This window comes from Oreochromis niloticus, linkage group LG11 (genome assembly GCF_001858045.2).
Source record: "Oreochromis niloticus isolate F11D_XX linkage group LG11, O_niloticus_UMD_NMBU, whole genome shotgun sequence".
Lineage (NCBI taxonomy): Eukaryota > Metazoa > Chordata > Actinopteri > Cichliformes > Cichlidae > Oreochromis > Oreochromis niloticus.
In genome coordinates, this window is record NC_031976.2 from 18,168,994 (window position 1) to 18,313,172 (window position 144,179).

General features: G+C 39.8%; 5 protein-coding genes and 1 long non-coding RNA gene across 10 annotated transcripts; 4 read left to right on the plus strand and 2 right to left on the minus strand.

Moving 5' to 3' along the window:
* Window positions 1-2,973: 2,973 nt before the first annotated feature.
* On the minus strand, window positions 2,974-8,782 carry LOC112848243 (uncharacterized). The gene is made up of 4 exons (XR_003222251.1): window positions 8,641-8,782; window positions 8,236-8,489; window positions 6,305-6,506; window positions 2,974-3,976 (listed from the first exon to the last, which is right to left on the minus strand). It is a non-coding gene; the product is annotated as an uncharacterized LOC112848243 (long non-coding RNA).
* On the plus strand, window positions 8,469-14,189 carry si:ch211-254p10.2 (solute carrier family 40 member 1). Of its 2 annotated transcripts, XM_025911661.1 has the most exons (10): window positions 8,469-8,509; window positions 8,702-8,798; window positions 9,066-9,171; window positions 9,265-9,332; window positions 9,489-9,648; window positions 9,981-10,096; window positions 10,289-10,415; window positions 10,577-10,831; window positions 11,440-12,120; window positions 12,622-14,189. In XM_025911661.1, the coding sequence occupies exons 3-10, from the start codon at window positions 9,069-9,071 to the stop codon at window positions 12,879-12,881; spliced, it is 1,770 nt and encodes a 589-aa protein (XP_025767446.1). In that variant the 5' UTR covers window positions 8,469-8,509; window positions 8,702-8,798; window positions 9,066-9,068; the 3' UTR covers window positions 12,882-14,189. The 2 variants fall into 2 exon arrangements, with proteins under 2 accessions (XP_025767446.1, XP_025767445.1); XM_025911660.1 differs by lacking the exon at window positions 8,469-8,509 and having other exon boundaries at window positions 8,685-8,787.
* Window positions 14,190-18,379: 4,190 nt separating this feature from the next.
* On the plus strand, window positions 18,380-36,927 carry rapgef5b (Rap guanine nucleotide exchange factor (GEF) 5b). Of its 2 annotated transcripts, XM_003454430.5 has the most exons (18): window positions 18,380-18,833; window positions 23,872-24,005; window positions 24,684-24,784; window positions 28,616-28,694; window positions 28,935-29,079; window positions 29,170-29,267; window positions 31,238-31,268; window positions 31,488-31,566; window positions 32,247-32,396; window positions 32,906-33,003; window positions 33,237-33,359; window positions 33,472-33,650; window positions 33,877-33,967; window positions 34,082-34,132; window positions 34,363-34,450; window positions 34,593-34,657; window positions 34,750-34,804; window positions 35,062-36,927. In XM_003454430.5, the coding sequence occupies exons 1-18, from the start codon at window positions 18,594-18,596 to the stop codon at window positions 35,178-35,180; spliced, it is 1,926 nt and encodes a 641-aa protein (XP_003454478.2). In that variant the 5' UTR covers window positions 18,380-18,593; the 3' UTR covers window positions 35,181-36,927. The 2 variants fall into 2 exon arrangements, with proteins under 2 accessions (XP_003454478.2, XP_025767448.1); XM_025911663.1 differs by lacking the exons at window positions 18,380-18,833; window positions 23,872-24,005 and having other exon boundaries at window positions 24,038-24,784.
* Window positions 36,928-38,480: 1,553 nt separating this feature from the next.
* si:dkey-233k19.3 (dynein heavy chain 11, axonemal) lies at window positions 38,481-79,704 on the minus strand. Its single transcript, XM_019364547.2, is given in 83 exon segments — window positions 38,481-40,587; window positions 40,739-40,879; window positions 40,966-41,078; window positions 41,208-41,323; window positions 41,403-41,585; window positions 41,683-41,925; window positions 42,442-42,570; window positions 43,561-43,752; window positions 43,838-44,065; window positions 44,356-44,483; window positions 44,564-44,712; window positions 44,790-44,983; window positions 45,078-45,200; window positions 45,620-45,715; window positions 45,717-45,791; window positions 45,971-46,111; window positions 46,298-46,462; window positions 46,564-46,768; window positions 50,535-50,657; window positions 50,792-51,027; window positions 51,136-51,309; window positions 52,580-52,714; window positions 52,810-52,911; window positions 53,028-53,210; window positions 53,675-53,818; window positions 53,902-54,015; window positions 54,129-54,275; window positions 54,437-54,670; window positions 56,157-56,318; window positions 57,215-57,357; window positions 57,561-57,684; window positions 58,100-58,262; window positions 58,375-58,568; window positions 58,672-58,833; window positions 58,915-59,154; window positions 59,855-59,957; window positions 60,198-60,363; window positions 60,738-60,942; window positions 61,540-61,713; window positions 62,090-62,221; window positions 62,324-62,474; window positions 62,575-62,723; window positions 62,982-63,109; window positions 63,208-63,340; window positions 63,442-63,519; window positions 63,598-63,792; window positions 63,876-63,968; window positions 64,157-64,295; window positions 64,388-64,504; window positions 64,590-64,735; window positions 64,855-65,011; window positions 65,220-65,380; window positions 65,656-65,787; window positions 66,431-66,664; window positions 66,756-66,908; window positions 67,479-67,605; window positions 67,685-67,776; window positions 67,861-68,085; window positions 68,599-68,721; window positions 69,012-69,134; window positions 69,239-69,397; window positions 69,526-69,609; window positions 69,841-69,999; window positions 70,086-70,172; window positions 70,253-70,369; window positions 70,497-70,719; window positions 70,799-70,968; window positions 71,073-71,327; window positions 71,793-72,125; window positions 72,690-73,085; window positions 73,222-73,326; window positions 76,115-76,310; window positions 76,416-76,531; window positions 76,628-76,765; window positions 76,853-76,969; window positions 77,107-77,274; window positions 77,357-77,578; window positions 77,728-77,939; window positions 78,066-78,165; window positions 78,264-78,453; window positions 78,537-78,730; window positions 78,843-78,986; window positions 79,366-79,704. Coding segments are annotated over 83 exon segments (13,386 nt in total). The 5' UTR covers window positions 79,582-79,704; the 3' UTR covers window positions 38,481-40,339.
* Window positions 79,705-125,009: 45,305 nt separating this feature from the next.
* On the plus strand, window positions 125,010-130,233 carry sp8b (sp8 transcription factor b). 3 transcript variants are annotated; one of them, XM_025911677.1, is made up of 2 exons: window positions 125,010-125,076; window positions 127,755-130,233. In XM_025911677.1, the coding sequence occupies exon 2, from the start codon at window positions 127,788-127,790 to the stop codon at window positions 129,090-129,092; it is 1,305 nt and encodes a 434-aa protein (XP_025767462.1). In that variant the 5' UTR covers window positions 125,010-125,076; window positions 127,755-127,787; the 3' UTR covers window positions 129,093-130,233. The 3 variants fall into 3 exon arrangements, with proteins under 3 accessions (XP_025767462.1, XP_003454480.1, XP_005472517.1); XM_003454432.5 differs by lacking the exon at window positions 125,010-125,076 and adding an exon at window positions 127,123-127,277; XM_005472460.3 differs by lacking the exon at window positions 125,010-125,076 and adding an exon at window positions 127,288-127,560.
* Window positions 130,234-136,890: 6,657 nt separating this feature from the next.
* Window positions 136,891-142,771, plus strand: macc1 (MET transcriptional regulator MACC1). Its single transcript, XM_003454433.5, has 5 exons — window positions 136,891-137,049; window positions 138,329-138,451; window positions 138,539-140,586; window positions 141,190-141,378; window positions 141,465-142,771. Exons 2-5 carry the CDS (start codon window positions 138,337-138,339, stop codon window positions 141,666-141,668), a joined length of 2,556 nt encoding a protein of 851 aa, XP_003454481.1. The 5' UTR covers window positions 136,891-137,049; window positions 138,329-138,336; the 3' UTR covers window positions 141,669-142,771.
* The last annotated feature ends 1,408 nt before the right edge of the window (window positions 142,772-144,179 follow it).

The window sequence follows — 144,179 nt, forward strand, 5'->3', positions numbered from 1 at the left end:
CCACAATTTACATTCCAGCACGGAACAGTGAACTACTGTATCACCACAATACTGCAGTGTTTCACCGATAAAGAAGCAAAAACTAACCGACACGGGCCTGAAGGACAGGATATTGTCCCCATCGGCAGCTGGGTGAGCTGGAGGTGGAAGAGGCTGGAGACCGGCTCAAAAATGTACAAGTTCCGGTACACGCTGACCTGTGTGGGGTTTTGTGTGGGTCTCGGAAATATCTGGCGCTTCCACTATCTAACTCAGAGTCAAGGGCATGGCTAATACAAGCCGGTTTAACTATTTACGATCATGCTGCTTGAAAATAAAATATTGGAACAGGAATACTCATGTATAGCTGTGAACACACAATATTTACAGGTTATATTGTAATTTTGCATCATTTGTTATGATTATAATGTGAAATAAATATATATTAGAATGCTTTATAATAGTGGAGATGTTTCTCCAAGTTTAGTTCAACATCACTGATGTAATGTTAACATGCTGTAAAATCTGTTGTACTGTATAATAGTCCTGTTTAGATTAAATATTAGACACTACAGAGTGTCCTTTAAAACATTCACTGGCTGTACTACATCCACATATGTGGTTTTGGTGGCTGATTTCTTTTACCACCATAATTGCCTGCAAGATGAGCCTTAGTGACATACTGTGAAAATGTGTGAGAAGCTTCCCCTGTGGATTACCTCCGGTACTGGGAAACCCTGAACGCAACTCGACAAGAGGAAGGTGGGCAGCAGTGCCGCATACTGTTGTATCATGTTTGCACATGTTCTGTTCTCAGTATCTGTGAAATTTGTGGTATTAAGACTGCTGTGAAGGTGCAGCTCGTTGCTTTCCACAGAGTAAATATTTTAATTTCCCAAGGTTGCATGTGTGACTTCATGCTTTCCCTATGCAGTGCTGACCTTATTTCTGATAAGAGGTTTGAGTTCTTTCAATGCAGTAAAGTTTCACCAAATCTAAGTTGCATATTTAAAATTATTTTAACAATGAAAGTGTATTTTGTCATCTTGAATTTTATTTAATTTCCTCCCTCTCTTCACTCTCTGAGTGTGCCGATCTTCCAGCTAAACATCCTTCACACTGGAGAAGCTAAAGAAACCTGCCTGTTGATTTATGAAAAACAGGTACGAGAAGAAGAAAGCCATTATTTAAGAGAGACTCTTATTGTTTGTTTGGGGGGGAAAGCAGATTATAGATTTGTGATGTAAAAAAGCCACACAATAGTTCACCATACACCCCACTTGGGAAATCATTAAAATCATTCTGCTTAAATTCTTTGTTACCTCTATTGTAACTTGCTATAAAGCCATAGAATAATTTAGGATCGCTAACACTGTCACATCAGGTGTAAAATCAAGCATTTTTAAGCGTGACACAATTTGCAGTAAATTGTTCACCACAAACCTTAGTAACTTCTGTTGCTGTCTGTGCCAGGTCTTCCTTGGAACAAAATAATATCAATGAGACTTTTACCTGGATAAATGAAGGATTACTCTAAATACTCTGTCATAAATGATGCTCTCTGAAAGGGAAACTCCTACAAATAAATAGCATGACAGACTGCCACAAAAATAACCCTACCTATGGCTTTCAATCCCCAGCTTGTCACTCCTCTTCTTTAGTGAATCTCAACAGCATTTTTTTTCTCTGTTTTTTTTTTAAAATTTGTTTTAAACTGGCAATTAAGTTTTGCACTGTACCTTTAGTAAATCTGGCCCTAAATCTCAAGAATTCTATATCACTGTTTAAAGGGATATAAAAAAAAACAAAAAAACCCACTAAAATGCAGTTCATTTATCATCTGAGTTCTTCTGACCAAAAGTGTTTGATGCTTCAGCTGTATGTAGGTTAAAAAAATGAAAACACTCAGATGATACTAATTAGCACTTACATAAAGAGAAAAGGAGTGAACAACTCTCTGTGAGTCACAAAAAATAGAAAGAATATTTTGTCAATGAAAACTTTTTTTTTAAAGAATAAAGAAAGAAAAAAAAACTGGATTGCATTGTGTTGCTGTTTATGCCCTGATATTACTTTGGCATATGTTCACAGTTCTGCTGCATAGAGAATTTCTATGCACAGACAGTGTTCAAATAACCATTTTATAAACTGTATCACGTAACAAATTGAAAAGTCACGTGCACTATCACAGTTTTACTCCATGGGTTCCTTACGGTATTCGTGCTCAGTCAGCTGTCATTGCTTCTGTTCTCAGCATCTTATCGTGTCATTTTATACAAACACTTTTATCAGACAAGCCGCACTCTTCCCATAGCTTTAACAGTCAATAAGAAATTAGAAGAAGCTGATAAAGCAGTCACGGCGTTCTCCCCTTCTCTTCAGACCTAACAGAGAGACGAGTTACATGTGAGGATTTGTGCTTACCTTAGAAATAGACCAAAATAACAAGGAACAAATGTTCGACATGGAAGCTGAAAGTGATGAGCAGAAAGAGATCACTCAAAGGCCAAAAGGGGACAATAAAATTCAATATTTGCTAACCTGCATAGGATTTGCTGTTGGGCTTGGTAATGTATGGAGATTCCCATATCTGTGTCAGACCTATGGTGGAGGTAAATGGTAAATGGCCTGTATTTATATAGCGCCTTTCTAGTCCCTAAGGACCCCAAAGCGCTTTACATATCCAGTCATTCACCCATTCACACACACATTCACACACTGGTGATGGCAAGCTACGTTGTAGCCACAGCCACCCTGGGGCGCACTGACAGAGGCGAGGCTGCCGGACACTGGCGCCACCGGGCCCTCTGACCACCACCAGTAGGCAATGGGTGAAGTGTCTTGCCCAAGGACACAACGACCGAGACTGTCCAAGCCGGGGCTTGAACCTGCAACCTTCCGATTACAAGGAAGGCAAACTCCCAACTCTTGAGCCACGATCGCCCCAGGTAAGCAGAACTCTGTTACACAGTGTCCTTTAATGTTGACATTGAACAAAAATTGTCATTGCTCTTAAATGTTACTACTTTTACACTTTTAAATTTTAATAAAGTAACAATGCATGTATTAAAAATAATTTATACTGACAGGTTTCTGGTTTCAGCTTCCACATAGGTCTTATTTCATATGCTCTCACTGTGTTAACAATTGAATACACACAATGACTTGGTTGCAGTGATAATATATTAAAATAATTTTCATGATCTAAATTTCCAGAAGAGAATGATTAAAGTTTCTGAAGACATTTTTTTCAACATGACTGTAAATTTTAATATGTTACATAAATCTCACTATAATCTAAACTCTAAAAAAGAACAATTCCTACTGGGAAAATAAACACACATAAATAATGTGGATAAAATGTCCTTACAACACCGGTGGTGCCACGAACATACTTTATAGTAGTCAAATATTTAGGGGAAATACTTCAACTGTATGTGGTGTTAAGATCTGTTGCCTGGTGCAGGTGAGCATGATAAAGGTCCGCCTGCTGATAACAAAATGTCAAAAGCTAAATGTCCTTCAACCATCAAACCAACCTTTTTTTTGTTATTTTGTAAGTTTGTAATTTTCACTAATTACAGCAATTTTGCCACTTATCAATTACAGGGGCATTTCTGATTCCTTATGTCATTGCCTTGGTGTTTGAGGGACTTCCCCTGCTGCACATGGAACTGGCCATTGGACAGCGGCTACGCATGGGAAGCGTTGGAGTGTGGAGTTCAATCTCCCCATATCAGGGAGGTGTAGGTGAGAATGTCTGGTATGCAAAATGGTCAAAAATTAGTAATCTTGTGTCATACTTAACACCACTGGACTCCAGAATTTCTATTAACTTTTAATGGTGAATTTTTAAAAACAGGCGTGGCTTCGATGTTGGTGTCCTTCCTGGTTGGACTGTTTTACAACATGATCTTGGCCTGGATCCTGTGGTACTTCTTCCATTCCTTTCAGAGTCCACTTCCCTGGAGGGACTGCCCAGTAAACCTGAATCATACTGGTAATATTGACATCACAATATTATAGATTAATATATGCCAAAAATAACAAAAGGCCCACAGATTACTTGTGATATCTCTAATCTCTTTGATACAGGGTATTTGACTGAATGTGAAAAGAGCTGTAAACTATTTTTGGTATCGTGAAACTCTGAACATAACACCAAACACTGAGACCAGTGGGTCCTTACAGTGGTGGCTGGTGTTGTGTCTTGCATCTGCTTGGTGCATCGTGTACATCTGCTTCATACGAGGAATTGAGACCGTTGGGAAGGTAATTAATCAGGTCAAAGTGAAGATCATGTGATGCTCATTTATTATTTCAGCAATCAGCTAGTACGTTTAGGAAAGACAGGATACTACAAAATTTACAAGCTTTTTTAAAAAAAACTATGCATTAGGGCTGCACAGTTAGGGCCATAATAATACTGATTATTTTATCCATGATCATGATTGTTTAATGACATCAAGATTATTTGTCCTGATTATTTAATGACAGAAAAGTTTATATTGCACTGTAAACTGAACTTATTCACCTAAATTCAGTGCATCTCTTAGAAGAAAAATGTTTAAAAATCAAAAACTGTTCTGAAACCTTACACAAAATTAAATCTACACAGTACTGCTTTCATTTTCTTCATATTGCTAAATTAAGCTTTTCAGTCCATTTATTGCACCTGCATGGTAAATAAATAAGGTTGGATAAAGGTTTTTCCACCTTGAAAAGATAGTTGCATGAGGGAATAGCACACTTTTGCCCTGTATATGTTGGCCATTTGTCGAAACATATATCAACACAAATTGTGAACCAAATGGAATATGACTGGTTGGTGATTTCAGTGCATACCTGTGTGCATATTCACTGTACTGCAGTTTGTGGCATCCATTCAGTTGGTTGAATAAGTTAGTTGTGATGTGTATGTGCGGCATATTACTTTCACTAAATCATGCATTTCAAATATTGTTCAATCAAACTTTCGTAAATTGGAATAAAGATCAAAATTTGATTGATTTAGCAGCCCTACTGGCTGCATTAAAGGCAGTAACAGTGATGGATAAACAGAAGACTAAACATTTATTTTCCTTTAGTACCTATTAAAGTAACAATACCTAAAAGTATTACGAGCTGTAAAAATCTCTCTGAGTTGATGCTTTTGACGAGACACTGACGAAAAGAGTTCATCCAAACTTTCCCCAACAGGCTATTTATGCCACAGCCACTTTTCCATATCTTGTTTTGACCATCTTCTTGATCACAGCCTTGACTCTCCCTGGAGCAAGCGATGGCTTGATATATCTTTTCACTCCAAATGTAAGTCTATTAATTTTTTTTCCCCTTACCAACATAATTTCATGTGATAAATCTGATATCTAACTAATGTTTATCACAGTGAGAAACCTTGAAAAATCCTAAGGTTTGGCTGGATGCTGCCACCCAGATCTTCTTCTCCTTATCTTTGGCCTTTGGGGGACTTATTGCTTTTTCCAGTTATAATCCTCAGAAGTAAGAAAAGCCAAAAGAAAATGATTTTTTTTAAAGCCATACATTATATTGATCATCAATACATTGTTTTGTTTTATTTTTGCAGGAATAACTGTGAGAGAGATGCCCTTATTGTTGGATGTGTGAACAGTTTTACATCAATATATGCGTCAATTCCTATTTTTGCCATTCTGGGCTTTAAGGCAAATGAAAACAACAACAACTGCCAAAACTGGTAAGTACTACTCACATGATTACAGTGTGCTATTGTTCAGTATTGTTAGACAAACTCTTATTTTGTTGACTCTTAGAATTAAATTGCAAATCTGATCAATTCAGTTTTTGGGCCTGATGCAGATTTTTCATTCCATCTGTACTGAAAAACAAATTATAACTAGTGACACGATTTCTACATAACTTTGTTTTCCATACGGGCGAATGTTAGACAACTACATGCTCCACTTTCTTATTTTTAGTGGGAATTAAAAAAATGATGTGAAATTGAAGAACCTTGGGCTTTAAAATACAATATTAAAGCAAGCATTTCTGATTTAATATCAATGCTTTTAATACTAATGGTGTTTTTGTTTGTTTTTTGCTGATATCAGGAACATATTAACCCTGACAAATGCATTTAACATTGGGGTTGGCAACATAACTCTTGAAAACTATGGCGAGTGGTTAAACTATCTCAATAAGACCGATCCCTCGGAAGTTGAAAGTCTCAATCTCAAAGCTTGCAATCTACAGACTTTCCTCGAAGAGGTGTAGTACATCTGCTACTATAAAAAATTGCATTCAAGTTTCATTTACTCTGTATTTGTGATCATATATGATTTCCTACCTTTAGAGCGCCTCAGGAACTGGACTGGCATTTATTTTATTCACTGAGGCAGTGATTGAAATGCCGGCCTCGCAGGTGTGGGCGGTCCTCTTTTTTGTCACGCTCTTCTGTCTCGGCCTGTCCTCCATGTTTGGAAATCTAGAGGGCGTCCTTACTCCTCTGCTGGATTTACATATAGTTCCACCCTGGATTCCTAAGGAAGCTTTCACAGGTATACCAAAAAGGCTGAACAGCTTAACGTTGCATTTTGAGTAACAGCACTAAGAAAACTGGCTTGTGTTGTGTTATATTATTAAAACAAAAATACTTTCTACATAGAATTGTGACTATGACTAAATCCCATCTGGTATTTCAAAACACATGCATTACTTTTGCAAGAAACCTTTAATGTTCTCTCTGAAGGTGTTTATATTAGTGATTTTAGTTTATAGTCACATGTCTTATGATGTCTGATATTTTGCTTACAGGGTTAATCTGTCTCATCTCCTTTGCTGTGGCCCTAATCTTCACTTTGGGCTCTGGAAACTACTGGCTGGAAATTTTTAACAGCTATGTAGGATCCGTGCCGCTACTCATCATAGCTTTCTTTGAGATCATCGCTGTGGCTTACGTCTATGGAATAAATAGGTGATATTGTAATTTATGTTATGATTATACTTATGTTAAACAGTGTTTTTAAAAGGACAAATGTTACAAATGTTTCCATTCGCCCACAGGTTTAATGACGACATTGAATGGATGACAGGGCGGAGACCTAACATTTACTGGCAGGCAACGTGGCGCTTTATCAGCCCGTTCATGCTTCTGGTGGTTTTTGTGGCTTATGTTGTGATCGAGGCTGAGAAACAACCAACATACAATGCATGGAACCCAGATTATGTGAGTTTTTTTTTTGATGTACCATTATGACCACTTCATTAAATTTGGAACAAAGACTGACTTTCCACTCCATCACCCCCGCAGGTTCACTACCCCTTGCTGATGTCCTGCACTATCCTGAATGGGTTTTTGCTATCTGTGTGCTCTTATCGATCCTTCCTGTAGTCGCCATTCCTCTTGTGGCTTTCTATAAATTCATGTGCCTCCTGAAGAATTACACCATGAACAGACACAATCAAAATCCATATGCAAATGAGTATTGTCATGGGGAATTGTAAATAGATATCTTGACCTATGTTATCTGATTGGTAGTCAGGATTACGAGTAACCCCAGCTGCCACTTATTAACTTTGTACCCCGTATGTTCATTTAAAAAACAAAAAGGCAAGCAAAATGATTCCACTTCTCATATTTACCTTTTCCCATCTTTTTAAGGTATGGTTTTGCATGCTTATTACACCTAATAATATATATAAATGACAACATCCTTAACATATTGAAAACCAGATTTTTTTAACCTAAATGCATCATTTGTACCAGAGACAGAGATGCAGCCTGATCAAATCAATGCATGACAATATCTCTGAATACAGATCACCAAGGGCTGGAACTGAATATCATGTTTGTGTTATTATTCAATTAAAGGAAGATGACAGTTAATTTCCTGTGCTGATGTTTGGATAGGAACAAATGGAGCATGATGGATACTGTAAACGTGTGTAGTTTGTGATAAGCACATATATTAATAAAATAAACAATTTTCAGTGAAAATGTACATAAGCACATGAGCTGATTTTGTGATGTCATTCACATTTGCCCAACCAAACTTTTGCTACATGCTAATCTTCTTTCTACTCTTGGTTACATGCACATGTAAAGAGTGATGTAGTGTTGCATGATGTGTCCTTTAGGTATGCTGCATGTCGACAGTGCATGTGACTGTATGAGAGTAGCAGGGCTTGCATGAGTGAAGGTACATGCATGTGCTCACTAGTCATGTTCATGTGTGTGCGCGTGTGTGCGTGTGTGTGTTTTGAGTTACACACAGTTACCTTTTTGTGGTGTGGGTGGACGGTGATATTGTCCCTCCAGCGTCACGTGCTTTGGAATATGCTGGCTGCCTTTGTTGCCTCCCTGCCTGTTCTGCTTTTCTGGCACTTTCATACAATGGTGCACTTGAACACCCTGATGTTATTAAGCCTTTCAAACTACTACAGTTTGAATTCCAGCTCTCAGGAAAGACTAGCATCCCAATGTAGGATACATGGCACAAGACTCATCGTCGAGGAACAACAGCAAGGATTGACTGCAACGAGAAAACAAAAGGTAACAACTGAGCCTCCATTAACCTATAAAAGCTTTGATTATTGCTGCTTTATGACTGTATGGATAGAGCTATGCAAAAGAACATAATAATGCTATTTTAATTTTAATTATTGCCGTATACAGTTACTTACTTTCTTCTCTGCTTCACAATCTGGCACTACCAATGTTGGTCGTTATTTATGGCTCTTTTAGTTTTGGAAAAAAAAAAGAAACCTGATGTGACTGACTACAGACGTTTATTGAGTTCAAAAGGACGTGCCGTTTCAACTGCTGTTGAAGTAAGTTCAAGGTGAGAAAAAAATGCAGTGTTCGACCAGCTGCTTACAAAATGTCACATATTCATTTCTGTGCTGTTCTAGACTCGTCACTAAGTAAATAAACAGTAATCGTACAAGCGAGCAAAGCGTTTTGTAGTCGTCAAGAGCAAAGCGACTTTTTAGGATACACAAATCAGCTGTATTTGTGATCGTCTAAATATTACTGTTATCATGTATACGACACACTGTGCTATCAGCAACAGCAGAATGGTGTTACAAGTTTGATAACACTTTACTAGGACATGTCGCAGCGGGCAGATGCCTCCCAGTGTGGTGGGGTCATGGTCGAGTTTGAGTCTGACAACATCCGGGATGCAAGAGCTGAAAAAGCTACACGTATACCAGGTGAACTCGAATTAAAATCCAACTAGAATTTGTGCAGCGTCTTTGTAGCCAATGGAATATCTGCTTATTTGATTTGATGTATTTCCTTTTAAGGTTCAGCTCTTATCTACCTCAGGGGTCCCAAGTTTCTCATCTATGTCAGTGGAGCATTATCAATGTGGGTAAGAATCATTTCCTGAAGAAACATTCGTGGGGCAATAGGTAAGACTTCGCAACTTAAATGACTGCAAGGTAGTCTCTTCACACTGTGTCACAGCACACTGATGAAAATATTGCAACACAACACACGATGATGACTTTTCTCATGTGTTAAACAGGGCGACCGCATGTGGCACTTCGCAATCTCTGTGTTCCTGATTGAACTGTACGGCCGTAACTTGCTGTTGACTGCGGTGTTTGGATTGGTGGTGGCTGGGTCAGTGCTCATGTTTGGGGCTTTGATTGGAGACTGGGTTGATCGCAATCCTAGGAATAAAGGTATGCACAGCAATCTCATACCCATTTGAAAATTCTAACATGTAATATAGCGAGGTACAGTGATAAGAGCTCAGTGGATTTCAATCTTGGGCCAGGAAATTTGCTGGTTTCCTATCCCACTAGGAGGTGAATTGCTATTCGCCAGATGTCTCAAGTGTGAACCTCTCCCTGATTTGATAGCTAGACTCAACCACCAGGACTCCTGGCACAAGGTTCATAGCCACTGACTCGTATCTGTTATGACTAACATTTGTTTTTACAAAAAAACCCCCCAAAAAACCAAAATGTATATTTGAAATTCTGAAACTGTTTTTTTCCATCTTCTATTTTAGTTGCACATGCATCTCTTTTCGTTCAGAACATCTCGGTGACGATATGTAGCATTGTGCTCATGTTGGTGTTCTCATACAAGCAAAGGATTGAACAGATCTGGGATGGATGGCTTACTGTGAGTAGACACTACATACCTGTTACAACACAATCGCTGTGTTTCGGTTATATATACTTGATATGAATACTATACAGAGAAGTCATTGCTGTTGTTGTTCCCTCTGTCTTGTGTCCCTGTTGTCTCTGCCTCTGAGCTTGTGGCTACTCTGTGCTGTCATAGTAACATGTTGCATCGCAAAACTCACACAAGGTGGTTTGTTATACGGTGGTGATCGTCCTGGCAGATGTGGCAAACCTTGCAAGCACAGCACTGACCATTGCCATTCAGAGGGACTGGATTGTGGTCATCACAGGCTACAACCGAGGTCACCTAGCGGGTGAGGACATTCAGTCTGTTAATGAATATAGTGGTTTGTATTTGAGGCTTGTCTGTGGAAGATAGATCCTCGAATTATAGAAAAGATCAGATATTGACTGACTACTGCTTAGCTTCCGATGCTGGACACACATTAACCTCTGTGTTTGTTCCTAACAAAAGGAATGAATGCAACCATGAGGCGGATAGATCAGGTGACTAACATCCTGGCCCCACTAGCAGTGGGACAGGTCATGACCCTTGCCTCCAACGTAGTTGGCTGTGGATTCATCCTGGGCTGGAACCTGGTGTCTCTAATTGTGGAGTTCTTCTTCTTGTCACGGGTTTATCGCATCGTCCCTGCTCTGTCAGCCAAACCACCATCGGTTGCAGTGGATCAAGCATATCTCCTGAGGATAGAGAGGAAAAGGTTACAAGGTATGAACTGTTCATTGGGTCTTTTTCATAGATCAAAAAGGGAATCCAATCTAGTAGTGCCTTAAACCTTTATTCTTTCCAATAGAAAAAAAACTACTTTTGCAAAAGATTTGGGGTGTCTAAAAACAGCCCTTACATCCCCATTAGCGTCAAATGGGAGGATAAAGTGAATTTCACAAGTGTGGGATTAAAAAAAAGTGTTTAGGTGCTTTAGGGCAGGCTTACACTGTGAATGAGAAGTCAGTACTATAGTGTGCAGTGTGCCTCAGTTTCTCAGTTATGTTTGTTTTCAAAATATCAAGATGAGGAATCATATCTTCATGGGAGCTGCCTCTTTCCGAAAAAATAAATGATTTAGGACAAAAGCTTTTTGACATACATTATCTTAAAACACAGTTTTGAGTTGGTGTACAGCATCCAAATGCAAGGGTCCACATGATATAGATTTCTGTTTGTACTCACACACATTAGCGTAGATGAACTGCGTTTGACAAATGATGTAGAGGCTAACGTGACATGGCATAGAGGGGGTGCAGAAAAGCTAGTGAGGATTAGGCCTTTAGAATTAATGAACTCAAGTGATGGATGCCATTCTTGTTTTTCATTAGGAGAAGGCAATGTTGCGCGACCTCAGGCTCTGACAGAGGGCAACTGCAACTCAAGCTTGCACCTCAAGGAAATCACCGATCTGCCGCTGTGTTTTCGGAGGTTCCGCTGGCTGGTGAGCACCTGTAAAGATGGCTGGATGGCCTACTATCGTCAACCTGTTTTCCTCGCAGGAATGGGTCTGGCTTTCCTTTACACCACAGTGCTTGGGTTTGACTGCATCACCACTGGCTATGCCTATACTCAGGGGATAAGCGGATCTCTTCTTAGTCTGCTGATGGGCGTGTCAGCCATCACAGGCTTGATGGGCACTGTAATGTTCACCAGGCTGAGGAAGGCCTATGGCCTGGTTAACACAGGCATCATCTCAAGCTGCCTCCACCTGGGCTGCTTGCTGCTGTGCGTGTGCTCTGTGTTTGCCCCTGGCAGCCCCATGGATCTCAGCTTGCTGATGCCCGACATTACTTCCAATTCCTCTACAGCGCTTGGTGGGATGACAGGCCAAAGGCAAAAACACACATACCCTACGATGGGAGGCAGCAATCAGCCACTTCTACCCGACCGCTCTTCTATCCACTGGACCAACAACACGGTGCTTTTTGACAATGTCCCCTCTGGCACAGCTCCAGAATCTTACATCTCCATTATTCTGCTGTTCTTGGGTGTCATTACAGCGCGCATTGGTGAGTAGACACAAATTCAGAGCTTATCTAGTGCAGAGAAAAACTTATATACAATACAAGTGATATTGCTATTTTTAATGCCCATCTCATGTGGGCACACGCCAGATATCCCAGTAATAATTTATTTTGAATATACTGATATATGGTGATAATTATCTTTTTGAGGCAATTTAACCACAAAAAAAAAAAAAAAAAAAAAAAAATTCTATTACCTAGTCAGTCCACCAGAGAGCACTATTGTTTTTGGATATGTATTTCTCATTACATTTAGATACAAGGTTTTTGGATATTTAACTTCTATTGATGCATAGAGTTTAAATATTGGTGTAGAGTATGAAATATATGTCAAAAAATAATTAAATCTGCCCAAAATGTGACATTACTAGGTAATTTTGTTATACAAGTACAATTTTTAATGGAATCTGGTCAAATGAAATTTACTTGCAGTTGAATCAGTGCCCATCTGTTATAAAGGTCAGTTCATCTATTACTTTGTTTCAGGTCTCTGGTCCTTTGACCTGACTGTGACTCAGCTTCTGCAGGAGAACATCTGTGAATCAGAGAGAGGAGTGGTTAACGGGGTGCAGAGCTCCATGAATTACCTGATGGACCTGCTTCACTTCATTATGGTGATCTCTGCTCCGCAGCCACAACACTTTGGCATCCTAGTTATAATTTCTGTGTTCTTCATCACCACGGGGCACACTATGTACTTCCTGTATGCACATAAAGCCAAGAGAAAACGCCGCCTCGACACATAAGGAGCAGCTCACACATCCAGGCATGAGATGCTCACTAGCACTGAATCCACTCTGCACCAGTGAAATGAATGTCTCCCTCCTGATCCTTCAGCAAACTAATTGCAACACTAACTGTTTCTAACTTAGCCATTCATTTCAGCACAACACAGCAAGTGCCAACCCCACCTCAGCTGCTTTCACACTGCAGGGCCATGTGCCGTGGCAGCAAACGAGAACTCAGGTGAAGTAGAGTGGGAGACAAGCTCTCGCTTTATGTACATAAGTCGAAGTGGCTACCATAAATGCTGCCTCCAGGGGACACAAAGGTTACGACTCAAGGCACCAACAAATGTTTTTGCCAACTGTGCAGGATTACTGGAAGACTTTCAAACAAGACGGTGAACTTCATAGCTTTTTTGGATGGGAAGGTGAATGAACAGAGAGATGAATCTAACCATCACCTCAGTACAGATCTGCTGCTGTGAAAAAATCCTGAACGTGACACATGAAAATAAAGACAAGACAAAGCTGTACATTTTCAAGTGGCATTGATGTTACTGATCCGTCCACTTGGAAATACTCCAGGATGTCCAAAAAGGAAGATAAAGGGAACTTGATGTGAGATTGTTTCAAAGATTGTTTAAAAAAAAAGGAAAGAAAAAAAAAACCCCTGAAAGGCAACCCCCCCCCCCCCCCCCCCCCCCTACACACACACACACACACACACACACCCCTTTTATTGGACAAAGGTGAAAGGACAAAAGTGTTTCTTCCCCTGGTTTGTTTCTCTGTGGATGAATCAAGCAAACATTTGTCTTTCTTTCATGCATGCAATCCTGGATTATGAATTACAACACAAACGCACACACAAATATTTTATTCTAATTGCTTGTGTATTTAGAAAAATTAAAATAAAAACATACTTTCTTGTCATCTCATATAAAGAGTGATATTAATAGTTTTATAGAAATCCAAAACCACCAATCTTCATTTTGGGACATGTTTGAAATCAGTGATAACTACATGTTGATAACTGCCATTAGGAATATTGTTTGACAGTTTGCTTCATTCTTTTGTAGTTCTGAAGAACTAAACATTTCCTTACCTCAGCTAAGAGCAAGACCACTGAATCCAACATGGGGATTACCCTCAGCTACTGCGTGTTTTCATATCTCATTCATGTACAGTGGAGACAATATCAAAGTTGAATCTTTTGTCATAAAATAGCATCACATCTCAGTATTTTTGTAACATTTTTCTTGTGACATTTCTGTATTGTACATTGTCATTTTTAAGACTATTCATGACAATAAAGATGACTGACGAAGATCTTTGGGCTCAGGGAAAATAAATACATGTAAAAAAAAATTGCACGATTCTGCCAAAATGTCATCTAAAAACACTGATTAAAAACGTAGTACATGACCTTTCATAAAATAAGAAACGCAATTAGAAAACAGTCAGAAAACATCAGCTTTAATGCTCAGTCAGAACATTAAAACACTAAAAATGTGTAATTTGTCATCTTATTTTATCTCATTTATCTTATTTCATCTTATTTTTACATTTTAATGAAAGAGGTTATAAATATTAGTGGATTAACCATCACAGAAACACACAAAAAATATTTTGATAACTAACAGTACTGATCATTTGGGGCAGCTGCATGACTCTTACATAGAGTGGTGGTTTAATAAATTTGTTGAGTACTGTTTATTGCTAGAACATTAACAATATTATTATTTAGCATAAACTTGTACATTAACGGCACTTAAAGTTTCTCAGTCACACATTAAGCACTGTCCTAGACTAGATGAAAAATTTAATGAACCAATCCCCTTAAAAAAGTACTTAGTGAGGGATTAGGCATAATCAATATCTGGGAAAATAAGCAACTGTTAGGAAGCCACATGCAAATGTAATAGCCTTTGGTCATCAGAAGAGGTCAACGTTCCATTAGGTGCTCATCATCATGCCAATGTTGTTTCGAAAATGATTGCCTGTAATCTGTGAAACATATGTCAAATCTATCTCAAATGATTGATATCAAGTCATCCACAGACAAGATTCCTGACACAAAGTAGAAGCTGCGTGACTTTTATATCCAATTAAAATGTGTCACAAAATACACATTTTACAGTTGTACTTTTAAGATTTATAGTACACAAGTATGCACAGGAAGCTAATGAATAACTGCTATCTGCAGAATTCCCAGCATGTAAATAAAAGGCATTTACAATAAATTTATCACAGGTCCCGAAGAGTGTCATCAAAATAGATATTTGAATTTATATGTGTATCTTTTGCAACCCTTTAAATTAAGGTTGTACTGTTTCTATCAGCATCACTGACAGTGTATGAATCAGAGATTGGAGTGATAAACCTTGGTAATGTACAGAACCTATGAAAAGGCTTCCTAAGACAACTAGCCAGGAAGAGCTGTTGTTGTTTTTTTGCTTTCTAAAAGCATGTAAGTAACATGGTACTTTACAAAATTTACAAAAAGTAGTTGATTGATAAAACATTTCAGAATACATAACATGAATGGCAAAAGAACATAGTATTCTTTTAAAGGTCCAGTCTGACCTTTGCTATATTTCTTATCTGTATAAAGCAAGACTGGACGAGACTTTTGACATATATCTACCCGATACATACGATGTATCTCTGCAGATTAATGAGTACAGATTAGTCATTCATTTATGTCTGTTATATCAAGTAGCACTATCAAGCTAGCATGCCATATGGTCTTACCTACAGTATGAGTGGCTAATGCTAGCTGTTAAAACTACAGCTAACAGGGTTTCCTTTGTCTTCTGGTGGCAAATTAGAGACACTGCCTGGCTGCTTATGGGCTAACCATTTAGGGAAAAGACCCATGTCTCCTCTTCCTTATATATAACGGCCAAAAACAATAACACACCTGCTAAATAAACCAACAGACTAATAAAATACTAAAATTTAACTCACCAAAACTGAAACAAAAATTTCTTAGATGAGCTATACCTTACTGCAGCTCTCCTCTATAAGACAGTTCAATTAAAATGCTCCAAAAAGCACCAGCAGGGCAAACAGTGAAGAGTTCCGGTTTGGGCAATTTTAACAGAATATAATAAATAATGTTGCCTCCTGTGTGGCACCAGCTATTCAAGAAGTTTGTGCCTCTGTCACTTTGCTTGCTCATAACTGAGCCCTACACCCTCTTTTCCAGTTATGGTAGCCTAACTTCTGGAATGAAAATACAAAGGCCAAAACCACTGGGTGATGCTGCTACATACCCATCATACGGTTACTTGTTATGCCTGCGCTGTGGTAAAACCAAAAGTGTCTATGATGAAAAATGGATTATACAAATGAACTGCAACACCAGGCTGTATCTGCTGTCAGTGACTTATTGTAATATTATAAGCTTTGGCTATGATTGTGATAGCATGTAAGATGATTAGAGGCCAAAGCTGAGATTATATCAGCTAAGGCCAATGACCTAATTTAGGGCTGCGCAAATAAACAGATGATAGACACAAAAATGCACCTTTCCTAGAATTTTCTGAAGAGCTCTTATATTACATTATTTTTAAACTCCCAAACTCAGATATAATATTTTAGTTGGATTCCAGTTTCATTCCAGATTGTGATAAAGAGCTCAAAAAGGACAGGAAAGCGTTGATAAACAGCAGAGGATCTATGCTATTTGTCATAAATTATCTATTTGTCTAATGTGCAAAAAAAACTGCTACTAAGTATCTAATATCTGTGGCAGACTGTGGCTTGACTTTTGACTTTTTGTGAGTGGCTATTGTTTTGGAAATCTCTGTAATGAACCCAAAAGAGTTTCATCATTTTTATTGCTGCGCGCCTGCAACAGAGTTCCTCCCATGGTTGTCATGGCAGTCGCTGGTTAAAGACACTAGTAGCACACAGAGCTGCCTTACAATTTTGGCTTTAGGCATCTTCACTTTGCAATTCGTTTACTTGAAAAACTGGGTCAGTGGTAGCACATTAAAACGAGGTTTGTCCCCCTGGCTTTGTCTCGATGTAACACGTTCACTTTCTTCCTACAGTGGTATCACAAAAGCAAATGCTCAAAGACAGCCACATACAGTACTGTAATTAAGTCTGGTACAAACCAAGGATGTGGTCATATTAGTTCATTTACTTAGTACTTGGTAATTTTTTTCTTTTAATTTTAAAAAGATTTTAAGAGGACTTAAAGGAGGACTTACCTATTGTAATAAGTCTAATATGTACTCTGTAGGAGGAGTGCAATTGGTGTCGTGCCAATCACTTACATTAAAAGAACAAAAAGGCCGCAGATAGGACTCGTCCTCACATGAAAGAGAAACACCACCTAGAGATGGGGACCTTTTCTCATTCTGCAGTTTGCTGTATCAGCAGTTTGGGATGGCAGCACAGCTGAATGGCTTTGCAAGGACCCAGTCAAGCATCACACCGCTGACAGAGGGGAAAAAAGATATAATGATAATAGATAAAATGTTGCTCATACTGAGATTTAATGTCCTCGTTTTACTTTGATCGATACATGTCGGGTCACACTGATCCCTCTGCAAGTTCACTAAGCACCTGACAGCAATTGCAAAGTTGGACAACTTAGAGCTCTGTCATAAAAATGGACACTTTATAGTTGCAGCAATAGTCTGCAGGGTGATTAAAAGGCTTTTTTTCTTTGTTTGTTTTCTCTGTTTTTTTTCTTCATTATCGTCCTATTAGAAAAACATACAGTTTCAAATGAAGTGTCCCAAACAAACAGTTGATTAATCAGCTTCACTGGCCATAAATGAATAAATCAAAAATGTAATTATTCACACAAAAGCTTCAAACATGCCTGGGTTTCACATTCTCTGTATAGGCCTACTGATATTTTACACACCAACGATTGACTGAGAAATTCAATAAATCATTTGGAGATTAATTAGAGACTCAAAAATGTTACAGAATACCGAATGGTAAATCAAGCCGTTTGTAATTTCCCAGCATAAGTTGATCTGTTGTCTGATGAACTCCCCGAGATCCAGGCTCAATTTGCAATATATCACATAAAAAACTGGAAACTCTGTTCACCGTAATCAGCAGCTATCCAGATAAATAGTTTTGATTACTCAAAATTCTAATGCTTGCTCCACTTTATATACAGCAGGTAAATGCTCTGATGTTTACACATCCACCTGCATAAGTCAGTAAGTTTCTGTCACAGATCTGTAGCTTTTGCTTGCTCTGACTTTACGAGCTTCTTATGGGTGCCATTACATTACCTCACTCTAACTGAAAATAAAGCGGTTAAGTATTGTTTGCCTCACACGTAGTACATCTCCACCCTAACAAGACTTTGACCTTCTAGTGTGAAGTACCCTGCCCTATCCTGAATCTTAACTCTCTCCTGCTTTCGGGAGATTTTGAAACTTCCTTTTTGGGTCTGTCTGGCTCACCAGATGTTTCCTGAACCCACCGTGTCCTTAACTCACTCCCTCCCTGCCCGGGTGCTGAAAAGCACCAGAAGGACGGAGAGGAGAACTCTGTCATTCACTCTCAGTACAGCCAACCACACAGAGCGATACCTGGAGTTCAGCTGATGTGCCTGTAGAATTGACTGAGGTGTACAGCAACTGGAATCTACTCAGGCTGCGATGACAGAAACTCACAACTCGCACATATAGCCTACACTCATTCTTGAGCTGCTCACCTCTGTTAGGCATTTTTTACGAGTTGTGTAAGCCCATGTTCAGGACTTCTGCTGTTGTTCCTGGTGGAAAGCCAGCAGCCAGTAATCAGTCGGCAATGTCGTGGGACTGTGGCCTCAGATACATGTTCTCTGTGTCCCCTGGGCTGCAGCACGGGAACAAGTGCATCCTGCATGACAAGGAGGACCTGTCCAGACTGGAGATGGTCCAGAGACTGGCCAAGGATGGCTGCCGCTTTCTGCAAAACCACAGCAAGAGCCCAGAAAGGACAAGTGAGGTGAGATACATGACACATCGGCAGACAGAGCAGATATTTCTACAACTTTAGTTTGTTGCAGCATGTAAATGCATCGAAACAAAAACACAGATTTAGTTCGACATGTTTGATACTCCACTTTATTTAATTATAAATCCTACTCTGTCAGCAAGCTTTCCCCAGGAATGAAAGCAAGTGGAGTCTGCATCCCAAGTTACATTCACTCAGGATTATACTGCAGCGTTTTATGCAAGCATTGCAGTCTGTGTAGCATCTCATTAATCAAACTGAAGTGAATATGCAGTCTGTTTTTTTTAATTGGTCTCCTTACGTTCTATAGTGTCTCCACCTTATCTAAAGATTAGTGTTGCCACTTAAATTATGTGCAGATTGCAAGAAGTGTCTCATTAAATAAGAGAAAAAAGACCATTTTAGATGCAAGAATAGATGTCAAAATAGATTATATCTATAAGATGAATAACTATGCCTGTGTTTACAACCCAGTTCTCAAAAAGTTGGGATGCTGTGCAAAACGCAGGTAAAAAGAAATTCAAATAAAAAACAGTTGAAACTGGCATTATTCTAAAATTGATCCATACTTTGCCGAAGCTGTTTGTATCAGTTTGGGGAACCTTTTCTCATCTTAACTTGTGAGAAAGCTCCTGTCTAAGATGCTCTATTTATAATTAGTTGTTACTCCAGCTTTTTCTTTTTAGTTCCACTTACATTTCCAGACTTTTGTTACCGCTGTTCCAACATTTTGAGGCTTGTTGCTAAGATCAAATTTCTTTTGAAACATTTGATTTTTCTTCTATGTTCTATTTTGAGTAGAATATCAGTTTATTCACAAATCATTGCATCCTGTATTTATTAACATTTTACTTAGCGACCCAGCTTATAAGTTATTTTGTTCACTAAGGCATCAAACTCGGGTTACAAATGCTCCCTTTCGTTTCTTTCATCTTTCGTTTCTGAAAATACAACAAGAAGTGCTGTATGTGCACGCCAGCCTCCACACTTTTAAAACTATTACATCACCTGCATAGGAGCAATCTGATTGGCTAGCTTTATGGTGGGTTCAGCATCTCTCTTCCTGCCAGCTGTGTCTGCGCGTTGACCTGCTGAACAATTGCAGGAAGAAATGACGCAAGTGGCCGAACCACCTTGCCAAGACATTGTATGTTTTCAGGGTGGATTCCCAGCGTCATGACCTTTTCTCCACCACGAAGCAAGCTCTCCTTATCGCCGCGCACTTTCAGTAACAACCTGTCGCCTGCACTGAGCTGCTGCCAGTCTGTGGATGATCAAATGTTAGAGCTACATAACAACAATGTTTTACATTTGTTGCTTTAGTGACATACAGAGCACAGTACTGAGCCACCATTCATTTCTTTATATTTGTTTCCAAGGATCCAGACTTTCTAGTCATTTTTAAAGTGGTCTTGGGCAATAGTTTTTCAGGCTTTCGTTGGTCATTGGTTGTTTTCTCACTCATTTTCATTTTTCAGTCCAGTCCCTGTTCCTGACTATTTTTAGAAGGAACACTGACCTATAAATTATAATCAAATAAATAAAGAACTGAAGGGATGAATCAGTGCTTGTGTCTCAACAGAAAACTTACGAAAGAAGCAATTTTAAATTAACGAAAACTTATCTGAATTCAGGAACAGAACCACACCTAATACAATTCCCTTCTGGGCCTATGTCTATACATGCCCTCCTGCAATACAAGCTGTTGGTTCTCATTGGGGGATCTTAGCAAACCTGATGGAATTATGAAAATGAGTACAGTCAGATTTTGATCCACCATCTGGAAATATCTGATTGGCAGTGGCTTCATTTTTCAGCTTGGCAGTGATTCCAGACACACTGCCAATGCAGTAAAAGCATACCTGGATAGAAAAACACAGTGAAACACCATCAGACATTGATTGGGCTCCTCACAGCTCAAACCTCAACATTATTAAAGCAGTGTGGGATCATCTTGAGCGAGAACAGAACAAAAAACAGTCAACGTTTAAAGAAGAGCTTTGGATATCGTTCAAGACACCTTGAGAACTATTCCTGCAAACTGCTTAAAGAAATTACAAGAAAGCCTGGCTAAGAGAGGTCAGGCTGTTTTAAAGAATAAAGGTGGTCAATACTGACTTTCAAGCTGATTAGAATTTAAAGTTTCTGCCCTTTAACATGTATTTTCATGTATTTTTCTAAACATTTTATTACTGCACCTATTTACCTTTTTTTTTTTTTTAGCAAAATATAAAGCAACGAGGGCTAGCTCAAGAGTTTTGCACAATATTGTACATATGCAAAGTTTGTCAAATTCTGACTGTAAAAAAGGGCTGAGTATAAATGTCTATGTGTCATTTATAATGCCAGAAATAATAGCCAGGTATGGTAAAGTACACTTAACACTAGACGACACAGTACATTTAACACTTGACATTTTCTAGAAATATTAACATTATGTGAGATTATTCTCTAGTGTTCCTTATCTTATAAGTAATCTAATGATGCTGCTAGTGCTCTAAAACATGTGACTCATACAGCTATCTAAACACAGACATCAAAGTGTTTAGGAATCAGTTAAATCCCAGCTGGTGGGAAAAGGGTGCTTAATATACAGAGCGCTGCATGTGTACAGATGTGTGTGTCAGAGTCTCTGATGCAGAAAGACTGTGAATGTTAGGCACTATGTTTAAATCCAAAGCATATTGTGTTATAGTTTATAGTCACTCATCGTATTTTGCTTTAAATGAGACAATAAAAGAACATCATGCTTTATTACAGCTAAAAAAAAATAGTGATTGAGACTAAAGATTATTCAAGACGATGTTTACTGAGATCATAGCTCAATTCAGCAGGAGTTCTGTACAATTTGACTTCTCTTTGCAACCAGAGGTGTTTCAAATGCAATGTTTAAAGAAGTTCTGCATTTATTTGCTTTTCAGATCCCGAGGTTACAGAGCTTTTCCAGAGTTTTCTATCTTTTATAGTGGATATGATATCAGCAGCACATTATTATCTTTTCTGTTGAACACATTTTGTCGTACTCTTATTACCTTGATGTTACATAATGTGCACCTCCCTTGCTCACTGTTTATTTTTCAGACCTCACACATGAAATATGAATGACATCAAGCGTCTGTTAGAGATTATGTTTATTTGAAAACAGCACTCGTATAAGGATCCTGTCTTCTTCTTCCCACCCTGTGTAATCCACACTAGTACTTGGGAGGAATTAAGACAAATCAGCACTTTGTCATGACTGACACCTTCCGGGTCACTTTAAGTGTTTCTAGCCATCAGGATGGATCTGGAGCCAAAAACGGGACAGTGAAGCTTTAAGAGGACTTTGTGCAGAGGCCTGAAAAATCATTTTTGCTTTTCTGCTGATGGCGTCCATGTTAGGAAGACTTCAGTAACTTTGAGGAAGGTCAGATCAAGGCTAGGTTTGAAACTGAGTGGCCTGGTGCCCTGCTGTCTCATTACAATGATCCACTCTAGACGCCTGCTTGTTTTTTGCATAGGAACACTGGTAACCACAAAGCACAGTGCACACTAAACAGTAGTCTGAAGCAGCCAAGAAACAATCAATAATTCATTGTGAAGAGAGTCTTATTTGCTGTTTGACCCATTAGCCATACACTGAGATATTATGTTAATTATAGTCAAGAATCAACTGTGCTGTACTGCCAGGCTTGGTGAGACAAAAAAGTGTGCTTTTTTAACTTTAAAGGAATTTAACAGACACAGTATGCCACATGTTGAACCACAGGAAGACAGGAACAGCTTCGCTTCAATGGGATTTTTTTTCTTCATCCTATTTTTGTCATCCTCCATGCCCCTTAGTCCAGTAGTAAGACAATTAAGTCTCTATGCTTCTTCAGAAACGTAGAGACTGCTTGAGAGCACCTTTCTATGTAATACTGGAATACAGTGGAAACTTAATTGCTACTGCAGTTTTAACAGATATCTAAAGTTTTCTTAGAGTCAGGAGTCAACACAGCATTGGCAAAGTACCACCAATCTAAACTACTGTAATGAGATAATGCAATAATAATAATGACAGACACACTATGTTTGTGTGCCTTTGTTTTGTTATATTTTGTATCTAAATGCATATATTTGCATATGTATCGTGCATCTATAGTGTGTCTTTATGTCCACGGATCCCTTGACAAGCGTTAATAGTGCCAGGAAGCCATGCTTAACTGAACGACCCTGGATGCTTCTCTGGCAAAAGGCAATTAGGGCCACAAACTGCAACCATTTCCAGCATGTCTACCCAGCTAATTGCATGAACAGAGGCTTGTGTTGCAGTGACTGATGGCTGAGAAGGGGAGGATGGGTGAAAAGTGAGGGGAGGGGGCCTAATTCAGGATGCATGCGTATGCAACATACAGTGAAGATCTCATTAAGACCAATATCACTGATCCAGGCTACTCCATTGTCAAGCAGCTGTCAGCCGTCTTTATACTTCAGAGACACTCTAGTAATCCTTTTTGGTTTAAGATGTCGACTTTAGTTAAGTTAGATTTTAGATACTTTAGAAGAATTTCTAGGCTGTCCAGTATGCCCAGCAAAAGAAACAGAAATGTGCTCTATACTGGGAAACATAAATTAAAAAATTAAAAAAAATACTTGTTTTGTTTGGTAAGAAAAAGGAGATGAATTTATCATTGCTTGTATGTCATGGTGGTAATAGGACAAGTTCCTGCCAAGGGAATCGGGGGTCTATGCTAAACTCCAAACCACGAAACCTTTGTTACTATGCAAAGTTGAACCATGTGACAGCTTGAAAATAGACTGCCTTCAGTCGCCAACCATGATTTAATAGGCGCTACACATAAATCAGTAATTAAAATAGTCTTTTATGTTAATCCCTGAATGGGCTCCAGCGATAAGGGCTGAATAATGATATATGGAAATTCTCTTTCACTTACAGTGCAGTATTATGATGGAAATCAGTGGCGATTTGTGCGAGTGGGAGAAAATACAGGGGAATCTCCTTGGTGATAACACACTCTCTCCCTCCCTCCCGCTTTTCTCTCCCCAGCCCCAGAGTGACGAGGCAGTCCGCTTGTGTCTGAGAGAGAGGGGCCACGATGTGCTCGTTCTCCAGAGAGTGTCGTCAGAGCAGCTCTCTGCATCAGCGAGGGGAGGAGGGAGAGAGGAGGCGAGAAGCAGGAGGTAAGCCTCTCCACCCCCCTCCCCTCCTAGATTCCCTCCCTCTCTCACTATATGTTTCGCTCCCTCAGCGCTCTTCCTATAATCACTCTCCTTCTCCCTCTCTGCGGATCACACACTCACTCACTCAGGCATGCTTACATCACAGTTCCCTGCACATAAATGACTACATTAAATACATACAAGTAGGCAGCATGGGACTGTGAGGCACAGCTCCACTGTCAGCCTTCCCATTCAAGTAACTGGAGAGGGGTTTTTTGTAGTCGCGAGCATACTGGGATACCTCTGTGGACTACGGGCTCTAGCAGGTGCAGGTGGATAGATGAATGGGTAAAGGGGTCATGCAGCAGTAACCACGGCAACATTGCCGGCATAAGGGCAAGGGGACTCTGCTAGGATGGGATCTCGGCCACAGCCCCCGAACCTGCAGCAGGAGGAGGTAAGGCTGCTACACGCTGCCTTGGTGGAGCAGGAGGAGGACGAGGAGGATGAGGAGGGCTCGGAAAAGAGCAGCAGTGACAGCACCAGCCGGGCAGAGCCGGTGACAATGCCCACGTTTGATGTCCCTTACTTTCGCTACATAGATGATGAGGGCACAGAGGGAGAGGAGGAATGGAGCAGCAGCCGGTCTCTCTCTTCTATTGAGGAGGACTCTTCCAATGACTCTGTTGTGTCTGACAGGTACATGGTAGTGTCAGGGACCCCCGAGAAGATCCTGGAGCACTTGCTGAACGACCTAACGCTGGACGAGGACCGAGGGATGACACAGGGCAAAGAGTCAGGTCAGCATACTGCTTTCATGTCATTTCACCCTCTTTTGGCTTTACCTGTGTCTGACATAAATTGTTTCATTTTATTTTAGAAAGCAAAAACTCAAAGTCTTTTTATCTTTATGTAATAGAAATAGTGTGCATGTATGTGTGTGTATGTGTTTTTGAAAAACAGACTGAGAAGAGAAAGAGTAAATGAGCTACCTTCACTTTCTGTTTTACTTTCTGCCCTCCCCACCCTTTCTCTTACTGATAAAGCTGGGACAGCTTCCCCCTCTGGGCATTATTACTGGGTTAATCATGTGCTGTGATTGCCGAAATGGTGCTAAGTTTAAGCGTGTTCATTTAAAAGCCATGACAGAGATAAATGTCTCTCATATCTTTTCAGTGAGGCTGTAAATGGTCTGCACGACATGCAGTCCAGCCTCACAGCAATAAAAAAATCAACACATTTCCTCTCATCCAAGCAGGTACTTGATAATTTGGCTCTGTTGCCAAGGCAGAGGAGACCCTCTGTTTCTGAAGCTGAAAAGATAACTGGATGAGGAATGACAATTGAGAGCTGTGAGGCAAGGAGACGAAAGATTGATGAAAAGAGCGGGGAAGAGGAAAGAAAGTGGGCATAAGGAGATTAGGAGAGGAGATGCAGTTTTCTTGGGATATGGAGGTGGTAACAGATGATCTCTCATTGGGATGGAGGCATGACTAACTGGAGATCAAATGTCTAATCAGGGATGCAAAAGAGTTATAGATTATGTTGAGTGTCGTTTATTTATCGCTATATTATAGTATTTTATTCTGGTATGAAGTTAAACATAAAGTCCGCCACCAAGACAAATAATTTAGCCATTCTATTCTGTTCATTTAGAGTATAATAAATCCATCTGCTCAGAAGGGCTTTGTGTTGTTTATGCATCGTTCACCATTAGTACAACTTGCAGTGAGTGTATAGAAGTTAATGCTCTGTTGGGAGCTATGAAGCAGAGCATGATGCTGAGTGGTATCCCAGGGTCAAAGAGCCAGAGACCTCAGGAGGATGAGTCCTGAGCAGCAATTGATCTGCACTCAGTGATGTTTAATAGTCTGACTGCTGCTGGCTCCTTGTCTTTCTGTGCTACTGCTGAGGATCATCTCATAGAATCAGATTCCCAATTTTTCTCCTAACAAGATTTATTCCAACATTCAACGAGCTGCTGTGTTTTGGTTTGTCTCTCTTGGATGGCTCAGAAAAGCTGATGATTTTACATACAGTACATCGCATTAGAAAGCCATTTTTATTTCATTATGGTAGCACTCACTTCCATGTTTACTCAACATTAGGAATGCAAAGCTTTCTGTCTTCTTTTGCGAGAGATGGCACTTTTCTGAAACCACCGCAGGCATGTTTGAGGGAAACCAAGTGTGAACCACTGCAGCAATCAGTGGATGTCTGATGTGCAAGTGTTTCCTTAGCACTGTGGTTAGCATTCACAAGTATTCAGCATTACCTTCTTTCCTGTAGCCAATCCCTGAGTGCAGCTATTGATTCTTGCTCTGCACAGATCATACTGCTCGCTGATAGCATTGAAAATCATGCAACAGAACATTTGTGCCTTTAATGAGAGGATGTCCCATCTCTTTTGCCAATGCACCATGTGGAGAGATGTTTATTTGTACTGAAAGTGAAAGAACAGAAAATGTAAAAGCTTTCTAAATGCTAAACTAATGCCTTCTGGTGGTTACCAAGCTTGCAAGTGACACATTAACATGCAAATTTCAAAGACTGCATTGATCAGCTTTATTGAAATGCAAAAGAGACATGCAGGTTGATTGACAAGCCTATTGATGATTTCACAGCACTGACAAGGTAGTTTAGTGAATCAATTATGTAATTCTGCTGAAAGGGAGACAAAATTTGTTTTGGTTTGTGTGTCTGAAAGCAACATCATACATGGTAGTACACGTCAACTACAAGTTTTAACTGTGAAATATTAAAAACTGACTGACTTTTACGACTGACTGGAGCCAGAAATGACCCAGCCGCTTGCTAAACTTCATTTAAACGGCAGAATTCACACACAATGTCTTTCCCTTTATGAAGCAAATACATCTCCTGCTAACTTATTTGGGTTAAATCTTGATCCCGCAGGTCAGACTCTTTGTTTTTTCCCTCTGTTCCAATTGAAAACTACAGAACTCTAGGTCATAAAATTAAATATTTATTCTGTTTTCCAACTTCAAAAAAGAAACCCTCAAACTGTACAGTCTGGGGAGCAGCATGTGAGCTTTTACTCATGAGAAAGCGTTTCAGTTTAGCTCTGAAAAAATACAGCAGTAGTGTGAGTGAGTAGTGTGCAGTCAGTCAGAGTGTGTGTGTGTGTGCAAGTAGATACAGTACATGTGGGTGGGTTGTGATATCTCTCGTGTTGTTTTCTGGTTTTGTGTTAAGGTGTGTTTTTATAGAAGATGCATATGTAACCGCTCATGAGCGGTGAGTGATGTGTCCACAGCTGCTCTGCATGGATTAACATAATGATGTCAGGGAGTCCTGTGGACCAGAACGTACACAAAGACCTTGGGAAGCCAGTGTGAAATTAAAAAGAAGAATTTACAATTCTGGTTGTGAGGCACACTTACACAGGGGTTGAGAGGAGGTTGGCTCTAATAGGATTTGTAAAGCTTTTTGGTTGTGGCTGGGCATTGTGTCTGAGAGTTAGTGTCCTTTTCTTTCACATTATGCCTTAGACATTTTTTTTCTTTTGCGGGTATCTTTTTATGACAGTTTCTGAGTAGGTGTTCCTGAGGATATTCAGACGAATCGCTGGCCACAATTTGGGAGAGATTCATCTGTGATTATTAAAGAAATCCCATTGAGCAAAATCAGCTGTCTTTCTTCAAGAAAGACAGCTGATGCAACTGCAGGTATGCAGGTATGCTGATGCAACTGCAGGTATGCAAATGCAGAGCGTGCATCCATTTCATGTCATCTATTTACAGGAACACTTTTCAATTTTTAACCTTGGTAAGAGGTCAAAGAAGGGCACCGTGGCAGAAAGTACTGCTTGTAAACACAAGCACAGCAGAAACATCAAATTTCCTGTCTGTGAGCGAGAAAATAACAATGAAAATATTGACTTCATTACAGGTCAGAGAGAGTCACCTGACACATTAACATTATTGGCTTATCTTTACTGATACAGCCTGCGGTAGCAAATGTGTGAGACTGCAGATAATGCAAGTAAAAGCTTGTTTGAACTTGTTGGAGTAAAATGGAAGAAGATTTCTCATTTAGTCATTATATCAGTCTGACCATGAAGAATGGCGTGCGATGAAAGGCTGCTAGCACATTGTTTGCCTCTATAATGTAGCTCTTAGTTCTTGCTAACTGATATTTTACGGAAAAGAATGAGCTCTTCTTCTCACATTATTAAAGTGAAAAACCGAAGCCCTCGCAATTAGTAAAGCTCTCCTGTACGTAGCGCTCCGCAGACATTAATCATACAGTTGTCAAGGTCACTTGAGTGCATGCCCTCCAGCATCTTGTAGCACTGAATGAAGCTCATAAGGCTATATCCATAAAGCCCCTTCCAAGCATGCACTGCTTTCCATTAATCTAACAGTATCTGAGTGTGTCAGCTTCATGCTTGAATGAGGAATTCTGCTCATTTTTTGGTAAAGGTTAACGCAAAAGTGGACCGTGTCTGGGTGGCAGAATATCACAGATTTAGCAGTGACAAGGCCGTGTATCTCATGTCTGAAATACACGGCCATGGCTTATAACTGATGTAATTGGATGTGTGAAGTCTTTTTTTGCTTTTTCTGAAGTTATAGTTTCCATGAAATGATCTTTATTTCTCTTTACAGATACACTTCTAGATGACTTCCTGCTAACCTACCCAGTATTCATGTCTACAAGTGATTTATGCCAAGCTCTGCTGGGACAATATCCTTGAACACAGAGGCTTTTATAGGATCCTGAATTAGATGTTTTATTCAAAAACAAAGACTGTTTTACCTTCTTAAAGCTGTTCCACTTCACTCAACTTATTCATATAACTGACTCTCTTGGCCCCTTTACTAAAACGACATCATGCACCATGCTTCACTGTGTTGTGCATTTGATGTCAGACATGAAAAATAATCTCCCTTCCTTTTTTGCGCTGAAACCTTAACCGAATCCCACCTATTGCACCAAGCGACACAGAGGGAAAGAGGATAGGAAGGAGGCTCTGGAGAGGAAGCAGAAACTCCTGCACCTGGTGTCGCAGTGGATGTCGCTCTGCAAAGACTTCCTGAGAGAAGACGAGCATGTCAAGCTCTTCATGAAGGTAGGACACACTGTGCAAACGGAAAAGGGTGGGAACTGGGTGGGAGGTGAACTTTGTATGGGAGAAATGAAAATTGACATTTCCTTCCAGACTCTGTATCGTTGTGTGTTGGATGATCTTTATGAGCACCCGGCCCTGGAGAGGGATGTGGGGGAGCTGCAGAAACTCTACCAGCTGCATCGCAGACAGTGAGTTAATATATTTGTTCCTCATTTGGTGCAAACAGAAAGAAAACTATAGTTTAATACAGACATACTTTCAAATTCTATTAAATGGAAACGAAACTCATCAGGCCTGGGTGTGGAAAATTTCTAGTAAGATCTGTGACTGCTGAAGGATTCAAACTGGAGACACAAACTGTTCTTTGAATACGAAGAAAGGGCTTCTTCTCCGCTTGGTGTCTTTCTTTAGATTCTTATCAATGAATCCATTCAGAAACTGAAAAGTAATTGCAGTGTTCTAGGTTGGTACGCATATGAATGGCGCAGAAGTCTTCATCTCAAATGTCCAGAACTGAGGAGAAGTTTGAGAAATAAGAAGCCACAAATGTTTTCCGTGAGAAAAAAGCACGAAGAGCACGCACATACTTTTTGTTCCACCACTTGTTTACAAGACTCTATTTCTAGCCAGCTGACTGTGAATGGGGCCAAACACAGGAGCATAATTGCAAGCACAGTGATACGCATCAGTATGGTTTCAGATTTGTTGAGTCATAAAGTCATTATGCAATATTCAAACATAATATACAGTATCAGTTCAGTCAAATGAAGCCGGGTATATTCACAGTGCTGTGGAAGCTACAAAGTACAGATACCAATAAATAAATATAAGTATATACAAAAGAATGTGAAATCATGTAAAACCTTTTATAATTGCAGACTACTTTTTATATATATTTAATGAATGGAAGGCATGTTTCAGGTTTGAATTGATCATAACGCCATATACAAGCAGCTTATTTATGAATAACCCAGTATTTATTCTACATTAGATAAAACATGCTTGATCTGTTAAATATATACATAAATTCAATCAAACATGAATTTCAACAGTTTTGTGGCTCTGAAACTGGAATCTGTGCGTAGCTTTAGTGTTTTCTTTGATAAAAATAAACATCATGTTGCTTTTGATGGTACAACCCTGAGTCACCAGACACATTGCCACACCCATGTGCCCCTTCCCCTTCGTCAGCCTCCAGTCACATCTTTTCCCCTGGGGCGGCTCCTGCCTGATGCCCATTAAAACCAGTGCAGATGATTCAACCCGAGCCTCCTGCAGTTATCTGACCGCGTCTCATTCCCGTTTATATGCACGGAGGGAAATCCACAACACCCACTCTTATAAAGCAGCCGATTTTGCGTGGGTGTTACCGGCTCACATACTCTTCTATTTATGAGCTTTTCACAATCAGTCCCACCGTAGGGGAGGACAAGGTTGACTGCCTTGTGGAAATCTGCTGCAGAGTGAAAAAGGTGTCATTTTTTTCATATAAAGAAGCTTCCCATCAACTTCCATCTGGCCTTTGTGCAAAAGGAAGGTTAAGCTGGGGAAAATGACTGTGTTTGTTTTCTTGCACTCTCCAGTCATGTGCCATTATAATTCACCGAGCTAATCGACTTCTTTGGTGATTCTGCTTTTTGAGGAGTAAAAGAGCGAGTTAGATCACAAGCGGTCCTTTGACATGGCAGGGGGAGTCAGGTTTTTCATTAGTGCACAGTCGTTGCTGGCCTATGAGAGGAGATCCCTGCGGGCAGGCTTTGTGCCAACATGCCTTTTGTGATGCAGAGCCCAGTAAAAGCTGAGGGATGATAATAGACACGGGGCTATCCATCAAACCGGGACTAACCCATGGGAATAGGGTGATTAAATGAAGGTATCACGCTGGAAGATCTAAAATCTACCAAGCACTCTAATCTGTCCTTGACACCAAGCTTAAATAATGGACTCAACACAGCAGAGGAGTATACATGGATTCCTTTTACCTTGATTATATAGACTGCATGGGTGGTTACGTTGTTGTACTACGGATATTACCTGCGGTCCACGGATCATCATCATCATCAGTTTTTAAGACAAAGTACAACAATTGTTTTTGTAAATGTTTAATTACACCGTGGTGCACTTCAGTGATTTGTTTCTTCTTCTCCTTTTTTTTTAGTACTGTTGATGAATATTCCCCTCAAAGAAAGGTAAGTGAACAACGCTAAGAAACAAAAGATTTTATACAACATCATATACAACGTCAGTCAGGAAAGCCAGCTCAGGCTTTCCTGATTGACGTTTCGGGTGTCGGGGTTATTGTAGTCACATTTCCTCCTAAGAACATTGTTCTGTTGTTCCATCGAAATGCATAATGTTCTCAGGCAGTAAGAGCGCGTGTCAAAATCCACGCATTTCCCCTCTTTCAGAGCAAAGCACTTTTCCACCAATTGAGTCTGAAAGAGAACGGGCTCCAGTCCAGGGCAACACAGAGGGAGACCAAGGATGGTAAGTCGTAAAAAAAAAAGCTTCATTCTTCACACATTCCTCCCATCATACGTTGTTTCCAAAGTAAGAGAAAGGAGACTATCAGTCTGACCTTTACAACAGGGAATGAATGAGATATTTGGGAGTGCAAATACCTGACTTATGACATATAATAGCCTAATAAGATAAAATCTTTATAGCACCTCTCAAAAGCAAAGTTAAAAGGTGATTTGTAATGAAAGCGTGTAGTAAAAGGAGACAGACAGTAAGGAGAAAAAATCGTGTTTTTAAACTATATTTCTTTTAAAGCGCTAGTTCTTTCAAATAAGTTCCAGTTGTGGTCACGTCACTCCCCTTTACTTTAGTGTTTCCGGTCAAAAACTGTTTAGCTCTTAAATTAGCATAACAAACATTTTTCACCACCAAATTCTGTTCAGTGGGTCTTTCATTTGGTCATTCAGTTGGCCAAAATACAGGGAAGCAGATGATTTGAATTTCTTAGTCTGTGTCCAGAATGTGCAAACTTGGTCAGTGGGCAGCTTCCCAAGACCCACCTAATGGGACCAGAAGATTCCAGGTCAATGGATTTCTGCTGTGCCTAATAGAGGCATGGGGGTCACGTTATCCTCCTATATGGGCAGTGGGCTGCACATTTTAATGCATCTTACAACTTAATGAAATTATTTTTTTCCCTTTACCAGTGCTGTGTCATGTGTATATAACCATGGACTCATACCTAAGTATGAGGGTCCAGTCCGGGGTAGTGGCACAGGAGCTGGTGCAGGCAGTGGCAGAAAGGATGGATGTCTCCCAGCAGGAGCTGGTACTCGTGGGTGTCACTTATCCTGGAGGTAAATAGTGTTTTCTCTAACTGGTTGGAGAACATATGCATAGCAATAACGACAATGCTTTCAATGTATTCTTCAAACGCATATGTCCTTTTCCCTATCAAAGAGAGCACTCATATCAGGATATGGTGATCTCTCAGAACAACTGTGCATTGATTTTAGTGAACATTTCCTCTTAGGAGGCAAGTGAATCCAACTTATATCTTACCAAAAAATTCTCATTTATAGTTTTTTTCTAACATTGTGTCATATTTGGTGTTTCTTCTATATTCGTTTTGATTTCAGCCCAGATAGGTATGTGCGAGATTGCAATCAACATAATTGACTTCGATGTCTCCCAGAGAGTCGAGTAATATGGAGTCAGCATCTGTTATCAGTCACTAAAGTGTCAGGCTACCTCAAAGTGGAGCTTGGCACACAGAGTCTTATCTGTAACCAGTGATAGCTGCTTACATGCTGCCTGACAGATTTCTTATGGTATTCTGCTGTTTATGCTGTTTTCTCCCCTGCAGGCAGACTCCTCCTGCAGCCTCAGGACCGAGTTTTCTCCAATTCTTTACGGTCAGTGGGGAGGCTGCATGCATGCAGGAAGGACCTTGGTGAAGTCCTGGTAGGAATAATATTTTTATGTTTAACTTTAACTTTAAATATGCATTTTCTTGAGAGTAGAAATAATGCATTTTTATATACCCGCAAAGAGACTGTCAATTTTTAGTATTTAAATTGAAGCAAAACTAATTCTTATTCAGTGTCTGCAAAAATGTCTAAATGTTTATGTCGGTGTTCAGGGCATTGTGGTTTTAAAGGAAAATCTGAACCTTTTTTGCTTGTTTTTCTTTGCAGAACCCTTTAACAGATAACTCAGAGCTGCAGCAGAGGACGGCTCACATGCTGAGTTTGAACACCTGGGATGTCGCTGTTGCGCTCACTGATTTTGACTGGGCAATTTTTGATGAAGTGCACGAGGTTTGTCTCACAACTTCAACTTGCAAAAATTCTTCTCTTCAAACTGAATCCTTCAAAGATGTTAATGTTCAGTAAATGTTCTTTTCTTTTTTTTTTTTTTTTTTTTTTACAGCAAGAGCTGGTCTATTTCACCTTCAACCGCAACGCCGGCAGCAACCACACCACAGCTTTAGAATTCCTGCTGCAGCGATGCAATGACATCCAGCTGTGGGTGATGACCGAGGTGCTGCTGTGCCCAACGCTCTGCAAACGGGTTCAGCTCATCAAGAAATTCATAAAGATTGCTGCCCAGTTAGTATTTTTCCTTCCATGCCACAGTATTGTGATAAGAGATTCACTCACAGAGCATTCACACTGGCTTATCGTACTTTTAGTTCAAACTTATTACAGCATTAAAGCTGTAGGGTGAGATGTTTTATATGGGAATAGTGCACCCTCCAGTGGCAAATCATTGAACTACATCTACTTTTGTGGTTACGAGTCTGAAAGTAACTGAACTGTGTGCTTGTGTGTGCAGCTGTAAAGCACAGAGGAACCTCAACTGTTTCTTTGCGATCATAATGGGCCTCAACACAGCAGCCGTGAGCCGCCTCAGTCAGACATGGGAGGTCAGATGTTTTCTTTACTTTTTCTTTTTCTAAAAGGAATTAATAATTTCCATCTTTTTCCATTTTTATATGTCTAGCTGAAGTATCTGAAATCAGCTTTTATTTTCTCTGCAGAAAGTTCCTGGCAAATTCAAACGGCTATTTTCAGAGCTGGAAACAGTTACAGTAAGTGTACTGAGCATGGTATTGTGAATCACATGAATCCACACTATAACAGAGAGTATAAACCCTTGTGTCTGTGTGTATTGGCTGAACCAAACAGATGCTTTGAACTTGTAAAATCAGGGGAAACATCTGGCTGCATTAGATCGTTAGTAGTCTCTAATAAAAGCCTCCAGGAACACACAGTCACTCCCGCTGGATAAGACTCATTCATTTTAAAAATGTCTTCACAGGATCCCTCGCTGAATCACAAGGCCTACAGGGACTCCTTCAAGAAGATGAAGGCTCCAAAGATTCCTTTTCTTCCTCTGCTGCTGAAAGGTGTGCTCATTATTCTGTCACTTCAGCTCCCCCACAGAAAATCTAACTCTGGGAGTGCTGGGGAGATATTTCTATCAAGCAGATCTGACATGGAAGAACAAACCTGCTGGAGAATATTAAACAAAATGTTCTTCTTCTTCAGATATCACATTCATTCATGAAGGCAACAAGACGTTTCATGATAACCTGGTCAATTTTGAAAAGCTGGTAGGTTTGTGCATTTTTATGGTAACGCATGCTTCAGCACTGAATACAAAACTGTATGTTTAAAGATGCCCGTTTCCACATTTTGCTTCCAGCACATGATAGCAGACACGGTGCGTCTCATTCGACAGTGCCAGAAAGATCACATGGGTCAGTATTTAAATAGTTTATTATTGTTATTTCTTTTCTACAAACTTCCATATTAAAAGCAATGATGAAACATCCTTTTTTAAAGTTGTCATCATCAGTTTTTGCAAGGCAAATAACAAAATCAGTGAGCAAAGTTACTTACATTCATGATCCTCTTGCACCAGCACATTGCCTTACATGATTTCATACAATGGCTTTAAGAAAGTCAACAAAATCCATTTCACTCAGCAAAGTAACACGTTTTCTATTCATTCCAGGAAATGGAATAACAGAGAAGAGCAGCTCAGAGGTGCGAGCCTACATTGACTATCTTCACATCATCGACAATCAGCAGACTCTGTTTGAACTGTCACAAAGGCTGGAGCCTCGATCCTAGAAGACAACACTGACCCTCCTTCATACTGTGCCAAGGGACAACCTTACTGCTGTCTCGTCTAACTCTCAGGACAAAGGCTACAAGACCCTAACCAACCACAGGGGGGCGCTATTTGATCAGGAGATTATTTACCAGAGACAGGAGCAGGCGGCAAAAACAGATTAATAAAAACATGACATTTTAAGCACCTAAAGCAAAGTCACACAGTTTAACTCTAACTTGTTGGCAAGTGTAGACGTCATTTAACAATGAGAATTTACAAAATACAGTTCCCTTTGTGGAGAATCAGCAGCCTGCAGAAACAGTTGGTTTGCAGGTAAAATGCTTCCTTCTAATACAAATGCAACAAATGCAACAAATGTGTGAGTCCTGACTCATAGATTCACTGTCCCAGCCTTTTCTTTGAGCTTTTAGCACACCACAAAGCAACAGTGAGCACAGAAGGAAGACTAGCTGATAACTGTTTCTGAGTTTCTTTAGAGAGCTGCTGTTTTTTGTTTTTACATCAACTAAACACAGTGGTGGTCAGCTCATCAGATTTAACCAAAGATTATTTCAGTGAGTAAAAGTCCGCACTGTTAAACACACTTCTGTGCCCTCAGAGTTCACCACAATCCAGATTTTCTTGTTGCCAGATCAAATGTAAGACATGCTTTCCCCAAAGCAAATCAGCACAGTGTTATGCACAACAAGATGGAAACAGTTGCTACATGTTTAACAGTTTTTTTATATTATTTTTATGTTATATTTTTTTATTTGCTTTATTTGACCACAAAGTGAAGTGTATATGATGAGTCTTTGCACAGTACAGATTGTATTAAGGCAGAGAACTACAGAGTAGTACAGTATACTGTTGGCATGTGTAATAATTGTCTATCTTTGTGCCAAATCCCATGAAAAGTAGGTGTTTAAAATAATGACAATTTTTCTAATCATTTTTAAATCACTAGCACAGGGAACTTTAAGTGGTTTAGCTGTGGACAATCAGTTAAATGAAGCCACAGACTCATACTGGTACTTCTCTGTACTGGGCTTTAAAGTTCATCAATATCGGTGCATTTCGCAGACATCCATACAATTTCAGTCTGTTGAGATTTGAAGACTGACTGCAGTTGTTCACTTCTGATACCCAGAGTTCAAGAATTTAGCACCAGAAAGCATCTGATTTCTTTGAAGCCTGATTTATTTGTGGTTAGATTTAGCAATAGCAAAAATCAAATATTAAAATAGCACCTTCTGGGCAAGAATAAGAAGAGAGAAGAAGAAGACAAACTGGAAGCCATTTGCTTGTTTGCATTGTGTCGTAGCACTACTGCACGATTCTAAACATGCAGTTTTTGTTCTCTAAATGTGTGAGAAATCTCCCTTTTGCTAGGTTGGGTCAGGCAAACTGAGTTAGTTGTTGTGAAGTGTGTACATAGAATTATGCTTTATATTCTTCACATTTGTATATTTGGATTTTACAACATGCGTTAGCAGTATTTTATTTTGAATATCATTTTTGTCATCAATAGTGTACAGCTGATTCAATTTATACAGTGTATATATGTTGAAATTCTGGATATGGATATTTATCTCATAGTTATTTATTTGCTTTGAAGATGCTATTTAGGATGCTTGTGTTAATTTTTTTGGTTTGTTTGTTTTTTTTATTGTACGCACTGTTTTTGGCGGGTCTGCATGATATGTCAAACCATGGACTGACCATTAGTGCCAACTGTGCATGTATTAAAATATTTTTCATCATTGTGAGCTCATTATTTATTAGACTAACTATTTCTCTCTGACACAAATGTTTGCTTTGCACTTGGATTTCCTGCTTATGTTTTTTTGCCTCTTTCTCTCTACAGTAAATGCATGCAGTAAGTACCGATCAAGATCAAGGGTCTGCCGGGGCAAAACTGGGTCCCTCCAACAAGTGTTCATCACCCTTATTAATAATCTGACACCAGCAAATTAAAAACCTGGACCTTCAACTCAGTCACGTCAGAGCTGACACTAGTCCTGCTAGTTATATATAACATTAAATAATACAGTCCTTGACAAAAAGCTGTAATCTCCCTGTAATTAAATGTATTTTATTTGAAATTACAAAGTAATTGTATTTACCTACAAATACTTACAGGCAGGCACACTAGAATAAGAGTGCAACAGTGATGGGCCATTTCCCCATCTTATATTACGCTGTATTATAGGATGGAATAATGGAGCCTTTATTACTTCTTTGTTTGGTATACATGATGTTAATGTGCATATTGGATGTTCTGTTATTCAACTGTCCTTTTTATTTTACCAATATAATTTTGATAAGGACTGTTCTCTATCAATCAGAATTTTCCTATATGATCTTATAATAATGGAGGCAGGTCTAACTTAATTTTTCTTTTATTCTAGTGTTTCTACCTTTAAATATTTGTCGGCGAATACATTTACATTGTAATTTCAAATACAGCACACAGATGTTCCATTTAAGTAGTTGTGGATTGTATTATAAACTGTTACCTTAATATTAAATCTTAAAGTCAACAAATAATGTAATGCAAGTGGAAGTTACATTTTTCAGGGGTCTCACTCCCTCACTGGCCGAGGGCCCCAAGCAGTTGGCAGGAAGCACCTCTGCCAATGATGGATACACCAATAAGTTTGTCATTTAAGTGTTACTGTTCGCTCCATTTGGGTTGAAATTGGTTTAATGTTGGAAAGATGCGCTGTGATGCGAAATAATCAATAACTTCCTCAAATGCATTAAAAGTAAAGTACCAAGTCTTTGAATTTTTCAGGAGTAAAAAGTAGAGGTATTTGTGCTAAATCACAGGGAGTAAAAGTAAAAGGTTGTCAGTAAAATACATGGTCCGGTCAGGTGCAGATACCTGAAAAGTCTACTTAAGTACCTTAATGCCATACTTTGGCCCACAATGCTGTGATTAACCAAAGACAAAGCTTACAGCAGGACAAACTGTTACAGACTTTGGCACGATATCAGGTTGAAGTGAAACGTTATTACACTCGACATTTTCATGTAAAAATATAAAAAGAAAACTCTTTGTATATTCAAGCACTTTGTCAAACATACAAAATTAAGGATTTCAGATTTCATAGAGCATGAGTCACTATCCTATGTTTTTAATTAACCTTTAACAAATTATGAAAAGGTGCTTGTAGTAAACTTTTCCCTAAGTTCTCACAACCAATGGTTTTTAACAAAGAATGAAGGATCAGAGCTGAATCATACGTCAAGAGTCAGTGAAAACATACACGTAATATAGAAAAAGAACAAAAAGGAAAAGATTGGTCTTTAAATTTCTCATTTTAATGTGTTTATTACCTAATGTGACAACAAAGCGTGGGATTGTTTCATAAGGGACAAGAAAGTGACGTGTAAGTCCTGGAGGCAAATGTTGACCCATTCAAAGCTTAAAATGTGCTTTTAAGCTTTTGTAATTTTCTGCTCTGTAGCAAACTAAACAGTACAAATTATAACATTTTTTTCTCAGCTTTACAACCCATGCCATTATGTAAAAATGAATATAACAAACAGATAGTGACCAACTGACAATTTGAGTAAATATTTGGTCATAGGCAGCTTTTTACTTTAAGGCTCCACAGAGCAGAGACATCATATCACATCATAAACTATAACATTTTTAAAGCTGTTCATAATACTGAGAGGAAACTAGACTTGATTTCATATTTTCCTTTAGATTTTTTCAAGACAAAAACAAAAAAATACCAAACACAATGTCTTCTTTTGGTGCTGTAAGGCAGAGTGGTGACCCAGATGCCCTTTCTGACTTTAACCAGGTGTCCTGCTTGGCCTTTAACATGCCTTATCTGAGGCACGACCCCTGCTGAGCCCGGCCCCGTACCCTGCCATTTCCTCCCAAACATTACGAGCACTGTATCATTTCCCTGTCACCAAATGACTGGCTAGTTGCTGTGGCGTGCTAATGGGAGGAAGAGAAGGCAGATGAAGAGAAACTACAGGAAGACCGCGTCTTCATTTCCCCCCTTCGTGCAATACAATACACAGAATCAATCCTCCAGCCTCCATTTGTCTGTCTACAGCCACTTTGGCTGCAGGGAGAAATTAAGAGCAGCACAGCCGTTATTAGTGTTGAAGAAAATCTTATTTGAGCAGATAAGAGTTTGACGCCCCCCCACCCCTTCAGAAAAAAACAACACCGCGATTTAGTTGCAGTAAATTAAGCGTCATAATGTTATTTTATTTTTAGCAAATAATATGTCACCTGTCTTATTTTTTAAAATCTCCTTTAACACATCTGTTTTTTCTCAGTGTAGTACATGGCCTTAACCTTGACTCCACCTCATTATATCCCTGACATAAATTAGACTTTAAATCATATGAATCACTGCGTATAAATAGTAACACCTCAGACATGTATCCATAACTACAAACTTTAGTCTGAACGTCCTCTCGGTTTTCAATTAATCCCGATTAAATCCATTTAAAACAATAACCTTCTACTTAAGACGACTGTTTCTTTAGCTTTGTTTGTTGCATAGTAGGTTCATCAGATGTTAACAGAGAGTGGAGGCAGATAAAGGATGGGTAATCTAATGTGTTGCTTTCTCATACAAAGCTATCAGTGTCTTTCAATGGGTTTTTCCAACGGGCTTGGCTGAATGAATTACACTAGTCTGTTAGTATTCTGCCTCTGCCGTACAAAAGGTCAATGTCAAATGCACCTCATTTAAAAGTCAATAGCAACCATGCACATCATCTCCTGGGAATTCTGTCCAGGATCCCCTCCAGACAGCATTGTGTATCATTCAGTTAGTAGAGGGCAGCCAGAGAGCTTTTTTAATCTTGACCTTCCAATAAAATATGCTCCCCATCCAGAATTACATGGTCTAAAATGGAGACATAAGCTCCCAACAAATCACACCCAGGCTCAAGGGAGATGTTCAACAGTGTAGGACACGAACACAACAGGTTTAACACCAGCTATCTGCTTTTACTTGTTTCCTTTACTTTATCTCCAACATGCAGTATACTCCAATATTGACACCTACAACACAAATACAAGATTAGAAATGTGTTAAAGTAACTAAACATGGTAAAACTATAACGACATGTAATCCAATACTGTTTAAAAACATACTGCTCTTACACTGCAGTAACATTTGAATACTGAATTTCACACAGACAGCAACAAAGCCACTCCAGCTACAATCCACTTGGCAGCTGGCTGTTTGGTTCGGAGGTGGAGGGTCCACACATATGTGTGACCACGTTGCTTGGTGCGGTACACTGGACACTCAAAAGTGTTACTGATGTCCCGCTCTTCGGCGGGCACAGCTCTAACATACAGCACAGGCATGGCCGGCGTCAGTTCTCTCAAAACCGCCTCAGAGATGACTCCAGCTTGAGTGTCCCAACGTGCTCCTAACACAAAGACACATGCTGCACTGTGGGTTTGACCAATTATACTTACAAGACAATAATTTTACCAAGACACAGGCAGCAAAATACTGTCAAAAATCTATATAATTTAAGTGAGTACAGCAGGATCTACTGCTGGGTTAATTATTCTGACCTTCCATGAAGAGTCCGTGGATGTAGGCTCCTTCCCGTGGAGGATGCCCAAAGTCGTCCTTCATTTTCTTTGTTACATCCACGCTCAGGGTCATCTTGTCCAGGGGCCACTTGTTTTTGCGAGCAATACTCTGCAGCACGGCTGTAAAACATGACTCTATGTTAACATTTCTCGTTCTACCGGTGCACATATGGTAATATCAATCATTGTCTTCGTTTAGTCCTCACCGGTGAGAAAGGACTGAGGGTTAAAGAGCCCCGAAAGCCAAACAACTGCAGGTAGGACAAAATCTTGAGTCCAGCTGTCGAGTTCATGGCAGCTACACATTAGATCGTTCAACCTAAGAATAAATAATTGTTAATGAACAACTAGGAAGATCATTAATAGAAGCCTACAAGGGATTATTTTAGAAGTAAAAAAAAAAAAAGAAAAAAAAAGAGGATATATAATAGGTTGACTCATAAGTTACCACTGTGCCAGTGTTTTAGTGGCGGAATAAGCCAATTTGGCCCAGGAGTCTGGGACCTGCTCCATGAACAGTGCAGACTGCAGATTCTCCATCCTGGAGGAGAAAGCGAGTTCACCCTGTGGACAGAGATATGCTTTTTAATGCTACAATAATAACAGTAAAGCACCTTGCTGGCAGTCGCTGTGTTTATGGTACCTTCAGACCAAGATCCAGCTCATGAAGGGACTTCTTTATCTCAGCTAACAGAAGATTCATGCGCTCACACTCCTGAAAGCAAACTAAGGTGTACGGGTTTCGCTCCGTTGTCTTTGCCATAATCTCTGCCATGTTATACTCCTCAGGAAGCTTGTCAAGGATGTCTTCAATTATTGACGTGACCTAAGAAATACAATAAACTAGGTTAGTGATATAGACAGGTCCCTGCACCCTCAGCAGTTTTTTTTCTCCCCCATAACGATTCTTTCTGCATGCAGACCTTCTCCTCTGTGCTCTGAGCTGCTCCCTCTCCTCTGGAAGAGTTCTGTGGCTGCAGTTCCAACAGAGCCTTTAAGAGGTTGTCTGAGGTGACAGTGAGGCACTCAAGCTCAGCATTTGGATGGAGACCGTACAAAGTGGGATTCTCGGAAGGGAGATGTTCGTCAATATAACGGTGGTAACCAGTGTAGTCCAAGAACGGAGGAGACAGGAACCCCGGACACAGAGAGAGATCCATTTCAAACTAGGAATTGAAAATTCATAACACAAAGACCAAAAAAAAATAAAATTAAAAAAAGCTAAGCATGTATTATATATTTTAATATCATGGACAATATACAAGTGCAAGCCTTTCTTGCAGCCACAACAAAACTTCTTCAAAATGCAGTTTCAGGAAAAAGTACTGGAAGAGAAATCTCCAAATGAAAAAATATATGAAATAAACCCTTAATAGCATCTATCAAAAAAGCACAATGTCTAAAGAAACAGAAAACCTAGACTGGTATTACATGCAAAAAAAATGCAGTTTAGTATTTCACCCCCAGGGGGCACCCTTTACCTTAACAACTCAAAACAGCTACACACATGGATTAGTCTGTCATCGTAAAATTGAACACAACTCCAGATAAAAGTTTGTATCTAAATAATGAGCAGATGTTATTAAATGAAGTGAAATACATTTCAAAAGTGACACTTCCGTTTAAAAAAAAACACAAAGAAGAAGATGTGGACAAATTAGGCTACATCAACTCTGCCTTACCATTTTAGGATGCATAAATTCCTGCAGGTAAGTTTTACACAGTCTTCTATCCCAGTCATCAGTAATGTGTCCTCCATACATGATCTCTCCAAACAGATAACACAAGTCCTCCCAAGGCACCTGCATGGTCTGCAATAGATGTTATTGACTAAAATCATATTGCAGATATAAGACACAAATGCATCGTTAAAATTATTTCCAGGGTTCATTTTTGTTCTGTTAAAGAGACATTTTTCTATTTTCCTGAATAAACCTAAGCTTTTTTTGTTTTTAAACTTCAAGCAAACAACCTCCGAGATAGGCTACTTTTCATAATGACAACTGTAGGGAAATATAGCAAAATTATGTTTCTTATACACACTGATCTGAAGTGCGACAGAAGAGTCTTTTCCACAGCAGGAGATTGTGATCCGTGAGGGTGAAGGAGGAAGAAAAGAAGCTGTGATTCATAACAAATTACAAAAGCTGTAGGTTCACAATCATTTGTACCTGTATTGTTTTGCAAATTGCTTCCTTCATCAGCTCTAATTGCAGTGATCACTTATGTAGCGTTGTGAACTGTCACATTGGCTGCATGTAATTACATTTAGGATAACGCTTCATTGCCCTCCTAATGAATTCTCTGTATACGCACATACAGGTTACTGTTTGGTTAACATAATGAAGGACATTCGTTTTTGGAGGGCAGAATACCTGGGAGACATAATTGGTTATGACCAGAGTAATAGGAGTCCTAAGAGCAATGCATTAGCAGTTGTGAGGGGAGCAGCACCTTAAGAATGGATTTTTTGTCTTTGTGAAATAAAGCTAAATTACAGGTTGCGCGTTCATAGTTATAAGAGAAGAAATGTGGAATAAAAAAAAGATGGGAATGAACATTTTTCACAAATAACAGTGGGACAAAAGATTTCAATAAGTAATTGGAGACACTGCAGTAATTCAACATTACTGTCTGTTAGAAATGCCAATGCTAAGTACCATTATCATTATAAATTTACCCGGCAAAGAAGGTAGCTGCAAAAACAAATTAAAAGTTGTATTACAGTAATTGAAATGCTAAATTAAAATAAATAAAACTTAAAATGTCAGTTTAGCTTTGGAAAATAGTGCTAAACATACTTTTGTGTTGGTCTCTAAGTAGTTGTACAAGACATTAGCTGAGATTGTTAGGTCCCCCGTGCTGAAGGGGTAGTTGTTGTTCCACCCTCGTGGACCAAATTTACGGCGCTCCGTTACACAGGAATGAAAAAAGCAGAGGGAAAAGAGCATCGAGTTGAACTCTTGTTCTCTGGAGCACATATCAAGAGTGTCCTGAAAGGAGAAAGAAAACAAGTGAAGATTTCAGTGACTACTACAGTCAAAGCACTTTAGAAATAAAGCATATTTTCCATTTTACCTGACTGAAGTTGCTGAGGGCTGCGTGCAAACTGGCATTCATGCCAGTGGGTGGCTCGTTGGTGATTTTGATGGCATTCTCCAATATGCCTCTGGGGATTACATGCTGCTCAGGACATGGTGCGGGTTCTCCGGTGATGAAAACCCGATAGCTGGGGTGACTGACCACTGCTGTTGTCTCCAGAAGAGCATCCAAAGAGGGCAGCCACTGAGCCACCAGGTGTACATTCTGAGCATCAAAATAAGGTAGAATATGTAACAGGTTGATAGAATTTGTGCATAAATTTGATTTCATAGTTAATGCCATAAAAAACTGTCTCTCTGTGTTCTGATCTGAAACCACTGATTCACTTGGCTACAGACTTCCCCTTAAAGGAGCCATTTAGTGAGCTGATCTAGCCAATTATGTTTTTTATTGAACCAAATTTATTTCCCCTGCTCTGGGGGTTAGATAATATCATTAGGTGCTTTATAAGCCAGCTGGAACTGCTGCAGTCATTGAATAATAGGATTCCCTACCTGCAAAATGACCCAGTGTCCATGTTTAGAGGCATTTCTGAGAACCCTCTCAGCCACTATCTCTTGCCCCTGCCCCAGGGACACATTGTGCAAAGTTCCCTGATCAATGGAAAATCCCAGTTTTAAACCTGCACACAAAGAAAATTTTGAAAATCTGAGCATAAATAACAATACAGGATTTGTAACTAACAAAGAATATACATCGTACCTAGTTTCTCTACATCTCTGAGTGGATCCACTCCAGGTGAGAGGATGAAGAACACAGGTGTTGAGGGACCACTGTCTTCAAACAGCTTCTCAAATTCCAGCCTGGCACTGTCCACATACTTAGCTCCCATGCTTTCCTCTACAAATTTCCTGCCAGGAGACATCATCAAAAGCTCAGTCGTGTACAATATTTAGAAACACAAATGTGCTTTAGTGAGTTTACTCACCTTAGTGTGTAGGTCATCCGATCAGGGCGAAGAGCTCTCAGGATAATCAGTCTCTGGAGGGAACTCATATTCTTCCAGTCTTGAGGAAGCCTTTCATTTTCAGGACAGCTGGACTCAACTATCTTCCTCCAGCGATTCGGTGAGCTCTCTATGTCTCTGTCAAGTCCACTGAAGCCCTCAATTGTAGAAATTGTCTGAACAAACAAACACACATTGATACTTCACTTAAAAAGAATGAAAAAATGAGCTTTTCATGTGTTGAATGTGTCATCTTAATATTTACTGTACCTTAATGGCCCCCCAGGCAGACGTAGAGAGGAACGGCACTGGACTAACTTTGCTTGCCTCCACGGGATAGCGCAGCAGGAAGTCTAATTCCTGTATATCAATCAGTTTCTGCTTGAGCTGAATCTGAGAAGAAGTACCAAAAGCAGTTTATTATGAGCGCTCTGTTATTGATAGAATTTCCACGGCTACTGAAATAAAAATGGGAAAACTCAGGAAACGGAGCTGGGTAAACTTTTACAGGCTGAAAAAGTGCCTCTGAATGTGAAATAGCCACATGAAGGACAGCCTTCAGAGTGGCACAGTTTCCAAGATGAAAACAGTTGGTGCAATGACAGATAATTGCATTATGCCATCAGAACCAGCCCCCTTGTCAGAACCAACTATGTGAGCAGCAGCCACGGTGCAAGGTGTGAGAGGTAATCAATAGCAGCGTATGGTATTCCTGACTGCTTTTAATTGAAGTTAATGTGGGGGAAGAAAAGTACTTTGATTGATGAGGATGACAGGAGGCCCCACCTCTGAGGCGGTCCTGAGTCCCTCACCTGGAAGGCAGTGTGTGACAAGAAGGTTAACTTGTCTCTCTCAAACAGGCCCTGGCTGGTGTACAGGAATACAGAATAGGTGATGGCCTCAGTGAGGGGAGCGCACTCTGGTCCTCACATCCTCATCCCATTCGGCACGCTCCATTGCTTTATTAAACACCGAGTTAAAGGTCTGGAATGCAACCAAAAAAGAGGACACTATGTGTATGCAAACAAGTTTTCTTGGACTGACATCTGGTATAGAGGGACATGTTTTTTACATAAAGATTGTACCTTGAAGAGAAATAATAATTACAAAAACCACAAAGCGATATCTGTCCTCTAAGAGCAATTCAGGGGTAAAGGTTTCACCTTGAGAGAAAACTGGTACATCAGGTTAATCTTGCTGAGGTCGTCGATGATAAAGAAGAGGAGTGATGCTCTCTCAGCTGCTGGGCGGTATAGTTCTCGAGCCTCGTTGATCTTTCTCTCGTTCTCTCTGGCCTCCGCCACCTGTGAGTTCCAATTGCACAAAATGAGCTATTAGGCTCTCAGTCATGCTCCAAAACCCTCTCATTACACTTATTCCTAACTACACATCATTTGCAGCTAATGCAATAAAATGAGGTGCTTGCTGTTTATGACATTCAAAAAAACAACCGAGTGACAAAAAAACAACAAAAAGAAAAATAACCTTACCTTGCACTGAATGTGAGCGGCTGTAGTCTTGGTATTCTCAAGTTGCTCCACCAGATAAATATCCCCTAGAAAATTACCGTGGGCTGCAGAGAGGCGACTCAGCAGGTCATCCTCAAACCTTCTCAGCTCAATCTTGAAGTGGTTCTGCTGCGTGGTCAGCTTCGTCTTGGAAAATGTACTCAGAACAGTTCAAAATTGCACATTTTTCCTATCGGGTATTAAGGATTATCATGTAGACAAAATGCTTTACTCCAAAAAGAAGGTACCTTTAGTTCCTCCAAATCAGGTCTCTCCCGAGAGACTACCTGTCCCAGCAGCTGCTCCTCCAGGCCCGTAGGAGTCACGGTGAAGTTGATCAGGGTGGTCTGGGCCTGGAGCTCAGGAGGGAAATGTGGATTGGCCAACTTGGTGTGAAGAATAAGTTTAAAATTACTGTTGTACGCGCACTCCTTGCCTCCAATTAGAATGTACCTGGATAACAGGACCACAAATATTTTTAGTTAGTTAGTCTGAAGGACAATGAGGCCTCAACAGCATGTTGGTTATTTAGATTGAAGAAGTAAATGATAAAAAGAAGACAGCCTGGTATTGTACCCATTTGTTAGACTTGTTACCTGGCAGGAAGTGTACTTAAAAAAGAAAGCCATGATGATGATGAAGATGGTCTGAACTGCACTTCTGTTTTTGCCCTACAACTTTAGTTTGGCTCCAAATGTCACTTACCCCATAGACAAATATTCTTGAGTAAATATGAAAGATTATCACGGCACCAGCCAATATTTATCTGTTCCTGCATTTCAATTAAATTAGCAGTGGCTTGACGAACCTGGTGGCTTTTCATTTATCTCTAATTACCCCCTGGATGTCAGGCAAGGCCCCAATTTTTATGGCACAGGTTCCTCATGGCCTGGGTCTGGTTCAACTCTATATCTTCACAAGCCAGAATTAATGTACTATTGATAGAACCATTACTCCACCAAATTAAAGTCCTTGCTGATGGATTGGCTTGTAGTCTTCCGTCAGCCATGAAAGGAATAATTAGTATTCATTACTTCACACTCTACAACATTCCAATTATTAATGAACTTCAGCTGTGGAGACCTACGAGATCCATCATGGCCGCCCCAGCAGGTTGTATTAATCATCGACAGAAACAAGCGTGTGGGTCATCTACAAGGGATAAACTTATAATCAGATTTACTATGATGAATTGTTACGCCTGGACAGACAGGGCTTCAAAAGACGCTCGATGAACATACGCCGGAATATTCAATATTCATGGTCTTACAAATATCAGAGCAAGAAAGATGTAAACATTTCTGAGTAGGAGATCAAAGCAGGACGTCAATATGTGGTATTTTCTATTTATTCTGCTGTTGCTTGTCCAGTTTATGGAATTTACTGTATTTTTCTTTGGTAACCGAGGTATTTACAGAGCGGCTACTTTAGTGACACCAGTGGTTTGGAAATTTTCACCAGAATAGTGGTCGAGTTTGAAAAACCAAGTTTGAAATCAGAGATATTTGTCTTTTTTTTTCAAAGAAGCACCAGTTTTATCATGATGATAATAATAATAACCACCTTATAATAAAAGTCAGCATATCATCGTAACAAAGCTTTAAATATTAGTGAACTACAAATGCACGAGTATCACCACCAAAAGAATTCACAAGGGCGATAATTTTGCTTACAAACATTAAATTGTTAATTAATTAAACTCTGGTGATTACTAATAATATTTGCTAATATTAGTACTAATTTTATAATTAGTACTCATAAAATAATTTTATGTATTTTATGAGGTTGTGTATATTATTATGTTTATGCCAGGAATTATATAGCTATAGTTATAATGTTTTATGTAAAATATTACTGAGTAAAGAAATTCTATATTTAAAAATGGATGTAACCACTTTGATGACACACATAAGTTAGTAAACTCCCATTGTAAAGCCTTGCACTGGACATTTTTGCTCTCTGCATATTGGTGTTCTGAAACCACCCAAGGCGGAGAGGAGAGGTGGAACTAAATGAGAAACTGAACATAGTGCACACACATATTGTAGCGACCTATTATAATATCCTGCTTTATCCTCGTCTTTGACAGGTTACAGACCAAAGGAACCAGAGGGTAATTTTATACAAGTGGATATCTTCTTCTTGGGCCGATCGTGGCTCAAGAGTTGGCAGTTTGTCTTGTAATCGGAAGGTTGCCGGCTCGAGCCCCGGCTCCGACAGTCTCGGTCGTTGTGTCCTTGGGCAAGACACTTCACCCGTTGCCTACTGGTGGTGGTCAGAGGGACTGGTGGCGCCAGTGTCCGGCAGCCTCGCCTCTGTCAGTGCGCCCCAGGGTGGCTGTGGCTACAATGTAGCTTGCCATCACCAGTGTGTGAATGGGTGGATGACTGAATGTAGTGTAAAGCGCTATACAAATACAGGCCATTTACCATTCTTTTCCAACCAGAAGTTCACTTCCTGCTGGCCATTAGAACAAACTCCAACACTAGCTCACTGGAACCTGGAAGCTAGATCCATCACTTACAAACTAAGGACTATAACAACACCAAGCCAAAAATAAAATCATTCAAATGTTTAACAAAAAAACAAACAAACAAAAAAAACAACAACACAAAAATTAACAAATTTCAGTGAAATATGCATTTCTTGCTTTGTATGCTTAAAACAAATTAACACTACAGCCAATAATGCACATCTGTTCATCAAGGAAAAGCTTGACTAAGCCAAGACTGCAGAGATGGACTGAGGAGCAGCAAGAGCAGACAACAAATCAGTAATTAAATTAAGAACTAAACAGTTCTCCAGTGCTTCACACGCAATAAAGCAATACCTATTATACTTATTATATTCAATTCGGTTTTATTTATATAGCACCAAATCACAACATCATTTGCCTCAAGGTGCTTTATATTGAACGTTGTGACCCTACACCTTGTAGTGACCCTACAAGAATACAAAGAAAACAGAGAAAACTGCAACAATCATAAGAACCCTTATGAGCAAGCACTTTGGCAACAGTGGAAAAGAAAAACTCCCCTTTAACAGGAAGAAACCTCCTGCAGAACCCACATAATTTCCTTAGGGATTAATAAAGTATTCCGATTCTGATTCAGATTCTGAACCTGGTTCACGGAGGGGCAGCCATCTGCCACCACCAGTTGGAATCGAGGGTCTAACTTAGTGGATTTATTGTTGGACGTGAGTCCTGTTTGTGCATGAGAGTTGTTATAGTACTAAATGGTGCTTACCTCACTTTAGTCAACCATAATGTAGAAAATGTAGATAAGCTGAGATTGCAATAAAATACTGCAGTAACTGAAAGGCAAGACAGTCAAGATAGACCTGAAAGTAACTCCAACCATGACTATAAAGACACTGGATTGTTTAGGACAATCCAGTGTCCTAAACACTGTATTGTATTATATACATTTTCTTTATATGATATTAATTTTTCATTTTCAGTTAATTAAATACATTTAAATAGCAGCATTATTTGACAAACTTAATGATATAATTCACAAATATGACCCCACTCTGGCTAAAAGAAATCCAAATGCAGTGTAAATGTGTAAATTAGTCCATAATTGCTCTAAAGGTACAGTATGGAGACAAATACGAGCAAACCACCTACAGTAACAGTGTTTAGTTAAGTTACTGAAGCTGACTTGAGTCTTTCATGATGATGGACGACTTATGAATTTATTGTGTTAGATGCCATTTTTTTTGTAGGAGACAGGAGTCCTTTTACATAACCATGACTGTCCTGAATTCAGCCTTTACGCTTAAGCTAAGCTGTTCAATATTCATTGCACCTAAAGAATATGAACGCACAAATATACATCCATCACCAGTCTTGAGGGGCCAATCAATACGTTGGCCTCAGGGATTCAGACGATGTGCCGCAAAATTCATTTATAATCTAAAGAGCAGGCAATAATAATGCATTCAGACATGTCTTGCTGGTGCTTCAAAGCTCAGTGAGATTCAACCATCTGGCAAATGTGCTCCTATTGTCTCACACGACAGATGCATTGGGACAAGTTGTGGGTATATTGACTTATGTAGGAAGGGTGATGCAAAAACCGCATATTGATTTAAAGCATTATTTGGCGTGCAACAACACCAATGCTACGTAACAGAGCAGTAGTGGGTTTTTTTTTATGATCTTTGCAAGCTGAAAAATGCTTAAACGTGTACTGTTCATGTTTTATGTACCAACCTTCCTCGTTTAACAGTTTTCCTGCTTAGTAGAGGCTCCAGAACCGGGTCTACCTTTTCTGGCAGGTTCTCTATCACAACAGTTTCCCCAAAGACAAGAGCTTGTTCAATCACATCTAAACAACTGTATAGAAAGAAAAAACAAGAAAAAGAAACATGACTGGAGCTGCAAATTTTTAAGTTTCACAAGCACTCACTGGCACGAGTAATACAATCACACTGTGACAGCAAAACTGACAATAATTTACTGCTTCTCACCCTTTCTGTCCAAGCTGCACCACCCTCAGGTCTGACGCTAGCTGATTTCTGATCCACTTGATGCCCTGCTGCTGTGGGTCGATGATGAGTGGCCAACGCTCACTGGTGGTCAGGATGGCCGCGTTCTCAATAGACATCCTATCATTTGGCAAACCCTGGTTATGCCAAGCAGCCACAGTGGCATCATCTGTAAGCATGAGGACTGGATCCAGGCCGTCTGTCAGGGGTACAGAGACCTGGAACAGAAACGCAGGAATGATGTCATTTTGGTTCAAGCACTGGTGGCTGTGCACTCCACTTCAGACTCAGAGAAAGAAGGATGGTACTGAAAGTATGTTGCTTACCTTCAGAGATCTAAGGAAAGGAATCCATTTGTTGTTAAAAAGCTCCACACGATACTGGCTGGTAAAGTAACCCATGTAGGAGACAAATGCTGACGTGAGGAGCACATCACCACACAGGGTTTTCTTTTGCTTTTCAAACTGGACAATTTTCAGGGACCAGCGCTCCTTCTCTGACTATAAGACACAAAGAGCACGCTTCAATATCATCTTTAAAAAATACACACAAAATACCAAAGAGAGCAGTCCATCTCATGACCATTTACATCAAGAAGTAAACAATCTGTGCTTCTGAATTATGTGCACCCTGGGCAGCTTCCCACTGCTCACATTTATCATGCAAACTAAGAAGATGTAAGCAGTAAAGCATACAACTGCAATTCCCTTACAATAACTCTGGGTGTTTGGCTGTAGATTCACTCGGCATCAATTTAGCATTCATTTAAACCTTCAATACTGTGACTGTGACAGCCTACAACAATAAATCACGCATGGCATTTTCTTACAAGGGGCTGTGGATCTAGAATATGTCACATAATAAATTCTCAGACAGTTAAAAATCACTATAATTTTACTCTAATGTATTATGGATTGCCTGTAATATCACTCAGTCTGGGGTGAGACATTGTTAATTTCCAACAGCTGTTGAGGCTTTGAGGTAAGTTAATGATTAAATATAGACGGCCTGATTTATTAGTCTGTACACTATTGCTTCCAGGTCAATGCCATAAAGACAAAACATTTATCTTGATATGCTTAAAAGCCAAGCTGTTCCATGCAAACCGCATTTATTTTCTGGAATAAGGAAGTCGAACTTGCAAAATGGCCACTGAAATGGCCATATTTTATTTCATATTAGCATCCATAAAGATAAAGATTTGGCTGACTAAAAAAGACATGCAAAGGAATGCAGCAAAGTTGAATATTATATTAAACCAGATACATAAATATGCAGCAATCGACATTTATATTCTCCACATATCCACATTCCATAATTTCCCGTCTGCACTTTTTCAAATAATTAAAAAAAACTTCTGAAGAAATCATTTTTTACTCCTTGAACGAGCTCAGAAATGCTCATCTACCACACAGACACAGGGTAGTGTTAGTGTAGACCTCTTGCCATTTCTCTTCCTTCCTCAATTTGGAAACTGCTCAGCCAGCCAGTTGCCCAGTTCAGCCATGCGTTTTCAGTGGTCCAGCCCTCTCTACCTGTCTCACAAGTCCCCGGTATGCTGCTGGGCTGGGCTGTAAAATCTCCCTTTGCCTGATCTGCTCACACAACTGTCAGGCCATCCTGCCAGGACATAACAACTTCTAGTCCAGATTACTGATGCAATTCTATTACCAGCACCTCTCCATGCATATCTCCAGCAAATTGACAGTTAACTGTATGCCAGGTCAGCCCCAATGACACGACCAAACTCCTCTATCTCCCCTTGTTTACCATTAAGCCCTTGACTAGTCGGTTGGCCAGCTCTATGGTCTGGGTGGTACGCGTCACCTCCTCCTGACAACTGATTTTCTCAGCTGTAGCCATTTCATACTGAGCTGTTATGCTCTGGAGGCTGGCATCAAGATCCTATAGAAACAAAAGGAAGGCATGCAAATTAAAAGCTATAAAGAAAATGCAGGATTTAGACTGAGTGACTTAGATAAGAATAACATTGCACTCACTGCCAACTTCTTTTGAAGTGCCAACAGTTTGGCTGTTGCTGTTTCTAGCTCTGCATTAGCTTGTGACAATGCATGCCTTTTTGGAATCACCTCACAATAGATCTGCAAAAATAAATAAAAAATAAATACAGCATGTCTGAAAAAAAAACTTTAAAATGAAGAATAAGATTTCTCATAGGAAACACTGTCTTAGAGTTTATTTGAATACAATGGCTGACCTCGTAGTATCTCACAATATTAATGGTCCAGGCACAAAGGCCAGCTGCAGCTGTAGATTTGGTCCAAACTAGATCAGGGTGAAAGTCTGGGTTTCTCAGATATTCTTGTTTCACCACAGTCAGGCATGACTCTGGGATGTGCTCCTTATCATACGACATCAGGGCCTGCAGGAAATCATCCACCTGACTCACAAAAACCAAAACAAATGAGACAGCATTTGATGAAGGCTGAAAATGAAACACATATAGAGCATGTTGCGAATCATAACCACTTCAAACAACTTTATTCTCTGCTTACAAAAGAGAGAGTCCCACAAAACAAGGGTTATATTTGAGTCCTCTCATTAATAATTATCAGGATTAAGTCCTGTGGAGGAATATTTTAGAAGTGATACCCGAAGCTGGCATCTAAAATAAATAATCAAATGCAATTAAAATCAAACGTTTTTCAGTCACACTTGCATTAACAGAAGCAAGAAGCAGAGGAGGGAGGTTTGCACACTTGCTCCACCAGTGAGTGAGCATATTCATAGAGCCATCCAGCTGTAATGTGAGCACTGGAGTTGGGCAGGGCCAGGGTCAAGGACCACTCACAAATTAGATTGACATTAATCAGGCAGATGCAAGTGACATGATGATGGCTTAACCTTGCCCATGAAGGCCCGTGCTGCCTTCCAGCTCCGATCCTTAGGCACTCGACCGTGGGGGGCCAGCAGGACCATCACAGCTGCTGCTACGTTGATTACTGCTGCCGGGGGGTTTGGAAAGGCCTTCAGCTCAGTAAGATTCACCTGAAAGAGTATTATATAACATCATATATTGAGAAAGACTGCAAATTTTACGTAATTCTGTCTAGTCTGATAAAATCTAGTACCTTGTTGAGGGTGTTTAGTGCTGCAGTGGCGGCTGCCAGTAACGGCTCTGCCTTGGCTAGGTCGTTTTCACACTCCTTCTGTTTGACAACAATTTCTGCCTGGATCACAGCAACCTGCACAAAAGCAACCATAACAAATTGGATTCCACACGTCTATGTAATGATGTGGTATGTAGAGTGCAATGCCAAAAAATGTGTGTTATACAATATGTGACAGGACTAGTCACCTTTTGTGCTTCAACATCTGCAGCCTCTCTCTTGCTGGTCACCCTCTCAGTTTGCTGTCCAATCTTAGCAATCAGAGCTTCGATGTTCTCATTTTTAAGGGTCAGCTCAGCTTCTTGGGATGCAAGTTTGGCTTTTAGATCTTCAACCTGTATATATAAAAAAGAAACATACTCACAATACTTCAATATGTGAAATACTTAATGTCATAGAAAAGCATAAAAAATGAAGTACTAATGTCTGTTGTTTACCTTAGCCTAACATCTCTTGCCCAGAAATCAGTCGCCTACAGCGCAGATTAAAGATTTACCTGAGCAGCAGTGGTTTGGAGTTTCTGAAGGCCGCTGTCGAGTCGGTTCATCTTGTGCTGAAGCTGAGCCCCGCTTTTCTCCAGAAGGTTTCTGTACAGGGTGATTTGCTGGAGAAAGCTCTTGGGGGTGGTGTAATTGTACCTCTTCTCATTGCGCTGGTATTTTTCACTTGCCTGGTTGACACTAGTGTGAACATAGGCCATGAAAAGACTGATGGATTCCTGGACGGCAGGCTGTAAAAATAAGCAGACAAGGGGGGAGAGGGGCGAACAGGGTGAGCTGGATTGAGTAGAGTTTAACATCCCAGGCCTGATGGGAACTGAAATATTATCTTCATAAATTTTGAATTCATCTACAAGTTTTGCCATCTTACTTGGCCGGCCCTGACTTACTCAATCTGAAATTTAGGTGCAGCTAGCAGAAATGATTATGCTTTGAAACCTCTGTGAAAATAATGTGTTTAGACCACTGACGTGCAAGCTTGTAAAACATGCACACTGCTTACATTATATCTGGTGGCCTCCAACTTTATAAACACCATCTACTGTGACTGTAATACTACATCCTGACTTGGTATTCATCATACGGCATACAATGACACACAGCCTGCATTAATCACACAGTTAGTGATCAATTAAAGCAAAAACAAATGATCAGAGAATACAAGGATCAAACCTGACCATAACTCACAAAAAGCCATTGTTAATGATCACAGAGCCACAGGGAAAAAATCATTATTAATTAAGATCTGACACAATGCACTTGACAAAGCGTGCTGTGCTCTGTTGAGATGCGACAGAAACTCTCTGATTGGCCTTGTGTAACAACTATTAGCAGGTTGTGCATTTCTAACTTTAAATGAATGATCATTTCATTTCTTGCAGTCCTGCCTCTTTAAGAAGATAAACAATCATTAACGATGGTTTAATAAATTACTTTACATGTAGAGTTTCACATTGTTTTTGGTTTCTTCTCCTCCGCACGTATAAGGATATACTTTTCATTTGATTAGATTATACTATTTAAGCTCTCATACATATATTTTGGTTACAGGAGAACTTTAGTCCTACCTCCACCCTTGTGCACTAATCTACTACAGCTGCAACCATTACTATACTCCACCTGATGTTACATCCCCTAATCATCATCATCATCGTCATCATCATCACACAACTTCTAAGCACTGCAGCTACTATTACAACAAGACACGCCTGCACATGAACATGCACAACACTCAAGAGTGGAAAGTAATGGTCTGGCACATGTTCACATATGTGATGACGCTTCCTGGTTGTGACAGCTGTGCCACCTTAGAGGGTCATTATGTGCTTAATCACTCTTCTCTCATTAACATAAATGAGTCTGGGTTGTGATTGTTCCACTGCCATGATGGAAAACAATGATATGCTGCACTCACTGAGAGTCTCCAGGCATGTGTTCGGCAATTTGTCAGAACCTCAGCAGAGAACTAATGATGAAGGATCCATGGAAAAGTTAATCCAGCTGCACAGCAATAATTACAAGGTGTTCATTAAAGTCCAACTGAGTCCCGAATATCAGGGTACATGACAAACCTAGGCAAGATACAGTACCACCTACATACATATCTGACAGCTGATATTGTTTTTTTAGTAATTTGGCACATGTTGTGTTGTAAAGAATATGACTGTTAAGTTATAAGAGATTATGAGATATTGTTCTTGGGTTCGAAAGCCTGACCTCAATGCCTTCAACTTCTTGGATGAACCTGTAGCTGACTGACTGCAGAGCTTCAGGGGTCCAAGAATAAAACCAGTCGATGATTGTGGAGTTGATGAGGGCTGGAAAGTGACGAGCCCTAACCTGCAGAGCATTGCCCACAGGAGAGAAACACAGGACTACCTGCAAAGAAGAAAGCAAAGAGAGAAAGAGTCTACCATGCGCACTAAAAGATTGGTAGAAACACACGTCATCAAAGAGTACACATAGGAAAATCAACGCAGGTCACAGACATGAAAGCGATGCATCTCCAAAGGGAAAGTCATAATTGGCAGCAGCCTGGGCCCCCACTTTCAACACCTTGGCACATAGACAGGAGCTACATTCCCAGTTGGCTAGAGCAGACGGTGACGCTACCAGAGGCCCTGGCGCAAACACTAGCTGGATGGCATACATGTGTAGTGACTGAGAAAAGAATTTCCTTCCTTTTAACCCCCCCACTTTGTCAGGCTTGGTTAATTCAGCTTGTTAAACATATTTAGTAATATTAAACAGCAGCTGTGCTTTTAATTTCCCCAGCTCAAATCTAATGTATGTGTAAGAATTTGTCTTTATTTTAGTTTGTTTGGTAGCAGGATTTTTCTAAAATGATAAATGATAAATTTACCAGTGGTAGGATTTGACCCAGCCTGGAGGTGATTAACTTTTGGAGTCAATCCTGATCCAGATTGGGAGCCGGGTATTTTTGGAAGGAAGACAGGGCAAAAATTTCATTTTCATTTCATTTCAAATCTTACTTTTTAACAGCTTCTTATAAAATTGAAATGAGAAAAGAGAGCGCTTATTCCAGATGTTCTTCTGGATCCATGCAGTGTATTTTAACCCTGAATTTATCCAGAGCTAATAATCTCACTTTTTAATGTCAGCCTTCAGTGTATAACTAGAACTTTTTAAAGGATCGGGGGTAGTTGTTGTAGAAGACAGATTACCAAAATAAAACTCCAACAGAACATGTTAAATTTAAATGCATTGGTGGATTTTTTTTTTTTAAAAAGGCTATGGAATCAGAAACACTAAACCTTGAGCTGTAGTCCCACTCGATCTGTGAAAAATTTCCAACAGTTTTCCCTGCTGTCCAGAAGACCAAGGCCTCGCACTTCAGCTCTCACCCCAGACACAATACTTTCAATCTCTTCCTCACTGAAAACCTCAGGAACTTCCCCTGTACAGCAAAACACAGTCATTATTACAGACTAGCAAAAGCTAATGATGGATATTCACACAGAATAATCTTAGAGGCTGAATGCATTTGATGTTTAGTAATTCACAATCATAAAGAAAAAATGCTACATATACCGAACAGGTATGAGTCAGGTGAACAGGTGAAACGACACAGTGTAAATTAATTTGGAGTTTGGGTCTGACCTGATGCCAGAAAGTCATTAATAATGACCAGAAACCGGTCATCGGGTATTTGTGCATCAGTCAGGAGCAAAGCCACACGCTTGTTCTGCACTCCAGCCTTCAGGAACAAACCTGCCAAATCCATCTACACAAAAACCACACAGGCCATGAATGGACACATATTCATATCGAGTGCCATGAAGATCAAACTGTTCAATATATTCATCAATTGGATATCTAAAATCCCATGATTAACACTTTGATTTTTTAAGAGGCTTTTAAATGATAAATTGATAGGCTTGCCTCATCAATAATGTATTAAAATATTGCCCAGTGTCTTTTAATAGTATCTGACAATTATTTTATGCATCGCTGGAGGATCTGAGCAAAACTGAATTATATCAATATGCTGCATGCGGCGAGAAGGAAAGCTCATCTGGGGATTCTTTAAAGGCACCTTGATTTAAATAACTTTTTTTCCTCTACATTTTCATAATCTATGAAAGTCAAACAGTGGTTCATGTTCTTGGCTCTAATCTGTCACCAACATTAGTGTTTACCTTGAAGTCCTGGACTGTGTAACCCTTACTCAGAATAATTTGGAAGACTTCCACAGAGGATATGTAGGCAGCCAGACGAGTCAGGCTTTGCTTCCCACTGCCCCCGACCCCGACCAGTAAGCCATGACCTCTTGGAGTTTCCAAGATACGACTGATGCGGCAGCTGGCAATAACAAAATCTCTTCATTATAGTTCTAATTATATTTACATCATATTATTTTTCCAGTATGACATAGTTTTATTACAATATTTATATGGAAACCAGCTCCGCTTACACATGTTGCATGGCATCTTCAAACAACACTAGGTTCATGGCTGGATGAATCTCATTGTAGCTTTCCAGGGCATCTGTGAGGATGGTGCTGAGTGCAGACCAGTCTGTGACAGGAGCATAGGAGGGTTTCTCACCCATCTGGGCAAAGTGGCAATAAAGGAGGGGCTGCTTTTTCACCTTTATATCCTCCAGTCCCTAGAAGAAAACAGGAAACAGGCATAGTAATAATAATGGGTAAAGTTTTTATGTGATGATGAAAAGCAGCAGTTTATTCTGTGTTTTAAAAGCTGCTTTGCACCTCAAAACATTCTTGCATAGTCTCCAACTGGAGCTTCTGAAAAAGCTGCAGGTCCTTTAGATCCACCAGTCTGTCTGAGTATACTCTGCAGGACTCGTGGAGCCACAACTGTACCAGGTCAGCACTGTCTTTCACATTCTCAGGTCCAGAGAAGAGGATGCCCTTAATTTCACAGAGAGTCATATTAATATTTTACTTTTAATACACAAGTCAAGTTGTATAAGTGTTTACTATGGGCACTACCTGAAAGACATTTGATAGATCTCGAAGATTAAACGTGTAGTGAAACTTGATGGCTGTGGGCAGAAAGTTATGAACCATCTTGTGGTGAAGAGTTATGGCTGCCTGAATGGCAGCTGCAGCACTACTCTGAACAAGGGGACTGAAGAGCTGCTGCTTCAGATGACTACACAGGATCTGACTGAAGATCGACCTCTGAGCGTCACATGAAGGAAAGTTCACTGCAAACACAGAGAAATGCCTCTGTAGAGAGCAAAGGCACACAAAAATTGCAAAATATGTTTAGTATATATGTGTATAGATACCATCTTGCTTAGAAATGGGCTCTGTTAAACACCAAACACTGTGACAAATGTATAAATGTAGAAGTAGCAGTCATTCTTGACACATTTTTAGTGTGTTTTCTTTGTAGTAGCAGTAGTATTTATTAAGTAGTAGTATCAAGTCCCACGCCAATAAAATACAACCCTATAATGTCTTCACAGTATAAAGCACTGTTCAAAATCGAGCTCTTATTTGAGTATACAAACGAACTTTGTTACATACTTTTTTTTTAAGTTTGTAATGTGGTGACAATGGGCTAATTTTACAGAATAAGACATAAAATTGCCATTGCTTAACAAAGTATAAAAGTAAGTAACAAGTATAAAACACTGTAGGTCAGAATAAAGTAAAAGCTGCAGATGTAATGTCCCCATATGAGCATGTAGAGTCTCAGGAGATTACATTTATCAACATTTAAGATTAGGTTCAAAACAGTTTCTGCAGATTAGAAAAGCAACGAAAAAAGCATGATAATGCAGGATTTGTTCATTATTGCACATCCACTTTAATTTAGATGGATTTAAACTACAATTCAAACCATCAGCACAGCTCTGCAAAACTATATTTTTTGAAAAATAGATTATGTTGGTATATACAACTGTTTTACCTGCAACCATACCTGTAATCTGGGGTTGATAATGAAAGTCCCAGCAGTTGGATTCATACAGGCAACATATTGGGTATTATGTATTTCTTTCAGGGTCAGTTTCTGTCTGTCATAACTGCAGAGAGAAGGAAATCGAAGAAGGTTTCAACAGTTAACCAAAACAAACTGTCACGAGACTCAAAATTACAGCTGAAAAACGGGTACTGTTTGTTCATATTGTTTGCATGTTTTTTTTTTTTATCCTTGCCTAGCTTTGCCTATGCTGTTATGCTATGTCTGTCTGTGCTCCTTAGAGAAACTATACAGAATCTCTGACTTGACTTGTTTTGGCTTGTTGTGTGCAGAGTCGTCTTACCAGTGGCCATAATCCAGATGTTGGCGTATAAGTGTGTGAGGCTGCACTGTGCCATAATTGTCCATAGCAGGCATGTTCATGTCATCTATAAAGTAGATCAGCCTTCTGTTGCCTACAGGGGAGTAGCTTCTGCCTGCTCTTTTCTCTAATGGTCGCTCTAAGATCGCTGCAACAGAAATAAACAAATGAACAGCAATAAAAATATCGACTGAACCACATTCAACTAAGATTTTTAAAGATCAAAGATTTTTATTGGCAATTCACTACGTGTATTGGACACACAGGAGAATCGAAATACTGCCTCTCTCTCAACTTGGTGTAAAGAAGAATTTAGAGTTAAGAAAGAGAGAGGACATTCTAGGGAAAATTATAAAGTCACACCTACGTACAACAGTGCAGATTTGCGAGATATAAATAAAATAAATAAATAAAGCAGTGTGTGAGTCGTGCACGGACATTAACAGTCATTGCCAGTAGGTGGTGCTACAGTTCATTGCATGTGCTACTCTGTTCCACATGACAATCAAAAACACCACTCACCCTGCAACATGAGGGAGGAGGTGTAGTAGTTCAAAGGTACTTTTGTGGTCATGTAACTTTCTGGCAGACAGTCTAACTTGTTCCTGACGAGTGCAGTCTTTCCCACTCCGGCATTCCCCACAAGCATCACTGGCTGTCTCCTCTCCAGCAACAAGTCCATGAAGTAGCGAAGACGCACGGTCTCTGCTGTGTGTACAAGAACAGCCTGCAATCATAGAAACAGCAGGAAGACACAGAACAGAAACATACATGCTTATTATGGCTTTCTTTGAGTGTGATTTATTGACAGACATGTGTTCAGTGAATTGTGCGTGATTTATAATTTCTTGTATTTCCCCAGAACGCCACAACTATTCTGTCATAATAGCATCATTTGCTCAGAACAAAACCCCACTAATTATGGCTCAGCAAGAGCCTTTGGAGCATTCACAGCTGTACACAGGAGCATAAAGAAAGACAAAAGAGCGTGGGTGATAGCTCAAGCCTTGTTGCTCATGCCTTCACCCCCACACAGTCTGGTATAGGGAGTACTGGATGGTAATCAGACACAGTGGCAAGCCTATCATCCATTCTAGCACCCCTGCCATAACCTCAGGATGTGACTTTACCCTCTCTTATTATGTTCACTGAGGCATACATACATTTTTAATATGACTGCATTGTTCATTTTTGGTTATTTTGCTGTAAGGAGGTTGCTTCTTTTGATTGTAAAGGTAATTATTTATGAACCACTTTGAAAAGTTTCCCTTTCTCTCTTGAGGGATCTACTCTGAGTTCTAGCAGCATATATGTATGCTCTTACCTGTAATGGTGTACAAGTGTCCATTTCAAAGGGTGGCACGGTATCACTCCAGGGCAAAAACCGCCTGGTTTGATGGTCAAGGTAATAGTCGAACACTGTTCCCTGTGCTGGCAGTTTTACAGTCTTCATCTCTTTGGTCCACCACTGACTGAACTCCGCTCGATAATCACAGAGCTTATGAAGCGATGAAGCATACAATGTTATGGATTAATTCACATCATGTCATTTAGACATCTACAATCAGTCAAAATTTGTTAGGCTTGTTCTTGAGAAAACTGTCCTGTTTACCTGACATTTTTATTGAATTAATTAATTTTACAGTTATAGTGCTAGAAAGAGCAAATAAAAATAATCCTATAACTAAGTAAACCAACCAATAGTACTGTCTAACTGTGCTTGATGTTTAGATAGATATTTTCTCTGTTTGAAATATCACAGAAGGAGAGACTTCTAAAGAGTACGTCACTGTCATGTCAAAGCTTATCTCTACAGCTGCTATAATGTACACAGCATGATGTCAAATTCACCTAAATTAAATTATATGAATTACCTGATCTTGATACAAGGCCCCTCCGAAAGCCCAGATGCAGGCAAAGGTGAAATAGGTCTCATAGATTTCACGAGGGGATTCAGAGGGAACATTTTCTGGTGTTAGAAGGCAGTCGAGCAAAGTGCAGAGTGTCTGAATGAAAAGAAATGTATTATTATATTTCAGTTTTCTGCCAGTAGAGGTATACAAGGGAAGAAATAAATGCATTGTGCATTGTTTCTGTGTCATATGCACCTGCACCATAGAGATCTCTGGAATGGGAGTGATTGTCTTGAAAGTGTTTTTCATCTGTTCTAGACAACGTGGAACGTATTTCTCAAACAGTATGGTGAGGTGGGCTCTTTCAGTCTGCCGTTCTCTTTGGTCAATCCAGCTGGCAACGTACCTGAGCAGCAACCCAAATCCAGAAGATTACACAAAATTACGACAGAAAAGGTATCCAATATTGGATACTATGTGATTAATTTCAAGTCTGTGTAACTCACGGGTTCCAGCCCAGGTCCTGCTGGTTAACATAGAGGATACCTGCTCTGGACACAGTGGCAGGAGTCGCCATTCTTAGGTGACTGATTTCAAAAATCAGTCTCATAGATGAAGTAAGCGCCACACGTTCATTACTGGCTAGAGTCAGTACCTGAGAGACATTGTGAAACATTAATACTATGACATCTGAATGGCCAATACTATGGACAAGACTCTACCCAAACGATAAGAAAACACCCCCATATCTCATCAAGTTTGACACGATTCATTGCTGTGAAAAAGAACCTCCAAGTACTCACACGTCAGGAGCTGATTGCTGAAGGAAGGGGAGAGAAACATCTTTTTCTATCTATACCACCTTGGTTGCTATGTGTCTACAATAGTGTATGAGTGAACAGGAGGGAGGTACCTTGTTATCATCCATCACTGTGTTGAGTGATTCAATCCACATCGGATCAATGTCTCCATCCAACACAATCCACTTAGGCCCACTGTGGGAGATGTTTGCCTGCTCTCGCATCAGTGATGAAAGCAAACCTAGCAAACAGGAATTTGGGGAGCATAGAACAAGAGTGAGATTTGGTCTTTTGGTTTAAGTTTTGCTACCTTGTTTTTAATGCACTTGTTTTTTTTACCATCTTTCCACTCTCGAGTTGCAGGATGGATGAAGCCGAACAGCTCATCTCTGTCTATTGCTTTTGGATTGAGGTCATTCCATACAGGCTTCCTTTTCAGGTTTACATAAGTTTTGTGGAGAACTCTCAATATCTGTTAATAAAAATACCAGCACCTTACTATTTATATTTATGGTACAAATTCAGCTGAACATTTATTTACACAGAAAGTGACACAGAAAAAAAAAATCTAACCTGACTTTTTCCAGTCCCTGCATTTCCAACAACAAAGACAGAGTGACGTACAGCCATGAGCTCCTCCAGCTGCACCACCTAACAAAAGTAAAGGTGCTTAAAAGAGGGTTCTTTAATCCTTTTTTTAGAGTAGGTATGAACAGATTCATATCAAACCTTGAGGATAAATGTCTCCTCTGGCTGCAGCCGAAGATCAAGTGTAGTCTTTCGAATGGCCTTTTCAAATTCTAGGTCTCTTTCTCGTTCTACTTCCATGTCTGGGAACAGGTCTCCCAGCAGTCCCATGAAGACAGGCACATCCTCTGTCACAATTTTAGACATGTTGAAGTCCCGCAGTGCACGCATCAGCACCTAGGTATTAAAATGAGTATGAGATCAAATATCAGTGTGAGACATTAGATAAAATATGAGATAAAATGTACATATCAGTTCACCTGATCCTCTGCTCTTGTCTTGTCTCTTCTTCTCAATGCCCCTGCCAGAACCAGAACAGACTTGACAGCACGCAATCCCCAATCGTAGTGGTCCTAATAAACAAAAATGACAAAAGAAAGTGAAAATGTGCATTCCCACGTTTACACTAACCATAAATCCTACAAAGTCCTAATGCTTTGCTGTGCTCCTGAGGTAAATCTAGAAAGATTTATTACTGGTGCCCTCTGTTCTAATTCAACAATGTGAAATGTTACAGAGCTACTAAGTGTCTTACTCATACCTGCTTGGAGAGCAGTTCCTTGCAGAGAGTGTAGAGAGTGATGAACTTCTTGGCTAAAAGTTTAGCATCACGGAAGCCTTCTGCCACCAGCATGATCTCACAAATGAGTTCAGTGTCTGGCACCACCATGGCACAGGGCCTACAGGAGGACAGACAAAGCACACAGTGAACTCTCTGCTGAAAAATGACATCTTATTTATATTTAAAAAAAGGTGGGTGCATCATTCCCACCTGAAAAGAGACTTGAGGTTCTCAGGTAGCTCCGTCCTCCCTGCATAGCCTGGATTCATAGTGACAAAAATCCCAACCGAGTGTTTTAAGGCGATGTCCTTGTCGAGGAACAGAAACCTGTGAGGTGGCACACACTGTTAACTTGTTTTTTAAGTAACATTAACATGATGTAAACTTCATGTATTCTTCTTCAGTTACTCACCTTTCCTTTTTAGATCGAATGGCGTCCTGAATGGTTTTAACCTGCACCGCTACAACCGACAGAACATCCACAGGGATACGATTGAATTCATCAAAGCAGCCCCATGCTCCAGTCTGTGCCAGACCCTTGTAAATATTTCCAATGGACTAAACATAAACATAAACATCACAGAAATTTTGCATTAAAATATATTTCTTTACTGAAACCTCTAAATGAAAACATAAACTGACCAATGGCAATAACTCTGATGTGCTGAATTTCACACCTTGTAGTCCATCTGTTCAGAACAATTGAAGACGTATACCATGACACCCACGGCTCTGCCAAGATCCTTTGTGGTCTCAGTCTTCCCTGTTCCAGCAGGGCCTGATGGGGCCCCACTCATGTTCAGGTGGAGTGACTGAGTCAAGGTGATGTAACACCTACAGTGTGAAAGGGGAACATAATTTTTTTACACAATTAATGTTGTGTATTGTCTGCAAAGAGTAAAAGCTGATAAGCATAAGTAGAGACCACAGAGAAGAGTCAGAGAGGGAGGACATGCAGATGGTCTAAGTGACAGAAGAGGGTGAGATGGAGGCAGATAATCTCACTTAAGAGAGCAGCCGAAGGAAAAACAAGAAGAGTTACCGGTCTGTCAGAGGAGTGATGACCAGACGTGGTGTATTTCCAAGATACTCATAAGAGTAAATGAACTGAGCATCGCAGATGTTGATGTAGCAGTGGCGAAGCTGCTCATTCCAGTAATGTCGAAGCTGGGAAAGCCATGGGAAGGCCTGTGAGGTGGTGACCTGTAAACACACATGGCTCATATCAAACTTCATCAGTGAAAAATGCCACACAAATATTAAGATGCTATGACTATTTACTTTAAAGGAATTATACCTTGGAGTGTGCCACGTTATGATATCAGTTACTCAAATTCCAACTCAAGCTGTTTTAAATTAATAAAAAAAGTAATTTGTTCTGCACGCATACAGTAAGAGTAAAGCATGCCATAATGCCAAAGTTAGCTCAATCAGACTAAAATGAGATGTCAGGCAAGAAGTTACTCATTTGTTTTAACCTTTTTAGCAATGAGGCTGGCAACAATGTCTCTGGCATGGACATCAATGGTGCATACAGTCATGATCTTTTGCCTGTCTCCTGAGCTCAGCTCTCCAAGTAGCATGCCAATCAGCATGTTGAGTTGAGAAACCTATAGGGGGGAAACAACAACTTCAAAGCAAAGAAGACAACAGTGTAACACAAATTCATGCAGGAGATCATTTCCCTCAAACCGATATTAACACTTCCTTTTTTCCTGTCACTTGTCCTACTGATCATTCAAAATCATAAAACCTTGCAGTTCATTTACCATCATTACATGAATGTCTACTTTACATATGATCAAAAGCAGTCTAGTGTTTTTGTTTTTACTAAAAGATAATTGGAAATCATTTGTTCCTGTTCCTGTATGACAGCAGATCCAATCAATGCAATGCCGTGGGTTGATGGGGGAGTGGGAGATTATTCAAACAGCAGCCAAGGACATGTTAACCTTTAATGGTACCGATGAAACTGACAAGAGTGATAAAACAACTCTGATCAGAGTCGACGGTGAGACTCCAGAAGCCCAAGTCAGGTCAGATCATATGCACAGTATATGCAGACACTATGTATAATACAGATCATTGAACACAGCATGTCGAGAGCATGAAATCAACTCAAAACTTTCTTTTCTTTGAAAATATCACATTAACCTTAAAAAACATTAATATATGACAAACAGCTTTTAATGGCAAAACTATTTTGCCACTATTTAAAACTAAAAGCCTAAAATGTCAGTTAAGCTACCATACCTGTTTTTTATTGTAGTCTTTTAGCGCTGACTCAAATCCTTCTTCCAGTCTTTTGAACACAAGTTCCATATCATTAGTCCACCAGATCTGTGATCCAGCGAGAGCGACTTGGGCAGGGAAATCGAGAATCCACTGCTCTCTGGGTCTGTCCTCGTACACGGACACAGCCTCGGACAGGTGACCCTTGACACATTCCTTCATAGACTCTTCGAGACGACTGAGCCATGCCTCAACCTAATGGGAAGTATTTTTTTAACAAACGATTCAGCTACTTTGTGATGTGTGATCGATAATTTACATTCGCTGATGATGAATATGATCTTACCGGCCCACGACACAAACATTCAGTCTGGAATGGGACAAATTCCCTCTCTTTGCTATACATGCCCACAGCAACTTTAGGATTACTCAGCTGCTCATTTTTGCTGAACTCAAGATCGGACAAGTTGTCAAAAATTTTTGAGAGATGGCCGGTCACCTACAAAAGACAGTCAGTCATATTTGCGCATGATAAACACATTAAGCACAGCAATTGTTACGCAGGCTAGACACTAAAATAAAATAAAATAAAAGGATTTGCATGTTTCAACTCTAAATGGGTGCTCAAGCACTTTTTACTATAAGCTACATTTGCCCATTTAGGTACACATTCACCCTTCAAGTTTTTTTTCTGTCATGCACACACTCTGGTGGATGCATCAGGAGCAATTTGGGGTACAGTATCCTCCCCACAGAAACCTGAACATGTGAGGATCTGGACACCAAAGCACAGACCTTCTGACTTGATGAGCAGCCAACTAATTTTGTTAAAACAATCCCTGCACAACAAATTCAAACATAAACAACCTATCTTAGACCAAATGCATATGCATGCATAAGTACTATAAATACACAGTGCGCTCAAGCGTTTTGCAAGTCCCTATTGGACAGGCCTACACCCCAGGGGACCTGTCCATAACACCAACGCTGCCTTCTGATAATTGAATGACCTGCTCTACATCTTGAGCCACAGCTGCCCCACAATGAAGGGAAAGTTTATTGAATTTACTTCTCTGGGACGACTTCCTTTAGAGAGGATGTCCAACAAGTCAGCGGATGAAATAAAGTAGAATCGTGGAAATGCAAGTCTTTTTGTTTCCAGGTATTCAGCAAGAGCTTTTTCACATAATGCCAGCCTGTTGGAAAGATTGAATAGGATCAGTAGGCAGGAAACCTTAAAGAGTATAACACAAGTTTGATGAAAACAGCATGAACCTCTTTTGGAGATCCTCTAACTTCTCCAGTAGTAGAGGTTTGTTAGTGGCCTCAATTACATTTTTAATCATGGCACTGCCCAACATTAGCTCCTGAATAAACAAAAATTCCCATTGTTACAAATGGTGACAACAACATAACTTGTAGCTCTACATAAACTGTGTATACATGCAGACCTGAAATTCTGCATCTATTGCTTTGAATCTGTGTGTATCTCCAGGCAGTTGCTGGCAAATGTCATCACAGCCTTTGAAGATGCTTTCAAGGTAGGCCCATGTCCTTTGGACCTCCATCCAGACCATCAACACAGAGTCGGCCACCGTCAACTGTTTTTGTAGTTCCACTACCTGGTGCAGGAAGTGATCTATGTGCTTATTCTGAAAGACACTCTGGAGCTGAACCTTGAGAATAAGGGAAAAGAAGAATAAGCATAAAGGATGTGCTCTAATGTAAAATTACAGTGCAGCAGATAGAATCAAACCTATCCTAAAGAAAAAACATATTTTCATAATTGGACACCGTTACACGTATCAGCTGCATTTGTAAACACCTTCTACCTCATCAGCATGCCAAGCCAAGTCAAACGGGGGGCAGGGAAACTATTTAAACAAAGATGGAGGCACTAAAGTGGCAGGAATTCTAATTGCTGGCTGTAACCCCCTCAACGCATCTGGTGTACATGTTCAAAGAGCACCACGGTGCAACAATGCCCTGTGTTGTCCAGAAGCTATAAATCTTGGGACTCAATAGGGACCTTTCTGCTCTCAGCCGTGCTATTAGACACTCAAATGGGAAGGCACGTCTGTGATCTCTCTATTCAGCACTTAACTATCAGAGATTCTCACAGACAGCTGATCTTGAGAACAAGCTCTTGTTCTTTTGTAAAATAACTTACAGTAACTTAAGACATCTACCTGATGATCCTCAAGAGTTTCAATGAGTTGTTCATCACATTTAAGCAGTGGCACAGAGGTCTGGTAATGGTCTTCATATGAAAGCTCCATTGACATCCACGTCTGACTTATTTCTGTTACAACCTGAAATAATAACAGTGAATAGTCTGATAGCAAATAGAAGTTTACCAATGAACTAACTTCACAGAAAAGTGCTATTAGTACAGCTGCAAGTCTTGCAGGCAGTCTTGTGGGCAGTCTTATTTATTTGTTTAGCACATCTCTTCAATGTGAAATTCTGTCTATAATAACTTCCAAATGAAAGACAATTCATCTATGAAGTTGCATAGTTAGGATAAGTTTTGCTAGCTAGTCATTAAAAAATATTTTAGCAGACAATGTCAACATGTTTGTGTTCATAGCTGAAGAAAAACCTTCTCTATTGCCATCTCTTTGACCGCCTTTTCCACTATGTTGCGGACTTCTTCTTCAAACAAATGGAGCTGCAAAGCCAACAGGTTCTCCAAAGTGGTACTATCTGTCACAGTGAAATCCATCTATTTAAAAAAAATAGTAAAAAAGTGTAACATGTTTATTAAGCAAAGCAAAATATACAGCGAGATCTCCTACAACAAGGCCTTTGCTTTATGAATTTATGCACCTGTGTTGTTCTAATTAGCTGAACCCAGTGACGCTCTCGTATTGCCGGGTTCTGCAGTTGAGTCACAGCCTGCAGTGACGTCAACAAGTTCTTTACATAAAGGTCTAATCCAGAATACACATCCCACGAGCGAGCTTCTTTGTCAAGCTTTTGTATGTCCTACACAAACAGAAGGTAGGTAAACATAATTAGTTATTAGGGGCATCTGTTACAAACAGCAATGGTGCGTGACAGCAAGACAGCAGGAGAGATGAGCTGGTGTGATGTAGCACTGTTGGTGACCTTACCTTGGCAAGCCTCCTCAATTCTGCATCCATCTGGTCCACGTTTATCTGCCTCCATTTGGTCATTGTCCAGTTTTCCACACTGCTCTGTATAGATAAAGACACATGGAGAGGGGTCAGTGGGCTAAGGCTATTTAATAGGGACATTTAGAGGCTACAGGGTATTCAAAGTCTCAAAGAGGACAGCCAGGTCAAGTCATTTATGTATTGGGGTATTGTGGTAGAGTGATGAGACCTAGAGTTGTTTTTTTTGTTTTTGTTTTTTCAATTTCCCCATGAAAAAAATGACATTTAAAAATCACTGATAAATCAACCTACTTGCACATATACAACAATGTCCCACAGTTCTTTGAGAATCGTAATCTCTCGTCTGCAGAGCTTGATGTCTCTGTAGTCAGAAATGGAAACATCAAGTAGGCTGGCAGACTCTTGCAGCTCTGCTACTTCTCTCTCCATATCCCGGATTGCTTTTTCTGCCTAGAAAACAAATGGCAGTTGTCATCCAAAAAGGTAAAATAAATTGCTGTTTTAATCCGATAGTCAACCAATGATAAAAAACCTACTTTCTCCAGACTACTGTAAGGATTTACTGCCTTGTAACTGAAGGGTGCCATTGCTCTGAACATCTCTCTGAACTGGGTTTGTTTCACCTGAAAAATATGTTCATGTTGCTTAACGTACGTTACAATAGTTTCTACACTGTACAATTTTAGTTTTCTCATATGATCACCTCAAAATCCATGCACCGTCTTCGTAAAACCATCACTTCTGCGTTCTTCATGGGTGCCACCTCGTGCCTCACTCTTAGGGCCAGTTTTTTAGCCCCACTCCATTTCTCTGGAAGTTCCTGTAGACAAAACTACAGTTATCACTCGGAGCATGAAAGTACCCATAATGAATACAGTATTCTGATTCTTTGTGGATAAATTACTGTTTATGATTACATTGCTGTAGTTGACCCACTCTTTTCCTACCTCCATTTGCCAGTAGATCTGGTCTGGTATGGTCACACCATATTGTTCCAGGAGGATCACTGTTTCTCTAAGAGGCTCAAACATCTTGTCTGTGGCGTTCTGTCTGTCCTTTACAGCTAACAGGTGACTCATCACTTCCACAAAGCCATGGTTGTCCTCTTTGGCTATAGGTTGGTTTAGCCCTTCAACAGTAGCTTGAATAAACTTCTGCAGCTCATCAAGACTGAGTGGGAAAAGTTAGAGTAAGAACAACTGATCCTACAAATTTGTCAGAACTTAAAATCTATGCAAATTAATTTTACCTGTGGGTGACATTGGTCAAGAGATGCTCTTTGAAGAGCCAGCTCCACCTTTTTAGTGTGTTAAGAAGGCTGACTTTAAAGTGCTTGATGTCCACCCGAAACCATCCATCAAAAACTCTGAAGTCTTCAAAGTGGGAAATTTCATCATGCAGATCCTCATAATAATCGATCTATAAAATTAAAACCACAACAGGCATTGAAATTAAAAATAAAAAACAAAAACAAAACTCCCGTGAATTCCAAGAATTTAGCCCAGAGTTTAAAAATTTTTTACTTGTTCTTTGAAGTTATTGATTGTAGGAGGATTGTCAGGGAGTGCATCTGCTCTACAGGCTTCCATCTCCTCTGATGTGAGTGCACGTCCATACAGGAGAAACTGCCTGAGAAACTCTGCCCTGTCATCTTGCCACAGACGAGTATAACAATCAAACTTTGTCTGGTAATTTATTGCTTTCTTCTGGACGTTCTCCACTCGATCCATTATTTCCTGTCTCAGGTCCAGCAAGTCTAGCATGTCATCCATTACATCCTGTAAGAGTTATATTACATCAAACAAAACATCAGGAGTAGCTACCATTTGTAGAAGAAAACACAATAATGAGTTTGGCAAGTTTAGTACACCAAGAAAATACATGTTTCCATTTTTCACATATTTTAAATTTAGCAATGTGCAAATATGACATTCTGAAATTAGACTGGGACTGATAACACCCTGGATGTAACAGTATTTCACTTATAACACAGCAACACAGTCTACCACTATTCTTCCATTGACAGGGAGGCTGTACTCTTTGCTCTAGTAAGAACATATTTCAGATATAATCTGGGAACATTTTAGCACATATAAAAGTACAATGACAAATAATAACTGGCAGGTCATTCAAATTGTGCAATTCTAAAAGTGTGAGTTTTGCAGTAAAAGCAAAGAAGACATCTCTTAGTTTTTGTCAGTGTATAAGAAACCTGTGCTAATTCAAACATAAAAGAAGCGTACCTGATAGCTCTCCATGCTAAGATGAGCAGCCACTCTCCTGATATTCACTGAAGTCTTGAATACATCTGCAACCAGCCCCTCTATCAGTTCATAGAGGCTATCTCCTGCATCGTTCTCCATTGAGGGACAGAACGTCATCTTTGAGCCATTGAGGATTAGCTTCGCCTCAAACAGTGGAGTCTGGTTCAGGCCTGCCTCCATATTTTCCACAAAGAAATGAAGAGAGCGACTAATGTAGCTGAAGAGCCCCTCAACCACCATGTCATCCAAATATTCCAGGTAGCAGTGCCACTCTTCTGAATCCGGATCAGCATGGAATAGAACCATGTTCTCCTGAGTAGAAGTAGAATATTAGAATAATATTTAGCTTCTGCTTGTAATAATTTCTATTTCATATGATTTTTGAAGCTCTATTTGGGGGCTTTATCTATTCCACAACAACTAGAGTAATTTTATTTTAATAGCTTCTTAAGTGCTTAAATATGTTAATGCTACATATCAAGAAAAATACTTCCAGGATGTCAGGGGAAAAAGATTATTGTGTTTATAACTAAAAGTTTTTAAGCTAAGAACATTAAGAAATCTATGTTGCATAAAAATTAATGTTAAACAATACAGGACATATACCAAAGAACTTAGATTTGGATCTATGCTACCATATGCAAGTCATCTTCATAATGAAACTGTTATATTTAATTAAGCTACACATAAATTCAAGGTTTAAATAAAATGAACAAAAAGTAACTAAACAAGGTTTTAAACTGTCAATAATCTAATCAAGGTGAATGCTGTTTTTCAACCATACCAACAGAAACATACATGTTTCAGTGCTTACTTGGGTATTCACAGAAAATCTATAATGGATCAGTTACTCTTCACAGATCCAGCCACACACACCTGCACCAGCCCATGTATATAGTCTCCATCATTCTTCATGGAGCTGTACTTCTTCCTGAGAGAGTCTCCTCTCTCGTCCAGCTGTATGAGTGAACCTTTTTTGTTGTCCTTTCTGCAAAACATGGCCTGTTTGCTCCATCTCTTCATCACAGACTGAATGGCATCACAGTTCTCCCTCACTCTGTTAACTCGAAAGAAAAGGTCTTGTACAAGGTGTTTGGTGTTGCTGATGAAGCTCCAGCAGTCCTCGTCCTGCCACGTCAAGCTGGTCTCTGCTCTCGACAGCTGCAGGTCTACTGACTCCAGCTCAGCTCTGATGAGAGGAAGTTCCACCTCTAACACTGTCTGCTTAAGCTTGTTGTACCACTGTACTAACAGCTGCAAACTGTTCACATACTGAAAAATACAAATGTGAGGAAATGATGCACTTAGGGCACATAAATAATTAAAAAAAACAACAACAAAAAAAACCCTGCTGTTTAACTTAGATGGGTGACCTTGTGTGGCCCAGTTCTAAAATGTTTTCTCAAACCTTTGTGAACATTTCACGCTTCTCAAAAACAGCCAGTGCATCTGGAGGTATGTTGATCTCACTGAGAGTCTGAAAATACTTCACATCCTTTAAGGCCTCAGTCAGCTGAGAAGTAAAAGAAAATACTGATTAATTTAATTTAATTAATTTAAATTTAATACTATAATGACTATAATGACTGTAGCATTTTTATGTATATATGCCTTTATGTATCTACTCCTTAATGAGTGGACCAATCTGAAGAAAACTTTGCATGAACATCATCACACATACAGTAATTATTAACATATGAGAACTAACATATATATGTTTTTTATGATTTACTATGATCCTATATAATAACATAATATTTTAATATTATATTGTTTTTTTATGTTTTTGGTATTTTTCTATGTTCTTCATTTGCGTTTGTGTCACCTATTACATTCAAAGTATGTCACCCGTACGTAACTTAAGGGTCATCAAAATTGATATTCACAACAAAATTATGTTTGACCACTAAATACATAAAGTATTATTTAAAAATGCACCCCAGGCCTGGCAGAAACTGCCAGTAATGCAGGTAATAACTAGCAATAGCTTGTAATAATAATAAATATTTGGATTCATTTATTTTACACACAAAAGTCAAAGGCATCAGTAAGTGGCATTTTAGCTGAAAACATCCAGAAATAAGGTACTGCAGAGGGCCAGCAGCACTAAAAGCCTTGTCAGTTCAGTTCAAATCAATTTTATTTACACAGCGCCAAATAGCAACAAGAGTCGTCTCAAGAAGTTTTATATTGTAAGGCAGACCCAACAATAATACAACAGAGAGAAACCCAACAGTCATATGACCCCCTATGAGCAAGTGCTCTGGTGACAGTGGGAAGGAAAAGCTCCCTTTTAACAGGAAGAAACCTCCAACAGAATCAGGCTCAGGGAGGGGCAGCCATCTGGTTGGGGTGAGGGAGGAAGACAGGACAAAATACTTGCTGTGGAAGAGACCCAGAGATTAATAATGATTCAATGCAGAGAGGTGTATAAACACAGGAAGGTGCCTGAAGAAGAAATACTCAGTGCATCATGGGAATTCCCCAGCAACCTAAAACTACTGCAGCAGCAACTAAGGGAGGATTCAGGGTCACCTGATCCAGCCCTAACTATATGCTTTAGCAAAAAGAAGAGTTTTAAGTCTAATCTTAAAAGTAGAGAGAGTGTCTGCCTGCCGAATCCAAACCTAGAAGCTGATTCCATAGAAGAGATGCCTGAAAACTGAAGGCTTTCCCTCCCATTTTACTTTTAAATACTCCAGGAACAACATGTAAGCCTACAGAACTCCATAAATAACCTTAGTGAAGAGGACACTCCATTTACATGAACAAACTGGAGTGTATTAGATAGATATGATTCTAATTAACTAAGACAGGTGGGTCAAGAGATGGCTTTTTAAGTAACGGTTTAACTACTGCCAGCTTGAAGGCCTGTGGAACATAGCCAATTATTAGAAATAGGTTGATCATATTTAAGATTGAAGCATTACATCATGGTAAGAATTCTTTGAGCAGTGTTGTAGGAATGAGGTCTAAAAGACACGTTGATGGTTTGGAGGAAGTTAACTGAAGTTAACTCAGAAAGATCATTTGGAGAAAAAGATACTAAATAAATTTCAATCGTGCTGAAAGTAGCTGTAGATAATGTTACATCTGTGAGATGATTATGAGTAAGTTTTAAAATTTTATTTGTGAAGAAATTCAAGGAATCATTACTAGTTAATGTTAACAGAGCTCTGTCTTTTTGTCAGCAAGGCTACAGTGCTGAGGAGAAATCTAGGGTTGTTCTTTATTTTCTTCAATGATGAATAGTAAGATGTTCCAGCTCTACAGAGGGCTTTTTTTTTTTTTTTTTACAAAGCAGCAAACTATTTTTTAGGCTAAATAATGATCTTCTAAATTTGTGATACACCATTTCCTCTCTAGCTTACAAGGTCCATTAATGCATTTGAGAATTATATTCCTTTTTCACAGGAGCTACAGTATACAGAGTCATACATATTGAAGAAGTAAAATTATTAACAAGACCTCTGTTGGAGTAACATTCAGGAGTAAAAGTGGGTGCATTATATAATTAAACCTAGTTACAGCACTTTCAGAAACACATCTACTGTGATGAAATCTATTCCTCACTGCTGTGTAATCAATTATTGTAAATGTACATGTTATTGGAAAATGATCAGACAAGAGAGGGCTTTCAGGAAACACTTGTGCTTACTTAACTGTTCAGTTTCTATGCCATATGTTAGAACAAGATCTAGAGTGTGATTAAAGTGGTGAGTGGGCTGTCTAATAGCACACCCACCTCCACGTCCAGAAGAGTGAGGCTTCTATATCTACAAAAAGCCTGGTCATGTCTAACTTAAACAAAAAAAAAAAATCTATATTCCTTGATCTTGATGATGTATAAGTAATACTCTGCTACTGATAAAGCAGGTATGCAAAAGCATAAACATTGATGACTGTGAGTAGGTAATGGGTACTGGTGCAGAATTAATAGTACTATCAAGACCAGGTTGCCAGGGCAACGGTGTGGTTTGTTGTGTAGGTGCTGGCACCTATCAGGGAAAACTTTGTATCAACTTACAGAAAAAAATTAAAGAATAAAATAACTAAATATGGAAATGTGCTCCTTCCACTGCAACGCTGCTACTATTTTTATACTTTGCAAACTGTGTCAGCAGTACAATTAAAAGCTTGAGGTAAGGAATAATGATTCTTGGATCATTTGAATTTTATTCTTTGAGAAGTTTTTAAGGATCTTGAGGGTGCCTTAGCAGTGGGCCACTGCATGCTCTCAGTCAAAGAGTAAGTTGAGCATTGAAAGGTGTACACTTTCATATTTCCATGGTATTGGTTACCTTTGGATTAAAGTTGACTGAAATCAGGCCAGAAGAGGGATTTCTGGAGATAAGTGACTGGTTCAGGTTAATCAGGCACGTCTGTTCTAAGCCACGGCACCAGTCAGAGTAAATGTTCTTCTCAAACTGGTCTAGTAGATTCAAAATCTCCGTGTACATGCTGTACTCGGTAACCATGTCTGCTCCTTCTACAGGCCTAGAAATATGAAAAATAAATCTCTTTCTGTTCAATAATATAATCAATAAAGACAAGAAGTGTAACTTATGCTTAGAACATATTCTAATTTTAGTTTTTACTCACTTGCCAAAAAGCATTCTGAATTTTTCCCACGGTCTTTGAATGCGTTCTCTGAGCATTTTTGCCCACTTGAAAGCTCCAGATGCATGTGCCATGTTCTTCATCAGACTAGTTTCCATCTGTAAACAAAGTGAGATTATAGAAAAAAATCAAATGAACAGTATCTATTGTGCAGTGAATGCATACTGCTAGTATCCAGTTTTAGCTTGGAGTACCTGATTGAGCTGTAATTTCAATAGATGTTTACACGTCTCCAGCTCTTCTCTGAAATGTTGCTGTAGCAGAAGGAAGTTGGGACCGAATATCTGTCTAATCTGTCTTTTCTCCAGGAAGGGCCCAGCAATAGTTAGCATCTACGGGCCGAAACACTTTGAGTCTTTGTTGTTCACCATTCACTTGGTAAATAATGCATTACCACACTAGCATGCAGTCTTACTTACTTTCATTGCTGATTCGAGGCCTGAACAATCCTTGAAAACCAAACACAGAAAGCGAGCAAGGCGGCATTCAATGTCCGCAATCTTAACCCTGAAATTTTTATACTCACTTTCAAAACCCTAAGGAGAGAAACAACAGTTCAACAGTATTTAATTGTGAACACTAGTGCAGACATGTGTATTATATTATTATTAAAAGAATGCTAATGATTATTATTATAAATGCCAAAAAATCTTTAATTAATTAATAGTATCACCTGAGAGTTCAAGTCAAGTGGGCAGTTTTTACTGTGGATCAGTGCTTGGCAGAGGTCACTGAACTCTTTGTGCATCTTAGCAGCATGCTCACTGTAGAGTTTCCCTTTAGTTCCACCAAATTCCAACTTTTCTATTCTCTTATAGTGTAGCATGATTTCAAAAAATTCCTGTCAGGAAAAAAAATGATCAGGAAACAAAATCACACACAACATTACTGTGACAACCAATAAAGCAAAAATATTATCTCACCTCAAGCTGTTGCACACGATTAAAGAACTGGTTGAAACGTGAGAAAATCATAGCAGATGGAAAATCCCAGGGTGCATGTTTCACTTGGCTGGCGAGTCTTTCCCTCTGGGTCTGGTAACTGTCTTTGAAACACCTACAAACTTTTATGACTCTCTTTACCATTTGTAGACTTTCCTCTGGATCCTCTCTGAGAAGCAGATCTGCAGAGAGGTATGTAGAAGCCTACAGGGAATAAGTTTTTATATCTGTGAATTTGTTAATGCTAGCAGCTAATAGTCAGAGTAACGTCAGCTGTCAGTAGTAGCTTGCTCTTTCTCTGGGCCCCCCTATGTACATCTATAAATACAGGTGTTTCAAATGAGAACTTATACCTGTTCAATGAGCAGATTGCAGAGTTCCTGCAGTAGTACCACGATGCGTGCTGGTCTTTGGTAAGACCGGCAGTTGGTCCAAATGAGGTAAAGCGTGTGAAAAAGTGCCGGCATGTATGTTTCCATGAGTGGAAGCTCTCCGATTTCCAAATGAGACAGCTGTGCATGTAGTGGCTGTAGATGGAGGTCAATGTCCTCGGCTTCTCGAAGAGCTTTATTTTTTGAGGAAGAAAAATATATATCATAATCATATGTTAACCTCTAACTGTATAACAGAGATGGAGGCATACAGGCAGGCACTACCCATTGTCTTTAAAAAAGTGACAAGGTAATCTTACCATCACACACTTTTCCAATTTGCATCTTGATTGTTGGATGATAGCTGCTATCCATCGTCTCTAACATCTTCATCATCATTTGAATAACTGGACTCTGAAGCTACAGCAAGCTACAACTTTAGCAAACAGTGACGTAGAAGGACATGAAAAGATATTAAAACATGTTTCGGTGAATACCAATGTGGTTAGGAAGTATACCTGATGATAAATGCTCTCTATGGTGTTCTTCCTGGATGCCCAAAACTTCAGTTCTGCACTGGGCCCTGGATTACAGCCTGTTATTAGTATATCTGATGAATCCTCCTTTAAAATTTTCTGGATCAGATTTGTCCAGTTGATGACCTGGGTCTCTATGGCATGGGCTACTGCCCTGTCATAGTTTTCATGCCTGAAGGAGAAAACAGAAGATGAGAGCTTTACTTAAAACATACAGTACCAAAGCTTACACTGTATGCATGGTTGTTTTCTTACTTTTCAAAGATGCTGTGTGACTTTTCCATCCAGTCAGCTGCTACTGGAATAGGAAGGACAGTTTTCCCCATAACCCGTCCCTGCACAACTGAGGTCTGACTGCACATGATTTCCACATGTCGAAGGATGTCTTCAGATATCAGAAGTGGCCAAGTCTGATGGTTTTTGTTGTCGGACAGCAGTGGAACACATATCTTGCGAAGATAAAAACATAACGAATTCACCCAGAACCCATACAGGCAGGTTAGAAATAGAAAGAAATGCTTTTTTATGGCTTATGTGTATGAAAATGGGTGGCATAGTCACCTGCTTAACTGCACATGACAGCTGCAGGAGTGCTGGTGGAGTCAAAAGGCCAAAGAGCAGCAGTTCCCTGCAGTTTTCAGAGGTGACTGGAACAACTCTCTTCTTGAGAAGATAGATTTGTTCATTTTTAGCATCTGGTGGAACCTGTGTTTGAAATAATGTGAGATTTTGCAAGACTTTTAAATATGTCATGATAAAACGATTTATTCGTTTCATTTTAAAAGATCTTTGCTAGTTTATTAAGTCCATAATAAATATTCTAAGCCAGTATTATATTGAAACGGCTTTGGCACTACATTTTCAAAGCAGACATTTTACCTGTGTAGTAGGAAAATTGCAGGTGAAATCAATCATTTTAATGATGAAGTGCCCCAGTAACAGCGAACCAACATACATAAAAAGAAGAATCTCCCCTAAGTGAAAATTGCCATCATTATACCTGCGAGTTTCCTGCTATGACATGTCAAAATGTCTGCTGTAAGAACACACGCAGCAGACTCTGCAACATCTGTAACAGACATACCTCATTAGAAGCAACCAGACAGCCCTTTTTAGAGGAAGAGAAAAATACAAGCGACTGCTTTTCAAAGAAGTTCTTCAGAGGGGCTTGAAACTCTTCACTAACAGCATTTCTTTGCCATGTCTGGCTGTGCACCCGCAGTAGCCCGCAAACTTTTTCCTCGACAAACTTAACTCTGTCGTCCTCAAGAAAAGACGGAATATTTTTTTCCTCGTCCATGACTACTCTGCCAAGATGGCATGCTTTAGCTCCGCACTACGTTCGAAAAAATAAACTTACTTGCAGCAGTTATACATTATCCATTAAATCTGCGCAGGGATAGTGTTAACTTCGCTTTATGTGCTTTTCTAAGAGCGGTGCATAATAGGGCGGTTCAGCGTTCCGTTGCTTAGCAACGACCTTCAATCACTGCCGCATATGTAAGTGTCAGCCGGCTAGCTTCAGTAACGCCAGGATCCTATTTTAGCTTGTTTAAAATGACTGGAGGTGTAATGATTACTGAAAAGGCCCTATAATGCCGATATAATTCCAGACTATACTGTAATTTGTATTCCACACCAATCCATGGTGGCTTGAACAGTTTCTACCCTGATCTGGTTTTGGTGTTTTTATTGTTTTTATACTGTGAGCCTGACATCCTTCCAGGAGTGAATGTTAATTACCTGTTTCCCCCCTTCATCAAAGATACCTCCCATGTTCAAATGTGATCTAAACCATTTTCAGCTGTCTCGTTTGCTCTTCTATCACTATTTGTAGTCAGCAAAGAGTCCGAGCCATTTTACTATAACTACTGGACTATTATTGCAGCCATTAGGCCAGTAAACATAGTGCGGGCAATTATTTATTTAAACTCTAATTTTTTATTTTTGAATTTTGTTCCAATTAGTTGAGCTCAACACACTTCCTACCCTCTGGGTTTAGCCTTAAATGAGAAGTTTGCCTAAATATTATTGCATTTATGTCAGCCGTGGTCTATTAATACTCACTTTACTCATAATTACACTATATAATGTGCAGCATTTCAAAGATTCTTGGCTTAAATGAACATTAAAATCTGATGGGCCCGGAAAGATAATGTGCACTCATTACTTTACAGAGTAGGCTAACACAGGCCACTGTTTTAGGTACACCAGTTCAACTGCTCATTAACCCAACCAAATATCTAATCAGTCTATGGCAGCAGCTCAGTGCATGCATGTTGACATGATCAAGATGACCTGCTGAAGTTCAAGCATCAGATTGGAGAAGAAAGATGATCTAATGGTTCATTAAAACAGTGATTCTACTGGGATTTTCCCTCGCAACCATCTCTGGGGTATACAGAGAACAGTCCAAAAAAGAGAAATATCCAGTGACTCACAGTTCTCTGCCTTGCTGGTGTCAGAGTTCAGAGGAGAGTTGCCAGAAAGCTTTGGACTGATAGGAGCAGTAAATCAAATTACCAAGGTATGCAGAAGAGCATCTCAGAACATACAACATGTTAAACCTTGAAGCAGCTGAGCTATGGCAGCAGAAAACCACACCAGTTCTGTTGTACTTTCACCACTTCTGCCAGCTAAGAAAAGGAAACTGAGGCTACAGTTTGCATGGACTCACCAAAATTCCACAATAGAAGATTGAAAAAAAAATGTTGCCTGCTCTGGTAAATCTTATCTAATAACTGCAGCAACATTTGGACGATACAATCAAAAAATAAACATTAACAACATGAAAGCATGGATCCATCCTGCCTATTATCAACCATTCAGTCTGCACATTTTCTTGGCTCACTTTGGGCCCGTTAGTACCAACTGAGCATCGTTTAATACACAGCTGACCGGGGTATTGCTGCTTCCAGAAGGATAACACACACACACATGTTGCAAAGCTTAAATCATCTCAAACTGTTTTCACAACCAGATCTCAGTCCAACAGAGCAGCTTTGGGATGTAGAAGATTCACATCATGAAGGTGCAGGCAACCAATCTGCAGCAACTATCATGTGTGATGATGTATTACATGAATATGGACCAAAATCTATGAAAATGTTTCCAGCACCTTGTTGAATCTATGCCATGAAGAGAAGCAGTTCTGAAGACAAAAAAGGGATTCAACACACCCGGCACTAGCAAGGTGTGCCTAAAAAAAGCAACCAGTGAGTACATGTATTTCACCCACATACTGATACAGACACTCACAAGTGACTTTACAACACCTTATTTCAGAGCAGCCTGATTGCTTTGATATAACTAAAAAAATAACATGCAAATTGTAATGTCTGGGGTGCATGGGAAATTAAATTAACTGAGTGGTATATATATATATGTATGTGTGTATGTGTATATGCCTTCTTTCTGTGAGTGTCATTGTTTTCTTATTTTTCTCACTATAAGAGAAAGTTCCTTGGGAAAAGGAAGAGGAGAGTGAGACAAACTCCTCAGATATGCAGGTGGCACTACCATTTTGGACCTCATCACTAACAATGACAAGACCACCTGCGGGAAGGGGATTGCCTGTTGCTATGGTGATAATAACAAGTTTGAAAGCAATGCATTCAAGCAGTTAAGATGGAGATGGCTTCTGATGTAATCCACACACTCATTTTACTCTGAAATCCAGCACAGATGTTAACGTGGTTGACAACATGAGTCATTCACTTTGCCAAGGAATCAGAAACCCTATTAGCCTAAAGTGGAGCAGGATCATAAAACCTTCATCACAATCATCACAGCTAGAGGGAGAGAAAGGCAAACATCTTGGAACCCTTTCCAAGTACAATTACAGCACTGTATAAATGATTCCTTCAACTCCAACAACATAGCTTCGTTGTCAATATAAAAACAGATAAGAATTTTTTAATTTTACGTTCTGTTAACGGTTTCTGATCCAGGAGATGCTCAGGACAGACTGCGTCACTTTTACCCTCTAAAAAACCAAAAATGATTTCTTATAAAAAACAGTCATGTTCAAACCTGGCACTGTACCTGCCACCTCAATAATTTTCTTGCCAAGGCTTGTTACACTGCTGGGCTAGCCTTTCTAAAATCTCTATGGAGTGTCTGTTGTTGAGTCTGCCACCACAAAGGTGCAAACCGACTGTTTATGCAACTATTCATCAACCTTATTATAGTTAACTAAGCTAATATAGAAACAAAAATTTAATGTGACGAAACCTTTCAGTTAAAATGTTAAATAAAAACTAGATTAAAAAAAACCAAACAAACAAAACTAAAACAATTTTGTGAAGTTGAAAAGCTAAAACAAAATAAAAAATAGAGACTAAAAACTTTTAGTTTTAGTATTTGTTAGTTTGGTTAAAAAAAATTATTTGCGTGATGAGGCATTGATGGACGTGTTTACAGAGACGTCTGCCACAGTGTGAGTCAACTGCTTTCAAGAAGTTCTGTGTTTTTATTGTAATATCTACACTGATTTTATACTGACGAATGCTCTCCATGCAAAAATAAAATATAATATTAAAATAATAATTAAAAAGACAAAAAAACTAACACTGAAACTAAATTCATACAATGAAAACTAAAGTGAATTCAAAACAAAAAATCAAAATGAATTAAAATTATAAAAAATAATTAGAAAACGCAAAACTATAATAACTCTACTATTTTTAATTATTTAAATCGTGAATGTTAAAACTAAGTATCTATAATTTTCTATAATCTACATGTGCATTTTCTCATCTGTACTCTAAAATAGGACAAGGACTATTTGTAATGTGAAGCATCTTATCAATGATTGACGGTGTCGAGAGTTTTGTTGACGACGCTGGATTGATTCCTAAGATAAATCACAAAACAGCCCTTCATCAAAACAGTCTGGTCAATCTGGGAAGCACTAGTGACAAAGCAAATGTTATGTCTGAGTCTAAAATCAGTTTTAATAGCTGTCTCTGTACTGAAACACAACTTCCATTATATACAACTTTTTTACATCCATCCATCCATTTTCTTCTGTTGAGTCACAGTCGCAACAGAATTAAAGCCTATACTGATTCTAAAAACACATCATTCATCTCTATAAAAATGTTATCTTGTTGCTGTTTGTTGTACATGCCATTGGCTCATTGCGTAACCCTGCCTCTCCTTATCTGTGCTGGACTAATCACAGACTTGTGCCTTGACATTCCCCAGTAGAGCAATTTTGAATTAATTTAGTTATTGCAAGGCATTCAGGTTTTCTACACCATATTATGTCTCCTCCACCGCCATGCTTCATAGCTGAGGTTGGGTTTAGGTGTTGCATCTTTTCTCCTCTAATTATAGCATTGTGTATTTTTGCCAGAATGCTCAGTTTTGTCTTGTCTGTCTACAGAACATTGAATTAGGAAAGCTTTCTTGTAATTTCTTAAATCAGGCTTGTCCAAAGTCTAGTCCGGGGGCTTTATATGGCCTCTCACTCCTACCTTAAAAATGTATTATTACTTTTTTTGGCCCCTTGGTGATTTTCCATTGACAAATATGGCACTCTTGTAAAAAAGTCTGGACACCCCTGCTTTAAGTAGTCTTCAGGAATAGTTTTCCAGGCTTCTTGAAGGACATTCAAAGCTCTTCTTTGGCTGTTGGCTGCCTTTTGTTCTGTTTTCTCTCGAAATGATCCCACACTGCTTTAATGTTGATGTCTGGGCTCTGGTATGCTTTTACTCTTTATTGATAATGACTTGAATGGTTTTCCACATCCATCTCTCAGGTCCTGTGTCCAGTCTTGGCTTGATTTTCCTATTTTTTACGGATATGACTTTTAGATATTGTTGCAGATAGCTTTTTATGCCTATAATTTCTTCTTCTTCTTAAAGACACACAGTGCTGAGATATGCCAAGTTTTTTGACTAATGGAACTTTGAGAATCACCTTGTTGGTCAAAAATACTATTTTACACCAGTCAAACTGTGTTATCTTTGACATTTTGCCTTGATTTGTTTAAAGTAGGTGATGTGTTTTTAGAACAGAGTGACAGTAAAAAATGCCCAAAGATACAATTTAATATCTTTGGGGGCGTTTAAATTTTCCTCCTAATTGTCTATGTATAGAAACAGCAATGGTTCAGCCTTTGAGCTAGATTCCTTTTTCCCCTTGAATGATTCATAGGTCAGATACAAAGACTGGGCTGAAAATGATTGAAAAAGCACCAAAGAGAAACTTTGAAAGACCTTGAGAAAGCCTGGAGAACTTTTCAATTAAGACTACATGAAAAATTACAGTCTGGCTCCTTGGAAGCAAAATATTTTAAAATGAGTGGTGGCTCGAGACTCTTGCACAGAACTTTATTCATAAATTGATGGATGGTACGGCTACAGTTTTGTTTTCTCAATTTGAATATTTAACTCCAAATGAACATTGGGAGTAAGAAAAATACAGGTAGCAATGATTCACTTATTATTTCCAGTGTGAACTGTGAGTTATTTCTCAATATGTCCCACGAAGACACAAAAAATACAACTGTGTTTCACTAATTTAGTCAGACTGTGTTTGTTTCTTAGATGATGATAAAACCATGTTTTATAAGCAATGAACTTGGCAATCCTGGTAATTCCAGGGTTCACAGTTTCTTCCAAGTGTAAATAACAGTGCATTACAGGCTGAGTTATCCTTGCAAAGGTTCACGCTACAACCACACATGTTGTTTCTTATTATGATAGAGAGAAGATTATGTCTTTGTTAAGAAAATTACTAGTTATGTCTTTTCTGGCAATCAGTTAGGTTTCCATACCATATCACTACAACTGGCAATAGCTATATTATTGTAGGAATGTGTATCAGTGGATAAACTTTATTGTTTTTATTAATCATATGTATTTTAATTTCATTCATCCTTCCATTAGTTATTATATAAATTAATTTGCCAGTAAATCACAGAAAGGAAGACAAGAATCTGGATGAAAAGTACATTTGTATGTGTCACAAAAATTTTACACATTTCTTAATGAGTTCAAAGTGCAGTAAATTTAGTTTCCAAAAGTGCATTTTTCTTTTCAAAGGAGATGCAATTGGTAAATAAACGCTTTGGCTGCCATAAAAATATTCAGAAAGTGTTTTTAAGATTCAAAGTATTGCTTTCCTTTCATGTAATTGCAGATGTTTATATGAGTTCACAGTTTTATTTAACATACTGATGTGCTTAAATTATGCTGTAAGATAAATTATGCTGTAAGAAACTGGAATTCTATATAGTAGTAGATACATGCTGACCCCAATTTTGATCGTCCACACAACAAGATCGCCCTCTACAGGGCCGGGTTAATCGTGAGCTATGCCATCACAGTGTATGACTACTTACAGCAGCACTACAGCTGGAGTCCTCTTTAAAAAAAAGTATTATATCATAGATTTAAAAGGGCATCATATGTGAACATCACACGGACGGTCTGACCTTTTCATGAGCTGACACACAAAGCACGAAATATTTTCTCCTCTCATATTTTACTCCTGCTTCTGAAATATAAAAATGAATTGCACTGATTGTGCGAGATAAGTCAGAAAGTATGTAGCTGTTAACACAAGTGTGACAAGGATGCTTGTAAAACAGTAGTTTTACAAAGTGGGAGATGTGTTTGTCAGTGTGCGCTCTGGCACCGTCAGTGGCGTCCTGTAGAGGGCACTGGCTTTTCTCTTTTGACGAATCTTAGTGCAGACCCAAGAGACCCACGCACACAGTGCAGCAAAAAACTGTTTCAGACAGTTTGTCAGCTTAAACGTTTATTATAGATAGATAGATAGATAGATAGATAGATAGATAGATAGATAGATAGATAGATTATCTTTACAGAACGAGCCGAATGCAATTTTCTTTTTTTCCCTTTTTCTTCTTTTTCTCCCTTTTTTTTTTTTTTTTTTTAAATTTTTGACCTAAAGGACAAAAAAAGTAGCAAGTGGACCAGCTGGTTGGCAAAAATCCGTTTTGCAACCCATATTTAAAAACACAGGCACGTGGTGACCTCCCGTCCACATAATAATTGATCGTATTGACTAAATAATAATATCTCGTCAGTCACCCCGTCATAAGTTATTGCTCCACCTGTCTACCTACAGACATGACAAACCAGTTTCGATGTGTTGGTGGCAAGTAATAGCCTACATGTGGGGGATTTTGCCCTTTAGTGAATTAACGCCTAATGCATGTTAAAAACCGGGACTGCCGTGCGCGCAACCTGTAAGTGGGATCTCTGCTGGCAGTTCACGCTAAATCCTGCAAAATAAACTCTTCGTGTGTTATGTAAGCCCCCGGAATGAACAAATTTGTTAGCCCACACCCGAGGGCATCTGGTGATGGATACGTTGTCCCGGGGGGAACTGGGGAAGCCGGTGGCCTACAACAGCCGTTTATCTTGAAAGGCTCGTTTTAAGTGTCCCTCAGCTGGGAAACAAAAGCTTTAAGGGCAGCCATTACCTTACAATAGTTGTAGAATCACCATTGTTCAGTTAGGTTCACACACATACCTATTAGAGCATATGCTTAGGCTTGGGTTTAAAACCAAGTGGTTTAAGTAGCTTACATGGATGAAATAAACTAAATATCCAAAGTTGATAAATGCAAACTAAGACCCCAGGTTTAGTTGATCTAGCTGGTCCAGCTGCTTCATAAATTGGTTTAGCAATAAATGTCACTTTTTGATGTGTGTATGCCTATGCTTGTGTCAGTTGTATGTGCAAGGCAGTATGGGGTGGAGCTGGGTGTAAGCAGTTAGGTAGGACTCCCCCAGCATGGTCAGGCCACTTGTGTCTGAGGGGCTGGCTTATCCCACTTAATCAGCATCCTGAGAGACTGGCACTGCCCCCATAGCCATAATGCATGGGGTCACTTTGGGCTTCTCAAAATGAAGTGAAGCCCCACCAGACAATACTGCTGTCAATCAGCCTTAACCTGAGCTGGGCCCTTTATTCCTCATATAGTGTACTTGTGTAATCATTCACTCCATAAATGCAAATTAATCTCATCAATGTTTTGACTAACACAGGGCAAGGATACATGAAGAGCATTTTTGCATATCAAATGCTTGCATTTCTCACAGTACAGTTTCCTTTTCCTCGGGACTGCATAATGGGCTATAAAGAAGGGCAAATCATGGATGTCCTCTGTGTAGTTTTAATCATGCATACACCTGTTGCAGTGAGAATATAGCATTTGACAGGCAAAACATCCGCATTTTATTTTGCATATATTTAGTAAAATGGCCAATTCAGGATGTCACTGTATGAAGAAAGCTCATTTTACTCTGGTAATCTCAGCCACATGCTGTGGAAAATATATTTATCGAAAAAACTAACAAGATAATGAAGACACAGGAGAACGCTTCCTGCAATTTGCACTAGCTCTTCCGCTTCGTTTAGACCATAATTTGTACTTGCTTGGATGGCACATACAGTCAGTGGTTTGGGGTTTGTAGCAGTAATATCCCAGGGGCTTCTGTCAGTCCGGCACCATTATAAATGACAGAGCTGAGTGAGCCTCTTTGGCTGTTTCTCAACACCCTGGCTTCCTTGGGGCCTTGTGCAGCATTTGCAGAGCGTGTGCCCTTTTGATTTCCTAATCCCAGCACGAGCTGTGGAATGCTGGCTCTCTATGAGATATTCCACTCACAAGCTGTGATTTATGTTCTTGTGGTGCAAGGCTCAGTGGTGAGGGGCTCACAGGTGTTGTGGAGCCTCAGTAAAAACTTTTAATATGCACACCTCGTGGTCTCTGGCTGGGCCTGGCACAAGGATTACTGCCATTCAGTGGGGGGGGTGGGTCAATAAATGTTTAAAATTCATCCACGACCTTACAGTCTGATGGCCGTTTCAGACACACGACCATGTATGCACTAGATCATTATCAGGACACAGTGCCTGGTTTATTTCAGTATGGTCAGTCTGACTAAAAGACAACAAGTTAAATATATCAAATATGATCATATATAACAAATTAGGGACGAATAGCACATTTTTAGAATACTTATATCTTCTTCCTCTTCTTTTGGTAGGTCCCTTTAGGATCCCTACAGTGGATCATCTGCTTCCATCTTGCCCTATCCCTTACATCCTACTTTGTCCCATCAACCCACATACAGAACATAAAAAGCATTGGGCATGAACAATATTGGTTGTTAATTACTGCACTGTTGATGATGCAGTTACTGCCCACTTTAAAGTGAAGAGGCTGACCTCTGCACATGCCACAGTAAACGTGTCGGCATAAAATCAAGAGCACAAACTGAATGGCAACCACTGAATGCTCCAGTGTTTGTCCTCTCTGCAGGTACCATGCTATTATACTTAGTTTAACAAACATAATAATTCAGAGGGAAATCATGACTTTATTTTAAGTTAGAATTCTGTGCTGGGGAAATAAAGAGTTAAAAAAGTGGTTTACTCCCCACCGGTGTTGCTGTCAGATTAATGAATGAATATGTGACAATTTGCACCGCAGTGGTCCAGTTATGCTACATTTCATTCAAATTTGTCTTTGAGAGTTTTGGCATGTGTTATGAAAATAAACTTAGAATCAATGCCAATCTCCATAAGCTCAGGGAGCTATTTGCAGTGTTGTAGCCATTTTTTCATTACTTTTTTTAAAGAACAGATTACTGACATTAACCCTGTAAAAAGTTAACTGTTTCACTATTTCTTGCATAGCTTTTATGTTATTCAGCAGCATTACCTGAGAAACACAGCAAGTCACTTAATTTCTAGTAAAAAAATCAACATTCATCAATTTATATGACCACATGCAATTTCTGTAGCTTCATAAGGATGACTTTTTTTTTCCTTAGAAAAGACAGCCCAAAAATCACTTTAGAGAAACAAGAAAAGTAGCTTTACCTGATAGGAACAGTTATAGCTTAAATCACAATCTTACAAACAAATTTAAATTGCTTATTTTAATGTTACGGCCAGCACTTTTTTTGACTATTGCATTTTTGTTACATATTTGCATTTTTCTGAATAAGGTTATAATGCTGACAAGAGAAACAGATGCAGTTCATCATTAAAAGTGAAGATACTAATTATGGCGTACCTTCCCATCAAAAATTCCATTCAGAGATTTATTTGGGTTCTTCCTGCCAGTGATCCAGAGTTTGTCATGACATGTTACAGACAACTTCATGTGCACTAACAACCTTCCTGCATGATTTAATAATAGTGATCTGTGTTAATCACCCACCTCCCTTTTTCCGCTTTTCATACTTTGCCGCGGGGAAAATAAACTGCACCAACTTACCTGAAGTCAACTGCCTTATCTGCTAATGGCTGCCTCAGACCCCCAACCCCCAGCTTTCTTTGGCTTGTTTTCAATGCGCAGAGGCCAGGAGAGCCTTTCAGTCATGTACCGGAGTGTGTCCTAGAAGTACAGTGACCTTTTCAACTCTCCTGTGAATCCCTGAAGCTGTTTTGGTTGGGACTGTTTTTCACTGTCACTAGTTTTCATACATTTCTATGTTCTTTAAGTCACAGACGATGATATCTAACACTGTAATATAACACAACGGTCATAGTTTTTATATACCTTCTATCCCTGATATTAATTGTATTCTACTGAGTTTTATTTATCTTCACAACTCATTTTTTATTGTTGCTTTTTTATGTGCTGTGAGAATCCTGGTTTTTATCATATCAAATACTTTTACTATTTCATTTTATTGACTAATTTATCCAATTTCAAAAATTGTTGCTTTTCAAGCCAGCTCAAGCATTTGAAGTTAATGTTTTTCATGAAAGGTGTTATGTATAAATAAAGTTGAATTAAGTACCTCTCACAAACTTAAATGTATGCAAACAATGTTTATTTTTAACAATTTTTATACTCTTTAATGGTACAATTAGCCAGATTGTTAGTTTACGAACAAAACAAACCAACAAACAGAGAAACATTACTAACATTAATAATTTACTGAATGGTCTTGTATACTGCTTTTGTATTGTTTTTCTTTTATGATTGGACTGTGTATACAATTTATTGTTATTTGTTTGTTTGTTATTTTTGTTTTTTGATGGTGTTTATTATTGTTGTTTTATGGGTTTTATGGCACGTTTCACTGCAACGACGGCTTAGTAAATGTCTTTGAATGTGTTTTTCTTGGATGCAATGACAATAAAGTATTTATCAGTTTATCAATTACCAAGAGCATGTAAAGCTTTAACATCTACGACCTTAGGTCAAAGACGTCCATGTACTGGCATACTAACCAGCTAACCCCGGCCAATACGCTTGATGTGAGGATAGGAAAGCAGTTTAACATGAGGATGAGAAACTAGCTCTTTCTTTCTTTCTTTCTTTCTTTCTTTCTTTCTTTCTTTCTTTCTTTCTTTCTGTTAATACATTCTATAAATCTGACTTGGCATCATGTTGAATAATAAGCAGTGGAAAATGAAACAAGCAACACAACGATGGCTAACATTGGGAGCTGGCAGGCAAGGGTTTATTTTTTAGAGTTTTCTGCCTTTACCCCCTCGCCCCCAGGCCCGTCTGCCACCCAGAATTGTCGGCCCGATCCCCAACAAGACAAGAATTTTTAACTGGTTGTCCTGTCATGACACACATGAACAGTAGTTGCTTCTTTGGCCATGTGTGGTGTAAACTGAAGGAAGCTGGATTAGGAAGCTAAGCTAGCACTGCAGTATTTGGACTATCTGATAATATCAAGCTAAAAACCAGTGCCCGCCACTGCCTGAAGGGTATGATGTACAACAAATGTACACAGCTGAGAGTCTTTTATTGTCACAGCATATGGTGAAGCATTACCAATCACTTGCTTTCACATTCACACACAGGCACGAGCCTCGTGACGTTATCACAGTATGCTGCAGCATCAGTGGCTCAACAGTAACTTTGCCACTTGTTACCTTAACACAGCATTTGGGTCCTTTTAAGAAACCCTAAATATTTTTAATTGCATTTTTTTTTAACATAAAAGGGTTTAAAATAAGTAATAGTATAAAAAGGATTCATCTTAAACGTGTCTAAAATACTGAATTTCGCCTTTTGATTGTTTTTAGTTTTCAAAAATCATTTGATATTCCTCTGTTAGTTACACAACCCCTTTTAAGCAAATAAACTCATTTTGAAACAATTATTTAAACGAAACGATATACTTTTCCAAAAAGTTGCAAACATGGTTGTTTTTCATGAAAAACCGCTGGTTTTGGTGATCCCTTACATGGTTTTTCACAAGACGCTGATGCTTTGAAATTGCTTGCAAATTGATTTATTAATTCAACTGGAATAAGTGTTTCTCTAAATATCACACAATTTAAAATGTTAATGAAAATTGTGGTAATGACTGCCCATGTTTTAGAGGCTGGATATATCAGTTATCCTCAATTTTAGGTCGCCTCATTTAACATATAAATCACTTCAAAGGTTCAAGAATATTTTCTTCTTTATCCCAAATTACTCTAAGAAAAAAACTCCCCCCAAAATCGGCATGTGGCAAAGTCTTTAGGAATCCTTTATATGATAAAACATTTTAAAGAAATGGCTAATGGCTTGTTTAACTGCTGCAGCTCCTCACACTGTTACACACTCTGAATTTCTGTAAAACTGAGAGAATTTCACCTCTGAATTTACCTATGCCTAAAAATGTACCTCCCCAAGGTTGCATAGCAGATTCATTTAATCCTTACTGTGGCACCCCCGTTTCTCCCTCACCCTCCTTCCCTTCCTCCTCCTCTTTCTTTCCCATGTCCATTAGACCTTGCAGACTAATCGAGCAGCACCAATTGCTCCCGTGGTGAGATCATTAAGTAAATTATTTTAAGATCAAACGGTCAGCAGCCACAATGAAGTCTTGTGTAATGGTAAAAGCCTCAGAAGCTGCCACCCACTCCTCTCTCAAATTAAAGCCCAGTGGGGAGAGCTCTGCACCTCTCAGGTGGATGCCCCCATTAGGCCTTTTAGCTGCAGGCTAAGGTAGGACCCACTAATTGGTCCTTTGAACAAAACTAACCCACTGACAGGATCTGACTTGTATGAAGCTTAAGAGTGCAAAATTGTTCCTGGCCGACGACAGCTCTGAACCACTGTAATAGTCGGCCTATAGAGAGAGCATTAACATGGACTTGTTCTGCTTAGGTGGCAACATGTTATAATGTTTAGTAGGATTTGCTATATAAAAGGAGGGGGAGACTTTTTTTTTTTTCCTAGTTTGAAGGTGTTGTTAAAATTGCACACACTGACTCACAGTGATTTTAAATTTCAGGTACACCAGAAAGTTTGATTGTCATTGGGTTTTACTTTTATATACATCCATTTCTCTTCTGCTCATCTGCTTTCTGTTTTACTTTTCTTTTCTAACATTTAAAATGACCTTTTTACTCAAGTCAAACTTAAAAGTCACTCCCTAGGAAAGCATGTCAGAGCAAAAAATTGTAAAATAACAAAGAACACAAACAAAGTACTACGCTATCTATTGACTGAGTGCACTGTGTGCGGTGGCAATAACCACAGAGCCTGCTACAATCAGCAGCTTTCTGTGTTTCATGAATAAATACATTCCTCTTAATCCTTAGTTTCATTATTCCTTTGGTTTTATCTTCTACTTTAAAAATCCAACATCAGTACATTCGAATCCTCACTTCACCTTCCTGTTTATGTTTTTTCTGTTTATCTGTGTTGTCTTTAGGTGGTAATATGTATGTGTGGTCATGTATGGTGCCTACTCTCAGTTCTCCCAGCTGAACCCATGCTAAGCTTGCTTTCTATTTCCTAACAAGAAACCACACTCTTACCAGTAAATAAAGCAACAAGCTGGATTGTACCAGAGTCTTTATGTGTGTTTGTGTGTGAGTAGCTGCATATAGGGTTTGTGTATAATACAGTGAACAAGTATGAAACCCATTACACAGTGATTACTCACAAAGTGCTTCTTGGATGGATAGGTTGACAGCTTTCCTTTTAGCAGGTCAAAGTTTCACTCGGCTTAAGATAATTAGGAGCATGTACTGTATGCGCATACAAGGGTAAATGTATATACATTACACAGATTCATAAGCTGATGCTGCCCTTAACAAGTGACTTTGCTTCACTTAAATGATTTCACATATGTGGCAAACAAGCCACAGTCTTCAAACATTAAAAAAATGGTTCTTTCAGGTGTTTATTCCCCTCAGCAAAAGAAGTGTTGGAGTTACAGTAGCTTATGGCGTGGAGACAGGAACCAATGCAGCAGAGTGACTGTGAGTGAATTATCCTCCCTTGACATGGAGCGTCAGTGTCATCAATCACATGGTTTTAATTAGCGATAGCTCCCCTTTGTGGCTGAGAAATGTGCATGTAATTCAATTTGGGACCCACTGCTGCCTCCAGAACCCCACACAGAGATTTTCTAAGCCACTCGGAGTTCACACACGCAGGTGAAATGCTCGATGCGGACAAAACAGACGGTGTCATGGTGTTGTGTCTTGATTTTCAAAAAAACATTTTCGTAATACTGGCTCGTGAAACAAATGACATAAAACAATCCTGTTAGCACAAATAGCAAATGACTATTTAACTCACTACTGATAAAAAGTAAATGCTTTACCTCTTGTAAATGATTTTCTTTCCTCCCAAAGTGTCTGAACCGCTCTATTTTTATTATTTTTTCAAATCAAAATTCCGAAACAAAGATGGAGTGAAGCGGGACATGCTCATACAAGGTACAATTTTATTTTCAAAGGTCATACAAAGGTGCTTCACAGTCAAACATTTAATCAAGTCCGGTAATGTTTATTGTATTAAAATTCCTCAAATGTTAAAAAAAAATGGCAAATTTCATATTTTGCTGTCAACCAACAAGAGACAGATAGCAGCTGTGCTGTGCTGAAATGGCTCAATCCTTTTTTATGAAAATGCAATATTCATCAGTTACACAGTGTGAAGGCGATCACTGTTACTTTGTTTTCCCTTGAGGTAATACATTGAAATGGCCATACAATGATGAAAAACAAAAACACACAGAGGCCTTTTATCCATCATTTGAATGTTGGTTTCTTGTGATTTCCTCCTCAATGGGAAACTTAACTGATAGCAACAGCAAAGGCCTTAAATAAAAACAAAGACAGCCTTGAGAGTTAAGGTTGCCATTGAAATGCTAAAATATCAGTGGCAGTAATTTAGTTCTCTAAAGACACTTGAAAGTCTCTTATCTGACACACAGTAATGCAAGTCACTATAATAATGTTTATTTCACAGCAGTCATCCCCTTTGCTGTCAAATACGAGCCTTTTTTAAGTTTCCCTTATGAACTTTAACCTCTGACCTCAGCACTCTCAAAATAGTCATAGTAAAATATTTTGGACAAACTTTGTGTTGCTATTAAAAAACATGTTTTTTTCTAAAAAATAAAATAATAAAAATAAAAACACAAAGTTTGACAGTTTCTTTTGACCTTATGCTGATATTTTCCGTTATCCTTGGCGCTGACAGCATTAAGTAACACTCAGCATCTCAACTTGCACCGATGCTTCATGTTTATACGATGACGATTGCAGATGCTGTTGATTCCACTGTCTGATTGGACTCCTGCACTTTGAAATATTCCATTTAAGGCTGCTTTTGTTCTTGGGATAGATCAGCTCCCTTACAAGGTCTCCTCCAATCAATTTACTTGACGCCTGTGCTCTGTTTAACTTTTGAAGGTGCTGATTATATTCTGCCTTTTCCCCCTCTGGATGCCCTAACAGCACCAAATCAGTGTCCGCACGAACATGCGGCTCACAATCAAGCTGCCATTCGGTCTATGAAAATCTGGCTGCGCCATTAGCTGATGTGCTGAGAGGAGAAATTCCAGTCCTCTGTCTGTGTGGTTGTTTTGAGGGAAACATTGGTTTCACCCCCTGCTGATTGACTCTAATCAGCCACACTGTGCCAGCATCACTCTGTCTTGAAGCACATTCTGGTGACTGATTAGGTGGGAAGACTGAAAATTTGAGGAATACATAAATATTTATCATGCCTTGATGATGATAAAAACATACACATAGTCTGAAGAGTCCCTTAGCGAAAGAACCATTCCCTCGCCAGCAGGCAGCTTTTTAAAGTAAACAGTACGCTATAATATTTAAACAAAGAAGATTTTGGCACCAGCAGCAGCGCCTGTTGATGTTGTTGAAATGCTTGTTGTCAAAAAGAGCTAGAGTCAAACACATCACATGTATTGGCTTGTATTTCCATTTGCTGAACAGGTCTGGCAAAGAAAACACTGCTGACGCCAAGCTCAAGCTGTGCCGTCTGGGTCCACAACCGGTTAAAACACCTCAGTGCCACAGCTCCAGGCTATTCTCATGCTACATGCATATTTTAACCTCGCGATTGTGAAATTATTGTGTTGTAATCTCTGTTAGTCAAGTTAGTCAGTGCACGCAAGTCATAATGTAAAAGCTGAAGGTGAAGCAGACTAAAATATCGGTGTAGGGTCGCACATGCAATGTGGAAAACTAGTTGTGGGACAATGTCCAGAGGCTATGAGAGACAGGTACTTCCTATATCCTGTGCTCGACAGCGAGAGGCCTCACCTGGGCTATAATCTGGGACAACTGATCACAAAGAAGAAGAGTGAAGGCAAATTCCGCCTGTCCTACTTCAAACACAGCAGGACAGTAAATCAGACAGGTAGACAACACCTGTCACTTGTCTTCACCGCTTCCTCGTCCTCGCTCCGAGGCAAAGGAAACAAGTATGCCAACAATGTCACCTGACAACATTATGGAGCCACTTTGCAGAAAAAAACATTTCGCAGAGCCGCCTGTGAAGATATGTGCGACTGCAAATACGACGGTCACATCTTGAAAATCATTCTTTTTGCATATGTTCAGTCGATTTCTGCCACAAAACAGCAAGAATATTTAATATATTTAATAATTAAATGTTATTAGAATTATTATATATTATATGAATGTCTAACTGCAAATGTTGGTTATGATTTGTTTTGACTGTCTTTTAGTTTCCTGGTACAAGGTTGTTTTAATAAAAAGAAATTCAGCACTATGTGTATAAGAAGAAGCTGCTTGTTTGATGTGTTGTGAATGCTGTTGCTGATGCTAATGGGGATCCTAATTAAACAAACAAACAAAGCATCCTTAAAAATGTTTTACTATCAGCTCTCACATCAACGAATCTCACCAAAGTCTGTCAAGCATTCATTTTCAAAAGACTGAAAAAAAAATTGGGGGGGGGGCAGTAAGAGACAATTTGTGTCCTTTGTAAAATATTGATTATATCCTGTAAAATTACATTAAGCTGACAAAGTTCTAAGTAGGTCTCAATGCTTTAAAATCACATTAAAAGTTCACTTTTTTCCCAAACTAAGGTGATTCTATACACATACTTGCATTTATCCATGATAAATACAATAAGTGTAATTGAAACCCCACATTTAGCATTCACATTATAAATTTCCCAATATTTATTCGAACAAACACGGCAATATTTCATCGTTGAAGGAAATTAAGGGAAGAGTCACTTTACAAATATCAGCTGGATGTCTAACTCCTGAGAAATCCCATCGGAGGACAGGGTGTCAGGGAAAATGAATCAGAAAGAAGCATCAAGGTCAGCGTGATATTTCCAGGCTTCTACTTTACATGGCCGCATAGCAAATGAAGGCCTTCAATCAACTCAGATTGGTGGATGGACTATAGGTACACCAACACCCTACAGCGAGAGTAATGACAAAGGCATAAATCCATCAAATGAAGAAAAAAAGAGGACATGAAAAAAAATCAGGGTCACACCAATAATACTCTTTTTGACTAATTCTGATGAAACAAATCGGGTGGAAGCATGCTTTTATTCTCAGTTGTTCCCGTTTTATATGCCTGAGCATTTCTGCAGTGAGGCTGGTGAATAACACGTCCTAATATAGACTCACAGTGAAGTAAAACAATACAAGCTCAACACTTGTGATCCTTAATTAAACAAATTGCTGCAAATGAATGCACGCTTGAGGACCAGGATGCATCCATGACCAACAATGGCATGCTTTACAAGCTTGTTATTATTGCAAAATACTCACTGCTTTTCTTATTCCTCTTTAATACAACCTGTCTGAATTTGCAGTTAGATGGTTTTAAAGTGAAATGTGTCGAGGCCCCCGATTCTTAATATCTTTACTGCCAAAATTGAATATATCCAGGATATTAATATTATGGGGGTTGATCCAGCTCCCGAGAACCATTCATCTAAAAGTTTCTGCTATATAAATATGAGCGAGGAACCCAATGCACCAGTGCTTTAACAATCAATACATTATCTTATGTGCAAAGTCGAAATGTTGAGAGTTTTTTTTTTCCAAGTGTGTGGAACAAATTAAAAGCCCGGCCAGTCAGTAAAAGACCAATTCATAAAGGTGAAAAAGTGAGGCTGCGGCTGTGATGGGGAGGACCAGTGAAAAATCTCTGCTGACCCTCTCATCCCTCTGCTCATCTATCTCTCACTACTGTCCACTGATAGATTTCCCCTCACTGATTTATGGGAGAAAAAAAAATGTCACGGTGGAATAGGCTTTTGATAAAATTGTTCAAGAGATTCTGGGCAATAAATCCTGTTCTTTACATCAGGGTTGCTAGCTACTTTCACATTCTTGTGCCATCAATAAGAGCGGCCAAACATGACGACTAATCAATAACTTTACAATATTCTGGGCAGTTTGGGAAAACAGTAACATTTATATTTAACAGGAAAGAGCAAGTCACTAGTTCTATATGGGGCGATCTATGGATAAGACTGTAACTTGAGCTGAAAATAAGTCAGGCTGTGTTTGCACTGCTAGCTGGAGAGAAATCGCTGTCCTTCACAACAGCTGATTAAAGCTGCCTTGAAACTAATGACAGATACTATCTATTCTTTATTTCTGTTTGCATTCGAATGTCCACAAAACCTGTTAAATTCACATTAATCAAAAATCAATCGGTTAGTCATTTGAGCTTTTTTTTTGCCAGAAATCCAATTCAAATATGAAAACAGGGTCATTTAGTGATCATTAATCAATGTGTCTTATATTGTAATGGCTTCCAAAGATGAGCCTATTTTTCCTGTAAAGCAAAACAGCCCAATATAATCGTAGTAACAAGTTACAGGATCTCTAATCCGACATCACTCACTCATCTGACAGGAACTCTTCAGTCAGCCGAGTGGCGCCAGAAAGGATGAGTGATTCAGCAAACCTGCCTGGTGTTGTCTCTCCGCTCTTTCAATCTTTTACGATGTAGCTTAGAGAAAAACAATGAGTCTGTTTCTCAGTACAGGTGTTTCTCGGAGGAGATGACTTGTAAAAACAGGTAGATTTCCTCTGAGACGTGAATTGACTCACATAAAAGGCTTCTGCTGCTGCAATAACTCACAACTAGGTCCTGGCCGTCTGCCCAGAGACACTGAAATCATAGCGGTGTTTAATTTGCACAAATAACCTCACAGGGGTGAAATATAAAAAATAAAAAAGTCCCCGAGCAACTGATGGCATCTGACAGCGTTTGCGGTAATGTCATCCTCGGCTGATCGGGAGATAAACATCAGCACTGTAACCTCAGACTGACAAAGAAACAAACAGTCAGCCACTCAGAAGAGCATACTTTAAAGGACCTCTGCGCTCGCAATAAAGGCCAAGAAAAACTGGAACATGAACTTAAAGCCCTCTAAAGACAAGGTTGTCACAAGAGATGAGAGAGGAGGAAGCAAAAGACAAATAGCAAGCGGGGGGAAGCCATGTGGATGACTTTGTCTTTCAGATTAAAGCCCGAGCAACAAAGACATTTCTGACAGGGTGAGGAAATGAAATGTTTACAGTAAGAGGACTGATAAGAGAGGCCACATAAGACATTCGAGAGCACTTGTTTGGACTGCCCTGTGTGTTGCTACAGATGAGGAGTGGTCGTTCTTAAAACAGGTGTCAGGAGATGTGAAAAATGCCAATTGGTGTGCTCCCCCCATTTAATTTAAGCCATCTGTATGTCAAGACACCCCCAGCAATTTCAACTCAATGCTGCACCAATATCAGCGATTTGTTTTGTCTTTACAGTGAAATTGAAATACTTTCCGACAGCATGTCAATGATTCTTTTCCCAGACTACTAAACGGCTGAAATTACATTTGCTTTGCTATAGAACGATTTCGTCCATGCATTGATTTGGCTGCAGCCACATAAGATGCTGCACTGCCTTTATTATGCAGACTCCAAACCTGAGAGGCTCAGGACATTTGAATTATTTACATCAGTTGTCACAGGCTGGTGTGATTTCAAAGAGCATGCTCCCAGAGGCCCATTACCCTGCCCTTGTTTGTCGGGGACGAGATGAGACATTTTCTCACTGATAGGCTCCTCTTCTGATTCCTGCGGGGAGGAAAAACACCATGTTAATTTAATGCGTCCTGTCCCGATGCGATACACCGGCGCCAAAAAAAGATGCTTGTTCTCATCTATGTAATCACAGCGGCAGGAGCAGAGGGCACACATCCCCTGTGCCTCATTTCAGGGCTAATCTTTCATTTCATAGCCTATCTCTCCATATCAAACAACACAAATGGCTCAATTTGCATGACAGGATTTGTAACATGGCAAATCAGGTGTCAGACTCGATTAAACATTGCACCCGCACACTATCATAATCAGCCCTCTAATGAGTGTGGCCGCTGGTGTGAGAGGCTTGGATGGATCAGGGAGAACGGCTTCTCCACGCTGCCCAGCGGGGGGTGAGTAACTGGGGGATTAAATCGGGGATGCGGTCCCTCCGGCTCTGACAGAGGGGCTCCTCAGGGTGGCGGGGCTAGAGCCCTGTGATGCTGACAAGACAAGGCGACACAGGCCACACACAAACACGCACACTTCAGGAGGACTGGATGGGAGAGCTTCTCTCACGGCTCAAGCACACAGACAACCGTGGGGCAGCATCTGAGGACTGCTTACTCCTGTGTATTCTCAGCTTTGAATACTAATGCGTGGGGCTATTGCAGAGGATAGAAGCCCCAGCAGAGCGACCCCAGCCCTCAGCTCACAACAAGCTGATCCTGCTGCCTCAATGAAACAAGGCAACGGGATCATTAAGATGCTACAGAGACTCTGGCCACTAATTAATCTTACAATACTGGTTGTGCTTTTATTTCATGTAAACATCAAGTCACATGATAAGCTGATGTCACTCAGCCTCCGCTGAGTCGCCCCCTCCTCCCCGCTGTCATCTTCAGTCCCGTCCCTCCTTGTGTACAGTTTGCCACTCCCATTGTCCAGCCTTTTTTTTGTTTTCTGCTGAATATACACTGATGCTAATTCTACTGCTGGCTGTGTAGCTGTGCAGCTTTTGGTCGCTGGTCCACAGAGACTTCCCTTTTACCACCATCCTACCACCCTTAGCATCAACATCCCCCTCCCCCTTACTTCGTCCCCCACCCTCTGCCCTGCTCCCCATTTGGGGTGACCCGGGTGCTGTTCTGAGGGTTCCTCACACCCCAGAAGCTGTCAGTGGCCTCCTTCCTTCCCATGAGCGGAACACACAATAGAGAAAGGGCTCCGGCTGAGAGGTTCAGTAGCCATTAACCCCTACCAGCTGTTCCTGCCGAGGGTATTCTGTGCCACAATACGTGCCCCCGAGGGGGCCCTCACGTCCACTAATCTAGCCATTGTTGGCCAGGAATGCTGACAGAAGAAAAGAAATTTTTCTTGTGTCCATGCAAGCGTGTGTATCCATGTGTGAGAGCCGAGAAACGTAGGGCTAATTTCTATAGTTGCCTGTGAAGAAGGGAGACCATGAAGAATACCCTATTTAGCTGCTTGACAAAATTCTTCTGCCTAAAAATGGAAAAACAATGGCAATTGTTTTCAAGTGGACTCCTTTACACTATCTGGATTTAAGAAGAAAGGGGAAAAAATGATATTCCTGTCTGGTGTGCAAAAAGTTAAAATAACTTTATAAGATTTGAATTATTTGGATATCTGTGATTCATTTTTAATGCGTGGTCAGAGAAGCGTTCAAAAACGGCGATCGCTTCCAAAGCCATTTCTGCAGAGATTAAATTTTGGGAAAATTATTCCATTTTAGTACTTTGCTCTCAGAATATATTAACAATTAGTCCATTTCAATTAACATGGAAATTAAAACAGCATTTTCCAGTCAATTTAACCATGATGCAGCCATTAGGGGCTTCTGGTGTGCAGAGCATGTTTGCTACTCCAGTCTATAAAAAAAAGAGAAAGAGAGAGAAAAAGATTCCTGCTGCATATCCAGAAAGCGATTTTGATATTCCAGTCAGCACACATATTAGTTCATTTATTATTTTTAAAAATGGTGTAAAGTAAACACCCACAAAAACTCAAATGCTTAAGGCAATTTGTTACAAACTTTGTAGTGACAAATGGAAGATTAATAGTCTTTTCATCTACTCTAATTCTTTTTCGGTCAATCTTCAAAAGGTTTCCTAAATGTACAATATTGAAACTAAAACAGTAAACACACCCAAACAACATTTACTTTTGTCTTCCAGTGAAGTCAAAGTCAACAAATGTCAAAAGGTGCGATATTTCTTAATGACATCAACAGGAAGCAGCGCTTCACAGCCGTCAGCAGGCTGTAGGATGTGATATTTGCAAGAAGGAAGTAAACACAATAGCACCTAAAGACAGGGGGAGGGCAGGTCTAATGTAAACTGTGAGGTGAGTTTTGAAGAGGATAGGTATTTTTCTAGTATGTGTGCTATCCCACAGTCTGTGCTGTGTTGTGACAGGCGGGGGATCTGCGTCAGTCAATTATATGTCCCAACAGACTTTTGTGCTAATGAGTTGGTCCAGCCATCGGCAGACTTCCCCTGTCGTCCAGAAAAGATCACTTTCATTGCTTGCAGAACTAATTCAGGGCACAAAAGTGGGAGCTTCACCATTGCAGCCTCTTTTACTGCTCCTTTTGTGGAAGCTTTAGAAGTGCGCTGAAGAGAGGGCCTAGCGCTCAGGCCTCTTCATCTCCAGTCCATTGCCTGTCATTAACATACATATCCATATGAAAAGTGGGGTAAGGCCGGAACAGCTGTCCAGTAAAGAGGCAGTGATTCCCTCTCCCAAATGCTGACAGAAGCCTTTAGCCTTCCTTGGGCAATAATAAACCAAACCATTTAAACAGTCTTTCAGGGAGTGAGAAAGAGATTGGGCCATATAATGCTACATTCACAGGCACCAGTAGCCCGCACTGGCTTGCAACAGTCTCTAGTTAGACTCACTAAAGTTAAGCGAAAAAGCAGGAAAAGAATCATAAAACTGTGAGACAATGTGGATATCATAAAATGACAACAAGTTTAGAAAAGATTCAAATTTAGCCACAAAGATGGCCGAGTGATTCAAATGGGCAGTTTTTGCGCAAGCGGTTAGATGGTAACAACAGTCATTATGCAACTGCCAGTTCTGAGCTGGTATTTTTTGTTAGTATCACTTCCATGTGGCGTCACAGGCTGGATATTAATAAGAAATTGATTTGTTTTACTGCGTTTTTGAGCAAATTGATTGGAATGGGAGATGTTTATGTTTAGCAGCCTTTCTAAGTGTTGCCTGTGGTTGGCATTGTAATAAAAAAAATGTATATTTGTTTGTTTTGACAGCTCTGCTTTTCACCAGGCTTTTCATCCTGAGCAAAATGATTCGGTCAGAGGGGACTCGAGGAGTGTATGGGGATGGAACTGAGCAATCCTCTTGTTTAAACTTGGGCGGTGGGCATGAAGACAGAGGTTAAGTGACTTGCCCCAGGTCACATGGGAAGTCGTTTACTTAGGGTGGATTTTCTCATCTAAACCCTCAGCCACTTAGACCAGAAGGGTTTCTACAAGTACATACTCAGTGTGGGCTTTTTTTTTATGAAGTTATTTCTTTTTAACTGTGTCCTCTTCTTATTGTCGCCATTCTCGACGCAAGTGTGGAGAGTCTGCTAGAGACTCGCGATGTTTTGACGTGCTTACAAAACTGGATCTTTTGTGTAATTATCAAGAGTGTTTTGGGGTTTTTTTCTTGTGCATCAGTTCACATCAGTTTGGGAAAACTTTTGATTTGCCTAAAAAAGGCATAAACACCGGTAACAGACTGTTGAAATAATAACAAAACACTAGAAGATTTCATTTTGGAAAAAAAAAATACAGATTGTGAGCTTATTTAAAGCAAATTAAAGTAATCTTTATTCTGGCAGAGATTGTGATGATGGAGAATCGTGATTACAGTCGTTGGCATTTTGGTGGAATAAGTAGTGGGGTTTTTTCAAATGTTACCATATTTATAGTTTTTCTCTTTGTTAGAAAAATGGAAATTACTGTTTGTTATGTCAGACAAAGCAAAATGATTGACACGGAGCAGCTGATGATTGTTTTCGAAAATTGAATTTAATCAAAATTTTTCTTTTCTGTGAATCCTTGAGTACCAGCTACCTTTAAATGATGGCTGCACATTTGCAAATTATTGTTAGTGATTTTAAAAAAAACAACACAAAACACAATAACAATTTTCTGTTAGTCAGTCATAGGAGGCACAGTGTCTATGATGTTATCCAAAACCTTAGTTTAAGGATCTTTTTGAAATTTGTCTCCTTCCACTCAGTGGTTTTCTATGCTTGAGATGCCTCGTTCTCTAGAAAAGGAGGTAAAGGGAGAAGCCAGAATCCGGATCTAATGAATAAGAAAAGCCTTTAGTTAAAAGGGGACTGGTTTGTCTCTTCATGGGTCGCTTTTTATTCAGCTTTAGAAAGACGAGGAGTCCTGATTGATAAATCCCCTCTTTTGCCCCCCTGGGGGCCTGTGACCCCAGAGTCATCAAGTACAATGCACACCACCTTAAGTTTCTAAATCTGTGATTGAAAAATAGAAGAAGTGAATTTGTGTCAAATGAGGGAGCTTTGACGTGCTTTTTGCAGCAGTGATTATTTCGAGGCTGCGTGGCCCGGGGAGCTAACAGCAGCTGGCTGCATGCGGGACTTTTTCATCTGATCCTTCTACCCCGCCACCACCTGTGCATCAGCAACATCAACAAAAAAAAAAAGAGAGAGACAGAGAGAGGGAGTGGGGAAAAAGCCTACTGTAATGGCACTTGTTGCAAGCATTTAAATCCAGCGGAAGTGATTTTTCATACATAAGCAGCCAAGACCTCAGGCCCCTACCTATCACAATCCCCCTCTGCTCTATCCTTTATTTATCACAGTTCTGCTGTTTGTTGTCTCTTTAAAGTCCCACAATTCATTAAAAAAACGGGAAAAAAAAGGCGTTGTGGAGCAGAAGAGAGGGACGGAGCATGGAGAAGCCAAATCTGGCTGGGGGTTGCTGTGAGGGAGCAGGGGGTAAAGGGGAGGGATTAGGATGACTTCTTGAACACATTTTCTCCCTTTTGCTGCAATTAAACAAAGTAGGCCTGTGATTAGTGCAGCGCAGGGAGCAGAGAAAAAGACACCCTTGAATCCCAATGGAGGGACCTGACTGAGCATTATTGCCTGACAATGCCTGAGTTTATTGCTGAAACCTGCTTACCCTCCTGCATGGTAAACCATGGGAACTCCAGTCAGGTGGAAACTTTTTCTCCTTTTCTTTTCCCGCTCCTTGTTTTTCTCCCCCCTCTGACCACGGAAGCCCTCCAGGAGCTCACAGTATGGTCGAAGCCACACAACTCCCCCCTGGTAACTGAGATGTTTAGGATAAGCTCTGCCTGGTTTTTGTGCATGAGCTCACACTTGTCTGCTGTTGTTCGAACACAGTTAATGATGAGCTTCCTCTGTTTTTTCCACACCCCTTCCCTCTCTCCTGTCCTCCTCCTCCTCCACCTCCTCTCTCTGCTCCTTTTCTCCTTTCTTATTTGAAGCTAAGCGGCTGTTTAAGTGGAGTGCCTCCTCCCTCTGGCTCTTGGGAATGCTCTCAAGGGGCCCTTGCCTGGCACTGTGTGCATGACACATAATGAAAACAATTTTACGCTGCAGAGGGAAGTATGAGGCAATTACGGATGTGACAGCCACCTGCAGATTCACCCCCCTACAGCTCCAACTGCACTCTCCCAAACACTGCACCATTGCCGCAACCGCTGCACAGTGTCACCGCACTGGTACCCCCCCACCCCACGCACACACACCAATTGCTCACAGACACACACACTCCACCAGCCCCCAGCTTCATGAATATGTGATGGCTTGATGATGTTGTGAATGGCTGGGGCAGGTGAGGAGGGGCTGAGAAAGACCGGGGCTGTAATAAGTTGCCCAGCTGGAGATGGTGTTGTGGCCCTGTCGCCCTGTGGCAGTCCATAGAGGCATCTCTCCACAAGCACTGACCCCGGGATCGGCCTCCTGAGGGGAGCCAAGAGATGACGTGACAGGAGTGTGCAAAGCGCTCTCCCAAATCTCTTGTTGGCCAATTTTACACATGAAGCCGGGCCCAAAAGCCCAAGTGGCAGGCCTAACAGAGCCCTGATTTAATTTGATAACCTGCTTAGTGAATGCGAATTAAATGAGTATTTCACATACAAATTATCTTCTTTCACGTCTATGGTTTAAAGAATTACTCTTTTACTTCGCGAGACACATGTCTCAGAACCCCTTTGTTTTACACACCAAGATAAATCTGGTCTAGTTAGTCTTGGCTCTCTCTCGAGCGTAGTCAAGAGAGATATGAGCCTTCAGCATTAGCCGCTCCATACGGCAGACCCTTCAAATATCTCAAAAGACTATAAACTTGCAAGGTTGACCCACATGTATAATGCGCAAATCTGTCAGGTTTCTATCCCACAGTGATTGTTCTAAAGCCCCAAGCCATGTGCAAAGCCCTTCTGACCTGTAGATCATTCAGAGTGAGGCCAAAGGGAGTATTTAATGCCTGCCAGTCCCCAAGAGCTGCCTCCTGATAGCCTGATGTGTCCTTAATGGTCCCGCTGAACAGTGGAGACAGCAGCATGATGAGTGGATCCTCAGTAACATCTGACACATTAGAGACCAAGTGATAAAAGCCACTGGGTAGACACACACACGCGCACGCACACACGCTGCTCTTGCATACACCACTTCAGGCAAGGATGTCCTACATGACACAGAGCACAAGGGTATAAACAAAGACACTAGCTGGAGATGTGAACACAGAGCAAATGGCGAGTGCTGATCAAATGAAACATCGGGGGAAACGCAGTGAAAAATGGCCCACTGAAAGTTGATATTATGCAATGGTTTCTGTAACCATCAATCCAATAAGGCATGAGGACTATATTCTCCCGGTGCTCGGAAGAAACGTAATATAATAGATGAGAGGATCAAGGTGAAACAGGAATGAATAAGTGAAAACAGCATATCTAAGCATGAAAAATATTACAGGAGACACTGCAGACAGTAAACTGAGGAGCAAAGAGATGAGAAGTAGTAAATTAATCTTCGTGCAATATCTTGTGGACGAGAAAAGTGCACCAGTCTTTATTTCTTATAACAACTCAAGACAAATGACCACAGCAGGTACATTAGTTCTGATAAGGGACATGCAAGAAAGACAATGGCTTTCAATTCCTGATTTAATCAACCCCTGACGTGATGTACGTCTGAAAATAACAACAGAGATTAATCAGGAATCAAGACATGGAGGGAGTGCAAGGGCAAGTGTCTGATTTCTCTGCATGTTTGCGATGAAATATACATAGTGTAATAAAGGGTCTGCTGCTGCCAGCACTGCCTGCCATGGCTAGGCACCTGTGAGATTGAAGCTGCGAACGCAACGTTACCAAAATACGGAGTGCGCTGAATTAATTAGACCAAACCATCAGTGTGTGCGCATCCAGTCCGATCTGGGGAGTCTTAATTTATTTTCTCTTTCCAAGTCATCCTTTACAAAAATGACAGTGTCTACTTATCGATTTTACACTCAGAGATCAATCAGCTTTGGCCTGACTCAGAGAAAATTTACAGCCCCCTCCCTCACCTCCACATTCCCATTCAGAGCTCAGGTCTGCTAAAATGGCAGGAGGGGTTATAAGCACCCCTCGCTCACATCCACATAAACACACACTGAACCCCGTCCTCTGCCTCTGTAAAAGCCTGACCGAAGTTAAAATAAGCTAATCTACTGAAGAGGAGGAGACTGCTTCCTTGTTCAGACAGATTTAAGCCCTCTTTCTCATCCCCCCGCCTGCATTACACTCCCACACCCCAGGCAAAGACATGAGCACAAAAAAACTGAGGATGAGAGCTGTTTATACACAGGAGTGACTACATGCAGAAAGCTGCCAGAAAATGAGTGGACTGAAATAAAGCCTGCTGTAGCCTCAAACCTGCCAGTTTTATATGAGTGACTATAACATCTCAAAGTCCTTTAAGTGCTTGGAAGCTGCTAAATCAATGACCAGCTGTTTTGGTGGTTTATACTGCATCGCCATTTGAAGAGTATTACTGTTTCTCTTGGACCAAATACAAAGATTCAGAAATACATAAATTAAGCTCTCCTAAAGCATGTTCTCCTAAAGGATCCTTTCCCATGTTTGTCAAGACGGAGATGAGGCCAGAGAACACTGCTCCTTATGATCCTGGCTCGATGGCGTGGTTGAACATTATCTCCGCCTGGCAGTGGCAATGGACGCCAGCTGTACAGAGATGACCATGCTGTCACGCTGCCCCTCAGATGGAACAAATTGTGCCAACGAGAGTCAATAGTACCTGGCACCGGGCAGCCACAGCCATTAGCCAAGGCCATTACCTTGCACTTGGGCCTGGTGGGTTAATCCAGGGTTAATTCTATTGGCCTGTCTGGCAGAGGAGAAGTGAGCAGACTGACAGCACTTCACTAAATTCAATACTGCAAAAAGTCTGTCTGGGAAAGAGAGGGGGGGACTTTCTCATTATCATGCTTTTGAGACAATAATGAATGAAAATGGAACTTTGTAGTGGACGGCCAGGCTGGTGAAAAATGTATCGATCAGTTAACCAAAACGAGAGGGATTCAAATTAATTTCTCAGCATTTAGGATAATATTAAAGTTGTTAGAACAGCACTGGCTTTCTGTGATAGTGAATCGGTTTGCAGAGTTCTGTAAACCACCACACAATAAAAAAAATCTGCTGTACATAAGAAAGAGGACAGATTTAAATCCCAGCATATTAAATATCAACTGCCAGCAAATGTAACTTAACAGCCCACTGAGGTCTTGCCTAAAACAGCAGGAAATGTTCAAATGGCCATATCGGAAGCTTCATAAAGCCTAAGCGGTAGGTAAATGCACATGATTGATAGTGTGACAAAATATTTTTATATTTAACAAGTCTCTCACATGGACGAGGTTATTATGGGCTTATTACTGTCACACGTATACAGGGTATAACTAAAACAGTCCATCTTTTTAGCGCTGCTTTTTATTTAAAAAAAAAAAAAAAAAAAAAGCTCAACAACATCATATCAAACAAATGACACTTTAGCCTGTTCTCTGAAACCAGAAAGTTCATTTACAAAGGACTAGCTGTTGCAATCACAGCTCTAATGTAGTAGTGCAGAGGAAAAAAAAAGGGTAATTGGTTTGGTAAAGATCGTTTTCCATCGCACCATAAAGCACTACACAATAGAAAAGGTCGCCAATTAAGCAATCATGAATACCAAGTACCATAGCTGATGAAAATAGGCCAGTGGTTTAAATAGATTTGCAAGCAATTTACCTTTTCACAATGTTGGCAATCTGATGCAATTTGCTTGCAATTTTGTCTGCTTTCAGTAGCACTCTGCGCTGACACTACACAGTGCAAATGGCAAAGAGGACCACATAGAAAATGTAAAACTATCTTGGCCACATCAAGGTATCAGAATGGCGCTTCATCAGGAAAATTACAACAATTAGCATAAGTGCTCCAAAATCAACACTTTAAATGTCAGCGCCAAAGGTTGGGCCACAGATGAGCAAGGGTGCGCAATGTCCTCCAGGATGGACTTGCCGTGGAACGCAAAGCAATCACCCATCATCTCTTGCCAGTGATGGCCCCACAATTGCTGTGACATTCTCTCAGGCCTGTCATTCTTGGTCACAGACTGTTTTTTCCTCTCTGCTTTGATTTGCTTGCAGCAGAATTGCAACAGCCTTGCTTCTACTTCAAAGACTATTTTTTTTTTTTACTTTTTTCTTCATCATCATTTTATACTCAGTGGAAGACAATTACACATCTCAGGGTCAGGGCTTGGTTTTTCTTTCCACGTAGGTCGACTGATTTCTCACATAAGATGATGCGAATTTACATTAAAGAAGTGAAGGAGCTTTCTTTCAAAGCAAAATATAAATAAATAAAAACAGTAATTTTAGTTGTGCTTATGTAGAATTCGCAAATATGTTTTGCAAGATATTTTCAGAAAAAAGACGCATGCAGACTTTTTATTAACCCTTTTTTAAATTATCTGAGATAAATTAAAACACGGGAGAGCATTACTGATGCTTTTGATGTATAAAAACACATTTATATTCTTTGTAGATATTAAAATACAAGGAAAGTGTCACATCTATCGCATATTTAATCTTATGCACCTACAAATTAACACAACAGACACAAGATGATCCAAATTGTTTTAGTCAGTCAGCGCATTGTCTCCTTACTGATGGACAGTGGAGTGTTTGAGTGCCTGTTTTAAGGGCACATCTGATGTTTCAGACACCTGAATGAACATGACTTACTAATACTCCGCTGTACATGACAAGTCCTGCTTGTCAACGTTCAAATTAACCACCTGATTTTAAGGTGGGATCTCTCAGTTGTGGTCTTTGAGAACCACCCAGCATTATCTTTGTGTCTCATCTGCTGCCTTAAGGCACCACTCAGGCAGAACTTTTTGGCTTTTCCCTGCAGCCCCTCCCCTTGTCTCAAAGGCTCTCCAGTTGAACTTGTCAGGAATAGCCAAAGGGGACAGATGTGTATGCTGTCTGACTATGTCATGATTGAACAAGAGGGAGACTGAGAGGTTCAAGGATGGAAAGAGGAAGTATTAGCTTGTTTTATTGCTTTAACAAGGAAGGGCGCACACGTTTATAGCGAGGCTAAATGATGGAGATTCTTCTTTTTCATGTATTTGCCTGAAAAAAAAACCTCTAAATATGTCTAAATTTTCCAAAACCATGCTGTCACAGATTTGAAGTGTGTATTAATTAGCAAGAAATATATTCCTGGTTCTTATGTTGGTGGAAGTTAACATAAGATTATTTTTTCCAACATAAAACAAATTCAAAATTTTGATTTAAAATAGACCAACATTACAATTTTTAATGCAATAAATGTTTTACACGATTTATTACATTTGCCTTGAAAAGTCTGTGGAAGTTCCCAGCTCCTTAGTTTTTGAGTTACCTCCTTATACATCTCCAGCTGATACTCTCAATATCATCTTACTGCAGATGATAGTTATCTTAAGTTATTAAAGTTATATTTATTTATTATTTTTTATAATCTTTTAATGTTGTTTTTGGGGTGCTTTGTCTTAAAGATTTAAAATGTGACGATGCATAAAACGCTAAAAGAAAAGGGGGAGGGAAGTCTTTTTCCACTGAAACACACAAACAATCATCGATTAGTTGCTGAAATTAATTGCCAGACAGATATTGTGTTGACTGCTGCTGGAGATGACCTGTAGCAATAGCATACTGTGCACAAGTTCAGTAATGAATGAAATGAAACTCATATAATCTAGAAGGTCAGGCGTATTTTTTATGTCTTTTTTTTTACATTCAGCTAAAAATGAATGATAACAGATTTAGGGAAATTAAATTGGACGCAAAAAAAGAAATGTGAGAGTAAAACAACTGCGCAAGTGTGCGAATGAAAACAGCATTAGTTGTGGGTGTCTCTTTGACACCTTCCTGTGTTTGTTAATTTGTCTATATGGATTTCAGCTCATTCCATCCCTCTAATGCCGTGTTTTGTCAATAGCTGGTCACAGTGTTGTCTGTTCCTCACTGTAGTGCATTTAATATTTACCAGCATCTGGGCCTTATTAAAGCAAGATGAATCAGCCCCAAGCCGATAGATTTTCTTTCAGCATGGAATGAAAGAGAGCAAAGCGGACAAGAAAGATAAAGACGGGCGGGAGGCAGGCAGAGGAAGAAAGTTTGCATGCTCAGATGATCGGCGTGCAGGGGTCCAGCTCGGGAGCTCGGGAGCCCGGGAGCGGCCCCCAGTGTTGGAGGAGTTTGTGAGCTTACTGATGATGGGGCTGCACAGATGGGCTCAAGCCTGGCTCCCGGCTCGCTCCTTTGTATGGACTCTGCTCTCTAATTACAGCTGATGAGTGTGTGTATGTGTGCGTGTGTGAGGGAGAGTGAGTGGGGGAGTGAGGAACGGAGAGGGGAACTGGAGTGGGGGACGTGGGGAGGAGGGAACACACAAGCAGGTGACAGGACGAGAAGAGGAACCTGTGGCAGATCCTCGGCACCATCAGGCACAACGTATCCGCAGCCTGACAGCTAATTAGAAACGACACGGATTTCTCCCAATGTAACAGATGTTGCCTAATCAGTCCAGCTCGGGAGAACCCTGCGCCAGCAACATTTCATGCACAATTTAACCATCTAAAAGGGATGAAATACTTAATGCATTGTAAGGCCAGCACAGCTGTTTCTCTCGTCTGAAAATTTCCCAGTCAAAAATATGCATGTTTTATGTAACTCTAGCCGAGTGTTTATAATGCTATAATAGCTGAGAAAAATTGCTGCCACACATCTGCCAAAGATTTCAGCTCTATTGGTTACCATAACATTGATGGAGCAAAGACTAAATGCAGATTTGAATTCTTTCTTTCTTTTTCTTGATTTTCTGTAATAGCTTTTCTCTCCATCTCTGACAAATAATCAATAAACTTTCCTACAACAGAATAAGACGTTTTCCCTCCTATTTGCATTTCTAGAACTATTGCACTAATACACCTCACACATACATCTTTAAAATACAGCACAAAACAAAATATCAGGCTTTGAACCAGGCTAATTCAGGCAAAGAAGCGACATTTATTTATTTTTCTGGAAACCGCTAATTATATGCATATATAGCATGCACACCATTTAAACCGCATAATATAAATCACAATTCTCCATGCCAGGAGAAAAGCGCCTGTTATTGTGATGGTAATAATATGTTCTATTTGCCACCCTATCAGATAAATGTAAATCTGTGTCCTCACCGTTCCTTTCACATCTAACATTCTCTATCCAAATCTTTTTCTTCCTATCTGTTCCAGTGTTGGCTACATCTCCTCAACTCTGCATTTTTATCTGATGCACTGGATGACAGGTAATCTAGTAATCTATCTGAAAGTTCCAACAATTGCACACAGAGAAAAAAAAAAGCCCTGGCTGATGAAATCTGAGCAGTTATCACACTAACCATTACCTGTCAAGCTCTCCGCTTCAATTTAAGGGTGCATCAATTTTCTGAAGAGGAAATCAAGGGCGAGGAAGAAAAGCAGTCCAGATAAACAGTGACAAAGGCCTCTTTTCTGCTGCTTTTATTTATGATGGGATGTTGCTGTGTGCGGGGAGCAGGGCAAGGGCTTTATCAGACCAACTGATACATCTCTGATAGCCAGGGAGTCTTCACCCTTGATGAAGTGTTGCACTTGCCGAAGAAGATTTCGAACTCAAATGACTTTCCCTCAAAAACCCGTGGAGATAGGGGAGTCCCTCAACGGCCACACACGGCTGAGTGGAGTGACACAGTGAGCAAACAAAGACACAAGCTTGTTTTGTGTGTGAGTCTGTGTGCCGATGACGTGCACAGCTTGGTTTTTTTTGTGGTTTTTTTTAAATGTGTTCACGTGAGAAAGTGTGAATTCTACATGATGAATAAATTGGCGAAAATGAGGCGCTTGTGTTTATATGACACGTTAGTGGCAGGTCACCCTTTAATTGCATGTGAGCTTACCCCTGCACGATTTCTTCATATTGTTTAAAAAAAAGAAAGAGAGTACTCAAAATGTATTCAAAGTGACTTTTTTTGTTCCTGATATGTTCAGATCAAGACTCAGAGATAATAGCATTTCACAGACAAAATAAAGCTGCTGTGTTTTAAGGCATGTTTTATCAGGTGGTAGTTAATTTTCAAATTTTGGTCTATTTTAATTTATCACGTCTTTTCTTCTTTTAGACCAGAAGAAATTAATTATATACTTTAATTTATTTTACTGAACTTTATCTATTGTCTTCTAGGTTTCTGGGAAAATGACATTATAAGTCTTTTAAAAATATATGCGTAAAACTTCACTAAACTCTGCATTCTAGTAATCATCTGGGAAAGTTTCATGGTGGTATCCTTCAGTTAAAGATTTTACCCTATTCAACCACAGTGTCTCAAATTAAGGATAAAAAAATTGGTTGGAAATGGAGGGGAAATGACACAAAATCAATATGAAAAAAAAAACAAAGTGTGAAGGGTAAACACCAAAGAAAATCTTTAATTTGTATACAGTGTTTTTAAAAAAAGACATTTGATTATTTAAACTAATAAGCACTTTTAGGAGGTGCTATCATACTTGCTTTTACTTTTGCACCTGGGTTAAAGCTTTATGGTGGGATGTTAAGGAAGGAGGTGGGACTCGAAGCCAAGTGTCCTAATGCTTTTATGGCTCTGACTGTGTGTGTGTGTGTGTGTGTGTGTGTGTGTGTGTGAGCTCATACTGGACTTACAGACTAAGGGTTCCCATGCTGGCAGTTAACTGAGTAGACAGAGAGGAACCATAATTAGATTCATCCACTGTTATTGACAGAGCCCCAGTCTGATCAATACACACACTCACCATATTGTTCCAAATACCAATAACTGTGAATATCTGTCTTAACTGCATTAGTTACAGTCAAATAATTAAATGCAACCTTTTAAGAATGGATGTTCCCATATGCCAATGTACATACTGAAAAGAAAAATCTATTTTCTGTTTAAAAAATATAGGTTTTCACTGGTTAATCTTTAATTTTTTTTATATATATATATATATATATCTAAATATATGTATATGAAGAATAAAGGTACATTTTGACTGATTTTTAGTTTTTATAAGAAATTGTTTTTATAAGAAATTGGGGGGACAGTAGCATCACCTAATTTCAAGGTGGGAAAAAAAGGAAGATGCTACATTCTTGATCTTAATCATGTGTTTGCACTGCTTTATCAGTATGTACATGATATAGTGCTCTTGCATGAATGACTTTAGCCCACCACATCCCGCCCACCAAAAGCTTTTCACTGCGAATATCCCACCCTCGAACAGAGAATCCATTATTGACAATACCAAACACTCTCCTACTCCCTGCCATTGACGTTTGACCCCCTCACGATTTTTTTCCCTTTTCAGAATCACTGATAGCTTTTTGTTTGCCATAACTGCCCCACTTATATTTCCACAGACGTAGTCCTGCATTGACTGACTGCCTGGATGCAATGCAGATAGCCCAGCAGTGTATAGCACATAATAGCCACCATCTTTTAACCTTTAACAATGCTGTAAAAATCAGCTCAGTGGTGACATCTGAGCAGCTGTCAAGGATGTCAATATATATTTTGTGCGAGTCAAGGCAGAACTTAAGCTAATTGTTGCACATAACAATGAGAGGCACAAGTGATAATTGATAAAAATTAACCGACGGCAAGTATGATCCTCAGCAGCCGTGTTGGAAACGTTGCTATTTATTCTCTGTGATTAGTTGTGCCTTAACTAATGACTGAGCTGCACACCGCCACATGAACCTGACAAACATCACTTTGTTGAAAGGATATTTTGCTTTCCTGCGTACCTAGCCACTTTTATGTCCAGCTGTCGAGCTACCAACACTTAATAAAAGAAATATGTTATACTATATTGAAGAAACTGTTGAGCAATTATGTGCTTATTTGCAATAAAATTAGGGTTGAAAGATCACTGAGATGAAACATATTAAAAGTAAGATGAAAAAAGTTAGTATTTCAAGAGAAAGAAAATTAGTTATTACAGACAAACTTGGAAGTTTGATGGTTTGCAGCTTTTGACAGGTATTTTCATTTTGCCCGTCCTTTGACCTACAGGGCAAGCTAATGTCTTTCGGGTCACCCTCGAGCCACTCACACACAGACGGGGTCTCCTTCGCACTCGCTTTGAAAGAGCATGTGCACAAACACACACCGGGAGAGAGGGCTATAAGAGCCACAGTTAATGGGATTACCCCAGCAGTCCTGAGCCATCTCTAACCTCACCTCCAGGTCCCACTGTGGCAATCACAGCCATCAGCCTCCTTAACGCATCATAGAGAGTGCTTGTGATACCACGCTGTGGGGACCTCTGCTCTCTAACCTCTTAACACAGCAGCCGCCTCTAACTGGAGTGACCTCGGCCGCTTTATAGAGCTACCCCCAGAAGAGACCTAAACGCAGCATCCACCGGGTCAGAGTATAAGACGCCATTAACCCGAAACCTCGGTGTGTTTAAAAATCTCTCCTCCGGCAATCACAGCAGCGTCAACACCTTGTAGGCTGACCTGGTCACACAGCAGTCCAGATACTTGATCTTTAATGTTAGGGTCACATCTCTAATGGATCTGTACTGGTGCGTGTGTGATATGTGTAGCTGACAATAAAAAGAAATGCTAATTTTTATGCTGCTTTGATACTGAAAACACGGGAACTGGTACACATTCCTTCCTATCCACACTCCCAACGCGATTACTTAGAAATGAAGCGGAAAATGGAAGCGATTTATTAACGAGACATTAGAGGCACTTTTAATAACCTTCCCATCCTGCTCAGCAGGGAGCTGCGGATTACACCACACAGGTTTCGGTGACACCAGAAAGGAAGTCCCCCGCCGGGTGTGTGAAGAGCGCAGAGGGACACAATACCCAGCCTGGGGTTCTCACATCCCGCTCTGGGCCCTCACCCCAGAGGGAAGGACAATGGGTTAAAAAGGCATGAATGTCCTGCCTATCCAGGATATAATGTAGGTGGCTGCCACTGGGTCTGAATGGGCTGACAGAGCAGCGGAGGGAGAGGCACAAAGAGCCCGTAATAAAAGAGATTCCTCGGGTCAGTAAAGCATTGCATTCACTTTGGCCTCCACAGCTCACAGCCTCTCCTCTCACATTCACCTTTAGTCTAAACTGCAACAGCTAAAGTATATATTTAAAATAGCGATATCTGGGAAGTGTAAGTATTCTTGTATTGTCTGGAAACTAATCTAATTTTTTGAAATCAATATTTAAGTGTGTTTTAAAATATTTACAGCAATTTATCAACTTTTTAAATGAAGGACAATTTTTTTTAAAAAAGCAAATATTTAAAGATGCCAATTCTTTTTAACTACCACGATGATAAAAGCAGCCGTAGGATTGCCGGTACAAGCTGCACACGATATACTGAGGAGGAAATTTACCATGTTCATTTGAGCTTATGCACTTTCAAAAAAAACAAATCCAGTTTAAAAGGAAACGCTTCACTCCCACTAAAAGTAGAGGGAAGGATTAGAGGAATTCCACAGTATCAGGTGACTTATGTTCGTGCAGAAGTGTGAGAAATCAACAGCTTGTTTTTTTTGCTTTCAAATGTCTGTGTATTTGCAATTTGTGTGAGATAAAGCTAAGGTGAACTAAAAATACAAACAGTTACAAAGTGCATAGATTTATATAGCTATTTTCTGTTTGTTTTTTTTATTTTTTTGCAACGAGGGAAGAAAAACATTGACTGCATCAGAGTGAGTAATCACTGAAAAGCATAACCATTGTCCAATTCAGTGGCTGGGACAATCAGATAATGCAAGGAGACAAGGGATGATGCCCACACAGACACATGCCTTTACTGCAACCTTAATCTAATTAAAGTAAATAAACTTATAACTGATCTCTTATGTGACAAAACACTGCTGAGGAAGCTAATTTGTTTCCTTGTTGTGGCTCCAGAAACAGATAATACTGTTTTATTACACAAAGGTCACGGGGGAAATTAACTTCTGGGCCAGCAAATAAAAGAAAGGCCTGGCACTCAGAATAACAAGTACATACTGATTACATTCAATCATGAGAGTCCCAGTTGGATAGGACGCTGACCTTTCTGCTGTCTCGTCAGGAAATAAGATACGTAAAAATAGGTTGGGCCACTTGCATGGGACCATCTTTATGTTGTATTGCGGAAACAATCTAGCGAGGCAGCTACTACACGGCAAACGGTGCAAGTTGTCTGTTGGGAAGAAGTTTAATTTTAACAGCTGAATAGAAATTCATGGCTTTTTTCAGACTCACGGAGCACTAAATTGGATTAAGAGCACAAAGCTGAATTCACAATGAATGAACAAAAAAGTTTCACTTTCTTTGTCTCTTAATAAATTCAGCTAAAGTCCAAAAGTATTATTAGTCACCCTCCATTAAATTCATAACACAATTCAAGGAATTCTTCTTCTAGAGGTGATTAACCATGAACGCACAGTCTAGTGGTCTTTTGATGATTATCTAAATTCTTCTCTGGTGGTATATATTTCAGCTTCTCCAAGGACCAAGCTGGATGTTTCTTTTATTGTATACTTTCATTTCATTTCATCCCCCTCTCGCTGGTGCAGTTAGTCACTGTCTCCCTCTTTCTCCGTGATTGATGTTTACAGGTCATAGCAATACTCTTAACTCATTAGTTAGAAAGGGAAAGATGGGAGCACTTGCTGGAGTGAGATATTGCCAAGGAACAGAGGGAGCTATTTCAATGGGGAGACAGAGAAACTTAGCGTCAGTGTGATAATAGCCCCTGAACTATTGCATGTTTCAATCAATGGAGACAGAAGTAAATAAAAACCAGAGGGGAAGATTCACCGGCATCGATCCCAGCTCAACACAGACCTTGCTGACAATCTATGGTCTGGGGCAGTAATGCTCCCAGTCATCCACAAAATCAATGAAACCCATCCTTTCAATAGCATCCAATTATTAGCACAAAGTAAAGGCAGGCTTCCACAATAAATCAGAAAACTTTATTGAAAAGCGACGCAGACAAGATAAATGCTAATTGGAATGTGACTAATGTGCAATATTAAACTATATGATTAAGATCAGTCAACTTGGGTTATATTTCATAAAATCAGAATAATAAGACTTTAGGATTAACTTCAGGCTTAAATTTGCATTAATATCTTATACTTAAATGTATATCTGCTTCACTTTCCATGTTCTAGCATATGAGGACGAAATTTGATAATCTGTGGACGAGACGTTTACCATAAAAACAGTTGTTAAAGGTTCAAACTCTCGATACAATGTTATATAATGTTCATATCTAATAATTTTTCATTAGTTTCAATGAAGTAGTTCAAACTATGTGTAAAATCTGTAAAGTGTAAACAATTAGCTTTACTTTAAAAAATGTGTAAAAGTTTTATATAATAACTACAAATAATAACAATATATATTTACTATGTTTCATAATATATATAATATAATAATACATGTTTTTATTTTTAAAAATTATAAAGATAAAAGAAGAGATGGAGGAAACACCCTTCAACCATGTTATGATTGTTGATGCTGCTTAGTTTGTCCACCAAACTTCCCTGTTGGCACAACAACACAACAACCAGCTCATCAGAGCAGAGTCGGTAGAGAGTAAACAATTAATCCACGACTTGGTGTGAAAAGAAAACAAGATTATTTTTAAACTGCACTGCCATATTGTCTTAGTAAGGGATCATACATAACTACATATAGCAAAGAGGGAAATCTGTTTATGTTTTGCATGTCTGAAAGAAAAAAAAATATCACCCAAGATATCAGATTTTACATCACCAAATATTGGTACTGGTCTTAAAAATCCTATATTGGTCGGGCTCTAGTACAAAAAATAAACAAAACAAGTATGTAAAATATATATTTGAGTCTTGCCTCATAAATTATGTGAACAGAATTTCATTTTTGGGGCTAAAGTCATGGAAAAGTAATTTCTTACAATTTAAAGACAAGACAAAGAGTTATCCACAAATGTCTGCAGACATATATAGAAGATTTTTGGACTGATTTAACTGGTAAAAGTCTTTACCCACAAAATTCTTCCTATTCATTTTATTGCCAGTGTGTCCTTTGAGGTATTTGGTATTACACTGGGCACTTTGTCTAACTCGAACAACCATGTTTTCCAAACAGTCATATTCACATTCCTTGGATAGATAGAACCAAAATGAAAGCAAAACTGTCTGCGTGTCGGTGTTTGGTAAGTATTACATCACCTTTTAGGTATTTGTGTAAGGCGTAAACATCTATGTTACCAAATATACCACAAAGACAACAATTTATTGGTGACCTCATCATTTCAGCTTGACCAGCTGACTGTGAACCTCTCAGGACACTCCACGCTTTTCAACGTACTGAGTGTGTTTTACATTAAGTCTACAACATTCCCCTCCGCTGCCCCACTCCCCCACCCCGAGTAATAACCATTAATTTCCCATCATAGTTTGTGTTAATTAAAAAATCTACAGGTTTAATTGCCGTTAAATGTAACGATGTTAGATCTCATGTTCATGTGTTCAGCTCCACCCATCACCAGCTCGTTACGCAGACTTGCTGGGTTTAATCAGATAGAGAAGGAAGACACGTCTCTAATTATCTGCTCCGCTTCATCATTTAATCTTAACTGAAACAGCTCTTCGCATGTGCTGCAGCCTCAACTTCTAATATGTCTTTGCTGATGAGAAGACGCAGCCATAAACTGTTCTACCAACCAAATAATTTGTTTATGTATAATTTTGCCGTCTTTTTATTCAAAACTCATTATTGTATATTTTTCAGAACCTGAGAGGATATCACGGAGAGACTTTTAGATTTTTTCACCATCACCAGATGCCTCTCGTGTCAAGAGCGTGGGCTTCTGTCAATGCATCACTGGTTGAAGTACTAGTACGCTTGCTTGCAGTATGAAGAGGAAGAAAATCTGATTAAACAATTAGTGTCAATTAGCCCCGACCAAATCATTCTACAAACAATTGGTCTCTAGTGCCCGGCTTAATTACAGGAGACTTTCAGCTCCTTATCAGGAGCCATGTTGCCTGTGATTCATGTCGGACTCACGCCTGTCCCTCAAGCACCATCAATTATCCACCAGTAAACAAAACACCAGGCAAAAAAAAAAAAAAACACACACACACACACACAGCTCCAGGTCCCAGGCCTGATTAGCATACCTCTATGTATGCACGTCAGCTGTTGAGCAATGAGAAGTGACCAAAGCAGGGATGTGATCAGATGAAAAGCATGTTAAAGGATGAAGAAGAGATGATGATCAGGAAAAATAGAGCCTTATTATGGTCTGATTTGGATCAAAATCATAATGTTTTTTCAAGCCACGTTGGAAGCAGATTCATAGAGTCCCCTACCAAGCTGAAGCCCTCACACATACGTAATTAATTTGATTATCTGGACTCTGGTGAACTCTGCAGAGATGTGCTGTTTACTTTAGAGTTAACAAAGTGTGTGCTAGCACAAACATCTAAAAAAAAAAAAAAACGTGAGGTTAGTGCCCTCGATATCAAGACACAAACACTCACACGTACACACCAAACATCCTCGGTGCGCAAAATGTGTGAAGGGGAGCGACAGCAGGCCTGATGACATGTTAAATTACCCTGGTGATGTATAGCTTAATGAACCCCTTGTGTTGATCACGCTCCACATTAATCAACAGCCATGAACAGATTCCCTTATTTTCTCAATGCTGCCTTGATAAACTGCAATTTCATTTAACCTTGGACAGCAACTTTAATAGCTTCCACAGGACAACTGTCAATACTTCCCTGGGTATACAGTGATTAAATTGCAAGGCAAGAAGTGTGTCCCAGCTTCCTCCTCATGCTCATCGTGCATCTCCCTCTCCTCACGCTCCTTCCCCGACCGACCCCCTTTGCTTCAAATCACAATTTATACTTTCACACTTGCAGTCTGTGGTAAAAATCAAAGGATCAAAACTGACAGTTCATTGCAGTTTGTTGTGGTTTAACTTTTCGTACAAATGATTTTAACATGTACGTTAAAAATTATGAATTCATTAAAATGAATATATCTTCCAAGTGTTACTTACTGATTTCCCTTTATGTCAATCCATAGTGGCTACTTTTACATGTCAGATAAATACTAAATTACAAATTGTTAACTTAAAAGTTTATAGTGAGCTCCAATGCAAATGTTGCTCATTTATCTGACTTTTCTGAACTTTTCTGCTGTCCTGCAGCTCACAGGATGGGATAAAACAAGGTGGTGACAGGCAAGTGACCTGAGCCCCGTCATAATGATTTTCTGTGATATCCTCCACCCTTGTCAATTTAGCATAAATTATCAGCCATGAAAGGGCTTCTGGCTGATTAAAACCAATTGTCTGGGTAGGGAAGGACAAGGCAACCTCTTTATTATATGATAAACTAAGTTAATGGAAGAAGACAATCTGCCCTCTGGGAAATCGGGCTGACTCTTAATTAAAGCATTGTGTTTTTCCTGCTGTATAGGAACACCTGTCTGTTATTCCAAACACGCCGCTTAATGGAAACTTTAAAAATAAAGAGATACTTAGTTCTTCTTTCTGCGCCAATATCTGACAAGACAGGGACGGAAGAAAAAAGGTTGGGTATTTCTGCAGCAACGCGCCAATCAGACGATACTCGCTAACAAATAACGAAACTGTGTGTTTTAAGAGGCTTGTTTATCAAAAACAAATGCCTGACACTTCATAATTACACTCGATGCCCAAGCAAATTATCACTTTTGAAGAACATGTCTCATTATCACATGTACAAATGAGAAGACTCCAATTTGTGTGTTACACGCTAAGCACTACAGGCTCAGTGTTGTTATTCAGTTCCGTGTGCGCTCAGCGAACAATACAAGTTTGCCTTACTCTTGTGCTCCTCGGATGACATAACAGAAAAGCAAACATTTCTCTGTCCTGCGCCTCTCGTTGGCTTCCTCCACCCACACTTGAGAGGTGACAGGCGTACACCCGGACTTCCATTATTATCCAACACGGCAAGAATGCCTCCAGGAGGATAATTACTGAAACTTGAAGAGCCAGGGCTAATCCTAAGTACTTCACTTTGTATGACTGCCTCGCCCGCCTGTCTCTCAGGCTGCCGCTCACTCTGACAAAGTGCAATGTTGGGCTCAGTGAAAGTCAATAAGAAGACCTCATGGCCCACATATGCAGCAGCAGTCAAGCCAAATGGTGGCAAAATACACTGTTATCAGTGTTTATCATAAACAGCGTTTGTGTGAAACTGTAATCTATCACCTCAAGCAAGCAAACAAGTGGTCTGGGACATACTGATCATAACATCTAATAAGGCTATGCAACAAATTCCCAAATAAATTGCTAAACTCATTTCATTTTGATCATAAATAGGCAGTCTTTGGGTGGCTGAAGAAGGACTCTAACAGTGGAAGGAGGGCAGCACTGACACCCACTATATAACCTGAACTATAAAACCTCACTCAGAGCATTTCACTGCTTCTGCTGCTGTCAGCCAACACTTTGACTGACAGGTGCTCAGACAGATCATTAGCACCCTTTCCTGACATAGTTGCGTGACAAGACCCATCACACGACACCCACTGTAATTGTGAGGATATTCGTTATTTAACATACAATTATCTTAATACAGGGAGACAAATTATTCCCATCCAAATTACCATTTACATGGTTTCCATGTAAACCATCAACATGGCAACTGCGAACAAAGAAGCCACTGCCAGGGGTTGTCAGATATAAAAAGCAACTTTATATTAAAGCTTTTAAACAGCCCGGATAGCGCGGCAGACTGAGTCATGATTTTAATTCATTTGAATGGGATAAATATATAAAATCTGACCCGCAAGAAGTGATGAATGGCTCCTCGTTTGAATTTTTTGTTTCAGCCAGACCGAACTTGAAAGGCAGCAGAAAGTTTTTGGTGGCTTTGTCCATTCATCCCGAGAGGAACCAGAGGCTACCGTCCTGCCAGACAAAGCCAGGAACAGCTGGCTGATCGATACCCGACAAAGGCTCAGAGGTTAGAGCAGTCAAAAGATTGTTAACTAGCCATTTTATTTGCCAGACATTTATATCATTGTTTATGGTTCAGCGCACCCCTTCAGTATGGGCCATGATGCACACCTGTGCTTGGAACTGTCTCAGGGTCTCTTGACCTAATGGGCACAGGAAAAAACAAGATAGATAGATAGATAGATAGATAGATAGATAGATAGATAGATAGATAGATAGATAGATAGATAGATAGATAGATAGATAGATAGATAGATAGATAGATGGATGTTCTGTATAAATGTAGATAAATGTGTTTGTGAAGCTGTGAGCATGCACCGATGGCAATGCATCGTCCGGGATTGGACTGTTAGTGCACATTCCTGCAAATGCATGTGTATGTTTGTGTGAATAACAGTGTTGGTGCAGCATGCACTCCAGCCGGTAACACATGGCTTTGCTGCCACCACTCTGGCTCGTGTTGTGAGTGCCCCTGCAGGCTGGCAGAGAGGGGAGACCCTCTCTGTGGCTCACCCAGGCGGAGAGGGGCTTCCTGCACATCTTTTGTCACACCATTTGGGCTCTTGTGTCTGTGGCTGCCCTGCTCCTCCGGACCCACTTGGCAGCCACTGTGCAGACGGACATCTGCTCTTTCCAACCTCCCGGTGAATAGAGAAAACAACCAACAGACCCTGCTGTCTTACTCTATGCTCTATGCTCTCTGTACCTTTGCTGAGCATCCATTTACACAGTGAATCTATCTTTTAAAATAAATACATATATTGTATATATTTTTGTTTTTGTTTTCCTGATTAATGAATCTATTTTTAATAATAATAATAACTACAGTAATAAGACTATACGCTGTCTTAGCCACACTGCTCTCCTAATTGCTGGTGAGCCACAAGTGATTATGCTTTTCTCCAGAAAAAATCCTTAATAGCACTGCGGTCAGATTATTGAGCTGCTTTGTAAACCTTCACATTAAAGTACACTTCTGCATCTATGGCCTGACTCCCTTTTCCCGGTTCTCTAAGCAGAGCGATTCTGGAGCACGCAATATTGAACACACTTTGTTCATGCTCAGCGGCCCAGAATAACTCGGTCATTATGGTGGCGAAAGGGACAGGTTTTGAGTTTGATTTCATGATGGTAATATAGCCCATGTGTGTCGGAGAAGAAAGCCTTCAATGGGGACATCTGTTCAATGCGGCTTACTGTTACAGCCGTGCGATAGGAACAACCTGTGCGCACCATATGAACCGGGACCGACCCTCTCATTCTTACTGAACGCAACAGGCAACAAAAGATTTTTTTTTCCTCCTTTTTTTGGAGAAGAAGTGACCTAAGAATACATTAGATCGTTTGGGTTTAATATCTCTTCAGCCTCTGTGGCTTCAGGAACTAGATGCTTCAGTCGGGGAGTTATCACACTGACCTCTGACATCTGTCTTGCTGGTATGATCACTGGGTAATTTGTCACCAGAGGCCAACACGTCCCCTGTCCATACTTTGCAGTGCAAATGCGCAAAAATCGCCCAGTATAATACATGAGCATTATTTTGAGAATAAGAAAGGGGGAAAACGATCATCTCACTCACGAGGTTCAACTGTTTTACAAATATAAACGTGAATTACACGTACATATAATATGCGTTCGGGTACATGAGAGGTAAACGCGTAGGGGGGGCAGTGGTTGTTTTTTCCCCCCAAAGTTATTCCTAATTGAATTGCCAGTGTAACATTTATTTGGCAAGGTCCACAATCTCACCGGCAGCGGTGGATGTTGTGTTTTCTCTGCTGAGAGCGAAACGTGGAGGGTCAATCAATGCACTGCAGAGCGGAGAAGCACGGTATGTAGGTTTTATTTCTCCTCGTCACATTTTATTCGCCTCGAACACGATCACACAATATTCGGATGATTTTTTTTTTCTCTAAAGCTGGTGTGATTGGTTCGGTTGAGGGAGATAAAAAAATAATAGTAATAATAATGAATGACCAAACCCCCCTGATACGGCTAATGCGTTACCTCCAACGTCCAATTAGTTAAGATGTCTGCATTTGATATTTTTTAATCGCCCCTTTCATATAAATTAACGATTAGAATAAATATTTTTAAGTGTTTTGTATCGCCACACATGTCGCCAGGAATATTAAATTAACGCTTTTCGCCTTCAGTGTGAGAACAAGCATTACCACAACTTAAAACCTGGGATAGATGTTACGCGTAATAAGTTGGCCGAATTACCTCTAAATGTTGGTCAAGCTTGGCAACTAAATAACACTCTGTGGGATTATTAACTAAGATGCAACATATGTACATATTGCTGATGGGTTATACGAGGTGAAGCAACATCATGAATAATTGTAACAATTTTAAATCCTTCTTTTAAAAAAAGAAGAAGAAAAAACACCTGAAAATAAATCCAAAAAAAAAAAAGCTGTTGTCCAATCCTAGAAACACAAGAATTAATCAGGGAGTCCATCTATCACACTGTGTAATAAAGGAAGCGACATGGGTTAGGCAGATGATTTGATGAATAATCCCTGGTCGTTTTAATTAACTTTTCCCTGTCCTGTAATGACCAAGCTGGTCAACAGACCCGGTCAATAAGCATGTTAATATCAAACAAATAAAACTGCGGATGATTAAAAACCTCCTGCGTTATTAAATTTGAAATTCAAATGAAATTTATGCTTCCCGCGCACACTGCATGCTAATAGCTCCAACAGAGAGTCCAGGGTTCAACACACATTTTCCCTACAGGTTCTTATTATGTAACATGAGCTTCCTGTATAGATTTTTACAAAATGTCAGCGGGTAAAGTAATGAACCTATTCAGTGCAACCTGCGTTATTTTACGCACGGAGCTCCATCACTTACTTTAATAAATAATTTAAATGAACTACAATACACAAATTCTCAGTATCTCCTAAAATAAATCTACAATTCTGTTATATTTGTTAATATAAAGGCAGCAGATTTTCTGAAGGCAGGATCCCCACACGTCTTTATTTGCTGTTTTAAACTAACACAGCCATGATAAAATGAACCATCCCTCCCGTGAACGATGTGCAGTTTTAATCAAAACTGTCAAGATAATTGAACACAATTACAGTAAATGCGAAAGTTGGAGACGATCTAATAGAGGTCCGAGGCCAGAACAATGCACCCTTTATATCTTCTGTAATAGTTTGTGTATATTAACTCTTAAGAAGTTAAAACATGTTGAATCCCGCGGGGGCAAAATTGCACTAGTGTGCACGGTAATTGTCTGATATGAGAAAGATGGAGAAAACTGTGGAGAGGTCCTTGTAAAACACGGACTTAAAGCTGCAGTGAAATCTGTAAAACATAGGCCGAGGACAGAGTGAAGTCGGTCAACTTTTACGCACATGTACATTTTCGGGAAAAGAAAACGCAGAAAACTTTTTTTTTAAAAGCTTGCGCTTCAGAACGCGAAAGGCTTCTGAAAATGGAAAAGAGGAGTTTGAACGCACTTGGTCTACTACATCGCGGTGTTGGTTGCCTTTTGGTGGAGGCGGCGGAGGCGATGGCGCATAATTTGCCAAGCTTTTTATTTACTACGCAGCATCCCACATCGCCAGACACGGGTCATCATTCCTCCTTCTTTAAATTTATGGAATGTGATGTTCTGTAAAAATTTCAGTAAGTGGCCCCCTAATACCTCCTTCCCAATTCACTCTCATTTAACTTTACCTTCCTTCCGCTGTCTTTTATTATGGAGGGGGCGGTGGGGTGGATGAGGGAGGGGAGGTGGGAGGGTGGCGGTGGGGAGTGGAGAGCTGTCTGAGGCGCTCTATTGATGACCTCACGGTAGTATGTGGCAGTGCGGCGGGACGAAGCCGCTGATTGGTCGCCCGTGTCACAGCGGCACTTCAAAGCCGGAGAGGAGCCTACAATTGTGGAAGAATGGGCGGAACACATCATTGTATTGCACACCTCTAAAAAAACAGTGCTCTGATTCATAAATATAAAAAGATCCTCTGAGGAGGGCTGTGTTTTTGTGTGATGGCAACTTCACTTCTAGGGGTGAGTCTAAAGGACTTTCTTACTGGTTTAATTAGTTCTTGTCATTGTCCTGCGGAGGGGGATTAAACTTACAGCGGTCGCAAAGTAGCAGCAAAGCCAGTGCGTTGGTTATATTTCCAGCAAGCGGTTTGTATGATAAAGACGAGTCTCTGTAAACTGCATATAGGCTCAGTTTGGCGGTCACCGGCGCTCAAAACACGCATGTTTTCCCTGCTGTTCCGTTTGGCATGCATTTGTAAGCGCCTTCTGACGCATTTCACTTGTCTACTTTCTGTTCATCCAGGTAGGAAATCAGGATAATTTTCTCTGTTGATTACCAAAACTTAAACAAAAATACAGCTTATTAGTCATCTGCTAAAAAACAGGGAAACTGTCTCTACTTGAACGCTATTTTCCGATCCGAAAAGAATGCCTTAAAATGCCTGTAATTAATCTGTTTAACTTGTAAGTCGCTTACATATTTTCTTGTCCTTTCAGGAGGAGCCGAGGTTAGGATCGACTCCTTTAGCCATGTTAGCTGCAACATGTAACAAAATAGGGAGTCCGAGCCCTTCACCGTCGACAATTTCGGATAACTCCTCGTCATTTGGAAAAGGTTTCCACCCCTGGAAAAGAGCCGCTGCGAGTAGCTGCAGTCTCGGATCCGGCCTGTCCGGTTTCGGGGTGTCGCGTAATGGATCTGGCATCTCGGACTCTTTTGGCAACAACAGCTCCACCGGATCCAGTGCCTTTTCCCTCACGTCCGGTACCTCGTCTGGTTCACACTTTGGAAACGATTATTCGGTTTTCCAAGCATCCGTGTCGAGCAGCTCTCAAGAGTCCAGCCACCAGCCGGTCTTCATCTCAAAAGTGCACACCTCAGTGGACAGTTTGCAGGGCATCTATCCGAGAATGAGCGTTGCACATCCTTACGAGTCCTGGTTCAAATCGTCTCATCCCGGGATCCCCACGGGAGACGTTGGTACCACCGGAGCCTCTGCATGGTGGGATGTGGGAGCGGGATGGATTGACGTTCAGAACCCTAATGGAGCAGCAATACAGACGTCCTTACATTCCGGTGGACTCCAGACCTCCTTGCACTCTCCCCTGGGCGGATATAACTCTGATTACTCGAGTTTAAGTCACTCTGCTTTCAGTACAAGTCCATCTCCACACCTGTTGACAACCGGCCAACACCTGATGGACGGTTTCAAGCCGGTGTTATCCTCTTATCCCGACACAAGCCCCTCTCCATTAACCGGGGCAGGAGGGACTATGCTCTCCGGGGGTCCACCTGCGTCTTTAGCGGGGTCTCCGAGGTCATCTGCCCGGCGGTACTCGGGCAGAGCCACCTGCGACTGTCCAAACTGCCAGGAGGCGGAGAGACTGGGACCAGCGGGCGCCAGCCTCCGGAGGAAAGGTCTCCACAGCTGTCACATTCCAGGCTGTGGAAAGGTTTACGGAAAAACCTCGCACCTAAAGGCGCATTTGAGGTGGCACACCGGCGAGAGGCCGTTTGTGTGCAACTGGCTCTTTTGCGGAAAAAGGTTCACTCGCTCCGACGAGCTCCAGCGACATTTACGCACACACACAGGGGAGAAGCGATTCGCTTGTCCGGTGTGCAACAAGAGATTTATGCGTAGCGATCACCTGAGTAAACACGTAAAAACTCACAGCGCCGGGGGATCTGCCGGCTCTGGCTCCGGGGGCAGCGGAGGGAAGAGGGGGAGTGATACCGACAGCGAGCACAGTGCACCGGGAAGCCCTCCATGCCATTCCCCAGACCTGTTGCACCCACCTGAGTCGGCCCAGGGAGTAGGCATGAACGGCCTCTAAAAAACTCCCCCAGTGAAGTGAAAACTGTAAAACAGCAAAGTGTCGTGATGGAATTGTCCGAGAGGACATGAAAGTGGACATACTTTGGTGCATCATCATTGTCATTTAATGAGAAAATCGGCCTCTGTGTTTCTTTGACTCTTTCCAAGTGCTTAAGACGTCCAATTGAATAATTTCATAGCCGTGCCATCAGAAACGTCTCATCTGCGGTGTTAAAGTGTAGTCAAGTCCTTGTGTGACACACTGTGGGAGGGCACGAGCAAAACTTTTTATTTTTCTTACTGTTTTTCTTTTGCAGCCCTATCCTGAATACGCCTGATGTTTTATTTGTCCGATATAAGACGCGAAAGACAGAAAACACTGCTGTGAAAATTGTAGGGCCTGAAAAAGTTGAGCAACTGCTGTCATGCATATTGTTGAAAACCAAACACTGGCACTTTATTATCGAGCAGGGGAAACTGTTGCTGTCATTGTGGATGGACTGCTCGAAAGGAACAAATACCTGTAGAGTATGGCGGTGAGACACGGGACGTGATGATCCCATTTAATAAAGTGATAAAGGAAGAGCAGGTCATATACATATATATATATATATATATACATATACATATATATATATATATCACACTGCTATTCTCTTCGCAGCCTACACTATGTGCGCCAACTTTATCACTAGGCCTGTTGAGGTTACTTAGACTTCGCTGCAAAATGTGTTGTATATAATTACAAATGTAGGTTAGAATAATTACAGCCCAGTGTAAAGGTGAGCAATGTATTTGTCCAGGAGACGATTTTGTATAGGTATTTCTAGCTGTATATGGACTCTAGTAAATATTTGAAAATATACGGAAATGTACTTGGATTTTCTTTGACATGATATGAAATGTATTGTGGGGAGTTATATTTAACCACGACTTTTTCTCGTATTTAGGGATCTATCATTAGGCGCACTTTGAATTTATTTGTAAAGTTTTGAAATCATTTACTGTTTACCCACTCGTTTAATTTAAGTAAGCATGTTGTAAAGTGATTTTAATTTTACAATGATATTTTTTTCTCTCTCTCTCTCTCTCCTTCTCTCTCTTTCTCCGAGAATGGCTTTTTATGTGAGCCACTCAATAAAGTCAGTATGAAATCAGAAGCACCTGATCGACTCAGTTTGTTGGATTGCTGAGTCATTTAAAAAAATTGTAAACGCCTAAAAGAAACTCATAAATTACACTTTGCCTTCTTGTTACATTACAAGTCCGTGTGTTTGCCATTAATGTGAAAAACTGTAGAGTTTCATGATCTCCGTAACGGCCTCCAGCAACACCGGGGCCTTGCCCACATCTTAATTTAAATTTCAATAATAAAATGTAACAATTATTTAGAAACGGGGAGAAAATTCAGTGTTATTTAAAAATAAAATCGATTTAGCCTGAAATAACTCATTATCGTAAAAAAAAAAAAATCTGTTAAGCAGAAAAATTCAACCTCTTAACTTTTCTGAGGACGCGGCTTTACCATTAAACCACCGTTTATGATGAGTTAATTGGCGTATTGTAAATACCCGCAGAAACACACTGTAACACATTTTTATTTTGTATTTTATTTTGTATCACTCCTGCTCTTCTTTTTTTCTTTCTTTATTTCCATTCAAATATCCAAAATATTTTCATCCTCAGGTTTTCCCTTCTCACTGGTCATTTTTAAAACACTCGTTTTTCTTCCTTTTTTGTAAATGTTACTAATAAATGCACAGCAGGTTGAGTGCCTACGTTATTTATTTTTGCCTGTAAACATTTAGATCTTCTAATTAGGACAACGCGCGTAATTCGTCTGCGGAAAGTTTTGTTTCCCTTCAGGCTGGACTTAATTTGACCTCATTTCAAGTCAGAAAATTACTTAAAATCAAGATTCGAAGCAAAAGCACAAGAAATCTGTGGACTTTTCCATTCAGATGTGCTCATTTACTTTACTTGCCTAACACAGAGACTTTCATTTCATTTAGTTGAACATCGTATTTCATGTCATTACAGCTGATAATAGAGACCGTCTGTCTGTCTTTTTCTTTTTTTCTCTTTCTGGTTTCTGGGTTTAAGGCGTCAAATCTTAAGAGCCGATTGTAACATACAGTGTGCGCACTGACGTAACATTTCCCATCTTCTAAACTGTTTTAAAAAAGTGACGCGTAGGTTAAATAATATAATAAAAACGGAATTATTTAGAGGTTTTTTTTCCTTCGGATCTCTGAGAAACAGCTTAACCTTTAAACTTCTGCAAGGAGGCATTGAATTTAAAGCGCTGTAGCGCCATCTAGCGCTATCCTGCTCAACCGACAGTATTTAAAGACCAGCCCTGGATCATCCTGATCAGATTTAAAGCTCTGATTTATTTTCACTTCGTAGAAAGCATATTGCGATGCCTTGAGCAAGCTATCTGATATTAAAGCATGGTTACACTTATAATTGTTGATGCCATACTTGTAGATTAAAGATTTAGCCTCTGATTTCAGCTAATCGTCTAATCATTTTGTAAGTTTACCCACCTCGTCCTCATGAAGTGCTACTGAATCTTCAGACAAGTGGAGACAAAGTTCTGCCTGAGACAGTAGTAAGACTCCTAAACATACTTTGTACTTGTAAACAAGGTTAAAGTGATCATTTAGAAAATAAAGTCCTTACACTCACAGCTGCTCCGCTTAGCAGTACACGAGGACAGCTCATCAGAGTGACTGGATATTTTCTGGGTACATCAAACTCACAGTCTCCAGATGTTTTGCTGAAATGATCTGAAAAAGACTCACAATAGCAAACACACTCAGTTTCATCTGCTTTTCAATACTATTTTCACATACTTCCACACTCATTTGCACATTTTCATAGGAATAAAGTTGCTCTGCTGTGGTCCAAGGATGACAGAAAAATGAAACGGAGGAGTTCACAAATGATTGACTAAACATATCCTGCTTTTACTGGGTCCATGAATCCCCAAAGTGCTTTGGCATGTGGGATTTGAATATAGAGACATTTAATACTACAGCACATACACAGCTTACACCAAAGATTTTGTAGCTGATTTATACGTAGCTGGTCTGCTTAATAAATGTTTATGCAGCCAATTTTCCCTTTAAGCATAATATTTAGCACTTTTTAAAAAAATTCTGGCTCATTTAGGGACTAATTTTTAAAGACGTGGTAGTTTAAAAAAAAAAAGAAATTTATTTTTATTAACCTGGCATTAAATTAGTTCAACATTGTATTTGTGGCTTACCATATTACTGCAAGTTAAGTTTATAAAGTGATGCATCTTCATATTTTTACTAAAATAATTTTAAACATTCCAGTCAGAACACAACAGGCTTGTAGTTTTAAAAGCCGCCTCCAAAATAATCTAACCAGCCAAAAAGTGATCAGTTAATATGAGAGGACTCATCTCAGCCAAACGTTTCAGTGCACCACTCCGTGTTGTCATACCATTAGCACCTTCCTAGACTGTTGTTGCATCGCTTGGTCCTCAGAGGAACGTCCCACCGCTGGCCTCATTTGAATTAAGCTGGCCACAGGAAGTGCACGCATGCCAGGATGAAGAGGATTGGCCTGCCAACTGTGGATGAAGGCCACAATAACAGCTATGGTCAGAGCACACAGTGTGTTGGCAGCCAAGTTTATCGTTGATCCGGTCACCTAGAAAACAGGAAAGAAATAATATTATGCCAATGATGCTGAAAATTTGCATCAATTAAGGAGGATAGATAGATAGATAGATAGATAGATAGATAGATAGATAGATAGATAGATAGATAGATAGATAGATAGATAGATAGATAGATAGATAGAGTGAGTGAGTGAGTGAGTGAGTGAGAAATAATATTTTATCTGCAAGGTTAATCTCCGTGTTTTCCAGATGACACATTAATTCAAAAAGAGACAAAAGTATGTAAATCTGTGGATATACATGAACCAAAATAAGTACAACTTTAGAGAAATAGAAATTTCACCTTTAGTACGGACAAGGTTCTTGATTTAACATTTTTCTTTCTTATTTAATGAACATTTGAGCCGTAAGTGAGACCTGAGCCACAACCCTCCATTTTTTCTTGTAATCAAATGGCTAAACTTCCATTGGAAAACTTAACCAAAGTTTCGTCTTTGCTGTCATTGGACAGCAATTACTGTCTTTAAAAAAGAAAATGCCAGATTGGAACTCATGTACCTTTTCAAATCTGTTACTCCCTGTATTTCACTACTTCATGCTTGAAAATTATTTTATTAGCTTTATTTTTCTCTTACAACCACTGTTCACCTAAACCTTGAAAATCACAGATTTGTCTTTCATATAATCTCATTAGAGCAGTTTTGGATCATTAAAAAATCAACATACAAACAACTTTACCCAACTTCATTGTTTGAAACAACACACACTGGCTCACCAGTTGTACGGTAGAGAAATGGCTCCATCAGGTGGCACGATTTTGTAAACATTAGACATCAACTTTAATTCGGATTTCTAAACTCAAGTGTCTTGGCCATGTTTATGCCAAAATATTCCTCTCAGGCTAAAGTAATTTCTTTAAAATTCAAGGATCTAATTCCTGCTGTAGCTCAGTTACGATACATTTCATCCAAATAAAAAAAGCCTCTTGAGAAACTAGAGATTGTAAAATGCCCAGTGAAGACCTTTGCAGGCAGTGTACAGACTTTTTGGTCCATATGTTTTTGGACAATTATTCATTTTTTTGCAATTTGCCAAAAAAACCCCCAGATCGATTGAACGATAGACTTCTCAGTTTTAATTCAAGGGGTTTTACACAAGTATTGCAGTTTAGGAACCACAGCTATTTCTATACACAGTCCTCAATTTTAACAGGCTCAAAAATAATTGGACTATTGTCTGACAAGCATGCAGCTCAAACCTGTTTCCTGATTTTATCACAGATTAAGCCAGAGGTTCCCAAAGTGTGGGGCCCGCCCCCTAGGGGAGGGGGAGGGGGCGGGGCGGGAGCTGAAGCAGGAGATGAAGCATCGCCAAATATGTTTCCAAACCAACTTCCTTCCAAGCCAAAGACTAGAAAATATGGTGAAGCATATCTTCCCTTTGGCTTCACCTGCACAAGTGCCGAGGTAGGTCTCCCCCGCAAAATTAGTTTCCCTGCGTCGGGAGCACGCGCTGGGCTCTTCAAATCACGGACAAACAGTATCCCACATTCTTGATTTTTAGTTCACAAACACTTCTTGTAATGACTACTCCTGACATTTTGGACATGTTAGCTCTTTATGCAGTAAAGTTACAGTGGGATACAAATAATATCAGGCTGATCATGCCGTAATTTGTTCCTCCGGTTCAAATCACGGACAAACAGTATCCCACAGCTGTTTATGTGTTTAAACCCATTTTGCACAGAGAGGCATTTTTTGAAAAATGTATTGATAGCAATGTTGAATATTATTACACAGGAAAAAAAACAACTACACGTAAAATAATTACACCGTGACGCCTCTGTGTGTTTGGAGGATGTGTTTGTGTGTGTGTGTGTGTGTGTGTGGGTTTGTAAAAAAAAAAGGGGGGCCTGGCAAAAAAAAGTTTGGGAACCACTGGATTAAGCAGATAAAAGATCTGGAGTTGATTCCTGTTGAACTTGTATTTTGTATCTTTTCACTGGAGCTCTTAATATAATGTCTAAAGAGATGTTGGTGATAGTGAAAAAGACAATGATTATATTCAAAAAGCAAAGTAAACCAACCCGATTGGCAGCCGAAACTTTACGAGGGCCAAATCAACAATCTTACAACAAAGGAATGCATTGGCCAACTCAACAACATCAAAAGGCCTGAAAGACCAAAGAAGAAAACAAAATGGCACAATGGTAAAGTTAAAACAACTTCCCAGTATCCAAGTCAAGAACAAGAAGGTAGGAGTGTCATTGTCAAGGTCTCTAACCAACGAATACCTTTATTAATGTAAATACCAAGAGTTAACAACATGGTGCAAAGCACTGGTTACACTGAAGAACAAAAAAGCCATCCATCCATTTTCTTCCACTTGTCCAATTCAGGGTTGCCCATTCCAGCTACCATAGGACAAGAGGTGTGGTACACTCTGGACAGGTCACCAAGTTAATCTGTGCAGAGTTTTTTTGTTTTGTGTAGACAGACAACCATTCACACCGATGGGCAGTTTTGAGTCACCAATTAATCTTTGGACTGTGAGAGGAAACTGATGTACCCAGAGGGGACCCACGCAAACAAAGGGAGAACATACCAACTCCACATAGATGGTGGAGTCTTCTTGCTCTAAGGCAATGCTGCTAACTGCTGCGCCACCATGCTGCCCACTATTGTACAATGTACAGTTTTTTTGTTTTGTTTTTTTAAGTAAAGGAATTTTTTCATATTCATTTCAGTTTTTCATATTAATTTAGGTGGAACATCTACAACCATTCTAAGAACAGATACCAGCAGGAGAAAAAAACAACTTTGCAAAGATTAACTTCCAAGATTAACTTCATATGTAGAAGAAAAGGAACTTCTCATGATGACAAGCATACCACATTGTCTGTGAAACATGGTGGAGAGTGTTATTGCATGGCAAGGGCAGGTATGGCTGCTGGTGGAACCAGGCCACTAATGTTTATTGATGATATGAGTGCTGATAAAGCAGCAGGATGAAGGGTATAGGTCTATATGTGGAACCAGGCCACTAATGTTTATTGATGATATGAGTGCTGATAAAGCAGCAGGATGAAGGGTATAGGTCTATATTCTCTTCTTACAGTCTGCCAAATCCTGCAAAAACCAACTGGACAGGGCTTTACAGTGCAAATGGATAATGGCCCAAAGCATAATGCAAAAGCAACCCCATCAGACCCACACAGAACAGGATATATGAAGGAGAATGCACTGCATTTCAGTAAAATAGAAACATGAATATCACTAACAGGTTTGCAAATGTTTGGTACTTAGACCTATACACTCTGTATCAGCAGATGATTATTACCCACAGCAAAATCCAAGCTACAGCAACCAAAGGCCGTTTCTTTTTTTTACTTCCAGTGTCATAATCTACTCAAGAGTGCTTATTGCATTCCTGGAGAGTTGCTTGAGGATGAAAGGGCTTACATCAGAGACCACAGGCCAGTCGAACAGTTCTGAGGGAACATTTCAGCTTTAGCAGGATATTCAGTAACAACAACAATAACAGCCGGAAGATTCCTCAAGTTGTAACTTTTCATACACGTCTACTACCGAGCTCTGCCCTTATCTTATTTCTATGAGTGCTAAATCATCTGTTTGCTTTCATTCCGGTGCCTGTGTAAGTTACACTGTAACTTATCCTTAAGTTTGTGCTAACGATTAAGCGCCTTTTATGTTGTTACTCGAAATGCAGCGATAAAATGTCACAGCGAAGACCGTGGAAAAACAGCAAACACATTCATTAAAATGAGAAGCACGAGAAATGGTAGGTTTTCTGTTGTTTTTGGCTGAACTACACACTGCGTGACTTTCACGCGTTGCAACCATGTAAAAATAATATAAATATATAATATATATAAATACATAAAACCAGTTATGCTTCTTCAGGCTGTGTAAATTAACCTTATTTCATGTCGGTGCACCAGCCTGTCTATTATGTTTTTGCAACCCCTATAGCGCTTATCAGTCAAGTCACACTTACATCGAAACCACGAGTATCGCTCAGTTTCATGTGTAGTACTGTGCGTAAACACTATGTTGCATTGTGGATATTGTAGGCACTGTCTACCTAAGGCCACTCCTCCTCCGGGATTCCGGTAATAATTTCAACTTCCAGTCCCAAAATGCTTAGTGGCCAAAAGCAAATAGAATAAGAAGAAGCTGTAACGTGAGGAGGTCGGGCTTCTCGTTTTCACGCCCTAAAAAGCAGCGCTGATGATACTGGATCGACCTCTTTTCTAACCAACGAGCTGAAGGAAATCTACAAACATCTCGTGCTGACGGTTAGATCAAACTTTGCTTTCTTTGTCTCGTATCTAATAGTTTTTCGTCTTGGTGTTAATATTAGGAGCACTCAGACGAACAGCCGAGGCATTCGGCTTTATGACTTTGTCGCTACTCAGTGAAGTCTACACCTGTTCAGGTGCGAAACTGGCAGTGACGCGTGTCTTGGTGTTGTAGATGTGGTTAGAGAAGCTGGAGCTGAGGGACTTCATGTCAAAGTGTTTCTAATCGGATTGTGAATGAATCAAAGATTTGCTTGATAGTGTTTTCATCTGATCAGAGGGGGGGAATGGTAATGTTCGCGTGAATTTAATTGGAGCTGTTTGCTCAGCCTCGAATAATTATGGAAAGGAAATGCAATGCATGTTTCTTCGGAAAATACACGGTCTATAGTACAATAGGACCGGACTTTGATCATAGGAAGAAGCTCTTTGTGAAGTGACTAGTGTGTCATAGGCTTGACAAGACCAACCTGTTTTTGTGCACTGGTGTAAGAAACCACATTATTAATGACTGACTCACTGTGACAACTGTTGAATGGGTAGTGTCATTTTACGCAAACAAGTAACAAACTGAAGAGTTCGGGCAGTTTGGAGCAGCTTTCTGTAACAAACTGAAGCTTTACTGAAACCCTGGGGCCCATTCTGCCTGATGAAACACCTGTGAGACAGAACCAAGCTGTAGCTTTACTTTTATTGTGAAGGTTGTTGCCACCTGTCACAACACTTTCAAATTCATCTATATTTATAGATATTTGTAGGGCTGCCACTAGCTTTTATATTAAATCCAAACTGGAAGTAAAATAATGGTAGCCCATTAATAAAATCTTAATGGTGGGGTAATATTGTGGAAATAAAGAGACAGTAGCTACATAATACAATTTAATTAGCATTTAATTACCAAGTTAGAGTTTGAGATCAAGCATGGTTTTCAGCAGAATTATATTAGACAGTAATGTGTATAATGGGATAATAACTAGATGTAATAATATGGAAACAAATGCCAAGAAAATTTTAATTCCAAATATTTATTATCTTTGTAATTAAATTGTATTGCTTGGTTATTATTTCCTTAGTTCCAGATTATTTCTTGTTTTATTTGAAAAAAAGAGCAAATATTCAAATGTTTATAAATATTTCGCTTTAATAGTGGCTTAATTGTCATCTGATTGCTGCTCATTTTCTGATGATCAGCTGATTTGCACTGGGATTCCTATTATATTGTTTGAGGAATAATGCATTACGTCCCAAAATAATGACTCCATGTTTATGTTTACAGATGAAAATATGGCAGCTGAAAGAACCAGGTCCTTCCGTCGTGTTGGGAGTCTCATGCGGAGTAAATCCGAGGGCACCCTGATTGATCTGACTGACAGCGCCCCACCCAGCAATAACTTGAATGGTAAAATGCTCGGTTTCAAGCTAAAGTCACCTGTGCTTTGAATTTGAACATGTTTATTAATGTTAACCCCTATCTCGATTTTCACAGGTGGGCTCGTGTCAGGACAGACACAAAACTCTGACTGGACATTTTTGCAGTCAAACATTTCATTTTCATCTCAGACTAAAAATCCTTTTTGGAACAAGATATCTGCGTCAAACCCTTTCTTAGAAGATATTGTACACATCGGCACAGACAAGCATAGTTTTGACTCATCAGATTTACAAGAAGACCATAAAGGGCATCAGTACGCAAGTAACGACGATGCCATCAGCACTTCTTCCGATGAAGGCAACGTGAGCAACTTTCTGGAGAGCAGACAGAACATCAGCAACAAGTCTGGGAGATGGAGGAGTACTTCACACATCATGGAGGATATAGAAAGAAAGGTGCCGAGACAGGAGAACGCCTTCGCACCAGCCGTGCCGGTGCTGAGTCCAGATTTTGAGTGGCTAAAGAATGACAGAGAGGCCTATAAAATGGCTTGGCTGAGCCATAGGCAGCTAACACGCTCATGCCTGGACCTGAATGTGATTAGCCAGAGCCCTGGATGGGCTCAGACCCAGGCCACTAACTTTCAAGTTATCTGCAAGATTGGCCATGCTGGCGGCTCAGTACAGCTTCCGGAGTCTGGTATTACCATCCATATACCAGAAGGACATGTTCCTCCTGGAGAAGTCCAGGAAGTTACACTCAAAGCAGTGCTAAATCCTCCCCCTGGACTCAACAACAACTACATGACAACCATGAGTCCCCTCGTTGAGGTGGTTCTCAGCAACATTAACACAAAGGAAACTTTGTCCCTTGAGATGAAACTGTCAGGAGAGGTGAAGAGTGATGATTCAAGTCAGGTGATGACCACTTTATACGGGCTGGTGTCCAACAAAAGAACAGGCCCTTACAACAGATTGAATGACTGTTACGTTCAGAAGAATACGATGCAGTTGAAGCTCCAGGATCTGAAGACACACTTTTTTGTGATTGCAGTTGCAGAGGCCTCTGTACTGCAGTCTCCGGCTACATCAGTCTGGGATTACCTTGACCGCAAAATCACAGTAGCAGTTTATGGTCCCAGATACATCCACCCATCATTTAAGATCGTGATAGTTGTCTGTTGCCATGAGGACGTTCCACCAAAGCTCCCATTTTCTGATATCTGCAGAGGCAACAAATACCTGCCTCCGGTTGTGCTGCAACTTTGGGGAAAACATTGCTTTAAACCAGACAAGCTCAGCAACCTTCATGTTGAAGTCGGCATTACTGACTCGATGTTTAAAATCAAGGCTGAAGACAAAGTGAAAGAAGTGAGAGAAAGTCAGCTGAAAATAGGGACAGTTTTGCATCTGCCAGTTGCATTATCTAGTTCTAGTAATACAGACATGACCCCTTTTAAACTAGATTTACAAGTGAAGGAATCAAACAGTTCAGCTATTGCAGATTTTCAGGTGCCTTCCCCTCCTGCTGCACCCATCAGATCAGAAAAGCGAGCGACCAGACAGATAGAAAGGCCGGTCAAAATGATAAAACCTATTCCCATCACTGAGGAATGTCATTCAAATTTACCAGAATTCACAGACAGGCCCGTGAACATGCAGTGCTACGGTGTGGCCCTAAAGTCTGTCTTCCGTCAGCCACGTGTAGAATATCTCCTGGAGTACTTCAAGGGTGACACGGTGGCTCTCCTTTCCAGAGATCCAGTTAAGTCTGTGGGAAACTCAAAAGTCAAAGAGTGGTATATCGGATTCCTCCGAGGGAAGACTGGTTTGATTCACTGCAAAAACATAAAACTCATAACTAGGGACCAGGTGATTGACTTCTATGACATTGAAGTGACCACAGAAGTCCTTCTGGAGAACATGACACTGCCCTTTAAGAAACTTACTTACATGTACTCTGCCATCCAGACACTGGTCACTGAGCACATTACCAGCTGGAGATGTCTTGCAGATGCTTTAGGGTATAGCAAGCTGCCTCAGGATGCACTCATACGGAGGCATGCTGAAACTGAGCCTGATAAAGTGGCGTGCATTCTGGAAAAGCTGAAGGAAGACTGCCACACTGTGAGGGGCAGGAAGTTTCTGCATGAACTCATCGTTGTAAGTACAGGAAGTAAATAGTGGCCTTGTTTTTAGTCCATTTTCATTGTGCTTGCAACATGCTAGGTTCATCCTGATGTCACATTAGTGGCTGGCTAATACTCATGATGCCTTGTCTTAGATCAATGCTGAGAGTGTTTGTGTTTTTCCTCTGGTCTATAATAGTTTATCAATATATGTTTTGGGTTTTTTTTGCCTTTGTATGTTGACTAATCTTTGAGTTACCAGCTATAAAGACTTTCCTTCTCTTTAACTTCATGAAGTAGCCAGCAAAAAAATACACCAGAAATGTGCCATTAAGTCCCATTTCCACAAAAATGTGACCTAATTACAAAAAAAAATCCACAAACCTCATTTGATGTTGGAACTATTTTTTTCTAAAAACTACAGTCTTCACACTGTGAAAAAGTAAGCATGGATCTACCTGATCTGGAACTACATCCCCCTCCGCTCACCTGAGCAACATTTAGGTCGCTGCAGGCTTCCTTTAGCTGACGGCTTTGGGATGAACTATCCCTTTAAAATCCCCTCTGCTTTGCTTCACACTCTATTCTTTAATTGCTTTCATTATAGCTAATTTGTTTTTTTAATATGGTTGTCAAGGGCCTGCTGAGGATGGATTCAGTGAGTCTCGTGGCCCAGCTCATACAGAACACCGTCATTCTGTCCACTGCCGTGGAGCTGGGAATTCGATGGCGGGAGCTCGCTGAGAAATTGGGAAAGTTCTCAAGCACACAAATAGCTAGGTATGAAGCACCACATCGAGGGAAGAATGGTGAAGTCGGTCCCCAGGTCAGTTAAATGTTTTGTTTTATCAGAGTTATTCGAAGTTTCACATCTGACAATTAAGAAAAGAATAACAATGTGTTCTGTTTCAGTCAATGTGGAAGCCTGCCTATGACTTTCTGTACTCCTGGAGTCTTCGCTATGGAGATAGCTACAAGGACCTAATCCAGGATCTGCACCTGGCCCTGGACAAAATGAAAAACCCTGCCACGAGACATTGGAGGCACCTGACCGGTGTGCTCGTCACAGTGAACTGCCTCGATGTCTTTCGAGCCTCTGCTTACCCAAAAGCCTAAGCCTCCTCTTCCAGCAATCGAAACATCCTTTGTTACAAGGTGGTGAGGTTCGAATGATCATGTTACATATCTTTTCTGGTTGTCTTGTGGCTTTGCTTACTTTGTCTCAATGTTCATTTTCTGCACAGAGCATTAGAACCGATGCTATTAAAACTCACACAGCTACATGCATTATATATTAGAACAGCTAGCAAACTGTTGAGAAAAATATGAGAAAATTAAAGTGCGATGTCTGTTATAATGAAATGCCACATATCGTTAAAGTAATTTTTCCTTCTGTCAAATCTCCATGAAGTTAGCCAACTACCATCAGGTGTCCTGGGTATTAACAATGCTCCTGATGTGTAATTATGTGTCAGATAAAAAGCTGCTCATGAGTCAGTTACAACAAGCCATTAAAAGCAGAACGAGTCCAGAGGCACTCTGTTGGTTAAAATTAAAAAAAATAATAATAAAAGTTAAACAAATCGACAAAAGAGTCTTCACTGGGGTCTAAGAGACTCTGATGAAGACTCTATAGTCAATATGTGAAAAGGTTTTTTTGTTTTCTGCTCCAACTATTTCATCTTTCTATAACTTTTCTATAAATGTTTTCAAAATTCTAACCAACAGAGTGCCTCAGGACTCCGTCTGCTTTATTTGTTTGTCTTTTTATTCCTTTGCCTTTCAGTCGAAAGGTAATTTTACACAAATTTGTATTATTAAAAATTCATTCCCAATACACCTGCTTTTTCTACACCTTTCAAGACGTTTCCACCAACAGTTTTTGTATAAGCACATTTTTATCTATTATTGTATTGCATAGTTATTGTAATCAATAATTGGTGAGTTCTCTAAATCGGGATCCACAGCAAGGCTCCTCTAAGTGTTTGTATCAGTGGAGTTTAAAAAAGTTTAAGGCTTTTCTGTAATATAATGTAAAGTAGCTGGATGAAACCGATAAATGTGAACACTGTTGCAAAAAAAGAAAAAATCTAGGGTTGCATTTCTGAGTCCGTGAATGAAGTGTTAGGTCTGCGTGCTGAAAAAAAAAAAACGCACGACCAAAGTCAAAGTACCCTGATGCCAGTAAATAAACTGTTAAGGAGCTACTATACATGTAACTTAAACTGTTGCTTTCTTAAATATTAGTGCTATTTTTATAATGTAATGTAATATTTTAGACATGCACAAAAACAGTACTTTTATAATGTATACATTGTAATTGCAGTGTCTTCATGATTCATAATGTAATGTTGCGTTTTTTTGTCAAATGGAGAGTGGTGCCATGTACAGTACACACTGCCTTCAGTCTTTGATACCATGTTGTATGTAAAAAAAAAGAAGAAGAAGAAGATGTGAATAAATATAAAAGATATAAAACTATTGTGATCATCTTTTGTTTTAATATACAGGTACAGAACTCCGATGATTGCATCATAACAGTAAGGTCTTTGTGCATTCCAGTGATGAAAATAGACAGACAGATAAAGATAGATATTTTAACAACATTAGAATACTTCAAAGCTTATATGTGTTTCCTGTTTTTCCAGTTTTAATGAAGTCAAACAGCACATCTTGTGTGTCAGTGTTTTCCATTGATCTTCTCTTGCTGTTTGCTTTTACCTGTTTGTTTAAGCTAGTTTCAGTCGAAAGCATTACGTGCCGGTTCTCAGTTAAACAGAGAGCAGAGAACGCTGAATTGACTTTCCTTTAGCTCACTGATTGCAGTGCGGGAAAAGTAAATCAAGACAGGAAAGTGGTATCAGGCAGCAGAGTGAAGTGCTGAGGTGATTGTATAAGACGCAACAATGCTTTTTCTAAGGACTGATAAACCTGCGCAGGATTAATTTAGCAGGACAAATGTTACAGGTAACATTAGGAACAAAAGACACAAATATCTATTGCAGACAATCACAAGGCAGCAACTCAATGCATTTCAACATGCAGACATGGTCAAGATGAACTACTGAAGTTCAAACTGAGCACCAGAATGGGGAAGAAAGATGATTTAAGAGACTTTTAATGTAGCATGGTTGTTAGTGCCTGACAGACTGATCTGGGTATTTCAGAAACTGCTGATCTGCTGTGATTATCCCCCACAGCCATCTCTATGGTTTACAGAGAGTCATCCAAAAAAGAGAAAATGGGCAGCAGCTCTTCAGAAAAAAAAAATACCATGTTGGTGTCAGAAGTCAGAAAATAGCTAGGATGCTTTGAGGTGATAGAAAGCCAGTAGTAACTCAAACAACCACCTGTTACAACCAAGGTCTGCAGAAATGCATCTCTGAAAGCACAACACATCGAACGTTGAAGCAGATGGGCTACAGTAGAAGAAGCTGTCAGCTAAAAACAAGAAACTACAGCTCACAAGGGCTCACTAAAACTGGACAATAGAAGACTGGAAAAATGTTGCCTGGTCTGATGAGTCTGAGTTTTTGATGAGGTCAGCACCTTTCAAATAACAAAGCACTATCCTTTTATGGCCACAATGTTCTCATCTTCTGATGGCTGCTTCCAGCTGGATAACCA

Excerpts from the sequence above, each read along its gene's own strand:
- si:ch211-254p10.2 (XM_025911660.1), top strand. The coding sequence starts at position 8,689 with ATGGCTCTTTTAGTTTTGGAAAAAAAAAAGAAACCTGATGTGACTGAC. Across the intron at positions 9,649-9,980 it reads TCGCAATCCTAGGAATAAAG|TTGCACATGCATCTCTTTTC; the intron begins GTATGCACAGCA and ends CTTCTATTTTAG. Across the intron at positions 12,121-12,621 it reads TGTCATTACAGCGCGCATTG|GTCTCTGGTCCTTTGACCTG; the intron begins GTGAGTAGACAC and ends ACTTTGTTTCAG.
- rapgef5b (XM_003454430.5), top strand. The coding sequence starts at position 18,594 with ATGTTCAGGACTTCTGCTGTTGTTCCTGGTGGAAAGCCAGCAGCCAGT. Across the intron at positions 24,006-24,683 it reads GAGGAGGCGAGAAGCAGGAG|GTACATGGTAGTGTCAGGGA; the intron begins GTAAGCCTCTCC and ends TGTGTCTGACAG. Across the intron at positions 34,805-35,061 it reads GTGCCAGAAAGATCACATGG|GAAATGGAATAACAGAGAAG; the intron begins GTCAGTATTTAA and ends TATTCATTCCAG.
- sp8b (XM_003454432.5), top strand. The coding sequence starts at position 127,257 with ATGGCAACTTCACTTCTAGGG. Across the intron at positions 127,278-127,754 it reads TGGCAACTTCACTTCTAGGG|GAGGAGCCGAGGTTAGGATC; the intron begins GTGAGTCTAAAG and ends TTGTCCTTTCAG.
- macc1 (XM_003454433.5), top strand. The coding sequence starts at position 138,337 with ATGGCAGCTGAAAGAACCAGGTCCTTCCGTCGTGTTGGGAGTCTCATG. Across the intron at positions 140,587-141,189 it reads TTCTGCATGAACTCATCGTT|GGCCTGCTGAGGATGGATTC; the intron begins GTAAGTACAGGA and ends ATGGTTGTCAAG. Across the intron at positions 141,379-141,464 it reads ATGGTGAAGTCGGTCCCCAG|TCAATGTGGAAGCCTGCCTA; the intron begins GTCAGTTAAATG and ends GTTCTGTTTCAG.